Raw genomic sequence first — 144,179 nt, forward strand, 5'->3', positions numbered from 1 at the left:
AAACACACACACTCTCACTTACTTACTTCCCCCCCACACACACACTCTCTCTCTCTCACACACACACTCTTACCCACACACACACACTCTTACCCACTTACACCCCCCCCCCACCCACCCACCCACCCACACACACTCTCTCCCTACACACACTCTGTCTCTCACTCACACTCTCTCCCCCCACACACACTCTCTTTCACACACACACACTCTCCCACCCACACTCTCTCTCACTCACACTCCCCCCACACACACTCACACACACCCACACCCCCCCTCCCCACACTTTCTCTCTTAAACACACACACTCTCACTTACTTACTTCCCCCCACACACACTCACACACACACACTCACACACACACTCACACACACACACACACTCACACTCACACACACTCACACACACTCACACACACTCACACACACTCACACACACACACACACACACACACTCTTACCCACTTACAAACTCACTCTCTCGCTCTCTCTCTCTCTCACACACACTCCCCCCTCACACACTCCCCCTCCTCTCACACACACACACTCTCCCCAGTCACTCCCCCCCCACACTCCCCAGTCACTCCCCCTCCCACACACACACCCCCCACACTCCCCCTCCCACACTCCCCCTCCTCTCTCACACACACACACATCCACTCTCCCCAGTCACCCCCCACACTCTCTCTCACTCACACTCCCCCCACACACACTCACACACACTCTATCACACCCACACCCCCCCTCCCCACACTTTCTCTCTTAAACACACACACTCTCACTTACTTACTTCCCCCCACACACACTCACACTCACACTCACACTCACACTCACACTCACACTCACACTCACACACACACACACACTCTTACCCACTTACAAACTCACTCTCTCGCTCTCTCTCTCTCTCACACACACTCCCCCCTCACACACTCCCCCTCCTCTCTCACACACACACTCTCCCCAGTCACTCCCCCCCCCACACTCCCCAGTCACTCCCCCCCCCACACTCCCCAGTCACTCCCCCCCCACACTCCCCAGTCACTCCCCCCCCACACTCCCCAGTCACTCCCCCCCCACACTCCCCAGTCACTCCCCCTCCCACACACACACCCCCCACACTCCCCCTCCCACACTCCCCCTCCTCTCTCACACACACACACATCCACTCTCCCCAGTCACCCCCCACTCACACACTCTCCCCAGTCACCCCCCCCCCCTCTCACACACACACTCACTCTCCCCAGTCACCCCCCCTCACACACACACTCACTCTCCCCAGTCACCCCCCCCTCACACACACACTCACTCTCCCCAGTCACCCCCCCACTCACACACACACTCACTCTCTCTCTCTCTCTCTCTCTCACGCTCACTCTCTCCCACCTCGCTCACTCAATTGCTCCTCGCTCTTACCTGTTGGGTACCTTGGGCTGGCAAACATTCAACCGATAGTGCCTTACAATGCAAATGTTTGCTTGCTCTCATACATTAACACACACAATTCTACAGCGTCACAATCTTACCTGTTGAGTTCCTCACATTGGTATAGGTTTGCATTGGCAAACCAGAAACATTTAAGCAATAAATCCCAACCACACAAAAAATCACACAGAAACATGGCAGTGATAGTGGTGGCAGCAAAGAACACAGTATAGGCCCCACTTCCTCCATTAGACACAACACTAAATGAGCCCCTGCCTGACACAAATCTTTACATATAAACTTATCATTTAAAATAGACAGTGTTTTTGACAATCCAAACAGTATTGTAAAACAAAAAAATTACAATAGTTTGATGTTTCCATATTTTCTAACACCCCTACCCTCAAATTGTGGCTAGAGATTACGCTCAGAAAACACCAGTTTGAAACATATAATTAAAGTGACGATGTACCATCTCTCTCTCTTTTTTCTCTCCAGATGTATAATCACTGGAATGGCATCCGGCAGCATCGTCCTCTTCTACAATGACTTCAATAGATGGCATCACGAGTACCAAACCAGATATTGATTCCTACCTGCACGGTTACAAAGACAACAGATGGGGGCGCTATGTGACGCAGCCATGGCACTATGAATACTGAACACTGAATGTATTCTGAATATTCAAATAAGCATAGCTATTTTTAAAAAGGGCATTGCTATATTTTGTAGATCTTATTGAAATTTCATATCATAAGGAAGGGTTATGTATCTAATGTCTGGGGACTGGGGCGTGATAAAAAAAATAAAAAAATAAATAAAAATCTATTTTTAGCTGTAAAATCTATTTTCACCTTGACTCTGAAGCTGAGGAAGGGTCGGGGAGAGGTTGATAGCTAGAAAAGTATATTTAGATTCTATTCTGTTGTGTGTGTGTGTGTGTGTATAGAGAACACATTTGTGTACTACTGGATGAGTGTTTTTTTTTTTTTTCTAATTTCCTAATGCTGTGACCAATTCTGAAGGGGTTATCTGTCAGCATGATCTTCAGCAAGTTCTGCTTTCAAGCAAACAGCAAACATCCTGGGGAGGAAAAAAACAACAGGAATTGAAAAAAATTGTTTAATAGACATGGCTACACATAAACCCCTTCATCATAGCTGCCTAACCGCACACACACCCACCATACATTAGCATCTGTTTGTCAAGAGAGGTGAATGTGTGTGTGAACTGCATATGCAGTAATTACCGTCTCCAGGCTCTGCACACTGTTGTGTATTCAACCAGAGTTTTCTCAGTTGTTATTAGACTCCTGAAAACTCCTGAGTTTAAGTTATCTGACTACACAAGTTCACCAACACATTGACCCGATCGCTGATAAACTCCAATGTTTTGCAGTAATTGAATTATATACTGCATGATAAATGTAATTATTGTGACAGGCTTAACTCTTCACTGTACCGTCACAACACCTATACTGTTTTAGTAATATTCTGTAGCTCAGTTTAACTATAATTATAGTTAAATATTAATAAAGCACTGTAAAACTAAGTCTCATTATGGTTCACAACAACTGCTATGAAATAATACATCATTAAGCAGAGCCTGGAGAAACTGATTAGCTGATAATCATTAATGCCGTCAATTTAACCCTATATTTATGTGTGTGTGTGTTTAATTAAGGGCTGAAATCTTTACATAGTTAAAAAAGAAATCAGTGATGTGGGTTTAAATGATCTGGAGAAAGTAAGATCATTGTATGGGTCAGAGGACCGAATGATTTACTAAAATATTATTATTATCATAATTTGTTGTTTTTGCTTTTATCTTTTGTTGTTTTAAACTTCAAATCTGTCTCTACCCAACACCAAGGCCTGTTCTGATGTATCTGATTAGTTACGAGGAATGTTATGTTGTGCAAATGACCTCAACCGTCCAGAAAAGTGAATGAATACTAACATAATGATTCACTTAATGTCTCTGCAATACATGGGGTTATGACAAGAAGTTAGTTTTGAACCTCACAGGCAGTGGAAAGATGTGTCCAATTCATTAAAAGAAGTGCTCTGGTTTGAGAAGGTTTTATTTTAATCTCTGTCCTCTGTATCTGTGATATATGGTTGATTACCATATACAGTAATGTAACAGAAAGCCAAATAACTCACAGTGAACAAGTACTACATTTTAGAATACATAAGTAATTCTTAGAAATGCCTTGAAGTGCTGAAGTCTGGGTTAACCTATACTTTGCCTTTTGCTATGTCCCATGGAAGCAGAAAAAAACACCACTGCACTGGCCTACAGGATGTGTGTAGGATGTCCTGCATTGAATGAGGGAATTGTTTTAGCCAGAATGGCTTGTCTATTTATATGGACAATTCTAAACAGACACAGCCTGTCAGGAGCCTTCCCGCCCACTGCACTGTTCACTGTGAATAGTAAAGCTTTCTCTGACAGATTCCTGGTACACACTTGACACTGTTGAACTTTGGAAATAGAATATCCTATCCTTGTCATGAGCATGCTGACCAGTGTTTCACCTCACTCACAGGATAACACCTCACAGTTTAACTCAGGGATTACTTGGGGACGCCCCCACCTTGATGATTGGTTTATATACTGCTATGGCATGACTTTCAGCATGTCAGAATTTATGACCATAAGAACTTAAAAAAAAAAAATCAAGTAACAAACTACCACAAATTGCTCAACTGGAAAATTAACCTCATTAACTGTTTTACTGCCTAATTGTAATAATATAAAAACCTATTACCATAAATGTTTAATCCTTGTATTAAACTCCGGTTGACCTCTGTTATGAGTTTAAATAAAAATGATGTCTGTTCCTCTCAGTTTAGGAAAACATGGGCACATCCCAATTGTGTACTAATTACTAATACTTACTAGTTTTTGAGTATGTAGTATAGATAAGTCCTAATAGGGAAATTTACTTAAATACCCAGGTTACATAATCAGAACCAGGTGGATTTTGAGTGTGGTTAAGATTGACACCATTATCCCACAATAAAATGCAAAACAGAAAAGGAGTAGTTACTCGCATACGAAACAATATAAAAAAAAATACTGAAGAACATCATAAATGAACGGCACTACAGCAGAAGTGTCAGTGACGTATTTTACCCAACAGGTTAGTACATGAATATTTAGTGTAATAACCTGTTAAATCTGTATTAGTGTATACCTTATAATATTAGTGTTTAGTACACAATTGGGACACAATCATGGTGTAATCAACCACACTCATACAGTGGACAGAGATTAAAGTGAAACCCATTGCTGCCCTCTTGTGGCCAGCTGCTGTAAACCCTGTTGAAAACAATAAAATGTGCACCCTGCCTACATACGATGCATGATGGAGATTTCCACTATGGAGAGAGTCAGGCCTGGGGACTGTTCCACGAAGCGAAGCCTCGCTTGAGTTAGCCACACAAGTCACTTCCAGCTAGTTCTGTTCCACTAACGACGAACAGACTCAACCTGTTCCCATTCATTTGAGCCAGACATTTGAAAACATCTGAAAGCTCTGCGCACTACACACGCTCCCTCATCTACTGGATCGTCTTCAAATAGGCATGCCGTGGTCGATCACTGCCTACAGCCTTCAATGTTGGCTGCTCTTTTTATAGCCTAAATTTATATCACCTGTATGCAATTTAACTTTTTGCATCATTCATTTAACCAAACATTTATTTTATTTATATTGAACAAATATGATTACATATATGGATGGAATGAATGGATATCATTTGTATAAAAAATTCTTTGATTACAAATATACTTAAAAGTAACTGCATTTAAAAGTACCTGGGCATCATAAATGTGATTATGGAGTTTATGCAAATATATCTTTGTGGAAATGAACTGCGATTAAACACTATTTTATTTTAAACTGGCCTGAATTTAAGATTGAACCAATAAATTGCAGTGTGCAGACACATTTCCAATACAGTGCAATACTCAATTAAATATATACAAATATTATATGAACAGTGGCAGAACCTTATTCCTTTATTTTGTTTCCCACCCGCAATGACATCACACGGCTCATCCAATAGAAGCGCTGCAGCTTAGCTAAGCCTATGTCTAGCCTTTTTCGTGGAACCGAAATTTGAGCAAAATGAGCCAGACTCATCTTAAAAAGCCAGATTTACTGAGTTAGCTCGCTTCGTGGAACAGCCCCCCTGGTGTGGAAGTAAAAAAAAAAAAAAGTTTTTTTTTTGTTTGTTTGTTTGTTTGTTTTTTTTTAGCTTTGTTGTTTGACTTCATGGCAATCAGAGTGGAGTGTGTGATGAATTACAATAAAGTTTTGTACCTGGAGATGATCTCAAATCTGGTGGTGTTTTCCTGTGTAGTCTGCAGGTTGGACCATGATCATTCGTCAGAGTTCAGTCAAAAGCCAAATGCCACAGCAAACCTGCAGACCAAACAAATAAATATGCCTGTTAATTTTTGCCCAACAGGTTTGACTACAGCTGGAAAATATAACTATTTAAAAAGCTCTGTAGTCTAACACTAGGCTTAATCCCTGTCTGGAAAACTGCCCCTATATACATGAATGCAATGGTGTATGTTAGTGATTAAAATATTAAAACAATTGTAAGGTTCCCAATAGTAATTTATGATGCAGTCTTCACTGTTTACAACAATGCACAAACATCCAACAAATAAGCTTGCTGTGGCTGTTTATGATCCAATCAGTAACATTTAACAGAAAAACACAAACACACAATGTTCCACCACCCAACAACTAAACTGACTGTGGATATTCATCATTCATTCAGTAACAGTTAACACTAAGACAAATAATGTTCCACCCTCTAACAACTAAGCGTGATGTGGGCAATTATAATCAGATCAGCAACCTTTAACACTAATACACAAACATGCAATGTTCCAACACCTAACAACTAAGCTTGCTGTGGGTTAGGGCTGCAACTAATGACTATTTTAGTAGTCGACTAATCTGCCGATTATTTGTTTGATTATTTTTTTTTGGCATGTCCTCCATTTGTACTTTCTACTGCTGAGGACAGCTAAACATTTACACTCCAAAACCAATTTTGCAGTACATTTTGCTAGTTTGACGTAAATATATTAAACTAAAAATTAATAATGCTTTTGAATTTATCTCAAGTGCAAAACACAATAATATAATTAATTTATAACCCTAACCATCTGAAAAGAAGAGAATTTTTTTTTTTTTTATGCATTCACTGGAAGCCGATAGGCCACTGCAGTCTGGTAAGCTTAAACTTGCACCTCCCAAAAAAAATATGCCCTTATAAAAGTGTAAGGAAATGTTTATCATATCGTATTGCGATATTTTTTGCGATAATTATTAGTTTATGTGTAAAGATTGGATCCACAGGAATGCAATGTTCAATGTCCCGAACCTCCCAAACTGACCAATAGCACACAGGATCAGAATTAACTCATAACCTGGTAAAGCTCATCTAGTCTATGAGTCCCGTCAGTCAGCTGATTCTTCAAGTCAAGTAGTTGAGGGCCTGTCTAGAAATAATGGGAAATTTCAAATTATAGTTGGCTAACTGGTGCACTTATTTAAGTGAAAATCAATGTGACCATGCACTGGTGTTTAGTTATTGAATCCTATCAAAGTTACATGCAAATTCTGCTCACCCTTTTACAACTTTTACAACCTTACTGGATCAGTGCATTTGTGAACAAAAGGCTTTGAGCTTCGAGTCGAACGTCACTGATCGGCCACAGCAACCTAGCTGTTAGGTGAAGGGCATCACTAGTGTCATGCACGTAATAGTGATTGAGTGGGAGAGTGGAGTATAGGAGAAGGTAATAGGCCTTATATGTAACCGCAGATGTTGGGTGCCAGATTTTATCTTCCTGTATTATATCACTAGTTATAAAAGGAAAAAGGGTTCAAAGACAAACGTTTGCTTCATAAATCTTCAATATTTTAGAATCTAAATTAAACATTTTTTTACAGCTAATATTTATTTAGATTTAAAGAGAAATGCAGTTGCTTATTTACTGTGCTAATGAGAAATTAGGAACTTTTATTAGGCCATTTATTATAATATTTTGCTCTTTCCCCATCCTGGAATATTACTGCTTTCAATTTAAAATAAAATATTAAGGACTGCTGCTTTAAATATTGACTTAAACAAAACTAAATTCCCAACTAATTTTTTTTTTTTTTTTATGTTTTACTAGAAATAAAAAATAATCATATGCTGTCTCTTTCACTGATTTTCAAATGATGGGACACTCTGTAATTATATAAAGGAAAAACCTTAACAAAATAGTTGAATATTCATAATAAATGGACAAATCTGATTTTCTTAAAAAAAAAGGATTCTGGCAAAGAGTGCAGTACAGCCCTAATCATGCATTGAATTTTATAACTCGTGTAACTAGTAGTAATTATAGACAGCTTTCATCTGTATTGAAGAGCACTGATTGATTAAATTAAATAGCTAGTAATTGTTAACCCCCCAACACAGCGCACGCAATGTGTTTATTGTACAGTTCATGCCGAATTTTTTTTAAACTTTCCAAATTTGATATAAAATAGAAATATAAAGTATTATCTACATTATTAACTGCCCAAGAACAAACAAATACTAGTTGACGCTAGCGATCGCTAGAACACGGTTAACATACAGTTTAAGTGACTATGAATACTTCACAGTACAATCAGTATTTTGGCTAAATACTTAATTCAAACTACACACATTAGTTCACTGCGAGTTTTTCTCCAGTAGGTGGTGAATAACTTGTTTAAAGAATTATTGTACACTTTCGGTAAATCCTATAAACTTTATTTCACTTCTCAGAGAACACTGTGTTTGTTTGGTGTATGATAATGATCAGGGTTCCCAAACGTTTTCCTACCACTGTATCTCTCCTTTAATTTACTCCTGTCTTTTTATATGTTTATTAATGTCACACAGTTAGGAACAAGTTTCACATAAAAATGATTTCTGAGTCTCTTAGTTTAGGAAAACATGCAGTGCATCTCAATTGTGTACTAATTGCTAATAGTTTTTGAGTATGAAGTATGTAGTCTCAAGGTGGCGTATACTCAAATATCCAAGTTATATATTTATTTAGTGTTATTTTACAATGCAATGAAAAATGGAAAGAGTATGCTAGATACAAGAGATATTTTGTAATCATCAGACTAAATTAATAATTAGTACATCGATACAGTATTGCAAAACAAAATACGCAATTTGATACAGTATTCTTTTTTTTTTGAGACATTTCTAAAGGATATATTCCAGGAGCTGGATGATGTCATTAAGCACAGTGAGATCACGATAAAAAGAATTAGCCTACCACATGAAGCAAACTGGCTCGGTGTTCGTGGTCCACAGGTTTCAGGGTCACTGCACACAGAAAGGTTTCCAAACTTAAGCCTGTGGACATCTGAGTTGTGTAGAACAGCAATTCTCAACAGGTGGGTCGGGACCCAAAAGTGGGTGGCAGACAGCTTGTTAAAAAGAAAATACATTTTAAAAAAAGCATTTTAATTTAAAATAATTAATACGAATCCGATTTTGTACTCATCTTTTATATTAAAGCACAGAGAGTTTGTATGTAGAGCATGTGGTTTGTATTCTATAAAATTGGGTCACGACTTAATGACCATGAGAACATGTGGGTCCTTGGCTGAAGCCAGTTGAGAACCCCGGGTCTAGAATCTCCTGAAAATAAAATCTGGTACGTACATGAAAATGAAATGAAAATGAAAATACATATGTCTAATATGTTTTTTTCTGAAAATATCTGATATAACAGCTCAATTCTAATTATTAAGGTTAAAGGTGCTTCCTCCTTTAAACAGCTATAACATGTATTTGTATCAGGCTACAAACAGGGCTGCTTTATGAATTCATGCAACGCAACTATGTCTCAAAAGCATTTTACACTACTCTTATTTAGTGTGGGCATACCTTTAGCTAATATTACTTTTATATTTTTTACACTTACTTTTTAAGTTATCTGATCATTTATCAGTTTTAAAATCGGTTATTTCACTTGTTTTATTGCTTTTTAAAACATGTTGATCCACAGCATAGAGGCTACAAAACGAAAACTATGCAGCCCTGCAACACAGCTTTAACCTAAATATCTACAATAAAATGATGTAGCCTAAAATACACACCTGCTGCTCATCCAACACTTCTCAGTCTTCACCGTTTGCTATTTTTATCAGCCATTGCTCCTCATTCTCATGTAATAGAGCTAACGCTACCTCCATCACCTCAAAGTCCCTGTGTTCTCCTAACTTTACTAATGTTACCACCTGCTACACATTCCTGCTCAGTCTGTCCCTCGTTTTCTCCGTGAACGTCGTTTCCTCACTTCCAACACCGATGTACCCCGCAGAGAAAAGGTGTAGAACCGGCGGACACACGCGTGCTTTCGCTTGCAAACACTCGGGGGTACACTGGCAAGCCCACGCTTTCTTCTCCACACACACACAACGCACAGTAGATTGATTTGAGGAGAAGGGCGTGACTAACTTGCGATACAGAGAAACCTGGAATGGAATGGAACGGCGTGGCAATTCTAATCACAATGCACTGTACTTTGGGCAGTCAAACAAAATCCCGGACGATTTTGAATTTTTTTTAGGTCTCAAAAGTAGGACATGTCCGGGAAAAAGAGGACGTCTGGTCTAGCTCTAGTAGTAATCTGAAAAAGGCTGCTGTAATACTGAGCTTGTCCACAGGAGGGCAGCACTCTAATTTACTGTATGAACAGATCCGCTGTAATACTGAGTTTATCCACAGGAGGGCAGCACTCTAATTTACTGTATGAACAGATCCGCTGTAATACTGAGTTTATCCACAGGAGGGCAGCACTCTAATTTACTCTATGAATAGATCTGTTAAAGGGCGGAGCATGTGTCAATCATTTTCGACTACAGCCAATCAGATACTACACTTTCGTTGTCAATCACTTTTTATTAAGCCAATCCTCAGACAGACCAAGCTGTCCATCAATTTTTACTTGCGCCAATCACCTTAACCGATCTGTCAAAAGAAGGCGGAAACTGCGGTACTACCGGTGCTGTCTGAGGATTGGCTTAATAAAAAGTGATTGACAACGAAAGTGTAGTATCTGATTGGCTGCAGTCGAAATTGACACATGCTCCGCCCTTTAGCCACGCCCACTGGTGCTCAGGCCTGCAGCATTACCCTTTTCTAATATGGGTGCAGCTAATCGCGTTACGGCTGCGTCACCGGTGTTACGTAAGCACGCAGCCCTCGCCTCGAGCTCCAGCAGGCTAATATAAATAATGATTTATTTATGTTCAGGAGAGAAACTGCGGCGGAGCTGGAGGAACAGCAGCCCACCTGAGAGGAGCTTCAGACCGGCCCTGAGGTGAGAGCGGCCGCCTGAGAGAGGATTAAACAGAGGATTAGACCCATTCATGTTCAGAGAAACAGTAAAGCTAGTTTAAAAAGCAGCCTGAGAGCAGCGCTGTTATTAACTGATCCCCTGTACTGCTGCCTTACTGCTGCTAACTACCCTAACTAACTCATTAACCAACTGCGGGCTTTAACTCTTTAATTATTGGGTATTTTGGACAATTGTTTTGCTTAATATCTACTGAGGAGTGAATAATATCAGTGTGTCACTGTTTTTCCTATTTAAAATATATGAGTGAGATGTTAATTGATAGGATTTCTTAGTAGTGTTAACCCTCTCAACACTGAACCAAATATGCTGCTGATCAGGACAGGCTTTTTATAATAACTTTACAGTAAATAAAGTGTAAAATATTATTAATTATAAAAGTAACGTTACCCAACCTGTAAATATATTCTCCCGTAAATCATTCATTCACATTCTCTTTCACTCCTGCTGACATATTGCGTTTTTTTACAATATGTAGGGATATAAACTTGTCAAACACAAACTCACAAGGCTGCTGGCACATTTCCTTTCCAAGTTGTTAAATGTGGAATATGGAGCTACACCAGCGTTCAGTTCCTCTCTTAACACCCTCAATTATTTTTGAAAATAAAAGGAAGTACTAGCATGTAATCTTTTTTAATCATAAGAAAGTTATTGAATTACAATTAATTAAGTGATAAAACTTTAAACACTTTAAAAAGTGTATTTTAGCTTCTACAGCTCTGTTCCAAACATTTTAACAATTGTATTGCCTAAATTAATTGTGTAGGTTTGGACCTGATTCATAGAACAAAATCTTAAAATATAGGTTATGAAACTGTTGTCATTTATGTTACATCAGGATTTTAGCTGTAAAATATTACAGTCATCTGCCCAAAATAAGAAACAAACATTAATGAGGTGCTCCTGAATTTATCTAGATTTCATTAATTATCTAGATAAATTCATTATAAATAAATATTATACAAAACTAAAATTATTCCATTACAAACAGAAATTTGATGTTGAGTTTATCATTGTATGTAACTCATTCTTTTTTTTTACCTTTTTATTGAGAATTTAGAATTAGACTGGGGGGGGGTCATTATATCAGTTAACATGCTTTTCACTACTATACTACTTTTAAAACATCTAATAAAGAAGCGGTTTAACTTTAAAAGAAAGCAGTGAAATTAGTGGAATAACATACACAGGTAGGGTTGCTATATATAAATATAATAAATTAGAATACAAATTTTAACAAGAAAATGCATACTAAAATGATATTCTTTAAATATAATGACCAAAAAAAAGCAGCTCTGTCTCAGTGTTTAAATTATCTGTTAAGAACTTCCTGAAACAATTGGATCATGTGACCACCAAGAATTTAGGATATCCCCTCTCTCTATTTGCTCATTTAATGACAGGATGTAAAACAGCCAAAGTTCTTTAGTTCGCTCGCTAAACTGCAGTATGAAACCAAAACTACTGAACACAAATGGATACAATAGATACACTGTATCTATTTCAGGTGTGAAAACGCCCCTAGGTGGTTTGGACTTTCAGACTAATTACAGGACGTTGAGGCAGGCTATCGTCATTCATTAAACAATAGAAGAAGAAAAAGAAGCAGTGTTGTACCCATACTGCTGCGTGACGCACAAGTCAGGAACAACAGATTACACTGGAGATTCCTGTAGCTCCTGTAACTGTAGATTAATTTATCACCTAGAAAGGCTGTGATCTATGAGACTGGTGTTTCTCATCACTGGCACTGCGTGTTTTAATCTCTTTCACAGGTGCGGGTAACGAGGGAGATGAGGGAGGGGAGGATGAAGAAGAGATGAGAAGCTAAAAGGAGGAAGAGCAAGACAACAGCGAGTCCACGGATGAAGACTACAGGCGGAGGATGAGGATGAGGAAGAGGAGGAAGCCTAATAACGATTCATCTCCTGTCATCACTAAGCCTGCACTGCACTTGTAAGCACTTTTCTGCACTTCTCTGCTTCAGAACAGAATATTAACAATATTATTATTAGTAGTAATAGTAGTATTTTTATTATTATTGTGCAGCAGTTCCTCTGGAATGTGTTTGTTTATCAAAATTCTAAGTAATAGTTAAACATACAAATGTGTCACGACTGAGGATCGTGGACTAGGCATGGACTTCCCAGTCTGGCCAATAGGAAGCTGCTGTGTTCTCCTGAAGAGCTTGAATCTGCTGTGGTCAGTGTTGCTCTTTAAAGGAGAACTCCGGTGTGAAGTGGACTTGGGTTGTAGTGAAACATGATGACGAGTACGAACTGTTGTCTAATAGCCCACCTCTTTTCACCCTTAGCATTCTCAAATACAGCGCTTTTAGCCGATGCTCTCAACAGGCTTACAATGCAAATACAAAATCTATAAGCTAAATCTACACATGTTAACATGCTGACTAGTGATTTATTGTGATATTGATATATTGATTCATCCCATCATTTCAGTTATATTGTATCGTATTGACACGTGGCGTCAAATATGGATATTTTTATTGAATTGTAGGAGCTCTAAACTCCCTAAGACTCTCCCCCTAATCTGGCTCATTAATGTTATTGCTCCATTACTCCACATGGTGGAGCTATAGTTGTTGCTTCATTACTCCACATGGTGGAGCTATAGTTGTTGTTTCATTACTCCACATGGTGGAGCTATAGTTATTGCTTTATTACTCCACATGGTGGCGCTATAGTTATTGCTTCATTACTCCACATGGTGGAGCTATAGTTGTTGCTTCATTACTCCACATGGTGGAGCTATAGTTGTTGTTTCATTACTCCACATGGTGGAGCTATAGTTATTGCTTTATTACTCCACATGGTGGAGCTATAGTTATTGCTTCATTACTCCACATGGTGGAGCTATAGTTAGGGTAAACCTGCGGTGAAGAATTTTGGTTAAGTTCTGTGAAATTGATACTACTTTATAAGTAAATATCTGTAATTATGGATTTAATGGTATTTTATCCTCTTTAGTAACAGATGACGTTTTATCACAAGAAAAGTTTCTACGCTACTTCAACAGGTGATTCAGAATCACAGTATTGTGATATTACAATACATTACCCATGATAATGATTTTATTGGAACATCAAAAATGGGGGTGCTGTAACTCAAATAATGCAAAATTTACATGATTTTATTCTTACATTGTACATTTTTGTGAAGATGAAATTGATTGAAAAGTTGTTTGCAGTTATGCAGCCCTTACACCATAGTTTATTATTACCTGATTCAGCATTATCAATTATGAATTATGATTCAGCCGATTACTATGATCTGTAGAATCACAGTGTGTTCTAATTGTGTACTTATTACTTGTACTATCTAGTGTTTGGGTATGTAGTATAGATGATACGTTTCAAAGTTAGTGTATGATAGATTCTGAGTATTATACTCATCTCATCGCTGTCAGTTTTTGAGTAAATTTATACAGTGTAACAAACACACAGACCTTGCTGCAAATTCTGGTTATGACTACTCTTAGATATTTTACTATGTGATGTGATGTGATGTATTGAGAGTCTAATATCAATATTTTTGTCTTTCACACTTTTTCAGGTCCTGAAACACCAGCCAGCGTTCTCAAAAACGAAGCTTTCTGAGCGACGCCAAAGAAGAACCACTTTGTTTTATTTTTAAATGGGATTTGGGTGTGAAGAACTTTTTACTCTGGTAAAGAACCTTTATGTATAGTTAAGAGAAAATTAAACCATGTGACTCTTTCTTAAAGTTACTGTGTACCTTATTTTATTTTACTGTTAAAAGTTCCTCATCTTCAAGTGCCTAACAACTTTCAGAAGATCTGATGGACCTGGTGGAGCAGTCTGAGATCTAATCATGTGGAACATCATGCTTTTGCACTTTCTGAAACCTTGCTTTTTAAGTGTGGCCTAAAAGAAACAGTTTTTTAGAAACTGTCTCGATCTCTCTATCTTTACATTCTGTTTGTAAGTTGTTGCACTTTCTGCTTGTTGGTTTCTTCGGCCGAGTCGGCGGCCGGCCGGCCGAAGTGCCGTTTTTTGAGTCTTTCACTCAGAAACCTCTCCAATTCATTTTCTATGGGGAGCTCCTGAATTTCGGTTAGACTCCGCCCCCTCCTATACAAAACCGAGAGAGAGAGGGCGAGAGACTATTCCTTTGTATTGAGGGGGCCATTTCATTAAAATGGAGGTCTATGACGAAATTCGTAAAACTAATTTTTTGCTCGCTCATCTGCATATCAATGGAACCGGTCGACCAATCAGACGCCGCCAAAGCCACGGAGGCTATAAAAGACGCTCGATATCAATAGCATTATCCATCGTGGTGAATTGACGAAATAACTTATTATATAAGTTTTGAACCTGCCGCGGAGTAGAATCCTATCGCTTCCGAATAAGTACTGAAGAAAATTGTGCAAAAAAAAAAAAAAAAAAAAAATTATAAAAAAATAAAAATAAATAAAAAAAACAAACAAACAATTAATGTACTTATTATTTAATATGTTTGTGTTAACAATTCTTATGTAGCAACATAATAATAGAATATCACTTGTTTTGTGTGATAAGAGAAAGTGCCCACACTCTGAGACTGGACCAAAAACACAGAGCCCTCACAGAGCAGAGTGTTTTTGTGGCCGTGCTGAGGCCGTGCCCCTCAGAGAGCCCTCTGTCCCAGAGACCGGCATAGGACAGAGCGCTCAGAGAGGGACAAGTCGGGGACCAGCACTGGCTTACCGGCAAAGAACAAAACACTCACAACAGTCAGCACCCGCTCAGAGTGTTCCCTGCGGGAAACCGAGTACTTTCTGCTGGTGTTCTTTGCAGGCCAGGCTTGGTCCAAAGACTAAGCAGGGGTAAAGTTTGGTATTCCGTGTGGAATAATGCAATCCAAACTCATACCCAGACTCTCGTTATTCTGCATTATACATAAACACGCTAGTTTTCTTGATAATGGTGGACTGTTTCCCCTCCACACACCTGGAGCTCCACCTACAACTCAGTGACTGACTCCACCTACTCTGCTATGACTGAGAAATCTAGGGCATGATCAGGGTCAATCAATACTAATCCACACTTACAAACAAGGTATCAGAATTATTTAGCATTTAATACATTGGGCAATAAAAACATCCCATGCCTACGCTACAAGCATTTATAAACAATAATACTAACCCAGCACATAATACAATCAGACATATTTAAATTTTAGCTTATTTAAGCTGTAAGACAGGTAAATTTGCTAAAACAAAACCCACACTGCTGCAAACTAGAGAAGAAACCACACTTACAGTCTATAAACCTTATTGAAATTTACAGGAAGCTCATCTAGTTTTTGTTGGGGTTTTGCTCAATCTGGGTCCATTTATTCAGTAGTTTTTACATTTCTGGTAACTCATCAGCAGCCTCTTCAGTAGCACAAACCATTGAAATCTCACAGATCACCTGTTCCAATACACATGGAGGAAACAGGAAACACCTGGAGACGATAACTAGGGGGCGGAGTTACACTGAAGGACAAAACAAGAAGTGAACACAGGGGAGCACATGTACACAAGCAAAACAAGGCAGGAGGGCAGGAAAATAACACAGACAGACAGGAGAGACACAGGAACACCACTGACTGATTAAAACCCTGACAACAGTTAACAGTCAGAGTCTATTGCGTGTAAACCCCCGCTCATTAAACACACACACACACACACACACATATATATATATATATATATATATATATATATATATATATATATATATATATATATATATATATATATATATACATGAGAATGTTAATTTGATATAGATGGACTTAGGATTGTACCTGGTGGCTAAACAGCGCAATTGCAATGCTTAGAAACATATTTATTTATATATGGATTTATGCGTTAATAAAAGAAAATGTACACTGTATGTGAATGTACTGTACATTTCGCATGGAGTTTGATATACTTAGTCATTTGTCTTTTTGATTAAAGATTAAATTTGGGTTTTAATCAGTCAGTGGTGTTCCTGTGTCTCTCCTGTCAGTCTGTGTTATTTTCCTGCCCTCCTGCCTTGTTTTGCTTGTGCACATGTGCTCCCCAGTGTTCACTTCTTGTCTTCCTTCAGTGTAACTCCGCCCCCTTGTTATCGTCTCCAGGTGTTTCCTGTTTCCTCCATGTGTATTGGAACAGGTGATCTGTGAGATTTTAATGGGTTGTGCTACTGAAGAGGCTGCTGATGAGTTACCAGAAATGTAAAAACTACTGAATAAATGGACCCAGATTGAGCAGAATCCCCCCAAAAAACAGATGAGCCTCCAATAGACTTTAGTACGGTTTGCAGGATGTAAGTGCGGTTTCTTCTTGAGTTTACAGGAGTGTGGGTCTTGTTTTAGCATATTTGTCTGTCTTATAGCTTAAATATGTCTGATTATATTATGTGTTAGGTTAGTAATATTGTTTATGCTTGTAGCGTAGGCATGGGATATTTAATGCGCAATGTATGAAATGCTAAATAATTCTGTTACCTTGTTTGTAAGTGTGGATTAGAATTGATTGACCCTGATCATGCCCTAGATTTCTCAGTCATAGCAGAGTAGGTGGAGTCAGTCACTGAGTTGTAGGTGGAGCTCCAGGTGTGTGGAGGGGAAACAGTCCACCATTATCAAGAAAACTAGCGTGTTTATGTATAATGGAGAATAACGAGGGTCTGGGTATGTGTTTGGATTGCATTATTCCACACGGAATACCAAACTTTACCCCTGCTTAGTCTTTGGACCAAGCCTGGCCTGCAAAGAACACCAGCAGAAAGTACTCGGTTTCCCGCAGGGAACACTCTGAGCGGGTGCTGACTGTTGTGAGTGTTTTGTTCTTTGCCGATAAGCCAGTGCTGGTCCCCGACTTGTCCCTCTCTGAGCGCTCTGTCCTATACCGGTCTCTGGGACAGAGTGCTCTCTGAGGGGCACGGCCTCAGCACGGCCACAAAAACACTCTGCTCTGTGAGGGCTCTGTGTTTTTGGTCCAGTCTCAGAGTGTGGGCACTTTCTCTTATCACACAAAACAAGTGATATTCTATTATTATGTTGCTACATAAGAATTGTTAACACAAACATATTAAATAATAAGTACATTAATTGTTTGTTTGTTTTTTTTATTTATTTTTATTTTTTTATAATTTTTTTTTTTTTTTATAATTTTTTTTTTGCACAATTTTCTTCAGTACTTATTCGGAAGCGATAGGATTCTACTCCGCGGCAGGTTCAAAACTTATATAATAAGTTATTTCGTCAATTCACCACGATGGATAATGCTATTGATATCGAGCGTCTTTTATAGCCTCCGTGGCTTTGGCGGCGTCTGATTGGTCGACCGGTTCCATTGATATGCAGATGAGCGAGCAAAAAATTAGTTTTACGAATTTCGTCATAGACCTCCATTTTAATGAAATGGCCCCCTCAATACAAAGGAATAGTCTCTCGCCCTCTCTCTCTCGGTTTTGTATGGGAGGGGGCGGAGTCTAACCGAAATTCAGGAGCTCCCCATAGAAAATGAATTGGAGAGGTTTCTGAGTGAAAGACTCAAAAATCGGCACTTCGGCCGGCCGGCCGCCGACTCGGCTGAGGGAACCAACAAGCAGAAAGTGCAACAACTTACAAACAGAATGTAAAGATAGAGAGATCGAGACAGTTTCTAAAAAACTGTTTCTTTTAGGCCACACTTAAAAAGCAAGGTTTCAGAAAGTGCAAAAGCATGATGTTCCACATGATTAGATCTCAGACTGCTCCACCAGGTCCATCAGATCTTCTGAAAGTTGTTAGGCACTTGAAGATGAGAAACTTTTAACAGTAAAATAAAATAAGGTACACAGTAACTTTAAGAAAGAGTCACATCGTTTAATTTTCTCTTAACTACACATAAAGGTTCTTTACCAGAGTAAAAAGTTCTTCACACCCAAATCCCATTTAAAAATAAAACTGAAAGTGGTTCTTCTTTGGCGTCGCTCAGAAAACCCTTTGTAGCACCTTCGTTTTTGAGAACGCTGGCTGGTGTTTCAGGACCTGAAAAAGTGTGAAAGACAAAAATATTGATATTAGACTCTCAATACATCACATCACATCACATAGTAAAATATCTAAGAGTAGTCATAACCAGAATTTGCAGCAAGGTCTGTGTGTTTGTTACACTGTATAAATTTACTCAAAAACTGACAGCGATGAGATGAGTATAATACTCAGAATCTATCATACACTAACTTTGAAACGTATCATCTATACTACATACCCAAACACTAGATAGTACAAGTAATAAGTACACAATTGGAACACACTGTGATTCTACAGATCATAGTAATCGGCTGAATCATAATTCATAATTGATAATGCTGAATCAAAGGTAATAATAAACTATGGTGTAAGGGCTGCATAACTGCAAACAACTTTTCAATCAATTTCATCTTCACAAAAATGTACAATGTAAGAATAAAATCATGTAAATTTTGCATTATTTGAGTTACAGCACCCCCATTTTTGATGTTCCAATAAAATCATTATCATGGGTAATGTATTGTAATATCACAATACTGTGATTCTGCATCACTTGTGAAGTAGCGTAGAACATTTTCTTGTGATAAAACGTCATCTGTTACTAAAGAGGATAAAATACCATTAAATCCATAATTGCAGGTATTTACTTATAAAGTAGTATCAATTTCACAGAACTTAACAACCAAAATTCTTCACCGCAGGTTTACCCTATTCATTTGATTATAGCGCCACCATGTGGAGTAATGATGCAATAACTATAGCTCCACCATGTGGAGTAATGAAGCAACAACTTTAGCTCCACCATGTGGAGTAATGGAGCAATAACTATAGCTCCACCATGTGGAGTAATGGAGCAATAACATTAATGAGCCAGATTAGGGGGAGAGTCTTAGGGAGTTTAGAGCTCCTACAATTCAATAAAAATATCCATATTTGACACCACGTGTCAATACGATACAATATAACTGAAATGATGGGATGAATCAATATATCAATATCACAATAAATCACTAGTCAGCATGTTAACACTTTGGGTATTATAGCTTCTGTGTAGATTTAGCTTATAGATTTTGTCTTGGTTGGGTCTTTTTTTCAAACAGGAATATAATAATTAAATAGTTAAAATGATTAAAATAAGTACCTGACTTCACTGCTCTTCTCTTCTCTCTATCTGGAATTGCTCTCTTAGCATCTTGTGTCTTCTGAATCTGCCGTTCTTTGTGGTCAGAAGTCCTGTAGAAACACAGCAGTGGTATCTGTATGGGTCACTGTGTTGTGTACAGGTAGCTGCAGTAACTGCATGGGTTGCTGTGGTGTCTGCACACACAGATACCGCAGCTACTCATGCAGTGTGTGTGTGTGTGTGTGTTAGGTGAGTGATGCAAAAAACACAATAAAATGTGATTTGGATGTCCAGTGCATCCAGATTAAGATGCATCCGTTTAAATATGATTGCATTTTTCACAAAATGAAAAAACTCAATTACAAAGTGCGTTACTAAACTCCAAATATCACATTTTAGGGGGTTTTTGGTTGTCCAGACTATAAAAAATCTTGGATCCAATAAAAATAAAAACATTTGGATTTGGAGCACAGCATTAAATACATTAATAAAGACCTTGCATCTTCAAAAAGACAACTTTCAAGAAGAAGGAAAAAAAAGTCTTCAATGTAAAAAAAAATCTGAGAAAATTTCACAAATTTCTAACTTAGTTTCAATATAAAGAACAACTGCCAGATTTCACTTTATGGTGAAAAGTGGGGGAAAATGGCGATATTTTTTTATGTTACGCCATAAACATTATTTAATACCTTTAGCCCACACAGAATATACTTTTTTATTTACACTCACATTAACCTGCAACTCTTAAAGGTGAACTCTGATGAGTAAGAGCTTTTGTTGAATAGCCTCCACCTCTGTTTCCCAAATACAGACCTTTAGCCGACGCTCCCAACAAGCTCACAATGATAGAGGCACAGCGCTGCTCATGCAAAGAAATAGCTATTTTTACACCATTAACAAACTCAAATTAGCCTCGTTTTAAATGTCAGAGTCCTCAGATTTCTACCAATGTAGTGTGAAGCTACTTTGAGTTTGTTAATGGTGTAAAAAATAGCCATTTCTTTGCATGAGCAACGCAACGCCCAGATCACCAGCATTGTAAACCTGTTGAGAGCATCGGCTAAAAGCGCTGTATTTGAGAATGCTAAGGGTGAAAAGAGGTGGGCTATTAGACAACAGTTTGCACTCGCGATCATGTTTCACTACAACCCGAGTCCACTTCACACCGGAGTTCTCCTTTAAAGAGCAACACTGACCACAGCAGATTCAAGCTCTTCAGGAGAACACAGCAGCTTCCTATTGGCCAGACTGGGAAGTCCATGCCTAGTCCACGATCCTCAGTCGTGACACATTTGTATGTTTAACTATTACTTAGAATTTTGATAAACAAACACATTCCAGAGGAACTGCTGCACAATAATAATAAAAATACTACTATTACTACTTATAATAATATTGTTAATATTCTGTTCTGAAGCAGAGAAGTGCAGAAAAGTGCTTACAAGTGCAGTGCAGGCTTAGTGATGACAGGAGATGAATCATTATTAGGCTTCCTCCTCTTCCTCATCCTCCTCCTCAGGCGTGTAGTCTTCATCCGTGGACTCGCTGTTGTCTTGCTCTTCCTCCTTTTAGCTTCTCATCTCTTCTTCATCCTCCCTCATCTCCCTCGTTACCCGCACCTGTGAAAGAGATCAAAACACGCAGTGCCAGTGATGAGAAACACCAGTCTCATAGTTCACAGCCTTTCTAGGTGATAAATTAATCTACAGTTACAGAAGCTACAGGAATCTCCAGTGTAATCTGTTGTTTCTGACTTGTGCGTCACGCAGCAGTATGGGTACAACAAAAAAAAAAAGTCCAAACCACCTAGGGGCGTTTTCACACCTGAAATAGATACAGTGTATCTATTGTATCTATTTGTGTTCAGTAGTTTTGGTTTCACACTGCAGTTTATGCATTTTCTTGTTAAAATTTGTATTCTAATTTATTATATTTATATATAGCAACCCTACCAGTGTATGTAATTCCACTAATTTCACTGCTTTCTTTTAAAGTTAAACCGCTTCTTTATTAGATGTTTTAAAAGTAGTATAGTAGTGAAAAGCATGTTAACTGATATAATGACCCCCCCCCAGTCTAATTCTAAATTCTCAATAAAAAGGTAAAAAAAAAAATGAGTTACATACAATGATAAACTCAACATCAAATTTCTGTTTGTAATGGAATAATTTTAGTTTTGTATAATATTTATTTATACTGAATTTATCTAGGTAATTAATGAAATCTAGATAAATTCAGGAGCACCTCATTAATGTTTGTTTCTTATTTTGGGCAGATGACTGTAATATTTTACAGCTAAAATCCTGATGTAACATAAATGACAACAGTTTCATAACTTATATTTTAAGATTTTGTTCTATGAATCAGGTCCAAACCTACACAATTAATTTAGGCAATACAATTGTTAAAATGTTTGGAACAGAGCTGCAGAAGCTAAAATACACTTTTTAAAGTGTTTAAAGTTTTATCACTTAATTAATTGTAATTCAATAACATCAATAAACAAAAAAGTTTACATGCTAGTACTTCCTTTTATTTTCAAAAATAATTGAGGGTGTTAAGAGAGGAACTGAACGCTGGTGTAGCTCCATATTCCACATTTAACAACTTGGAAAGGAAATGTGCCAGCAGCCTTGTGAGTTTGTGTTTGACAAGTTTATATCCCTACATATTGTAAAAAAACGCAATATGTCAGCAGGAGTGAAAGAGAATGTGAATGAATGATTTACGGGAGAATATATTTACAGGTTGGGTAACGTTACTTTTATTATTATTAATATTTTACACTTTATTTACTGTAAAGTTATTATAAAAAGCCTGTCCTGATCAGCAGCATATTTGGTTCAGTGTTGAGAGGGTTAACACTACTAAGAAATCCTATCAATTAACAACTCACTCATATATTTTAAATAGGAAAAACAGTGACACACTGATATTATTCACTCCTCAGTAGATATTAAGCAAAACAATTGTCCAAAATACCCAATAATTAAAGAGTTAAAGCCCGCAGTTGGTTAATGAGTTAGTTAGGGTAGTTAGCAGCAGTAAGGCAGCAGTACAGGGGATCAGTTAATAACAGCGCTGCTCTCAGGCTGCTTTTTAAACTAGCTTTACTGTTTCTCTGAACATGAATGGGTCTAATCCTCTGTTTAATCCTCTCTCAGGCGGCCGCTCTCACCTCAGGGCCGGTCTGAAGCTCCTCTCAGGTGGGCTGCTGTTCCTCCAGCTCCGCCGCAGTTTCTCTCCTGAACATAAATAAATCATTATTTATATTAGCCTGCTGGAGCTCGAGGCGAGAGTAAATTGGAGTGCTGCCCTCCTGAGGACAAGCTCAGTATTACAGCAGCCTTTTTCATATAGACCGTTTCAGATGAATATTCATGAGCGTAGGAAGTGACGTAGATGTTGCTAGGACACTTCCGTTTTGCGGTAAACAGCGTTCAAAACAGTGGATGTAATTTAATTTAAACCTTCCCTTACACACTGTTCCACAGCCACAAGAACTGCTGCAACATTACTGCAAACTTCACCTAATCTGAGAGTCACAAACATTGAAAATCAGGTCATTACGAGCAGATTTTAAAATTGTTCTTTAAACGTGTAAACTATGGAGGACCAAAAATGACGTAAGTATAAATAAATAAATGCACATATAAATGTAGAAATAAATAAATATATAAATGAATAAATAAATGTTGAAATAAATATATTAATAAATGCACATATAAATGAATAAATCAATAAATATGTAAAAAAAATACATGCATAAATAATTGTATAGGTAAATAAATAAATTAATAATTACATTTCTTATTAATATATTTATTTATTTATTCCTTTACATGTGCATGTATTTATTTCAACATTTTTTTTATGTATTCATTTATTTATTTCAACATTTATTTATTTATTTATTCATGTATTTTAACATTTCTACATTTATTGATTTATTTCCAAATTTCCACATATCTATTCATTTATTTATTTACATATACAATTATTTATACGTGTATTTATTTATTTTATATGTATTTATTTATTTCAACATTTTTATATTTATACTTATGCCATTTTTGGTCCTCAAAAGTAAACACGCGTGCTTTCGTTTTTCACACTGCTAACCTGCCATGCAGTTACAGTGTCCGCTCACAACTTCTCCCTCCGTCTTATCTATAAATCATGCAGAGTACGTGTTGGTTAGCGTTTGACTTGCTCCAACCTCACCATACACTATAGTGATGCCTTCTCTACTATTTTTTTCCGCTGCGGAAACTTAACCGCGAGTTTTCCTCCGGTAAATGGTGAAGAACCTCCAGTTTCAGCTCACAGTAAATAAATATGCTTTAATAAAAGAGTTTAATATTGTTTTAACGCACTTTACTAACCTCGTTTCTGTTTAATGACAGTCTGAACCGGAGCTTCTCTACCACCGCTGTACACCGCACCATCAATCACTGACCATCAGCTGACAGCTGATTGGCTGCTGAACTCCCTAAGGTACTGAAAGCCAATCAGAAACCGAGAAATCAATATTATAGTGTATTAATAATAAATAAAAAAACGTTCCAATCTAATTATGTCTTTATTTTAAATAGATTTATATAGCTCTGAAAAAATAAGAGAAGCAATAAATATGCAGACCATGGAGAACGAGATTCTCCAAAATACAAAATTCATTCATTAAAGCTGAAACGAGTAATGACAAAAATAAAAAGAAAAAAATAAATAAAATTGATTTAATTAATTACATTCACTTTATTAATAAATAAATAAATAAATAAAGCAACTATTTTTTTTATACACATTATTCTTTATATTTATTCCTGATTTTAAAATATTGAGATCTAGACGGTTTTTGAGTATGGTTTGAGTATGGTTGTAGTAGAAGATTCTAGCTGAAAATTATACCCTGTGCATCCTGAATGCAAAACTATTAAAGCATATTGAAAAATTACAGCATATTGGGATCTGATCTTAAAAGAACCCAGAAGCTGAGAAAAAAGATACATGACTGTGTTCTCAATACGTTTTTATTGTAACATGTGGATGTACAATGTGCTCTACAACTAAATTGTGGTTCTACAAAATCTTTAAAATAAACAAATAAATTAATTAATTAATTAATAAATAAATACATACATCCATAAATACACAAGGACACAATAATGTAAAAATCATTGAATGTATTATCTTGGGTATGCAATTACCTGTAAAGTTGTAGTAGTAAAACAGTGTACTAAAATTGTTTAATAAGTTTTAAACCAAATACCAATATAAATTAAATCTTTGCAAATATTGTGTGTGTCAGACTTCTTGTATCTAAGATGGAAGGAAGATAAAAAAAACCTTTTATGTAATTCAGTGTGAAAAGATTTTATTCCAAATTATTTTTGAGACACATGTGAGGTCAGACTCCACCTCCACATCAAACTGCTGTAAAGCCAGCATGGTCCAAAAAAAAAAACAGCAACCAGGCTAAAATGTATACAGCTTACAGACACCTGTGACCAACATCACACTGGGAGTGATGTGGGGGAAGACAGACGAGAAATAGCTTGGCCAATTGTGCTCTCTCTGACTCTGGCAGCTGATGGCGGCAAAGCAGCATGATCAATCAGACCAATCAGACCCCACTTTTGATTGATTTAAAAAAAGCAAAGTCATATTCTAAGTGCATAATTTAATAACTAATAACTAGTAATCAATTCAGTTCGACTCCAGGAGTAGAACTGGTCCAAGTCCAATAAACTTTTTGTTTTTTACAAACTTTATCAATGCAGGCTTATTTCTAAAAACCCAAAATGAATAAAAAAACTCATATTTCCCTTTGAAGACATACATACTTATAAATATTTTAAACTGACGGTAGTATTTAATAGAGAGGAGTAAGGGAGTAAGACATTTAAAAATGTATATGCTTTAGTAAAAATCAAAGTACTTACATTCTTTAACATTCAAAACATCTCTAAACTCCTCTAAATATATGGCAAAAGTAGAGCCCAGAACTTAACAATCACTAAATATGTGAGCCTAAAACCTTATAAAGATACAAATATTTATTCAAAATAAATTATATATAGTTTGAAAATACCTAGCTATAAAATGAATTACAGTATATCAGTAAAGGATTAGGACTCTTAATGGAGAATGATTAAGTTATTTTTCTCTTGTCCCATGACTTGTCCCATGTCAGTGTACATTTCCGTTGAAATCCATGATAATTTCCAAATTCCAGAAACGTTTCGAGTTTTTCCACTGTTTTGAGGTATAAGCTGATCTGAGCTGCAGGTTTTCAGTACAGTAGATCTTCTCCTGTGATGGTCGGTTGCTCTGGTTTTTTAGTCTGTATTTTGGGCAGGTGAATTTTGCTTGAAGCCACAACCAAAATGTTAGCTGCATGGGTGACTGCACTGCCAACACTAAGCCAAAAAGAGAACCCTAGCTTTTCTTCTAGAACCACAAGGTGGAATAGGTTCTCACTAAAGTTTGCCACATGCTCTGTCAGCCGATGACACTGCAACTCTGCGAGGAAACTGGCAAAAGCCAGTGAACTGAACAAAGCTGAGAGAGAGAGAGAGAAAAATGTGCTTTAGAATAAATATTTATCCACAACTTGTACAATATCTCAAAAAGTAAGTATTTTGTAAATATTTTATTATATAAATTTTGTGGGACAACACTGAAGATATCACATTTGATACAATATAAAGTAGTCAGTTTACAGCTTGAAAAACAATGTATATATGTGCTCTTAAAAAATGGCCAAAATCAAGGAGCTAGGGAATGTTAGACACCTTGTCCTCTTCCTCCTTCCACTCGAGGATGCCCCACAGGTGCTTGATTGGGTTAGGTCTGGAGATATGCTTCCTCAGTTCATCACTGTTACCTTTAGCTTTTTATGCAAGGCAGTTCTCATCTTGGAGGTGTGTTTGGGGTCTTTATTGTGTCGGAAAACCGCTATGCTGCCCAGTTCCAGGAGGTAGGGGATAATGCTCTGCATTATAATGTTACAGTCCATGTTGGAATTCAGCTTCCCAAGGCTGGAAGCACTCATGCAACCCCAGACCATGATGCTACCACCATCACAGGGGCTGGTTCCAGTACTACATGCTCTTGGCTGCTTGTCCTCTGCCAGCTTTCTGCAGGCTTTCTTGTGTGTTAGCTTCAGAAGAGGCCTCCTTCTAGGACAGTGCCATGTAAACAAAGTTGATGCTTTCTTCAAGTCTGCAAAAATGCTGCCAGCACTCAAGCGTATATTTGTACATTTGTGTATGACATTGGCTATTGTGCTGTATCTCCGTTTTAGTGTGTTAGCTGTGAGTTATTTTGAAGGCACAGCACACGTACACTTGTATACAAGCTGTACACTGACTACTTCACACTATATCAAAGTGTAATATCTGTAGTGTATATATAACAAAATAATTACAGAAAATGTGAGGTGTGTGGGAAATAATATCTTCTGCAAAATCTTATTTTATATAAATATAACAGAAACTAAAATATTAACTTACTCAGACTCTATATAATTCAATTTTAAAACAATGTATCAAAAAATCAACCTCAAAACAAAAGCACAAAATATTTAGTACATGCATATAAACAGCTAACATACAGTTAAAATATTTACAAAAACAAAATATTACTGTACACGATACAATATGGCACACCCGTACTTGCAGGGCAAACATACTTATTTATTTGTGCATTAATTTATTTACAATAAAATCATTAAGTAAAGCAAGGAAATTGTGTTTTACAGTGTGGAAGTCGTGTTGACTTACCTGCTATAAAGTTCCAGAGGTAGAGTCCCAGAGGTCCTTTGATGGACTGGTAAGGCACTTTTCTGGCATTGTAAATACAGAAGGCCAGACTCACCAGTGCAAAGCCAATAGCGATGAAGTGAAAGAAGATTATGATCATGTGAAGGCCGCCGTTGATTTTTCTAATCAATCTTGGAAAAACTGATGATGAAGAAAAGACATAAAACATATTCAATATTTTAACTTGTGACTTTTTCCAAAAATACACATACAAAATACCATCTCAAATGCACTATTAGGGAAGGTATCTATTGATAAATGAGAGTTCTATCATTTTTGCTATTCAAACCATTCTAGAAAAGAACACTGAATAAATAGTTGATGATGGAAAACAGACATTAAAACAACCTTTATTTAATTTAGCTTAAATTAGCCCAGTGTACAGGGAAATAGCACATTAACTATTCTCAACAAACTAACTACAACGTTTGTTAACATCAGAGCAAGGAGAATAAATAAGCACAAGTGTTATTAAAAAAGTGCTATTTTTTTATAAAATGAATACAGAAGTATAAGAAATTTTATATTTAAATATTCTACTGACTTGTTCCACATTTTATTGTGTAATTTAGCTAGTTATATTCTGGGTTTCAACATTTTGCATTTAATAGTTTTTCCATGCACTTAAAGGAGAACTCTGGTGTGAAATTGACTTGGTGTAGTAAAACATGATGAAGAGTATTAACCTTTGTTGAATAGCCCACCTCTGCCTTACTGCAGCTTTCTGAAATCCAGCAATTTTGTACAGTTTTTTTAAAACAGGCTTTAGAATGGATAAAATGGGGCATATTTTGCCTTTGCAGATAAATCGTTTTTTTAACCCGTTATCCAGATTCAAAGTAGCTCCACACCACGTTGGTAGAATCCGGAGAGCCCTGACATTTAAAATGAGGCATTAAGAACTTTAAAAGTGCACAGAAAGGTTATTAAAAATGCTTTAAAATGGTTGTGCCCAGAGAATATGTTACTCTACAGGATTATAAGCTTTTTCTGCTCTTTTAAAGTTAAATAATGCCTCCTTTTTAATGTCAGGGCTCTCCAGATTCTACCAAAGGGGTGTGGAGCTACTTTGAGCATGGGAAACGGTGTAAAAAGTGATTTATCTGCAGGGGCAAGTAGATGCCCCATATTATCCATTATAAAGCATGTTTGAACAAACTGTAAACAATTACTGGATCTCGGATTAGTTCACTTTATCATGTTTTACTACACCAAAAGTTAATTTCAGACTGGAGTTCTCTGTTAAGGAAGAATGTAGCTGTGGCTCTTTCCACAAATGTGAACTTGTTTTCCAGGCTAATGCAGTTAATGCTGAAGATAAAAGGTATTTATCATAACAAGCAGAACTTAAAATAAGTTGCTATATGCTTAACCAATAGGAACGACCTTTATTAACACCACTGCAACCACCTGAAGAACAACAGCAACTAGTTAACTAGCAAAATTAACTAATTTCACCACATTGCCCTGGTAGGAAAACAGACTAAAAAACACTGTATTTAATTAATTTGAGGCACTGTAGTTAATCATTAGTGAATAATTGATAGTTCAGTAGTAAGAAGCATGGCCTGAACTGAAGCTGTGTGTGGTTTTTATTGTGTTAATGAATGATAAATGAATAAGAGACTCACTGTAGATTTTGTATCTCCGGCTCCCGAGCCCGCACCTCCGGGTCTTCCCGCCCTGGAACAGCCCGTAGTAAATGTCCCCGGTGAACAGCGCGAGCTCGGGGCTGGATGCGTTCACCAGGTCCACCCCGGTCTGACACAGCACCGTGCCGGTGACCCAGCGCTCCGTGGAGAGCGCCACCACCAGCAGAACCACCGAACCGATACTCAGAACCGAGCCGAGGGAGAACACCACCTGCTTCCACACCGTTGGCATATCAGCAGCAGCAGCAGCCCCAGCTCTCCCCCCGCCGACCCATTCTCCCCCCCAACCCGAACCAGAACCCGCCGCTCACGATCCTACCCCCGCTCTACCCCACACCCGGACTCCACCAGAACCCCCCACCGAGTCAACAGGTCCAGTCCGGGCGGAGTAACTCCTCCACAGAGCCGCAGATCAGCTGAAGATCAGGAAACTGAAGATAGAGCGGCCAAACAGAAGATCTCCATTACCACCAGAGGAAACCCTATACTGGGGTCTGGTTCCGTGCCAGAGGTTTAAATGCTCTCTCTCTCTCTCTCTCTCTCTCTCTCACTCACTCTCTCTCTCTCTCTCTCACTCACACACACACACACACCTTCTCTCTCTGTATCTCTTTCTCTGTATCTCTCTTTCTCTCTCTGACTATCTCTTTCTAACTTACTCTCTCTCTCTCTGTATCTCTCACTGTCTCTCTCTCTGACTGTATCTCTTTCTGACTGTCTCTCTCTCACACACTCCCTCTCTATCTCTCTCTCTCTCTTACACTCTCTCACACACACTCCCTCCCTCTCTCTCCCGCACACTCTCACACACTCCCTCTCTCTCTCTCTCTCCCTCACACTCTTACACACTCCCTCTCTATCTATCTCTCTGTCTTACACTCAGTTCAGTTCAGAGGTGCATTGTGTTACACTCTCTCACACATTTTCTCTCTCTCTCTGACTGTCACACACACACACACACACACACACACACACACACACACACACAGTAAGTAAGCTTTATTTATAAAGCACTTTTTACAGTCTACGCTAAGTAAGAAATCACTTAAATACCATATTAAAATAAGTAGCCCAACATTAAACAGATAAAATAAATAAAAAGTACTAAAATATAAATAAACTAAAATGCATAATAAGGAACATAGGATAGATCGACCACTAAATCACTCCAGTAACAGACACACACACACACACACAAACTTTCTCTCTGTTTCTCTCTCTCTGACTGTATCTCTTATTTTCTCTCTAGTTGACTGATAGGAGATACAAGCAAATACCTGTATTTTCTCTTTTTTTTTGACCTTTTATACATTGTTTTGACATGTTTTGATATTTTTTTAATATTATGCCAAAATGTCATCATCATTCACCAATGCATTGACTTTCACTGATAGTTAAGATTGATTTTTACAAAGGTGTGAAAAGTATTACCACATTCATTACTCTGTAAGTAAAAGTACAGATACTAGGGTTTAAAATACTTCTGTAGAAGCTGAAGTATCACGTCAAGCTTTTAACTCAAATAAAAGTGTAAAAGTACTGGTTTCAAAACTATTTAAATGATAAAAGAAAAAGTAGTATTTTTTTAGTTTTTTAATTCTGTAAAGAGGAGTACTATGGCGTCACATCTGCATACATAGTAATAATCTATTTATAAATCTAGATTCCATGAGGAGAGATATGGAGTTTGGAGATGTTTTAATGAACTGTGATGGAAGATCACTACTGTTTTGTATTTATATTTAGACTAATAATATTCTTTATTTAAGCAAAAAAATATTTTGCTCTGTATTTCAGTTTGTCACCTAATCTGAAAAGCTGAGTTAAAGCTTCTACCCTAAAGAGGCGCCTTTAAATGTCAATAGCTAAACCTCATTGAGTCCCTCGGGTCAGTGCTTCAGGAAATGAATGAGGAAGGTAAAGGTCAAGTGGGACAGATGTAATGTGAACATATAAAACCTATGAAATACAGTATATCACTGTAATTAGTGCAGCCTGAGCCGTCTGCAAAGCTATTTGGAAGGATCCTGCAGTCATCCCCTGTTGTTATTCAGAGTTGGCCTGTTATGAAAAATTACATAATGCTTGTCTGCTGGTGTAGCCGGTATGGCGAGACTTTTCTTTACTTCAGTGGCTTTTTACTTGGCTTTACATCAGTATGATGAGTAGGAATTAATTTAGTTCCCTAATCATTTTCATCGTTAATGTATGTTTATGTTTAGAGTCTATCAGACCTTATCCAGTATACATGCAATTCTTTTTTATTTTTTTTGCAGCAAGGGTCTAAGAATTATTGCAAAATGTAGTAATTTTCTGGCAACCCTGCTGCAGGATGTTACTGTTTCTTACAGACATAGGACATACTGCAAACATTTTTTAAATCATATTATTTAACACATATGAACACTTCAGTGCTTAGCTGACTAATATTAATTGATTTTAATATTATACAGTGTTTCTGGATGACTCACAGTTGTTGTGGATGTTGGGATATTCCCATTCCCATTGTTCCCAAATTCCCATTATTAGTAAGATCTTACAACAAGCATTTAATTATCTGGTATATAAGTCTCATCAATGAGTAATCAAATGCAGTATAAATAAGAAATAAGAAAAGCTTGTCCAAAATCCTCTCTAGCCACAGGCTACTCATTTAGAGCTAAAATGGAGGAGAAAACTGCATTGCTATCAATTTCATTTACATATTAATCTCTCAAATATCAAATGTCTAGATGTGTAAATAAGGTAATCTTTTTACATGACTATATATGAAAATAGCTTCTCTACTGTCAGTTAAAAAAACATACAGTGTTATATATTAGTAGTATGGATAATCTGAATTTGATTTCTGTTTGTAAATTAATTCAAATCACATCACATCACAAAAAATTAAAAACTATGTTGGGTCACCTCACTGTGCAACTGTGTTTATGTGTGAGATGACAATGAGATTGAAATGACAATAACTTCAAACAAAAACAGATCACCTTATTGATTTAGATGAAGAAGAGCTTGATCAGGGTAGATAATGGTGTTTCTCCAGAGTAGGGAACCTCCTGGAAAGGTTGGGTTCCAGGACTACAGGTGAAGTACTTCTGAATTCTGAACACAAGAGGGAGACAAATGCACAGACAATCACAATCATGATATCCACCTTTAACCACACACACTGGGGGCTTGTATAATCTATCAGATTATATGATAGAGTGGGGTAGATCATTCTGTCTGAAAGCAGGAAAACACACTGGTTACTTTTTTATAGACACATCTTGTCTCACTGTGAAGGACTTTTGTTATTAAACCAGATCAGATGATTTTATTTCACAGGAGTTTTTACTGGGTAAAACTGCTTTTAGCTACAGTTCACGGGTAAACTGGAACATGGTACTCTAAACACTGCATGTAAACCTGATCTTAAATAAATAATGATGAAAAGATTATCATATCTGTGCACATCTTAATATCAGTATCAGCTGAATGTGTCAAGTTATTCTTATTATATAAAAAAATATCTCCTAGCAACATAGAGTATTAAAATTGGTTTATGACTGTGTTTTCTTCAATCTGTATTCACAAGATAACACCTTACAACATATACCAATGTGTGGGCATTGCCAAGCCATACCCTGAGGTAACACTTCATAAACAGTTTTTATACTGCTGTACCATAACATTGACATTGGAATCTTCAGTATCCTTTTTTAACTTCTTTCTATGATTTTTAAAAAGATTGTCTTTTAAACAGTAAAGCATGACAGGTTTGTCATGTGACAATTTAAATTAAAACAGCATTCATATTTTGTGGTTTTATTTTATTATTGAACACAATGTTATCAAACTCCATCACTGCTGCATGGACGTCTTAGCACCATCACGGTACACACAACACAAGACGTAATTTGCTCTTTGTGGTTTTAGAGTCTCGCGATATTGATTATGAAGTGGAACCTTATCGACAGACCAATGCTAGCTGTGCCCACTAAGCTACCTGGGAATGTTGAACGATTAGCCACTGTGGTTTGGCTGTTGTTTATGGGTTTAATGCATGCTGGAATGCAGTTTAAATGCTTTTAATGCAGTTATAAGAATTGCTTTTATGCGGTTCAATCATAATACAAGGAGGACAACAGAACAGTCTGCATAATTCCCTTTTAATGCATGTTCACAGTCTTTACTTTCTGGCCTGATTAACCCCAAATCATAAAAAACTGGACGATATGGAAAATGCCAATAAAAACTTGTTTTTCTTACATTTATTTTGGTATATATTTATATTTTATTGTGTACCTAAGATATTTCATTGATTTATGGTTATCTATTATTGCATTTCAGGCCTGCGACACATACAAAAAAGGCTGGGACAGTAAGGCACTTCCCACTTTGTAACGCAACTATTTATTTTACAAAAAAGCACCGATGATACCAAGCAATAAAGTGTTTTAGAAGTTATTTTTATGTCTGCAAACACCTCGTACGAAATGCAACAGTATGAGGTGGTCCTTTTTTACCTTATCAGTACCTGTGCACTCTTTTATTGTGTGCAGCTTGGGGTTTTGCATTGTCTTGTTGATAAATACTTAATAAGTTTAAAGGCTGTATTTTTCATTGATTTCCATGACAGTGCCTGGCTTTTGGACTCGATGCTAATAACAGTCTGGATGGTACTCTTCGGCTTTGGTCACAGATCTGGAATACTGATTCGTCGGACCAAAATACACATTTCCACTGTCCCAGATCACTATCCCAGATGCCTTCAGGCCCAGAGAAGTCAATGCCACTTTTGGACATGGTTAACATAAGGATTCTGTTGGGCACAGAAATCTTAAACTTACAGAGTAAAGTGTAATTTGTGAATGTAGTAACTCTGCTTGAAAAAGGTTTGCCAACGTACAGTTAGTACTTACCCATGTGCTTCAATCAGCTATTGATAAATGATGGTTTTTAATCCAGAGCCGTTTGATTGGAGATCACAGGTGTTCAGCTTAGGCTTGCAACCTGAAATTCCTGCAATAAAAGTCAAATAAAATGTGAGAAAGACTGTTTTTGTTTCTTTCCTTTTTATTATTTGGGGTTATATTAAAAAATTTCACACTTACTTTACAGATAAACAAAAGGTCCACAAAAACATGCTGACTTTGCTTTGACTTTACATACTGTAGAAATCTGATCTCAAAGTGGCATAGCCTTACAATTTGCATCTGGTAATAATATCTAGTTTTTCATCTTTTTTGCATGATCAGCAGGGCTGTTTCTATCCCTAGGCTGTATAAGCAGTCACTTAGGCTCATGTCAACTTTTTATTAGTTATTTGAAGTATACACAAATCAAGCATAACATAATTACCACATCATGGTGGTGGTGTGTTAGTAGTGAGTGTTGTTCTGGTATGAGTGAGTGGATCAGAAACAGCAAGGCTGCTTGAGTTTTTAAACACTGTGTTCACTTATTGTCCTTCACTCTTTGTGCTGGTCATTCTTTAGTCCTTCATCCGTGTTTACAGGATGCTAACTACAGGAGGCTGTTGGTGGACTATTCTCAGTGCTACTCTCAGCAGTAACACTGAGGTGTTTAAAAACATAAAAACTAGTTGCATACATATTATTATAATTGTTGTTGGTCGTGGGCCTGTAGGTCCCTAGCAAGAAGTTGCTTAGGATTTCCAAACGTTCAGAAACAACTCTGATGACGAAGTATTTTTAGAATCTATAGTTTCAGAAAGGTCCCTGGCATCACAGTTGGAGTCAGATGTCTTGAGGCAAAAATACAGTCTGGGTATAATAATACTGTAACTTTGCTCTTGTCCACTGAGGGTCAAACAAGTCCATGCCTGACGATCTGTGAACAGGATAGCTTAAGATGGACCACAAAACCAAAGCTCTCTCAATCTGAAGATATATAAACACTTAAAACCCACTATAGAGCACACCCTGCTACACCCTGTTTATCGTATTATGAGATGTAGGGACTAATGGTCATTAGGTTCTTGTAGACGAGGGTCTTATGCACAGTCAGCAATAACCCAATGGGCAAACTTCATTAGGTTACCATCATCCTCCATTAGACTACAGTCGGTCAATGGCCTCTGTATCGAGCAGAGCTTCAGGCTTCTGACTCTGAGGTGAAGAGAAGGACAATGTTGAAAGTGTCTTAAAATTAAGCTTTTTGTCATGTTTTCATCCCTCTTTTTGACACATACTGTATCTTACATAAGAACAGGACATTGAATAAGTGGAATACATGTGTTTGTGGCCAAAACACTCAATTCATTTTTCTTTGTGCACAGATCTTACTTAAGGTAGCAGCTGGTAAATTTAACGTGCTTCAGCAGAGTCAATAAAATTCAAACTATACCCAACTAAGACTGTGTTTTGCCAAGAACACTGTAATGCAATAATAATCACAATATAGGGGTTGCAATTCAATATAGTGTCAAATATTGTAAAATTATACCCCTGTTAGTTCCGACCCTGCAATGTGATTGGCTGAGAGGTGTTTTATGAGTGCCGTTATCAGTCGGTAATGCACTGTAACCGAAGCTCTCAATGTATTACTCCGCCACATACAGGTAACCTAGCAACGCAACAATGGAACTATTTTAACTTGCGGAGTGTTTATAGCCAAACAGATCGTATTTTCTCATCCTCTTTAACTCAAAATCTTTCAATAAACAGTGATAATGGGACTGTGGTGTAATCACAATAATACACTCAATAAAATATCACTATACGTTATTCACGATACAATGATATCATTACACAGTGATTATGCTATGTTGTATACATATTAAAAGACAATTTTCTATGATACTTCACAATATCTGTTACTGTTACTGTTGAGGACAATCTACTACTAAATAACCAAATACCAGGAAATATGGATTTATTAGTGTCAGATTTGCAGAATTTGACCACACTGTAGGCTTACCTTATTCACCATGTGGAGTAATGAAGCAGTAACTTTAGTAAGTCAAATTGGGGGCGAGTCTTATGGAGTTTAGATCACCTATTTTTTAATAAAAATATTGATAATTGACAGCCTGTTTCAAAAACGTATCGCAAAAAAAATATTGCAATAAGATTTATTGCAATATTGATTTTCTGTCCCAATGATATACTGTGACTGTTTAAATGAAATTTTACAACAGCAACAAAAAAAATCTTAGTATAAAAACATATTAATTTCATCAAAGCAATCAGTGGCAACAACAGAGTACAACACTGCTCAAACACAATATTACAGTATATAAACCCATGCCTGGCACCAATTTTTACATGCAAACTAATAATGAAAAAAATATACTGTGTTTTTTGATTCGATATAATACAATATTGATATTTCCTTACACAACTATACCCAACCGGAGTGTTAAATAAAAGAGTTGACTTTGAGGTGAGGGGATGATTCAGAGAAAACAAATGCTCTTTTCACTGAATACATACACAAATCCCCAAATGTAATGCTCTGACAGTAGAGAAAGTTAGTGAAGAAAGTTAACTCAAGTTAATTCAAATCAAGTTACCTTTTTGGTTTTGGAAGAAACAATGAATGAACAGGTGTGGTGTCCCAATACTTCTGTCCATATGGGGTATGTATGCGTGTTTATAGTAGACTGCCAGAGGCAGAGAGAAAGCGCTACCTAAGCACAGGGCCCAGCAACAGATAACAAAAGAAACACAGAAAAGTCTCTGAAAGCACTTTTTGTTTGTTATGTCAAAACAAAATGAATCTTTTTTGTGATCATTAAATACAAGTTAATCAATAATCAAGTCAATCAGGCTCATCATTTAGTTTGCCTGCCTCATATGTCCTTCATTCACATGATAAGATTTTTACAACAGAAATGTGGTAGCAGGACAAATAAACAGATAAAACACTGAACATACAACAGACTGCAGAATCTCCTGTGAGCAACAGAAACAAGGAAAACCCTTTTTTTGAGGAACCAAGCCTCACATACCATATATAGTGAAGAATTCTTGACTAAATGACACTAATGCACTAATACATCATGGTTACTGCATGTGGGCCTTCTGACCACAGTCTCTGGCCCTATCTAGTCACTGCTTCTATTAAAAAGCTAGTCAGCTGAGCAGTCTTTATAAAGCTCTGGCGATTATGCTACAGTACTGAACCCTCTACAGAAGTCTTTTAGATCTCTTACTGTGTTACTGCGCCAAAACCAAGATCAAAATCCTTTATAGGATTTACATTATAGAGAGCATGGTAATTCATTAAAGGTGCCATATATGATTTCAATCCAATACATATTTTGTAAAATGCATTTTTTGAGGAATGTTTTTCTACAGGCATGGTGGTATGTGTTGTAGTGGTATGAGTAAGTCAGACTCAGCAATGCTGCTGAAGTTCTTGAACACTGTGTTCACTCATTGTTTACTCTATTAAGCCCTATCCGGACGGGATTAGTTTCTTAGGGGGACGTCTGTGAAAAATATTGCACACTTCTACTTAGTGATAAAACTCTTGCATCCGGACTGCAATTGAAAAAAAAAAGGACCACTAAGTGTAATTACGGTGCGCAGCAGTGGACAAATAGCTATTTTATTGTATTTTAATATTTTTAGAAGAAATCACAGAGGACCCCCTCAAAAAAATAAAATTACCCCAGGACCCCCTGAGAAATGAATCCTGTCTGGAAAGGCCTTTAGCCACCTCTACCTAGATGCCAGCATGCCGATGTAAAGTCAGAGATAGAAGCTCTGAATCTGTTTCTGCACAGTTTGTGTTGGTTATACCCTTATCTTTCATCAGTGGTCACGGGAAGCTGCCTACAGGATGCTGCCCACAGGACACTGTTGGTGAACTACGTATTCACAGTCCAGCAGAGACACTGAGGTGTTTAAAAGCTCCAGCAGCACTGCTGTGTCTGATCCACTAATTTCAGCACAACACACCACGTCACTGCAGTGCTGAGAATAATGACCCACCACCCAAACAATAGCTAGACATTAAAACCTACTATTTTATAACATATAATAAAAATTATTTAATTCATTTTGTTTATTATACTAGATACTGGACTGAGTGATAGAACCGTTTAATCACTTTAATTCAAGACTATCTATCATAAGCTCTCTCTTTCACACACACACACACACAGGTCGAGTAGAGAGATTAATATGAGATGATATGGGTGTTTTAAAGGAGAGTGTGTTCCCCGGGGACGAGCAGCGATCGTATGCCTATAAAGAGTAGAATGACTCACTGCACTGTGCTGGGAGAGTCAGTCAAGCAGTGAGTCAGCATCTTCCTTCTTCACCTTTCCTATTCTCTCTCTCTCTCTCTCTCTCTCTCTCTCTCTCTCTCACACACACACACACACACACACAATAAAAGATGTAAACATACACTCTGCGGGTGATGAGTAAGCACTGATCGCCGTTAAAACCCTGTCTCTGCATAAATAATTGATCAAAAGCAAGATTATCTATACTCAAAGCCACGAAAACACAGGAGCACAGTTTTATGTCAGACTGAGCCCCTATAACAATACTAACCCCAGAGTATACATTTTAATAGGGGAAATTATTATGTTACCATAAAATACCAATTATTCAATGAACAGTACAGCCTTAAAGTCTAGGTTGACTGAGCCACATATAAGCAATTTTACCTGACTAAGTACTGTTTACACACTTTGGACGAAATTCATATTTTATTAATCTTATTAATTGTGAATAACAGTGAATTAAAAATGTAGAAACGGAGAGAGGTAGACGGAGCTAGAGCAAAATAAAGCAAAATAGAGCAAGGTAAAGCAAGGTAGAGCAAGGTAGAACAAGGTAGAGTGAAATAAAGCAAGGTAAAATGAGATAAAGCAAGGTAGACCAAAATAAATCAAGGTAGAGCAAGTTAAAACCAGGTAGAGCGAGATAAAGTAAGGTAGAGGTATGTTAGGTAAGAATGTTCCTAAATATGAGGTTATGAAGTACTTTATTAGCATGTATGAATGTTTTAGGGGCAAAGAAACCTGCAACATTTTGTCCTACATCTTAAGCTACACCTGTGTACCATTTTTGCATTGTACAATAATTAGTCATTTGAGCTGTAGGCTAACTTTTGCCAAGCTCAGACATTCATTAGCTTGTTTAGCTTGACTTCAAAGTGTTACCTAAGGGGACAATTTGGGAACGCCCACACCTGTTAGGAGGGAGGTGTTACCTTATCTCCTATCTGATTGGACACAGTGCTATTTCCCGTCCCATGGTTTTTGGAATGTTAGCATACTCACAAACGGTGTACTGTTTTGAGCAGCAGCTTTATTGAACACTCTGTTGATGAGTCTCTCACGTTCTTCTCAAATGATACTGATGCAGCAAACATTCACGTCATCACTGATGATGAGCTGAGACCTTTCGTTTGTGTGTGTGTGAGAGAGAGAGAGAGAGAGAGAGAGAGAGATAGAAACAGGGTGGGGGAATGATTGGGATTGGCTAAATCACTATAGTCAATGTCTTTACGTAGATGCACACTCAACTTTTGAAAGGCAGCGTGACACTGTACAAAACTGACCACTTAACCTAATGAATACTGAGAAGAACAGTGACTGCTCAGCTTTGGCCAGAATTGACCGGACCATCCGTTTCCGGTAAGAGGGAATAGTGAACTGGCTCGGGTCCACAAGCTGCCCAAAACAAACACTCTCATAGACGAAATAGTGGAATCCAACACACACATACAACCATGTTTGTGTGGCTGACATTGTGAGGTCCTTATTGTACCACTGAATCTAATGTTGCTACAGCTACACCTAAGCGAACTCCAGACATCATCCACCCCAGATAACATTGTCCCCAATGTGGGAATGTGAAAGCTTTGACTATAGTCTTCATGTAGACCCCACACAAAGGAGTTAAACATGGGCTCCATCTGTGTTGTATACTCTACATTTAGCCTAGATTGTTTAAGATAGGCTGTTACAGTGAAGGGACTGAAGGCCCATGCTTTTGTAACTGTGGTACAAACTGTGTTATTTTTATGTTTGATTTCTCTGACTATTGTGTTCTACTGTATATTCTATACTGTTCTATTTAACTGTTTGGTGTTTTGTTCATCTGCATTAGGCTACTGCAGCTAGCTAATGCTGCTAGAGCTAAACCAGACCCATACCTTAACATCAGTAACACATGAAAGCCACCACAATCTCGTAACTTTGGTTTATAGATGACTTTTAAGTTGTGGTGTGTCAATCATATTTTATTATATCATTATACATTTTCTGATCACATTGACAATATACTGTAATAAGCATATTAAGGATATTATCAGTGCTTAAACAACACTGACCCAACTGTACATTTTATTACAGGTAGTGTAAAACTAATTAAATTATTAAATTAAATGATGTGCAGCGATTATGTAATGTAAATAACTGTACTATTAATGAAAGAGTATTTGAATATAAGTTTTTAAGAATCCGCCTCTTTAAATGTCTTTAAACATCATGATATATTTTACTATATCTCCTAGCCCTGTCACTGCATAATTACATACCCTAAGGCTGATGGCTTTTATACTGTTCATATCAATATCAAAATGTAGAAATATATTGTGATATATTTTTTTTGCTGTATTGTCTGGCCCTAATTGTAAGTATACAAATATACAATTATCAAAATATTTTGGAAACAGTAAAACAAGAGTAAACTTTCCAAAGTGGTGGTGTTTTTCAGACTCAAATAAGGTGGACTTAAAGGCTATGATGTGTAATAAGATATATATACACTGTATATATTTTTTGTTTCTGTTTTAATTTATAGTTTTATTATTTTATAACTCTTTTTATCATTTTAGTATTTTTTTCATTGCTTACATTCTTGTTGTATTGAATTGTTACTTCTTTTATCTGTTTTCTTGTTTTAAGATAGCAAAACATGCTATTATGATTTTATTATGTTTTCATTGTATTTTGATTATGAAGACATCTGCTACAGCTAAACCAGCTAAAATTAGGTTACATTCAAAGAAAAGCTTTTATGATTTTAGCTATTTTTCTGCATTATTGCATATATTTTATATTATATTAATATTGGATTAGTTCACAACAATGTTCATATGATACCATTAATTAGAATATTTTGCTCCTCCCACCTCAGCAATACTACTAAATTCTTTTTTTTTTACAATAAAAATCTTAGGAACTGCAGCTTTAAGTAGTCCTAAACATATGGCCAATAAAGCTGAAACATCACGTGCTTTCAATAATACACCAATAACATACACACACACACACACACCAAACACTCCACTCACTCACGCGCTCGCTCACACACAGGCTATGCGCAGTACGCAGAGCGCGCGGATCGAGGCGCTCACAGTGTTTTGACGGAGCTGCTGCTGCGCGCGGGGCAGTGAAGATGGGACGCGCGTGGATTCTGTTCACGGTGACGCTGTTGATCATCTTCCATACAGGTAGGCTTAAATAAGACCCCCTGGATCCTGAGACCCCTGTTTAACCGCGTTTCTCTGCGTTACTGCGTTAGAGGTGGTTTATTATAGAGGTGAATGGTGAAGGGTGGGCTGCAGGGTGGGCAGTGTGTGTGTTTATTAGTCCATGTGTTAGATCAGAGTTATGAGAGAGAGAGGGGGGATTATGGGATGAATGGCTGTTGTTGTTGTGGAGGACAGATGGAGCTGTGACCGTTATCGTCTCTTTTCTTTCTCAAGCTGTTTTCTTTAGAACGGGGTAACTGTGCCAGCGTTTATAGGCTTTTCCTGCTTTAGTTTATTAGTTTATTACGGCAAAGGTGGGCTACTAAACTGTTATAGGGTATTATACACTCTTACTAGTGTCTTCTGTAGCCTAGCTGCAGTGCAGGTGTAGAGAATACTCTCTTATAGTGGATCAGAGACAGCAGTGCTGCTGAAGATCTTAAACAACAGAAGACGACCAACACATAGACAGTGTGTTGACAGATCAGCAACAGATGAGCTTCTCTTTCTGGCTTTACATTTACAGCTTTGGAAAAAAATGAGATTTTTTTTTATTTTACCAAATTGAAAACCTCTGGAATATGATCAAGAGGAAGATGGATGATCACAAGCCATCAAACCAAACTGAACTGCTTGAATTTTTGCACCAGGAGTGGCATAAAGTTATCCAAAAGCAGTGTGTAAAACTGGTGGAGAAGGACATGCCAAGATGCATAAAAACTGTGATTAAAAACCAGGGTTATTCCACCAAATATTGATTTCTGAACTCTTAAAACTTAATGGATATAAACTTGTTTTCTTTGCATTATTTGAGCTCTGAAAGCTCTGCGTCTTTTTTGTTATTTCAGCAATTTCTCATTTTCTGCAAAAAAAAAATGCTCTAAATGGCAATATTGTTATTTGGAATTTGGGAGAAATGTTGTCCGTAGTTTATAGAATAAACGACAATGTTCATTTTTTAACATATACCTATAAATAGCAAAAATCAGAGAAACTAATTCAGAAACTGAAGTGGTCTCTTCATTTTTTCCAGGGTTGTATATACAAGGTGGAGCAGCTGCCAAAGGACTGTTTAGTAGATTTGACAGTTCTGCCTATGGTTTTTCACCATTGGTGTGGAGGTTACCATATTCTGCAGTTTGCATGCTTAGCATTTTTATTTCTAGTCAGTGCAGTATGTATACTGTCTACTGATTGTTTTATCATATTTTGTGGAGTTCCACAGGGTTCTATTGTAAGGCCTGGGAAACTCATGTTAATAATGAGAGTACTGTAGTCATGAGTGAAGAACTGAAGTGTGGGCTTACATACTACATGCACTACATACATGCACTAAACACAAACAAACATAATGTTATAAAAATTATAGGTGAAAACAGGTGCAGTACCAACTTGAGGTGATTTGCACACAAATGGGTATCTGAAGATCCTTACAAAAAGTTTGTTTTATTAAGTTTTAAATTGCATTTTGCAATTTCTAAATCTGATATGCAAAATAGCTATCTTGTTTTTAGCTAGATAAGATGCTACTATAAGTATTAACCCCTCAGTTTAACTTACTGGTTGTGCTAATCACATGAACAGGGTAAACCTGTGGTGATGATTTTATTTTTTTCAGTAACAAAGATGCAGTGAAGTATCGTAGAGAGTTGTCTTGCTATATAAAGAGTATCAGGTATAATCAAAGTATCGTGATATTATCATTATCATGAGCAATGTATTACAATTATATTATAGTGTGAGATGTTCTGGGATTCCCACCCCTAGTAGAAAATGAAGTTAGATAACCTTTTTTTTTTGATTGATTGATAAGTTCTATTGGTTTAAAAATACCAGAATCACCAGTTCAGAGTACAGTCTGTACATTTAATGTTGGTGTTGTGTTTTTTGGCCTTTTTGTTATTAAGTTGCCTTTTTTTTATCTTATATTTAGTGTTACTGTACCACAGTTTTGAGAACTACACACTGTTGTGCATTGGATTTTTTTTTTTTTTATTGTTACATTAATAGCCTATTATAACTCAAGGTTTTCGTAGCTTACCATGGTGCACATAACCCAGATAGCAAAATGACTTTAAATCAATGTTCATTATTCCAAAAATATTGATCTCTAATGTCAGAATTGATTTATGTGTGCACAACTATTTTACGTTGATTCAACATTGATTCAACTGAATGTTTTTATGTATTGTTGTATTACACTTTACTGATCTTAAATGTGTATATCATCACTGTCCAATGAAATACATGTATCTCCAAAATAGCAACTTTATAAGAGAGATACAACTTAAAAGGGAAGTCAATGTAAAAAGAGTTTATTTCTCAGGACATTTTAGGGAATTGGTCCATTCTTTCCAATAAGAAATGTTGTTCAATTTATATTCTAAAGTAAAAACTTGTTTTTCATTGGACAGTGATGATAACTTATTTGTATTTCACCCTGTTCTTGCAGTGTAGAAAGTGACATTTAAGTAAAAGTTTTAATATTAATACTATTATTTATAAAGAGCACATTTCACCTATAAGCACTGTGAGTGTAGAAGAGCTCAGCCCAACATTCAAAGCTAGTAAATGAATGTTAATTTAATGTCAGAATGCCAATAAGGCAATCATCAATTAGGGTTGTTTAAAGGTTGTTTTTCCCTCATCAACAAAAAAAAAATATGTAATGCAACCAATAAATCAACAATTATTCAATGTTCTTTGCTATCAGACAAGCGTACCCCTATTAATCTGACAGTGAACACCCATGTGCTCCTTGCTTTTTGTGAAGCTAGTCAATAATTAATAAGTTTGTCATTAGAGACGTGAATTCATTACGGGAAGCGTTGTCCTGAGCCACCAGGTTGCCAACATGCTGGCTGCTACCTACATACACACACACATATATACACTATACTGCTAAAGGTATTCACTCATCAGTCCAAATTACTGAACTCAGGTTCCAATTACATCCATGGCCTTCTTAATGAATTATATGCAATTTCCTGTATTTTGTTGTATTTTTAACGGGTTTTAAACACTTAATTTTACCTACAAAAGTGACTTAATTCAGTGACTATTTTAAAGTCATACACACAACATTGTCAGAAGCTATAGGTTTGTGCAGCTCACTGAGATAATACAGAAATACTGTCTGTGTATTTACACTATTAAGCTTAGCTAAGCATACTTGTGACCACATTTCAACACACAAGCAGATACACATCATACTTTAGTCATCACATCAGCCTTAGTAAGTTAGCTTGATGGTAACTAGGCCTACATACATAGCGTACCATTCTGACTAGCTTACAACAACAGACCCTAAAGTTTTAAAAAGTTATATATGTATATACATACAAGTGTATACACACAATTTACCTCATTGGAGATGCTTTAAAGTGTCATACAGGAGGTTTAACTGTCTGTTAGCCACATTCTTTACATGTTTTGGCCAGGATGCTATCTGCTTTCTCTCTTTGATCCCAGCTGCTCCCAACACAGCTCCTAGCCCCACCCACTACTTGGGCTTTTGACTGACAGGTAACTGAACCAATCACTGGGCACCAACTGAAATATATCACAACAGAAACAAGTGAATTAAACTGTGTGAGCACAAATTAAATAAAAATGACAAATAAAATGTTACATGCTGTTTTAAGTTAAATGTGAGGGGTAGGGGGTCCAAAGAATAATTATGAAACTCATGAATTTCATGGTGGTCAGCACCTCTAGGAACTCCTTTGGAGAACCATTCCAGGTTCTTGACCTCATGAAGCCAACAGAGAGAATAAATGACAAAAGTGAACAAAGTTGTCATCAAAGCAAAAGGTGATACTTTGAAGAATCTAAAGTATAAAACATATTTTTCTTGTTTAATACTTTTTGTTTCGTACAACAGACATTTTTAGGTTTATTAGGACATTTTAGGACATTAATGGGAGAGGCAGCAGGTAGAGCAGACCTTTCGGAAGGAGACAGAGGAGGAGAGACAGAAGACAAAGGGGGAGAGGCAGCAGATAGACGGGGAATAGCAGAAGAGAGAGGAGGTGAGGCAGCAGACAGAGTGACAGAGGCAGCAGAAAGACGGGGAGAGGCAGCAGACAGAGGATGAGGGGCAGCAGACAGAGGGGGAGAATAGAGCAAGTAGAGGGGGAGAGGCAGCAGACAGAGGGGGAGGGGCAGCAGACAGAGGGGGAGAAGAGCAGGTACTGGGGGAGAGGCAGCAGACAGAGGGGGAGGGGCAGCAGACAGAGGGGGAGAAGAGCAGGTAGAGGAGGTGAGGCAGCAGACACAGCAGGAGAGGCAACAGACAGAGGGGAGGGGCAGCAGACAGAGGGGGAGAATAGCAGACAGGGGGGAAAGGCAGCAGATAGATTTAATTTTACAGTTTTCTAGCTGTTTATAAACTTTTTCTGACGTTTTTAGCGTGCTTTCCAAAGCCAACTTTTAAAGTTCGTTCACACACTTTCCCTCTAGTATTATTTTACCATTTTAGAAAAATATTAAATGAAGAAAAACATAGTGAGGACTGGCGCTGTCCACAACTGTATCTGCTGGTTTTCCCACCCCCATAATCCCACCATTATCACCCGCAGTTCAGGGCTTGCTGTGTATGTAAGCAGGGGGCTGTATATCCCCGCCTCTCTCACCTAACGGTAACGCGCCTCGCTTTCCCACAGCTCGTTTGCATAACCGCAACCCAGGATTTCCACGAGGCTTATCTCACTCAGCGCAGCAGCAACAAGAGCTGCGGGCCCGCGCGCGCCTGCTCCTGCGCCTGCGCACGCTCTCACTCGCCCACAGAGTTGCCAGGTTCGCGGTTTTCCCGCCAAACAGGGCTTGTTTGAAAATTCAGTACAGGCGGGATGCGTTTTTTTGGGGCTACTTAAAAAAATTACAGCGGCCGCCAAAAAAACAAAAAAGTCACAAAGAACAAAAAAATTACAGTGTAACTAGAAATCACCAGGCCATGAAAAAAAATAAAGAGGAGAAAAGAGTGTTCAGGAGGGGCAAGAACAGATGTTCCTGACTTGGCTATTAAACAGTGATAAAATAACGAAAAAACACCAATGTTACAATATTATAAATGGCTTTAAGATATATATATATATATATATATATATATATATATATATATATATATATATATATATATATATATATACTGATAATAAATCCCTTATAAAGAAAATACTAAGTCATACACTCATAGTTGTTTTGCCATTTGCTTCAAACTTGTAACAGACACATAGTTTGGGCTACTTTAAAGGAGAACTTTGGTGTGAAATGGACTTTTGTTGTAGTAAAACATGATAAAAAGTACTTACCTTTAATAAATAGCATAACTCTGTTCTCCCACAGTTTTCCGAGATCCACAAATTTTAACAGTTTGTCCAAACACCCTTCAGACTGGGTGACATGGGGCGGAGTCTATGTATGTATTTATAGACAAATATATACATAAACTTTGCATAGGCTGCCTCTTGGCATGGCTGCTATGCTATGAGGGGACTATGTATATATATGTTTATGTCATTTTTAGTTCAGTGATGGCAGCGCATGGAGCTCAAAGCTAGCGTTTAGGATGTAATAGCGTTAGAGGAGTTATAGCGTTATAGGAGTTTTTAAGGCATTTTTAGGCATCTGTGGGAGAACGGAGGTGTGCTATTCATCAAAGGTAAGTACTTTTTATCATGTTTTACTACACAAAAAGTCAATTTTATACCGGAGTTCTCTTTTAAGCTTCTGAAGGGCGGGTTTTAGACTGATTTTGATCTAGGCTTGATCAGGCAGCCCTGAGTTCACGCAAAGCGCCCCATACCTCTCGCCGCGGAGCTGGAGAAGCTCGCGAAGCCCCGGACTCCTCTCTCTCCTCCGAGGCGGGCTATAGTCACACACCCGCGTGTCCGCGCGCGCTTCTCTCCTCACCTCCACATGACAAAAAACTCCCGCCAGCCCGTGACGTCACTCCCCCGCGCGCTCCTCTGGCCCGGGTCACAAGCGCGAGGTTTCCCTGGAAGGCCTGAAACAACCGTCACGCAAATGAGGGCGACCCAGTTCTGCAGTCATAAACCACCCGTTTACTAACTCTACAGAGACTCCAGGAGCTCCTACTCCTACAACCAGGGACGCACGATATGAGAACTCTGGGCTGATGCCAATGTCTGATAATGAAAATGAAATCCGCATCTCAATTAAAGTTGTCAGCAGAGGGAAGCATAAAGTGCTGTAAGATTTTGTGGGAAAACACTGCACTGCAACACTAGCAGGTGACATGTCTCTCCAAACCATCACTGATTTTGAAAAGAGACTGTGTGTCTCTCCACTCTTCCTCCAGACTCTGATCCCTTGATTTACAAATGAAATGTAAAATTTACTGATGGTTTGGAGAGCCATTGTGTGATAAAATCAAGTTTTAAGTTATTTAAAGTGTTTAGGCTTCAGAAAGAAGAAAGAGACTATATATGTGGAAATTTGCTTCTACATTTTAGGAGATGTATGGTCCCAGTATATAGTATAGTACCGGTATTAGTGTGTTGTACACAACTGGGACACAGACAGTGAGTTGGCAGAGAGATTAAGTGTGCAGGTGATATTTCTTAAAATACTCCAGTAGGTTTGATACTCAAAAATGATTCCAAACACTTAAAATATATACTCAAACCTTTTGTTTAATGATTTTTTTTAAATAGTTAAACCTTTTGAAAATTGATTCTTTTTAAAACTACATTTTAATTACATTACCTAACCCACAACACATGGGATCACAGCAAAACAGCTCTGATACATCAGCTAACAGATGCCTGTGCTGACCAACATCACCTTGGAAGGCAAAGCAAGTTTATTTATATAGCACCTTTCATGGAAGTGATGTGGGGAGGGAAAGCAAAGACCTAAAAAAAAAAAGTAATAATTAAAACTTAAAAAAAAAAATGATTTCAAACACAAATCTTTGAAATCTGATTTGAACTAGTCTTTAAAAGACTTGAATCTGTTGTCATCGTCTATTAACATTTTTATTGAAATGCATTGTACGGCAACATCAAATCACTGTAATGCAAAACCTGTCATAGCCTATTTTAATACTGTCCTCCTTTGATACATATTTGAATTGCCTGGGGCAAAAGTGTGGGGACACAGCCGAAGTTGCAGTGTGATAATGTAAAAGTGATAAACTAAGTGGATGCACGTGCATAATTTAACAGCAAGCATGTTTGCAAATATTACACAAATGAACATCAGGGTCCTACTTGGGGCATGTCAAATGTCATGGGACAATGATACTACTTTTTTCTCATGACTTTTGGCACAATTATCTTTCATCTCTGATGGTCTGTTCTTCTGTTGCCCAGATTTTTATAATTAATGAAGCATTTTTGTGCTTTTCTATTGTTTTAAAGAAGTGATATTAAGCAGATGAATTTTTCTGTTACGAGAGGTTTTCCAGGGGACAATATTTCAGTTAACATCCAAATGGATGTTTTGCTGAGCATGACTGACTGAACAAATCCTGAGCCAGCACAAATGCACCATGTTGGAAATTAGCAGTACTTACTGAGAAAGGACCTTACTGGAACTAAGGCTTTGCAAGGATACTGCACAACCTGTGACCTTCAATAGTCCTCCTTTGGGACCAAACATGCAATTGCTTGACTTCAAACTAGTACCAGCACTGACACAGAAGCTGTGTTAGCTATGTAGGCTGCGGTTGAGGTAGGCCAGGTCCTTGGTAGGACTTTCCTAGGAAGACTTATTCTCAGAAGTATGTTGGTCACACATATGGAACAGTCTAACGAGGCTTTGTGTGGACTTAACTTGATTATGCTGCATTCATTTTGAGCTTGGATATTAAAATTTCCTAGATTTAAGTGGGAAATTTAAACTGGAACGATCCTACAGGTTGGATTTCCTACTAGGAAAGTCAGGAAAACCTTACCAACCCTGAGATCAGAATCCAAGATGGCTGCCTCACACATAAACAGTAGTAATATTATACAGTCTCAATAAATCAGTCATATGCACAGCACAGCACTTCTATCTGTGGACATGTTTCCATTGATATAAACTAGTATTTGTAGCGCTGCTAACCTTAGACAATGCTAACAATGCAGCTGATGTGAAGGATACATCAGTTGCGTCCTTCAAAATGCTGCGGATGCAGCCTAGACTTTGAAATGCAGATATATAGTGTTATAAGCTAAGCGGTGTTATGTATTTCTTTTTTCATCTAGGCTGGACCAAGCCAGTCATCACTCCCAACGTTCCTCACCTGGTGATCCTGAAGGGAGGGCAACTGGAGCTGCATTGTGATGATGACACAGAAGCAGGCGTGGGCAAAGTGAGGTGGCAGCGAGAGAAAGGCAAGAGGATTGATGGAGACAGAGAGGAAGATGGGGCCACTATCATCAACGTCTCCTCCGCCCAGCCACAACACATGGGTCGCTATACCTGTGTGAACACCCGAACAGAAGAGAAGAGTTCCATCTACATTTATGTGAAAGGTATGGGTATATCTGTGTAACACTCTTTCAAGTGACATCAATACACAACATTATGGCCACCTCCTTGTTTCTACACCCATAATTACAATAATTACAGACTGTAGCCATGTTTCTGTTCCTCTGCATATTTTAGATAGATTATCTTCCTTTCACCCTGTTATGCAATAGTGACCACAGAGCAGCTATTATTTGGGTGGTGGATCGTTCTCAGCACTGCATTGACTGCACTGGCATGGTGGTGGTGTGAACGACCAATCATCTCTATAACCGTTGCTCTGTGGTGGTATTGTGGGGTCCTGCCAATAAAGAACCATTGAGGGTGAAAGAACTATAGTATAGAACTACAGTCTCTAATTATACATCTCTAATGTGTCCTATAGGATTAGTGGTCGAGTTTGTGTTTCTTAGTGTCCTATTTCCCACACTTGGCTCCTGGAGAAAGATTAAATGTTGAATAGGTCCCTAAAGCCAGTATGAACGGATAGCTGTTGACTCAAAGCTGTAACGTCACCTCAGAATAGGGCTTTGTGTTAGACTGTGTTTGATTTAGTTTTCTGTTACTGTTTAGTTTGGTTCGTGAAGGGCATATGCAAATAATGTGGCTAACAAGAGCTTCTCATAGTTTTTTCTGCAGTCACAGAGTGTAAAGAACCCTAGGTGTGCCCACTGTCTTCTACACTCTATGTTTGATTTACTGCCTTGCCAGTTATAATCATTGGAGGCATCCAAGGTATAGGGATCTCATTCAGGTGAAAGGTACTTGCTGCCCATTTAGGTACTTGCTCCTTTAATGAAGATGTACCCAATGCTACCAGTGGATTAAATGTGATGTGTTGTCCTATAGGTGTTCTCACGATGAAAAAAAAAACATATTGGTAGATACAAAACCAGATAAATCACTGTCAAGATGGCACAGAGTTAAAAAAAATCATTCTCATTCTTAAACTCCCATACAATTTGTGTCCATTTATGTTTTACTGCATTGCATGATTGTTGGGGCCCGATGAGCTGATTTTCTGAGTTTTTCAGCACAACAGGCCCACAAGAGTCTTTTTAAGAACTTTCAGCATTATTTATTTGCATTATGGGCATGTCCCCACAACCCTCACTCACCATCAGTGTGTAGTCTTGCCCATGATGGATGGCTAACATCCCTTGAGCATTCTGTAATATAGTTGAAGGTAATGGTTTATTGCCTGGTCACAGTGTTTTAGGCAATAAGAGCAAGTTATAACTAAGACCATTATGCATTTCCTCTTTACTTAAAGGTGAGACTTTATGCTGTCACAGCTAGTTTGTTTCATTGAACATACAGTATATTTAATCACAATATGGGGTAGACTGGACCTAAATTAGTGCAGATTCTCAAATTAAAATCTATTACAGTATATGCACTGTAAAATAACATAATATAAATAAAATGCAGAATTAATTACTATTGTTCTACAGGACTATTTTTAACAGTGTAGCAAAAAAAAACTGGTGGTACTCTTGTGGTCCCTTATAAGAACAGCCTGGCAAGAGGATGGCTTAAGGTTAATTGGGGTCTGGGAAATTAGTTCAGGGGTTCAGAGTGTTTTCTGAACCTCTTTTCCGCTTCACTGTCTTCATCTTCTCATCTCTTATCCTCAAATGCAGATCTGGAGAATGCTTTTGTTCGCTCCATGGTGAACGGCTTGCTCGTGAAAGAGGGTATGGACTGCACTCTGCCGTGTCTGGTGACGGATCCGGCCGTGACCGGGCTGTCCCTGCTAACCTGCTCTGGTGACCCCCTACCTGCCGGCCTTTCCTACAGCACGGATTCACATAAGGGCATCACCATCCACAACATCTCCAAGACCTTTGAGGGATGTTATGTTTGTGCTGGCAACATGGGAGCAGTTATTGTGAAATCCAGCCAGTACACCGTGGACGTACGACTAGGTTTGTGGATATGGGAATGCAAAGGGAGGGATAGAAATATTAGCCCTGGGATAGCAGTGTGCAAATGAAAGGTTAAGTGTTAGCCCCACACACATATCCTACAGGTCAGTGCAGCATTCTTTAGCTTCCATGGGACATGGCAAAAATCATGGGACACACAGTAATAGTCCCTGTCCTATGACTTCTGGCATGTCAGTGCAGTACTCTTTATAGTGAACACACAGTTCTGGCCTCAGAGACGTTTCATTAATCACTTAATTCTGGGGGCTGAATGTAACAGTCTTTAAACAGAGATAGTGTATATTAAATTAAATGAACCATTGCCATTAATCAATTATTTATTACATTTACTCCCAACTTGTTGATCTTAATGTGGATGTGTGTTTATCTGTGCAGTTCCAGACTCAGTGCCAGTAATCCGTCTGTCCAGATCAGAGAATGTGATATTGATCCAGGATCAGGAGTTTACGGTGATGTGCAGCACCACTAACGTCAACCATGACTTCCACGTTTCCTGGGGCTTCCCTCCAAAAGTGGTGAGACACATGCACTCAGTGCACACTTTCAGTAATATACATTCATAATAGTGCTGCAATGTGCAAACTTTGTTTTGTGTTAATGTATTTTTGAGTATTGAGGTATAAAAATACAGTTCTGGAAAAAAAAAACACTTCAGTTTCTGAATCAGTTGTATCATCATGTATATGTTTGATAAAATGAACATTGTTGTTTTATTTTTATAAACCACTGACATCATGTCTCCCAAATTCCAAATAAAAATATTGTCATTTAGAGCATTTAGTTGCAGAAAATACGACATAGCTGAAAGCTCTGCATATTTTTTGTTATTTCAGCTTTCATTGTAAAATATGTTTAATATATTATTACTAAATGACACAATATACACTAATCATCAAAAAAATAGTTCCAGAAGCCCCTGGTGCGTCACGGCGTGGGGTGCAATTTCGTACAAAGCCAGATCACCATTGATCTTCATTACAGGCACTTTAACAATGTTTTTTCTAATGTTACACTAATGAGGTCCTGCAACCAGTGGCCCTATCTTTTCTGAACACACACTCTGGTGCACTATTCCAGCAGGACAATGCTCGCCCACATACTGCTGCCTTAAAGACACAGATATTAAGCCATATCCAGCCTCATCCTCATTTAAAACCTATCCCTGATTTAAAATGTATCTGATGCTAATGGATACGCTGCATCCCTACTGCAAAATATGCAGGAACTGAGTTGCATGGGGCGGACGATCACATGACACTTTTAAGAACCTCTAAAACTCCATGCAGACGTCTGACAGGTTGCATTAAACATGCTATACACACTATTTCTGTATGTGTGTCTCAATAATATGACTGGAGAGTTGCCTATATTAGTTTAAATTTCATGATCTAAAGATCATTTATTGTTACTGGTAACTTTTATCTTCCTTCTGAATAGCACTGCAATCTGACACTTCCTTTTGGATTGAACTATTTAACATATATTTTTCATGTATTGTATTTTTCATGTATTTTCAAATTATATATATTTTATACATCAATATGGAAATTTCAAATTACACATACATTTTAAAAATGAGCAATATGGGCATGTGTGCATTCCAGCTACTGTGAGTTCAGATTGTAATGACCTGAAAGATGCTGTGACTAACCTGATTAATGATTCACTGTTTAATGGTTTAGATGGCACTGGAGACGCACAATTCCAATATCTTGAGTGGTTCTCGTGGATATACGCGCACAGCCATATTGTCCATTGGCGCTGTTGGGCCGGCTGATTCAGGGGTCTATTACTGCCAAGCCCGGAATGAGAGGGGAGTCTCAAACGCGACTGTTCATCTCAGCGTCTATGGTAAGAGACAGCAATCTATATGTAAATGAGGGCAGTTCTTATTGGCAATTACAGAGTGTACAAGAAAGTACCAGTGGTTCCCCGATTTACCCTTACCCCAAAGTCAGTCAATGAATATTGTATTACTGCTGTGAAAAAAAACACTAGATTCATAACACAAAATGTGAAATATGGCTTTGCAACGGCAAAAACCTGCTCATACAACACAAATTTCATACAATTCAAAATATTGCGATATACAGCTCTGGAACAAATTAAGAGACCACTTCAGTTTCTGTTTCTCTGATTTTGCTATTTGTAGTTATATGTTTGAGTAAAATTAACATTGTTGTTTTATTCTGTAAATGACGGACAACATTTCTCCCAAATACCAAATAAAAATATTATCATTTAGAGCATTTATTTGCAGAAAATGAGAAATGGCTGAAATAACAAAAAAAGATACAGAGCTTTCAGACCTCAAATAATGCAAAGAAAACAAGTTCATATTCATAAGTTTTAAATCAATATTTGGTGGAATATCCCTGCTTTTTAATCACAGTTTTTATGCATCTTGGCATGTTCTCCTCCACCATTCTTACACACTGCTTTTGGATAACATTTTGCCACTCCTGGGAAGTTATTATAAAAAAAAAAAAATCAATATTATGATTTTCCATATAGTATTGCAAAATATAATATTGCAACTCTTTTATATGTAAATACGTTTCTACACCCCAACTTAGTGATGCACTTTATTTGAGTTCCGCTGGCACTGGTTGTCAGAGCACTGCGCTCTCTTTAATGCTGCTGCTGCATTATTTTATACAAGCAATCAAAATTGACATTTTAATGAACTCATGCTTATTAACAGGCATAGCTCAGCACCATTTGTGGTATCAGATGAAACAGTAATACTGTATCTATGCACAGAATGTAAAATAAATAAATGTGGCTGGAATTTTAGGGAATATTTATGTTGGCATGTCTTGTTTCAACAGATTTGGTGTTAAATTATGTTTATTTACAAAATATGCATATATACTGTACTCTCTCCTGATACTACATATAGCGTTCAGAGTGTCAAAGTGTCAGTGTGTGTGTGTGTTTGTTTCAGAGCGTGGCTTCATTAACTTAACAGCAGGAGTGGAGAGGGCTGTGGAGGTGAGAGAGGGAGAGAGTCTGACTCTGCGAGTGGAAATGACCTCCTACCCCAAACCCAGTGCTGTGTACTGGACCTATAGCAACCAACAGCTGAAAAACACATCCGAGCATGTCATCACGCTACACAACAAGCAGTACAGGTAACATGATCACACTGAGCCTCTTTTACATTCACTCAATTAATAATGCAGCACTTTATTCCTGCTATGCTGAAGTTATAGTAAGAAATAAAGAGCAAAAAAAACAGAACACAGGCTTTGCACATATACATATACGTTTACATATACATGTCAAAAACTCATGGGACTGCAGTATGTTAAGTGTCACCTCAGTGGAGAGCTTGGGAATTCCCTACACCTGTATAAGTCGTGAAGTGTTACCTTACTTGTCAAGTTAAATACTAGCAGGTGTGCTCATGGCAAGGCGACTTGGTTCTGATACATCAGCTCACGCACGCCTTGTGCAAAACGACATCACCCAAGGAGTGATGAGGGAAAAGAGCGCTATCTACCGACCCAAAGAGAGCAAGGCCAATTGTGCTCTCTCGGGGCTCCGGTAGCCAACGGCAAGCTGCATCAACAGGATTCGAACCGGCAATCTCCTGATCATAGTGGCAGCGCCCATAGAAGGCTCATATTATCACCCACAGTGGACAGTGAGTGCAGTGGGTGCTAATGATGGTGATTGACGGCATCTGGCTAGAATTGTCTGTGAGAATTACATCCACGTTCAGTGCTGGAGCTCCCATGGCAGCTAAAGAACGCTGCACTGATCTGTGGGATATGTGGACTAGTCCCATGACTTTTGGCATGCCAGAGTAATATTAGTTATATATAGTAATGTAGTTACAGTTAATAATTATTTGCATTAAAACCAGTTTAGTTTGTTACCGATAATATTAATTTGAGTAACATCCTTGTGTTAGATGTTTCTGAACGTTACACTAATGATATTTGAATCTTATCCCTGCAGGTACATCAGTGAGCTGAAGCTGGTTCGTGTTCACGGCTCAGAGGGCGGGATCTACACATTTTCAGCCAATCACAGTTACACAAATGTCAATCAGTCCTTCTTCGTCCATGTGATCTGTGAGTTTTGAATATAGCCCTGCATCTCAATCATAATGAGTTTTCACATCCTGCCACTCCATCTCCTCCCTATAATTCTAACATCTCTCTTTCCTGATTCCACTTTTCATTTCTTTGTCCAGTAGAAATTGCACAAACTCCACCCGAAAGTTATCTGAGTTCTCTCCCATCTCTTTAAATTAAATTAAATGCTTTATCACACAGATTAACTTTTGCTCTAGGGCCTAATTCACACATATCTGGACAATTTTAAAAACTGAGATTTCTCTCCCTCTATTTTTTGAAATATTTTTTTCACACAGAGAAAACATTTGCATGAGCATGCCAAAATTGTAGGACGATACTATCTCATATATAGAGACATCAACACAGCAAAAACGTCTCTAGGAAGAAAACACAGAGGTTTAATTCCAATTTACATCCTAAGTAGTATGCAATGCAAGTCATAAAATTACAGATTTTTATCAGACTTATGTAGTATGTAGTTTACTTATATAGGGAGTAAGCAAGAATTTTAAATTCAGCAAGACACATATATTAATTGTGATATCAGACATCTTTATTTTTTGTCTCTCTCTTCTTAAGGTAAGCCTATGATTGTTTCTCAGGAAGGTCCTATTGATGGACAGGTGAGGTGCGTCGCATCAGGATATCCTGTACCGAAAATCTCCTGGTACTACTGCGAAACTCCACACACACGGTACGATACAAACGAGATCATCATCAGAAATAATAAAAACCTTACGACTCCAATCTGACATGATTTTACATTTTTAGCAGAGCGATATTAACTACATAAATCATTTAATTCATAGATGTAAATATGATAATAGCCATTATAATTAGAAATTTAAAAAGTAATGCATTGAAGTTTTGTGCATTTATCATTTGCACATGATTATAATACACTACAACCCCAAACCCGCCAAAAAGTTGGGAGAGCGGGTAAAATGTAGATAAATGTAAATAAAAACAGAATGCAATTATTTGCTAATCTTAACAACAAAATAACATACCGGAGAGAGTAGTCAGGCAAACCAGGGTCATATACGATAGATCCAGCAAAACGAAGGAGAAGGCAAAAGAGGAGTCAAACTTACAAAAAGGTCGGCAACTGGTAATTAATAGAATAGGCAAGGCAAAAGATGAAAAACTGTGATACAAAAACAGGTCCGAACCAAAAAGCAAATACAAAGAAACGCGTCATAGAAGAGCTAGGAAAACTAGATTCAATCCTCAGCAAGACAAGACAAACTGAGTGGATCATATACAGGGGAGAAAAGATGAAAACAATCAATAGCTCGGCGAGCCGGAACGCCTTAACGTCACATGATCAGTGGGGTGAGGGAAAAAAAAGAGTCTTCAGAGACAAGTGCAGAGTCTGACCAAGAGTGACATCTGCATCACTGTTAACAGGTAAACGACGTGACAATGAAGGTAAAATCAATCAAACTAAAATCCTCATTTCCTCTCTCAGGTGCTCCCAGCAGCTGAACGCCTCACAGCCGGAGGAGGACACTGCTGTCGTGACCGTGTCAGGGTCAGAGTTCGGACGCACTGAAGTAGAGAGCCGCCTTAACATCAGCAAAGGAAAATACCACACCCTGGAGTGTGTGGCTACGACACAGGGGGAACAGGCATACACACTGTTCTCCATCAGTGGTGAGCCACACAGCACACAAACACTGACACACCATCACTTACACTTCAGAGTGTGTGAAAGTAGGGAATGGCAAAAAAATATATAAACATAAAACTTATTAGAGGTATTAAGTATGTTATTAAGTAAGTTAAGTTTGAGGGTGTGTGAAACATAAAAATGACTAACAGCTTAATAGTTATTGATGCTTTTATACTGTTGTTTATGCAGCACCATGTTAGAATTGTGCTTGGTACTGATGATATAATAGTGAATTTGATTGTAGTATTGTAGTAGGAAACCTGTATTACAGGTGCGTGAGAAACTCCAGAGTTAACTAAAAGAAGCTTCTGTGATCTGATGAGATGTTATATTTGGCAGACACATACTGTACCCTGCACATCACTACAAACATCACACCCTCCCCACTGTGAAACATGGGGGTGGCAGTATGCAAACTGACAGAGCTTGAGCAGTTTTGGAATCTAGAGGCAAATGGAGTGCACAGACTTACAGAGAACGTTATAAGAAGGTTTAGCAACGTTTAGAAAATGTTCCAGGAAGGTTAGCCTGTAATGTTACAGAAGTAATGTTTCAGGAATGTTCTGAAAAGTTACATTACAAAAGCTAAAAATTAAAACACTGACAAGGTATGTTGCAGTAGAATGTTTAAAAACGTAAAATTAAAAAGTAGTCCTAAGAACATTCAGAAAACTTCCCAGCTAACAGAGAATGTTATAGGAACGTTTAGCAACGTTTTGAAAATGTTCCAGGAAGGTTAGCCTGTAATGTTACAGAAATAATGTTTCAGGAACGTTCTGAAAAGGTGTGACATAATAGCGGTTTGCATCATAATGTTATTAGAATGTTTCCCATTAGACAAATATTAACATTATGGAAATGTAAAAAATAAGCATTACTAAAACTAAAACTTAAAACACTGACGCTGCAGTGCCATTGGCAGAATGTTTAAAAATGTTAAATTAAAAATTTGTTTTAAGAACATTCAGAAAACTTGACTGATTGAATGTTCGAAGTACATTAGTTGTAACAGTCAGAAAACATTTTACTATCTGCAATAAGTAAAGAGAATGTATATTTATGCAATAGTTATTTCAAATTATATACATTACATTAAAATGCAAATTATTGTAAAAAGACCAAATTCTATCGACCATGATTTTATTTATACAATCAAAAAAAATAGGAATAATCCATCCAAAATATTACCTTATTTACACCCAGACTTGGACTCAAATCCTTTTTACCCACAGACACACAGACACACACACTCACAGAGGGATTATTTTGTGCAGTGTGTGCACAGCGGGACTTGATAGTGATGCTAAGCTGTTCTCAAAGGATTTAAAACACAGATGTCCACAAACAAGAGCCATTCTCTGTGACGATTAGTATCATAACGTATGTCTGCTGCTGCTGTCTCTAATTGTTTGTGTCTGTGTTGTTCATGCAGAGCGTACAGTTCCTCATAAACTCTTCACTCCTCTGCTGACTGGAGTTGTTACAGCTTCGGTTTTGCTCACTCTGTTCCTGATTGTGCTTCTCTACAAGTACATGCAGGTAAATATTAGAAAGTTATATTATATATTACACTATAACCACAATAAATACTGTAAGTGATGCAAGATAAACCAGATAATATCCAGATGATTTCCAGATAATATAAGATAATCGATGCAGCGGATGGCCACAGCATAGCATCTGTATCTACAAGGCAAGCATTAGGTGGACGAGCATTGACCACTGGTTACAGGACCTTGTTAATGTAGTAATGTTTGGCTGTAAATGTGCATGTAACAAACACTAAAGGTGATCTGGCATTATACAAAATTGACACCATGCCTTCTGGATGTGTTATGCAAATTTAAATTTCATTCCTTCTGGGTGCAACTGTTGATGAGTGTATATATAGCTCTGAAAAAAAATTAAGAGACCGCTTCATTTTCTGAATCAGTTTCTCTGATTTTGCTATTTATAGGTTTATGTTTGAGTAAAATGAACATTGTTGTTTTATTCTATAAGTACAGACAACATTTCTCCCAAATTCCAACTAAAAATATTTTCAATTAGAGCATTTATTTGCAGAAAATGAGAAATGGCTGAAATAACAAAAAAGATGCAGAGCTTACAGACCTCAAATAATGCAAAGAAAACAAGTTCATATTCATAAAGTTTTAAGAGTTCAGAAATCAATATTTGGTGGAATAACCCTGGTTTTTAATCACAGTTTTCATGCACCTTGGCATGTTCTACTCCACCAGTCTTACACACTGCTTTTGGATAACTTTATGCCACTCCTGATACAAAAATTCAAGCAGTTCAGTTTGGTTTGATGGCTTGTGATCATCCATCTTCCTCTTGATTATATTCCAGAGGTTCCAAAGTCTCTTATTTTTTCAGAGCTGTAGATGACTGATAATAATTGATGAAAGTATTTTAATTGCATGATTTAAGGGGAAAGGGGAAAAACTGACATATATACTGTATAGTATATATACAAAACCTGTCAAACACCCCAGTTTTTTGTGTTTAATTTGCCATTTAAGTTCTTCAATCTGTACACACAGCACATTCACACTTTCATCATAATAACTAAAAAACAGAAACAAAGAGAACTCTATTCAAATATAAGTCTTATCTTAAGTAAAACTACAAACAAAGCCAAAGTGCAGTGAGTAGTGTTTCCTACACCTTTAAAATCAACTAAAGAAAACTGGTAGAGGAAAAGTTAAGTCTGGCTGACCCATATGGCAACAGCACCTTTAGTCTCAGTTTCAGCAGTGAAGAGAAGAGTTAGAGCTCTGACAGGTAAAGTGCTAAAGCATTTATAGCATTAAATTATAAAAGAAATCGCAAGATATAAATAAAATATCAATAATGCACCATATTTATCCAAGATTACATTGTTCATTCCTTGGTTTATAGACATACATGTAATGTAATGTTCAGGGCTCAGAAACCCGTGATTTAATTCCTTCCTCCTGGAAATTAGGAATGAATCAGTCAATTTGCAACACATTTGTTCCACACAATCACTGATTAATAAACTGCAGGATACAATACAGCCTCAGAATTGTTTTGGCACTGCAGCTGGATTTATGCTATACCATCCTGGTATAATACAGCGGAATAAAAGGTTCATGCTTTTTACTGAACTATTTTACATCTAAATGTATCTAAATTAGTTTATATAAAAATCAACAGCAATAAGAAAAATGTCCTAAAATTGAGTCTCTTTACCCCATTTCCATTTTTTAAAGATTTGGAAAATAATTTGAGATCTTAAATGCAGATCCAGGTGCACCTTTCTGCTTTTTAATCAGCATTAAGGAATCCTTTGCGGTTTTCTTAACGGCACTGGCAGAAGAAGCTTTAAAAAAATAAACAAAGCTGCTAGCCTGAAGTCATTCAACCTTTCTGTTGTTGCTAAAGCATTAGCAGCTAAAGACAAAGCAAAACAAAAGAAATCTCTCCAGGTGAGGAGGGAGGTTTTGTCTTGGCTTGCTCATTTTAGGCGTGGACCCGGATTTCTCAAAGTCTGCTTAGCGACAAAAAGCGTTATGCAAATAAATCTGCCTGGAGTTGACTTGATCTAAATCTTGCAGGCAAAGACAGAAATGAGAAATAGATTTATTTGAGTCATCGAGTCATTATTTTCAAAGGTCTCATTCCACGAAAATACACTTTTATTTGTTCTTAGTGAAATACTATAGGTTTCTCTGAGTTGTGTAACCATGCTGCATATCAAACTGTTATTCAATCTCCATTTTCTGCAGTAGCTAATAAAATAAAAAAATACTCCCCAAAAAGTATTTGGGGAGGCCTCTTGGCCTCGCCCACCTCGACTTGGGACCGCCCTCAGACAGAGCTGAAGCCAGGCTGCAGCAGAGCCGACACTGTCTAGTCAGCTAAAGAGCTTACAGCTCGGTATACACCAGCTAGTTATCGTCAGCTATCTTGTGTGAGTAACTATAGGTTTAAATCTATAAAAGGAAAAATAGGAGCTATTACATATGACAATCAGTCACCCCTACTAATATGTGAGGGACACTAGCAGCTCAGCAATATGTGCAGGACATCATGTGTTGCCTCTCATGGCAGGACCTCCAAACGGCATTTTTCAGCAGGATAATGCTCACCCACACACAGCATGGATTTCCCAGCAATTTCTCAACCAGATTGCCCTTCTGGTCATCACATATATTGCCAATCAAGCAATAATGGGATCAGCTGGGTTTAAACACAACCTTAAATCAATCACTGGCTGCTATCAATCTTTACATGTAAACTACCAAATAAAAATCAATACTTGCTTACTTTTATAACAATACAGTATTGCAAAACAAAATATTGCAATACTTTGACATATCAATGTTTCCATACACTCCTATAAGTTGTAGTTTGTTGTAGTTGTAGCTGTAGCTGTGCATCGCTTTGCAACATGCAACCATGATAATACACGGTAAGATAATATGAAATGAATAGTGTTTTAGGTTAAAATTGATAAGAAAATGTTGATATCCTCCAAAATATTATGTAATATAAGGTTAAATGTAAAGCAAAAACTACAAATCACTAGCACTAAGCACTAATCAAAGGACACACAGTGCCTGACCATGTATAGCTCCAGCATGTGTGGGAATGTCCACTGTTTGGTATCAGTCAGAGGTTGCTGAACATCAGTCATTAACCAGAGTGAAACTGAAGCTCTTTCCACATTGTTGTAGGTGTGGTGAGGGAAAACAATGGCGCTCTCTTCTGCAGTCAGTTCTAATTTGTTTTTCTTCTGCTCTTCCGCCTGATGTTTGTTTAACCACAGAAGCCTAAGTATGAGATCCACTGGAAGGTGATAGACAGCATCCATGGCAACAGCTACACATATATAGACCCCACCCAGCTGCCTTACGACCCCAAGTGGGAGTTCCCGAGAGAGCGACTGCGCTTTGGTAATTAGCAGTTTACACATGCTTTCCATGGAATCTTTATTCTCTATAATATACAGCTCTGGAAAAAAATAACAGACCACTTAAAAAATATGAGTTTCCTTGATTTTGCCTAATTGTAGACCTCTTAAATATAATTAAGAGGAAGATGGATGATTACAAGCCATCAAACCAAGCTGAACTGCTTAAATTTTTACACCAGGAGATGCATAAAGTTATCCAAAATCAGTGTGTAAAACTGGTGGAGGAGAACATGACAAGAAGCATGAAAACTGTGATTAAAAACCAGGGTTATTCCACCAAATATTGATTTCTGAACTTTCTAAAATGTTATGAATATGAACTTCTTTGCATTATTTGAAAGTCTGAAAGCGCTGCATTTTTTTGTAAATAAATGCTCTAAAATACAATATTTTTATTTGGAATTTGGGAGAAATGTTGTCTTTAGTTTATAGACTAAAACAACAATGTTCATTTTACTCAAACATATACCTATAAATAGCAAAATCAGTGAAACTTATTTTTTTCCAGAGCTGTAGTTCCTATTGTTTTGCAGAGATAAACAACATGAGTTTATTATGTTTGTTTGATTTTTATTTTAATGCAGACAGCGCAACCTCAATATATTTTATGCTCAATCTGCTCAAGTTAATTTCATTTATTAATATGCATTCGTTTCTGCACTTCAGGCATGCAACACACTTTAAAACAAAAAGTTGATATGATTAAGCATTTAAAAGACGTTTTGGCCCAGTGGACAACAAGTGATGGTGTGTTTCAGGTGTTATTTAGTATTATTCTTCCTGCAAACATGCATTAATGTGTGTGTGAACCATAGCAGATAGAATCACATGGGCAAGAAATTACTTTGTAAAACACTACTATCACAAATGCTGCTTTACTCTTTTGATAAGCAGCTGCTAAAATGGACCATCATAAAGAGGAAGTTTAAACTATGGTCATACAAATCAGTATTCCACATCTTAGTGTTTTTGGAAGGATCATCCAGACTGTTATCAGTCCAAAAAACAGGCTTTTTCATGGTAAGTGGGTGTGTCAGTACACTTCTCTGATGCAGCATTAATGCAGAAAAGTACACAGAAATATGGCCATTATAAGGTCACATCTTTTCCAGGGACTGCTATACATTTTTTAATAAGACAATGCAAAACCACATTATAAAGGCATGGCCATGAAAGAAGAAGAGGTTATGGGTACTGGACCTTCCTGCCTGCAGTCTAGACCTGTCCCCAGTAGAGAATTTGTTGAATAGAACAAAATGACACCTAAAACACTTCAGCGCTTGATATCCTTTGTGCCAAAATGTGTTGTGAGAATGAATGGCAACATTGCAAAGTGGGAAATGCAATCCTGAATTGCAGGAATTGATGAAGTTGAACAGATAAACCATGAAATATCTTGCATTCCAATTGCATTTTCTAAACCTTTTCAGAGTTTTGGTTGTATTTTCTACATAATTACATGAACAGTCTTGCTTACTTTACATTATTTTATATTCTAAAATTGTGTTTTTGTCTGCAGGTAAAATCCTTGGTTCTGGAGCGTTCGGTAAAGTGGTGGCCGCTACTGCATACGGACTCTGCTCACCTGATACAGTCACCACAGTTGCGGTTAAGATGCTGAAGCGTGAGTACCGATGCTTGCGAGTGTGTGTGTGTGTGTGTGTGTGTGTTTGTCTCTAGTGAATGAGGACAAAGATCCCATTTTGAGTCTGGAGCTAATTTGATTAAATGCTTCCAATGTCTCTTTACTGATTGTCCCTTGTGGTTTGTGTGTGTGTGTGTGTGTGTGTGTGTGTGTCTACAGCAAGCGCTCATTCCACTGAAAAAGAGGCTCTGATGTCTGAGCTGAAGGTTCTCAGTTACCTTGGCAACCACATGAACATTGTCAACTTGCTGGGCGCCTGTACGGTCAGAGGTAAGAGGTCAGCAGGTTCAGAGTTGAACCTCAGTTCAGCTCTTTAAACTGGGTAATTCTGGGTAATTTAAACTGGGACTGATGGGAGAGACTGAGTGTATTTTACAGACCAGAAGCTACATTATATCCTCATCTCTGAAATGCGCTCAGGATAATGCAGCACTAAGGAAAAACACAAGAGTGGAGAATACTTGAGTAGTTATGGTTTGATTTTATTCAATTTATATTATTTCAATTAAAAAATTCTTTACCTGTTTGTTGCATTTGCCTCGTCTGCCAGATTTGGCCACTAGGTAACACCATAGCAACTACCTTGCAACCACCTAGCAACCACTAAACAAAATCATAGAAATCAACTGTAATAACGTACAGTAGCAAGAACCTAGCAACCCCATATAATCACGATAGGAACCACCCAGCAACACCACAGAAACCACCAGAGAGCAAGCATCTAGCAAGCAGTGAAACTTCATATATTGTGTTGTCTGCAGATGCAGTCATGTGACGTCTCTCATTTTAAACAGAGCATCTTATGTTATTTAGGGCTGTATACTGGCAATACAATACACATCACGATAAACAATATCATGAAGTATTGTAATACCTTAAACAGGGTAATAAATTACGATATTTTAACTGAAATAGTATAAAAACACACTATCATATTTATAAAATGTGAAATATACTTGGTATATCCAGTCAAACATTGGGATCTAATGACAATAATACAGTGGTATCTGGTGGTAATATCTAGCTTACCCTCAACACTAAACAGACCACAGTCTAGCACCAATCTTTATCTGTAAACTAATCATTCAAAATAATACACACTATTATGTTTTTAAAATCAATACAGTATTGCGAACCAAAATATCACAATAAGCCACAATACTAGGATATCGATTTTGTCTTATAAAAGTCTCTAGTGGTATTACTATTTACTGTTTGGAACATGTGCCTAACCATATTCTCTGCAACAGGTCCTACACTGGTTATCACTGAGTACTGCTGCTATGGTGACCTGCTGAACTTCCTCAGAAGAAAGAGAGATGCGTTCTTCAGCTCTAAAACAGGAGACGGGTACTACAAAAACCTTCTCAGTCAAACACAGCCTTCAAGGTAAGAGACAGTGTGTGTGTGTGTATGTGTGTGTGCAGCTGCTTATTTGTATTAGCATTATGTGAGAACTGGTAAAATTGGTATTTCTTGGTCCTGGGCTCCAACTATAGTCAGGAGTGTAAGTTTAAATCATGCTTAAGCCATAAACCCTAAAGGACCCGCTTTACACATGCCTTTTTGGGCAAGCTGACAGACAAAGGACTGTCAATTAAAATCATTGTGTGCTGGGGCAGTAGAGTACGGTGACATTACAGGATTAAACAACATATGACAATTATAACTTATGTAGCGTTACTGCAAAGTGAAACTTAAATAACTTAATTAAATGGAAATGTTACATGTGTGTGTGGATTTAGCAATGAAAAACAGCTCTGATAACAAGATATCCCTGTATGTATCTTAGGGAAGGCACAGATAATGGATACATGCCAATGAGGTCCTATCAGAAGAGATCTAATCAGACAGGTAAGACCGATTTCAACACTAAAAACTGTAGAAATCACCAAACAATGCTGGAACTTTAATAATAAAAAAATAAGACAATTTAATAATTGCATGCCAACTCACAACTATTTTTATATTTGATTATAACTCTCTCTCTCTTTGTGTGTCTCTCTCACTCTGTCTCTCTCTCCCCCCAGAATGGATTGATGATAAAGATGACTTGTCTCTTGATACAGAGGATTTGCTCAGCTTCTCCTACCAAGTGGCCAAAGGCATGGACTTCCTCACTTCCAAAAATGTAAGAGTTTATATTTGTGTTGAAGCTGTATTCACAGTAAGAAATTACACTATAAAATGTAGTTATAAAAGTTGAGAAAACTCATGCAATTTCAAAGTCAAACTTCTATGTTCTATTAAGAAAAACACCAACAATTGTGCCAACTAAAACCTTTAGTTTAGAAAATGTAATTTCCATATGTATAACAACTAAAGTATGTATTAGTAGTAGCCATCTGGACCCACTCAGCAACACAAATATAGCAACTTGCTCTAAAAGCCACCAACACTGAGGCTATATTAGAGAAATAGGAATCCTTAAAGAAGGCAGCTTGGGGGGAGTGATTACACCCTGATGGTGAGTGGGAGTTTCATGACACGCCCATTAATAAATAATGCCAGGAGCTAATGGGAAAGGTGTAAGTTATACAACATAGTTGCTGCGCAAACAAAACCAACTGTATAATACTGAAACAGCACAAACGACTCAGTTACAGGTATTTGCTGAGAATAATCAATATGATAAAATTATTAAATAAAAAAATCAGATTAAATCCTTGCAGAACTGCTCAGATGACCCTGTCAACTAAGAGTCAAAATGAGCACATGCAGAGTAGTTGGACTGTCCTTAACCCTCCTATTATGTTTATTTGTCAGGAACAGCAACGGTGTTCATGGGTCAGTTTGATGTCTGAAACCCAAAAAAATCCTTACAAGCAGTGTAAATATATTTTTTTATAATCTCCATTGCTAATTATTCTATCAATATTTAGTGTAGTTGTGTTTCTTACCTCTAACAGGTAATGGTTCAATTAGGATAATTCACTCGTTTTATAAAAAAAAATACATGTTTAAACAATTTAAATGTTTCACTACTTCATTATTTTTAAAAGACCAACATATAAAACAATAGTTTTGTATAACATTGAAACATTGTAATTTAGATTTTGTTTTAGTTTTTGCAGGGGGCGGTTGCAAATATGTGAGATGAACCATTTTCATATTATATGTTGATTACACTAATTAAGAAAGAAAAAGAAGTTTCATACTGAAGAAATACTTTTAACTATTTTTCCTAAAACTTCAAACTTTAAAACCAGGTCAATTACCTAGGGTTGAACTAAAATTTTAATTTGTCATTTTACACACAGGGTATTTTGTCAGACCAACTATTGTTTACAGGGAAATATAATATAATTGCATGCAATTATAAGTAAAATTCCTGTAATATTACTCAACTGCCGCAGTTTGCATGATTCTTTCCCTCTCAATGCCAACTCTGTATCTCTTAGCTTGTTCAGAAATGCATGTGTAAGATGTGTCCTTTAGTGGTGTCTTAAACACAAATTCCATTACCTGACTGTAGGGAGAACCCAGGACTCAACAAGTTCTACGTTTTCAACAAAATCTACATTTTTACCAGATGTCTGTGATACAAAATTGCTCATTTTATTTAAAAATATTAAAATAAATTGTTTAATTTGGGTAAAATAACCTGAATATTAACCTATTCAATTTTTATATGTCTAGTGTATCCACAGAGACCTAGCTGCAAGAAATGTTTTGCTGACTCATGGTCGGGTTGCCAAGATTTGCGATTTTGGTCTGGCTCGTGACATCACCAAAGACTCCAACTATGTTTTAAGAGGAAATGTGAGTAATGGTCTTCAGAATTCTACTATTTTCTATTATTGCATAATGTATCATTACTGGCCTGCAGAAACCTTGTATCTCAATTTTTGCCATGTTATAATGTGAATCTGTCAGTAGTGGGTCCCACCTAGGGGTGGGCGATATGGAGCTAAATTAATATAACAATATTTTAGGGTATTCAGGGCAATATGAAAAAAAACATTTTAAAATTAGTTTTATCAAAATTTAGTACAAATTTCCAGATCACATGGTCCAGATCTTATGTTAATGCTAATAGCATTGTCTGGTCATTATGGTTGCTGTCCAGGCACGTCTCCCAGTGAAATGGATGTCCCCAGAGAGTCTGTTTTCCTGTGTGTACACGTTTGAAAGTGATGTCTGGTCTTACGGCATCTTGCTGTGGGAGATTTTCTCTCTGGGTGAGTACAGCACTGCTAATAAATTAATCATAATACCTTATAAAGTGATATAATAAAAACTAAGCACCTTTTTACTCCACACTAAACACAGGTAACAGCCCGTATCCTGGAGTTCCAGTCGGGTCCATGTTCTACAAGATGATACAAGACGGATACAGGATGAGTGAGCCGGAGTTTGCTCCTAGTGAAATGTAAGAGGCAGAAAGAGTGTGTTCATTATTAATAAACAGGACTTGTTTCAAAGATAAATTGTGTGATTAGCCAAAACATTATGATGATGGACCAATCTGTGTTTTTATCAATTATTAATGTCCAACTATCTTTCAGTTTGACCAGTCAGCTGCTGAAAATAATATTCTTAAAATTAAATGTACTTTACTTTTTGGATGTGCTCTGTATTGGTAACCGTTTTTTTGTGGTTAGTGGTGTTTGTTAGCTCTGCTAAGTGATGTACTTTTAAAAAAAGGGCTGAGGGATGTACTCTGGAGACTTCTAATAAGATTAAACAAGGAACTGCAGTGTCCTGTAACAATGTGTCTGATGCGGAGCTGTTGTTTTAAAAACATTAACTATTCTAACTTCTGAATATATTCTGATCAGTTCTCAGAATCAGCTAATTAAATAATTGTAATAGTTTTTTTTTTCCATCCAATTGGTTTTATATATGTTTCATTTATGTATGTGTGTGTGTTACTAGCTATGAAGTAATGAGATGGTGCTGGAGTGCTGACCCACTGAAGAGGCCGACCTTTAAGAAGCTTGTGGAGAGAACAGAGATGCTGCTGTCTGAAACCACTAAACATGTACGTGTTTTACACTACGCAGTTTGAAGCTTTGGATTCTTAAACCAAGTTGGTTATATGGAAAAGGCAAATTAAAATAATGTTTTTTTTATTGAATTACAGACAGTATGAACCCTTGTATTTTTGAAGTATTTTAAGGACGAATAGCAAAATTGGGAACTACATAATATCTTAAGTTTAGACCTTAATGCACTTTCCGGAACAGTTGCATTTAAGAAAATATTTTTTTTGCAGCATGTGGAACAGCATCACAAGACTAGATCAATGAGTAAAATAAAAGAAAAAAGCCACAAGATGACCCTTCCCTAAAACCCTGCTAAAAAAACAAGCAGATTTATAAAGCAGTTACTGTTTTATGAGTCTGGACTATTGTGCTCTTAACTACCCAACACAGCAGTTACTTTTAGCACAAAATGTATATATATAAAAAAAAACAGATTGGCCATAGCATTAATACCACCTACTGATTGATTGAATAGTTGAAGGGGCATCGGCCGAGGGCTGGAGTCTACATGCTAGGCAGCAAGTAAACAGTCAGTTCTTGAAGTAGGTGCAATAAAAGCAGGAATAAATGTCTAATTTAAGAATCTGAGACACTTTTGGTAATTTTCTTCTGAATGGTAGCTATAGTACTCGACATTACCCAACCCGAGAATACAAGGGCTAGAGATCTTGATCAGAACATCTCCAACACATCAGGCAGGTCAGGTCAGAATACAGTGGCTGTTCCTACCAAACATGGTTCAGTTAAGGTAATCTAGCTACAGGGTCATGGGTGCCCAGAGCTCAATGATGCATGTGAGTGTAGCACAGAAGAGCTACTGAAGCACCAACTGCTGAAGGTATTAATAATGTCTTCTGCTGGCCATGACTCAACAGGTCAGAGCTATGTTTTAGAAAAATAAGGAGGCATAGAGAACGCCCAAGCACTTTGTAGTTCTATAATTAAAGACTGTAGTCGTGCATCTTTTTCTCAGCGTACTTTATGAGCACTGATGAAGGACTAGGGGATGACCAATACATACAAGGTCTACAAGGTGGAGCAGCTAGTTAGGAGTGTGTACCGGCGATAGAGTGGACAGTGAGTAAACACAGTGATTAATAACTCCAGCAGCACTGCCGCTGTGTCTGATACACTTGGACTAGCTCATTTATTACAATACTAGTGTTACTGACGGGTGAGAATGACCCATCACCCACCACTTTGTGGTGGTCCTGACCATTGAAGAATGGGGTGAAAGGAGGAAAATAATAAACTATGCACTACAATGACACGCTGGGCCCCCCCTATTTTTAAGAATTTCCCTGCTTTAATACGCCCACTTGCTACTCTGAAAGGACATGCTAATAATATTGTGTTGGGAGCAAGATAATCACCAGAAAGGGGGTGCCAGGAACAGGACTGATGAACAATGACAGGTGATTTTTGTTTAGTTTTAGTCTTTTGACTAAAATGTATAATACTTTTAGTCACATTTTAATAATTTAGTTATTAGTTTTAGTCTAGTTTTATTCAATGAAAATGTTTTAGAATCTTTAAAATGTTTAGTTTAATTTATGTCATGTATTTTTATGGTTCTACTATTTTAATTGTGTTATTATTTAGCACAAAACATGCATGTAGCTACACAGCTTATATATTCTGCTGTACTTAGTAAAATATCCAGCGCAGCAAATCCTCTGTTAAAGCTGTTAAAAACATTAATACCAAAATAAAAAGTAAATTAATAGGTAAACAGGGGAACTCTGCCTTCAGGGTTTTTCAACATAAATGGTAAGGGTTTTAAAAAAAGACTGAAAGTTTAGTTTTGTTTAGTTTATTATTATTATTTTTTTAGCTTTGTGTTTTCCTGTGTGCTAGCTACTCTGTTACTTGTTCGTACTGGAGCTAACATTAACTTACAGATAAAGAGGTTTACCACAGCTAATGTGCATTAGCTCTTAGTTTTGTTAAATTTACACTATATAAAATGCAGTGAAGCCTGTATGAATTGTGTCACACGGCTCGAGTTTAACAGATATATGTGGCCAATTTAACCTAACTAACACCTTATAGCTCATAGTAATGGACTAAAAATAAACATGATACTAATAAAACTAGCTAATGCTAGCTAGCTAAGAGAGCTAGGTTAAGTTACGTGCGTAACCTGTCACACATCTGAATGTTATCTTAGCTTACCTGCTTCTGAATGTCTTGATGGTGAGACAGGTTCATTGTTTTTTATACTGACTTATTTTCCACATATTTTGCTTAAATTTAGCAGTTTTGTTATCCATGATAGCACAGCTGAACTTATCCTATAAATGTTTTTTTTTTCCAGTGAGAGGGAGTATGTGCCTCAAAGGGCACACAGCGCTGTTCTTAAGGGCATATGGATGATATGTGCTCTGGCAGGTTTAAAATGTTAAAGTCACATGTTTCAAACAGTGGTCAAAAATAACATTTATTACAAACAAATTCCTCATTTCCCCTGAATGTCTTTGACATTTTTTTTTTTTTTTTTTTTTAGTTGATAAAAATTGTAATCAGTTTAATCTTGTTTTCATTTTCGAGTATTCATTTTTATTTAGTTCTTATCTCGTTTTCGCCATGAAAAATAATTTTCATTGTAAAGTATTGATTTTTTGTTCTCGACTCATTTTTACCATAAAAAATAGGTTGTCAACTAATATTTTTGTCATAGTTTTCGTTGTCAAGTATTAATCTTTATTTAGTTCTCGTTCTAGTTTTCGCCATGAAAAATAGGTTGTCATTTAATATTTTTCGTCCTAGTTTTGTTGTCAATTGTTAATTTATATTTAGTTCTCGTCTCATTTTCAAAATGAAAAATAGTTTGTCAATAGGGTTGCCACCTGTCCCGCTTTTCCCAGGACTGTCCTACTTTTTAATATATATTTAAAAAAATCTCATTTATATTAAACTAACCTAGATTTTACTAGGTTAGTTTAACTGACTATTTAGATTTTTTTTGCCTGCATTAAATCTGTCTATTTTCTTGCTAAGTGCACAATTGTGCCTCATTGGTGCTGGGGGATCATGCGACTTCACTATCCAATCGGTACAGGCGGCTCCTACGGATAGTGAATCAAATAGTAAGGAGGGACATCATCACATTTAAAACAACTCTATAGACATTTACTGTGTATAATCTTAGGAGATAGAAGTGAAGATAAGGAAACACACCTAAGCCTGAAACACACAGTATAGGCCTCTCCTTACCCAGTTTTCCATCTGGTGTGCTCTCCTTCCTTAACCTTTTAGCCAAGAGGGGGCAAAAGCAAGCAGTACTTAGATAAGCAGGTAAGCAGCAGTTCCTTCTCATAATTAATGTATTTGAAATATTCATAGCTTTGAACAAGTCTACTTCTCAAAGCTGTCTCTGATTCTGTTACATCAACCGTATATTTGTGGGCAGCTGTCAGTATGACAGTATGCCAGTGTGGCAACCCTAGTTGTCAACTAATATTTTTCGTCATAGTCTTTACCAACAAAATTCTGTTAGCGTGTTCAAAAACGAACACTGCACTGGTCTCATAAAGCTGCCACTATTTTCAGGCTGATACAGAACATATGCTAAAATCTCGATTTCTGAATTTCAACAGGTTTATCTGAACCTCAGCTACGAGAGCAGCAACAGCAGCGACGCCTCAGATCCGCCAAGCCTCCAGAGAGCGCAGTCTCAGCGGCTGAGTTCAGTCAGCAGCACCACGGCAGCCACCGAGCCTCTGCTGCCCCCCTCCAACAATGACGTCTTCCTGGAAAACGAGACCTGCTAAGAACAGCCTGGCCTTGTTTAGCACTTCGGATTAGCACCTCATATTAACACATGTATATAATGCACACAACTGTTTTTTTTTTTCCTTTTTGTTGTTTTAACCAGAACAGACTCATCAGCCTTCCGTTATATTTGGCCTTTACTTTCCACTGTGGTAGACTTAGGGTGTTTTCACACTTGTCCTGAAAAAACGAGTTAGAACCCAAGGCCGATTCTGGGCTTGTTTGGGGGATGGGCTCATTATGACTGATTTGTTTTCACACACAAGAACTTGATCTGAAACAGATCCATTGTGGTGAGAGAGCGCTTTTTGGGATGCTCTACATTTTACCGAGCAGGAGCTCCTCCAAACCTGGTATGACAAGTTTTTTCCATCCATGCAGGCTGAGGTTAAACAAATGTTTATCACCATGCCGTCAGTAACCACATGCACACCAGAAATCTAAGCTAATTACAGTACCCTCACCCAGTCCTATCACAGTGTGGGTTTATTAGGGTATACTGGTGCAAAGGGAAATAACACGACTAGTGGAAGTGTAAAAAATTAACCACTCATGCGACCCCACACCGAGCAAAGGGAGCAGATAGCTTCCACAAATGCATCAGAAATGTAGCAGAGTCAGCCTGAACCCCAGGCTACAGGTGTAAAAACGCCCTTAGTCCAAGTACTTACCACATTTTTTCTTTTTTTTAAAGAACAGTACTTTTATTCGCCTTGTCTTCCATGTTGGTTAAACCCACTCAACACACTCTAAGCCCTGCATGAGCGTCCTGTCCATCCAGCCTAACTGCTGATATGTAAACGCTGCCGAGCACAGCTTGACGGTATTGATCCATGCAGTATTCTAAACGCACCAAGAGCTGAGTTGACAGTATCTTACAGAGTCAGCACCATTAACTGTTACTTAGTGTACTAGCATCAGATAGATCATCATTAGATCAGCATAATTACAACATGCATTTACCGAAAATTATTGAGATGAATAACCGCCTTTAGTGATGATATTGTCATGTAATTAGAAAATCTATCAGTCAAAGGGATAGGTGTGTGTTGTTCTGAATTGTTTTTTTTTTTTTTTACTTGCAGCGACAGATCACACGTTTCAGGAATTTTGCAGCGGCATCTTCAGTTTTATCTGTATAAAATTACAGTTGCAAAATATATAAGTGGATTCTGCATTGATTACTAATCACAGAACTAATCACAGTTTTGTACCGCATAATATCTTGTAGTAGGCAAATTGAGTAAATGCTAGAAAAAGAGCAGGCTACAAAAAGTAAGTGAATTGTTACATTTTAAAACCCAAGTCTGCAATCTTCAACAAACTTACATGTATAATTAAGGCAATTGAGATGGAATATTAGACCATTTCTCTCTTTTGAAGTTTAAAATATAGTGGAACTCTTTAAAAAAGCTTAAGGTGCTTCAAAGAAAAACTTCACAGTTTCAAATTGAAGTTCACCATAAAGTTCTTTATACAACATGAACTTTCAACAGTGTAGTTCAATAAAACAGTAGATCAATACTTCTGGGATGTCTTGAAAGCCACTTCATAATAAGGGCTAAAAGGTCATTACTTGCCTGTTCCAAAAAACACGCACATCTGTACATTCCCCACCCATTCTCTAGCTGATTTGCTTTGTATGCTTTGGGTCATTATCTTGTTGCCTTACCCAAAGTCTCCTCAGCTTGAGTTCATAGACCACTGCACTCATATACTCCCATAAATTGTTGTTGATAGTTTGAATTCATACATTGCTTCCCTTAATGATCACAACCAGTAATGGCAGCAGTGCAGCCAAACCATTTGGCTCCCCCTACCATGCTTTAAAGTTTTTCCTCATTCACCAAATTCCCAACAAAGCGTGGGGCATTTGGGGTAAAATAATTAGCAATCATATCAGGAAGTCCAACTCTTGGAGAATTAGCAACAGTCCTGAATTTTCTTAAGATTGGTATATAACCAATCTTGATGCTTCTTGCATCTCTAGAACACGTCTTCTGATATATAGTTTATATTAACTATATTGAGTAGATTAGTCATTAATTCAGCTCTGTGTGGTTTTATTTGTAAAATCAGCTCTCACTAATTGAAACATCATTTTAAATGTTTTATTTTGGAAAAGTCTATAAAACAGAGGCTCACTTACTTTTTCTAGCCTGCCTGCACTGTGGATGAGTAATCAATGCAGAAACCCAGGGTTTGTAGTAGGACTACTTGCAGCACTGTTAAAGGGGAATTTCACCCATTTCTTAATAACGGTTGAGATGTAAACAAAATCATTCAGAGTGGTTTTGTAAAGAAATTCTCTCTATTCTATATGTAGGCTTTAAGTCGTAATTGCTCACAGTGGTGGTGAACAGAACCAGACAGTACTCTACTCAGTTGGAGGCCTACAACAGCTCTAATGAACTAAAGCTAAGAAGGACATATTAAGGTTAACTAGTGGCTTTAGAAAGCCTATTGACTATTTGCACTTATACTCTGAATGACTTTGATTACATCATTACATAGAATTCCTTTTTGTAAGAGTAGTCCCAAGATAAGGCAGTGTTGCTAAAGGCTAATGAGAGCTAAAAGATGTTAGTTGTCGTTCAACTTTAATTAGGAATGTGCACATTTTTGGTGGAGCTATTAATTTAAGGTAAGCAGATCATTAGGTTCACATGCACATATTGTTTGTGGAGGCTGAATGTATCAAATCAAAATGTGTTACTGACTGGTTTACATTATTTGTTCAGGCAATTTACAAATATGTTTGTTTTTTTCACATATGGTTCTTAAGCACTGTGATTAATATTTATGTATGAAATTGATAATTCTTCATTTGTTTAGCACTACGCAGATCTCTTATGACTGGTTTCTGTGTTGCATGTTAGCATTTATGGTAGCGATACTTTTTAGGAAAAGAAAAGAAAGAAAAGGAAAAAAAATGCAGCAACATGTCAATTCTGAAACTAATTGAAGCAAAAATGAAGAGAAAGGCGACGACGTAAAATGTTCTAAAATGAATTACAGTAATTATTTGAGGACAGGTCCACTATTTTTTGAGTGTTGTAGACTGTAATGTTCAGAGGGCCTGGACATTTTTCTGTAAATAGATTTGTGAAAGCTTTAAGTGAGATTTTTTGATACAGAGTGGTTGACAATAAAATGTTAACGAGTGAAAATAAATTCGAGAAAATGAATGGTTCATTCAAGAAACTGAATAAGCACACATAAGCAAACTTCATGTAGCTTGTATATTTGTAGCTATGTTTACAATACAAGACTGTTTATTCTGATGAAAATTGAGAAATACTATATGTATATAATTTTTTATTTAAACTAAACAAAATTACTGTGTTAATCAGCATAGCCCAGATCACTTTAGAAAGCTCCCTCAAATACTAGCTCCCTTGATAACTCAGACGTAGTTTTTGCAGGTTGCCAGATTCTCATGTTACTCAATCTCTGGTCATAAAGCTTTTTTTTAGTTCGTTTGATAGCTTTGATGTATGCAACACACTGTTTGCCTGTTTTTGTGTTCTATATCTAAATCTCAGGGATCGCGTGAATGGAGGTAGGCAGGTTCAGAGGCTAAAACACACGCTTTTTCAAATAAGAACATGCTGGCTGAAGCTCTGCTGTCAAGAGCTGCCAATGCTTAAACTTCTTAAACATGTTTCTGATTATACATCCTGATCATTTTATGAGTTATTACAGAAAATATACTCCTTAATGACCCTATAAGTATAAAAAAAATAAAACAAAGAAAAAAAAGTAACTACAGTTAAAAAAAAGGCCAGTAGGTAATAAAATCTGGAGAGTTGGAACAAACATGGGTATTTTTCTGCAAATTACAAAAAAATGTAACAATTCAATGGAAGCTCAGCTACAGATAACCCCACAGAGGCTTGACAAGAAAAAAAAAAGGTCATATATTGTTCATTTTATTTGTCTGATTAAAATATTACCAAGAGGGGAGGCAAGAATCATTTATTGGCAATGTGACAGGACTTACACTTACAAAACTAGAACATCATTAATAGAGGCATGAGCTGTGAACTGAGCTTTCCTTTCTTTTTTAGGTAATGGAGATATTCACAGTGTTTAATAATGTGAAGTATACGTTCTTACACTTCAGATTACAGATACTGATAATATAAAATAGGTCAAATAAAATTATCACTTATAACCACAATGTCATGAAAAAAAAAGGGTGGGGCTTAACTACACGCACAGTTTAGAATGGAGTTGTGATGGAGTTAAAAAAAGGCTTTCTTTGTTAACGAGGGCTGTGACTGAAATGGGTGCCTATTTATGTTTAAGTGTAATATTGAGTACAGAGGTCATTTTTTATATTGTAAAGTGGGATTTGAAGGCACTATAAAGTCCAACATTCCAGTCTTAATTTATAGTGCGGATCAAAATGCATTGTGAGTCTTGTTACCAAGCAAGTGCCACATTTCCTCAATTACAAATACAACCAACTGAAATTGGAATGAAACTAGACAATCTGGCAACACAGCGTCAGTGGACACTGTAAACTTCACATATTTCCCCTTTTAGTTTGTCTCGTGTTTCTACATAACGGTCAAATATCACTGTAGAGCACAACAGCACAGTGCTGTAACTAACTAATTCAGGGCTTAGCCAATCACATTTGCTAAACAAATAGTCTCTCTATATAGTGCACTACTAATTAGGGAGTAAAGGTCAATTTCAGTCACAGCCTTTTTATGTTTTTTAACCTCACATGAGCTCATAAACCGAGTGCATATACCCTTCCAAGGAAGAAAAGAAAAAATATATATATTCCTGGTATGTTGAACCATCATACATAATTTCACCCATAAAACTAATGGAATATGCTCACACTATATAACAGCACTCCTTAGGTTGTGTGGGACCTTTCTTCTGGTGGGAGGGGGAGCATTGGAGCAGCACCACATACATAAGTGTACATAAAAGTGTGGAACTGTCATGGTAATTACCTTAGGTACGATGTATCATACGTATACGATATAATATGATACGATATAATAAAGTGGAAATTACCTATAAAAAAAAACCACAACTTTTCAATATTGCCCATTGTGTTTGATTGAAATTTAGCCAGCATTAAGAAAATGCACTGCTTATCTATTAATAATAATAATAATAAAAAAGTACTCTTTAAAAGGGTGTAATAGCATCATCACTGATTACTTCTACTTCAAGGAGGAGCAGCTAGATAGGAGTGAGTAAACAGTGTTTAAAAACTCCAGCAGCACTGCTGTGTCTGACAACAGGTATAGAAACAAGGATGTTTTTTTTTTTTAAATAATATGACTGATCAGTGTATATTGGGGGCCTACAATGTCCGTACAATGGAATTAATAATTATATAACACTGTAGGTTTTTGCAATTATTTCTGTAACAATTTTTTTTACAGAGCGTGTTCAAATGTGTCAAATTACACAAAACATCTTTGGTGGCTAGATACTGAAACTCAAAAACAAAACAAAACAAAAAAAAAATCACATGGCAAGAAAATCTAAATCTGGTTGATAGAAAAACAAAAATAACAGCACCTGAGGAAGTTCTGCCTTATGCTGTTTGGTTAAGACTCACTCGATACGACCTCAAAACAGACCGCCGTGGCCACACAATACAACATACGAGACATCTCAGCAGGTCATAGGTGCCAGGCTGTATGGAAGCAAGAAGGAAGTCAATGGGATACAGGACACAGACAAAGGAAGATGATCGATCTTGAGCTGCACGTTCTTAGGCTACGTTCACATTTCAAGCAAAAAAAAAAAAAGAGTCAGTAAATGTTGCATGTTTTTGCAACATTTACTACATAAAACACTAGACAACAGTTTTGTATTATATACCATATATATATTTTTTTCCACAATCTGATTTATTATTATTTTAGTTTTTTTTAGAGTGCCTGTTTCAATAAAAATATCCATATTTGATGCCAAGTTCTGATGTGTATATATATATATATATATATATATATATATATATATATATATATATATATATATATATATATATATATATATATATATATATCACTAACAAAACCAATGCGATATATCGCAATTTCAATATTTTCTCCCATCCTTCTCTATATCAAATCTAGCACCACATAAAAAGGCAGCTCCAATCTCATTAAAAGGAAAAAAAATAAAACTACATCTGTATTTTTTTTCAGATTTGCTCTACTTACCAACTGAGTAATGTGAATGTAGCCCTAGTTTGAAGTGCTAAAATCCACAAACTGGGTAATAACTTTTACTACAGTTTACATCGCATACATCTTTCACATGACAGTGTTAACGGTCTATACACAGCTTCACACTAATGTCTTCTTAAAATATGAAAATAAAGTTGCTTTGGATTTATTTTAGAAAACACTCAATACTATGAATTTCTGAGGTATACAGCTAGCCAGCGGGGGGCATACAACAACACTTAATTACTGCAACGCAAGAACTGATTGGTTGTCGCCTGGGTTTATGTATGCAGCATGTAGAGTGCTACATATGATACATGATGGCAAATGAAAATTCATCTTATATATCAAGTCAGTATATAAATATCTGTTATATACTGACTTTTTTTTTTTTTTTACTTTTTGTATTTTACTTAATTATTGGCAAATCGGCCAACAGAAATGCTCCAAAATTCTAAAACAATCTGATCGCTTCAATACAAATTATTCAAACATTTTCAATAAAAAAAGTTAATTTAGCTTAATGTTCTATGTTCATATGGCCAAATATTTGTACTAGTTTAAAAGCACTGCTACTTGAAACAAGTAGAACTAGTCTAGTGATGGGCTGATACACCCTTATCAGTTGTGATCAGATTCCAGTATTGCCAACACTGACACAGAATCTGACAAATACCTCTAGTTACTTTAAATTCATTGCCAGGGCTCCAAACTAATGCCGTATGTATAAAACTACTGTAATGTATAAAAATACAGTAGTAGCACACAGGGCAGAATTAAAGCTCTTTAAGGAAGACTGTATTTAGTTCGCAATAAATCCCTTCAACATAATTGCCCAAAAAATTAGAAAATTTGCCTACAAGGTATGCTGAAAGTGGACAAAGGTTGAGGATATATTGTGGCCAGAATGGGTATAGAAGTATCGTTTTACTTTTGTAATTGAAAATATGGTGCAATTTCATAAATATGTACCAATACTGGTCTTTAAATACTAATAAATCTGTAAACCTATGATTTTTAGTTGCAGGACAGCAGACAAAACGGTCCGGGCACTTTTGAAGCTTTATTAAAAAATATAAAACATTAGTCTGGAGCCTTGATTATCATTGCTAATTTGTGTTTAAGCTTATTTGTCATCACTGGAGCTCACCGGAGCCCTATTAAACTTCCATTAATAAACTGAATAATCAAAATATTTAGGAATTAGAAATATTATGTATATTAACTAGACTTAAGAGTTTTTCATTTGCCAAGATGTTCGTTTGTCAGGGAACATTTATGGACTTCTAGTAAAGCAGCACACTCCATCCAACCTTTCTCTCACACATGCATGCACACACTTGCATTTAAGGGTTCTGAATGTCATGGCTATGATTTAGATCACAAAATCTTCTCATATGCATCACAAACACTCTGGTTATGGAATTATGGATTACCCAGGCCTGTTGCATAATTTCCACAAACAATATGGAGGTTCCTGTGAGTTTCTAGTGCACTAAAATCCTGCTTTTCTTTTCTTTTTATACAAATGTGAGAAATAAAAAATAGCTGCATATTGCCTATGCATTTAACGTGTGCACACAAACATTCATATCAATGTCCCTCACACTCTTTCTCTCAGTCTTAATTTCCACATGCTTGCTCTCTTCACTCATTCACTCACTCACTCACCCACCCACCCAGTTTATCACAAAACACTAGTAAATCACAATCACAATTACAAGTAAGGGCCATTTTAGTGTGTGCAAACACAATAAGTGCTAGAAAACAAAAGGGGTAGGGGCCTCTTTTCAGAGAACACCATAAAAAAAAAAACTTTATACTCATTGTATCCAGGGGCATATCATCCGAATAATCTGTGGAAGACTTTTGTTCTGGGAAAATTAAATATTTAAAGGATTGTTTTTTTATAATATAAAAAAATGTTGGCACTTAAAACAAATACTGGGGATACACTGGCCTACAGGGCAGAGGTAACTCTCTCCTTTTTTTCCTGTATCTACTGTTAAAAAAAGGTTAAGATTAAACAAATTAAACAGTTCTTTTGGAACCAAAAATGATTATCTGAGCATCTCTCATTGCCTGTTTACAAATGGCATTAATATGCATTTTTGGTGAATGCAACAGATTTCACTTGTCTGCATAAAAAAAAAAGTCAGGTGTAAAAGCCCCCCAAGATGTACTGTGGTCAGATTACGACAGGATCACTTAAAACACATTCAGAGGTGACGAGAGATAAGAGGATTTCATCCGAGTGTAAACAGAATGCTTTCTCTGTGATCAAATTCAGTAAAACAAGTGGAAATACTGCACGTCTGTGTCAATAGAAACTTTATGTTAATACAGGAAATTGTTATTGTGGATCATTAAAAAGTGGGTTTTCATCAAATTAAATCACAATATAATTCTGTGATTAATCACCTTTCCTTGCTTAAGAATAAGCTTTTGATGATAGGTATTTAAATGTGAACAAAATAACTATTTTTATTGGAAGTATATTATTGGATTGGATGTTGGATCTCAACAAAATGCAGTCAAAGTAGATCCAGATGCTATCCCGACACAAAACGCATATTAATGCCAGTGTGTAAACAGGACCTCAGATTCTGGGAAAACATACAATAAAAAAGAGGAACAGCTACATTAAAACTGATTCTGAATCTTTCAGAAATTCTTGAAAACACACCCAAGACATAAAAATCCTAAAAGACATAAAGACATAAAACCAGAACTAAACGTGAAAGCTTATAAGCTTATACTTTTCATGCAGAGTATAAAATAATATTAGCTTTCTTATTTTGTTCCTTTACACCTGGATATTTACATGGTATAGTACACGAATCTGTACAGGTAGTAAAGACCGACTTCTCAGACAAGGCGGAGAGTTTTCCTCTCATCCGAGAATCACACGAGGACCACACTCCTGAATGTCGATGCTTAAATAAATTACAAAAACACACCAAAACAAGACCTTGGTTTGAAGGGTGCTGCTATTCGTTATTGCAGTGAAATGTTTGGAGTCCTGGCTGGTTGCTGTGAGAACCACCTGGCAGTGTCGGATTCCACGTTGTTGCCAGAGCGACGGGGACTCCGTTATCTGACCCGCCGGCGTCACCACAAGGAACACAGGCCTTTGTCTCCAGGGTGGGAGGAGCTAGCCAGTGCTCTCCAAATATTACTACTACTGTTTGTTCACAAAAAAGAAAAACAGCACCATGGGTCAGGAAGTGGAGTTCCGTCACTGCGACTGAGCGCTGGAGCTCTCAGTCCGGTGGGATGAGGGGGGTTTCTGTGGTTTTTGAGTCTGAGGTTTTAGTTGCTGCTGTTGGGATCGTTGTTGATGTTGCTGCTGTTGGGATCGTTGTTGTTGATGCTGCTGCTGCGGCGGCTGTTGCGGTCGCTGACGTTGTTGCTGTGGTTGCTGCTGCTGCGTTGTGGTGAATGCACCCTGCTGCTGAATAGGAAAAGCCTGTAGAATTAGCTGCGTCGATTGGTTGCCATGTAGAATTCGAGTGCCCTGAAAGAGAAAAACACAAGCATATCAAATACGACCATTATAACACCATGACTGCCAGTGATAAAGGTTGATCACAATTATTTTAGGGACAATATATCATCCAAAAAAAATAAATAAATAAATAACATAATAATAATAATAATAATAAAGTAACTGATAGCTAAAAGATAATAATTGTGATATCTAAAAAATAGAGTAATTCAGATACCTAAAAAAATGAGTAATTGTGATACCTAAAAAAATTGTACATTTTTTAAAAGTTATTGTGATACCTTAAAAAAAGAATAATTGTGAGACCGAAAAATGAGTTAAATGTGATAGCTGAAAAATAGGTTTGTGCTACCTAAACAATAGAGTAATTGCAATATCTAAAAAATGAGTTATTGAGATAGGCCTAAATAAATACCAACATTTATACAAAAAGCTGTGTTTTTATTAGTGGTGTCAATTGATTAAAACAATTTAATAAGATTAAAATCACAACAAAATTCTGTGATTATCTCGGATTAATCGCATTTGTTTTTTTTTTCCAGACGTGAATTTTATAGTGGATATTTAAATGTAAATAAAAGAATGAATGTAAGAAATGTAAAATGTAATTACTGTTTATTAGTGGTGTCAATTAAAATAATTAAAACTTTTCAATTAAAACTTTTTTTTATTGTATTGGCAATATGCCCATCAAGGATATCATCACTGCTTAAAGAACACAGGCCCAACTGTACATTTCAATGCAAAAATTAGTGTAAAAAATCCTGATAATCTGAATTGTGTGCAGCAAAAAAATAATGTGTGATTTGATATATATATATATATAGGATTTTCTGTTTATGTAATATGCATACCTGTAGGAACTGCTGCTGTTGCTGTGGCTGCGTCGCCCCCTGCTGTTGAGCTGACTGCACTGCGGGTGCTTGTGTTTGAGAGTCTGACTGTGCAGCTACCTGTGGCTGCAGGGCTATGGTCTGTGTCTGTCCCTGCTGCTGTGCAAACGGGCTGTAGGCTGTCACCACCTGACCCATAAACATTGTAGTGGGGACCATCACTGTACCACAAGCCATTGGAGCGGTTACTAACTTAGTCACCAACTGCTGTCCTGCAGGAAACCTAAAAAATTCATCAGTGACAAAAGAGAGAGATTCGTGAGATTTGTTATTCATCTGTTGTTGCTCTTTTTTATTAATATTTTAAACAAATTCAAATGTGTTTTAAACGTGTTTAAGAGCATCAGAAAGAGGTGGAGTTGGTATACAGTAAATAACCATATCATACCTGTCAAGTCTCCCGTTTTGGCCGGGAAACTACCGTATTTTACTCCTCTTTCCCGCCGTCCTCCCGTATTAGTATTTTCCCGTAAATTTCCCGTATTATACTAAATTAAAAAAAATATAGGCCACAGGCGACAATGCACTGTGTGTCTCTTAACCAATCGTGTTGCCGGTTCAAGGAGAAAGTCCCGCCTTTCCGGAGAAACAGCCAATCAGCTTGCTGGTTTTGAGGAGCGCAGTTTAGTGTGGGGGAAGCCCCGCCCCTCCCCTCGCTGTGAGTTCAGGCAGCTAGTCGGAGCAGCTGTCGTTAAAACTAATCTGGATATACGGAGATTTTTCTAAAAGAAAGGTAACTAACCATGTAAACTGTGATGAGATTGTTTCTGATAGCTGGTTAAAAAGACTCTTCTCTGAATCAAAACATAAATTAAACCCACTGTGTGTTTAATAAAATCCAGCTTGTGACTCAGTTAGCTTAACTTTTGAATTAGCTAGATAGATATTCAGGGTTTGAGAAAAATCTACATACATATAATGCCCTGCCCTGATGTGCCTGATCAGCCAATAACTATAATTTCCAAACTCTATTAGTTCAGGGCTAGTTTTAGGGTTTGTTAGAATTTGTTTAAATCTCAAGTATTGTGGTGTAATGTATTATTTAGAAGGGGTAGAAGAGATGGTTGAGCTGGAGAGAGAGAGAAAATGTGAAGAGGGCTGAAATTAACTGAACTGATCAGGAGTGGACTGAACGATAGAAAGAAGTATTAATGAAAGATTATTAATTGTGTAGGCCCCTTAGGACTATTATTTACTAATGGAATATATCTGATCCATGTCCTTTTTGTAAATTTGTGCACCCTTCAATTTCAATTTTAAATCTATTAAAAAAAAAAAAAAAAAAAAAAAAAAAAAAAAAAAATTATATATATATATATATATATATATATATATATATATATATATATATATATATATATATATATATATATATATATATATATATACACATACACATATTAATTTTTAGCCCTCGTTGGGCTGTTGGGGCGGCGGAAAAAATCCCTTATTTTTAAGTCCAAAACTTGACAGGTATGCCATATTTGAGTATTGATCTAATTCATATTATGGTAATAACTACTTAAAGACAACTAAGTAAAGACAAAAATATGTTAAAAAGTGAAGGTCAGCCGAAAAACTTCAATAACTTTAAAAGTATCCTCTTGTGCAGTCACGAAGCTAGCACTCATCAGGACCTCCTCGGGAAAGGAAGAGTTACCAGTCTCACAAAACACAGGTTAACAGCACCTTAAATAAGAGCCATCTAAATGCTAAATGTAGTTTGGATTGTTTAACACTTATTTTTACTACTTATGTGTTCCTTCATAGTCTGGATGACTTTAGTATTTCATTTACAATGTAGAAAAAAAAAAAAAAAAAAAACATTGAATGAGAAGGTGTGTCCTAGCTTTTGACTGGAACTGTATTTATCTTATTTTATTTAGATTTTATTTATAATTAAGATGCTGTATTTCCCTTTATTAATCTATACTCTACGCATTGGCTAGCCTACATTGTAAATAGAGGCCACCCTCAAACGCACTCAGAGTTTAAATAAAGTTTAATTGCTTGAGTACATTTGTGTGTGGGTGTACCTGTTAATGGAAGCTCCTTGGTTGACACTCTGTGCCAGGGTGCTGGGTATCTGCACCACGTTGGCATTGCCAGGCTGACTGATCATCATTGTGTTATACACTGGAGTCCTCTGGAACAGAAACAGAAAGGAGATTTAAAAAAAAAAAAAGAAAAAAAGAAAAAAAGATGAAGAAAAAAAAAAAAAAAGAAAAACAAATGGCCTCCAAAATGCTGAATCACCCCAATACAATTACCATAATGACGTGATATCAAGGGCAAGACCATAGACAAATGTTCTGATGTCATCTTTAATGGATTCTCTGAACAGCAATTGTGCAAATGTCAGAGACAGACAGCAGAAAAGCATTAGATCACTCCAGTACTTCAGGGCTGAGATGAGCCTTTATTGACTTTTATAAAAACTGTCTATTCTCCCAAGTCTGAAGCATGCATTCTCTATTTGCACTGCCTTTACCTTAGGAGTACGAACTGATAGCTGTTCAACATAGTTTAATTCCTTTTTTATCTAAAAAAATGCACATGCTATTACAAAATGGTTGCAATAAATTATTAGTGTTGTCTTTGCGTTGTATAAAGATATTGTCTTTGTGTGTGTGTGTGTGTGTATCTGGTTAGTTTTTGGACACTCACTTTACTAGGCTAAGTGGTGTACTCTAGAGAGGGGAATCTGGTTAGTGGTCAGATATTTATTGTTCAGGGCCAAGTAATGTAACTCTAGAGAGAAGTACCTGGTTAGTCGTATTAAAAGTCTTTACTCTGCTTCCTCCAAAATGTTCATTAGTTTTACGCATTTTACAGTAGCCTGGCTGAGTTTGAGTTTGTCATTAAAAAAAAACTAATGCAGGACGCATGAAGGCCCTGAACCCTTTTCGTCCTTGACTCAAAAGACCAGACGAGAGAACAGAACAGAGCAACTGTATTAACTTAAGTTCTCTACAAACATACACATACTAGCTACCAATTCTGCTCTACAGTGAAATTATTGGATATAACAGAATAAGAAATGAAGTTTCATGCAGCTATCGGTATTCAAGTTTCTAAGTAAATCGATGCTAAGAGTGTCTAACCTGTGTAAGTACAGAGCCTTGTTGATTTTGTTGCTGAGAAGCTGCTGGAGCCTGCTGCTGGGGTAGGATGTGCTGAGTTCCACTGTGGGCCGAGCTTGTGACACTCTGGCCTTGAATGGCCACAACACCAGCTTGTGATGTTGCACCTAGCACCGAAGCTCCACCAACCTGAGGAACCTGCACGTTTATGCCACTCCCGGACTGCTGCAGGAACATCTACAACAAAAGACAAGAGGGTCACCCTGCTGTCGATACAGGTTCAGGACCAGTTGTTGCATTAACAGTGATTTTAGGTAGATAATTACCTGAATCCCTGAGCCCTGAACTCTCTGTAGCTGCTCATGTATTTGTCTCAGTTCTTCCTGCTGCTTCTTAATGTTGGCTTCGATCATCTGCGTCCTCTGCTCCAGCTGCTCCTTCAAATGCTGCATGGCGTTTACCTGCGCAGAATACTGTTTTACACACACACACACACACAACCACGAACACACACACACACACACACAGGCAAAATGACTTCTCTATGGGAACTACACACAGCAACGTGTGCATTTTGCAGGTTGATACAAAACCTCAGACTCACCAAATCACTTTGTTTAATAATGGTGAGCAAGGCAGAAAGCCAAAGAGGTAGACAGTTAATCTAGGCTGGTAGTCTCATTCCTACCTGAGCACTGGGTTGTAGCTGTTGCTGCTGCTGGTTGACTTGAGCAGGAGATGAATTTTGTGTGGTGTTCTGGGAGCTCACAGTCTGTTACAAAAAATAAAAATAAAAAATGTGGCGATAATTGTGAGAGAGAGATTAACTTTTTTGGTGAGTTTTAGTGCATTTCCTTAATGTAAAATGAGCTTAAAGTAGATATCCCCCTAGATCCAGATCCTATTCTCATAATCTGTGGGTGCCCCCTTCTTTTCTATCGATGTTTCCATACAAAGTTCAATGCATAGTGAAGGAAATTCAGCAATATAATACTGTAACAAAATAAATATTATATTTTGTACACTTACCAAGACCCTGATTTTGTATAATATAATAAAAAATATAACAACAAAAATTAAAGTGTAAAACATTTAGTGCAAGCATATGAACTGCAAACACACAATTTAAAATAAATAATAATAATGGGCTCCATATATCCAGGATTAAAGTAAAATAAACAACGCTGGACAGATATAATGTTTTTGTAGTAGATCTTTCAATAGGAAATGAGAGCAGTGTTAATTTTCCTTTTGTTACAAGCAGCAAAAAATTGTCTCTCAATGCCCATATGGCCCTAAAATAATATCCATTTAAGGGTATTTTTTGTGATGCTTCAAATTGTCAAATACATTTCAAATGCCACATCCCTAATCTATAATGACCCCACAAAGAGGCACAAACCTTACACATTTTTATACTAGGCACTAATGTAACACACCTGATTCAACTTAACCATTAAACCCTTTATAATAAAGCCTCACTCTCCTGCAGCGAGGAAAGTAAGTTCAGTGTAAAATGTATTGATTCTTTAGAATGTATCATTATTAATAACCATCCAGTGCATTAACAGAAAAAAAGCAAGTCTCAGATGAGCACGTATCGACACCTAATCCCACCTGGCCACTGACTGAAGCAGACCGCTGTGATGTCATATCAACAGTGGGGGGTCGAGGAGGAGTGCTCACATCCATCTGCAGCTTAGAGGGAGTGGCTGGGGGCACAGAGAGGGGCACTGGTGAGTCATCAAAACGTGGATAAAATGACCAGTTTTTATTCATGCTGGTGAGTCATCATTAGAGTGCAGTTAACCCAAGCTTCTGGAATAATGAACAGCAGAGCATACTGGGATATCTGTCATCAAAAGGCCAAGACAGCATTAATACACAATATTAGACAATTACAGAAATTACTACATGAAAGTAGTATTACTATTCCAGGTGACTCTACCTCATGAAGACATTGAGATTAAAATACCAGTACAGAGTGTGCAAATCTGTCCTCAAAGATAAATGTGATACTTAGAAGAATCTAAAGTATAAAACCTTTTCTGGTCTGTTTAACAGTATAGCTTTAATATCTTTAATATTATATTTACAATGTAAAAAATCATAATGGTGTGTCCAAATGTTTGCCTGGTACACCCTTTGCTCTGATTACTGCTTTCCACACTCTTGACATTCTCTCAATGAGCTTAAGAGGTAATCACCTGAAATGGTTTTCAGGTGTACCTTATCAGGGTTAATTAGTGGAATTCCTTGCTTTATCAATGGGGTTGGGACCATCAGTTGTGTTGTGCAGACGTCAGATTACTACACAGCCCACAGCCCTATTGCACAACTGTTAAAATTCATATTATGGCAAGAACCAATCAGCTAACTAAAGAAAAACGAGTGGCCATCGTTACTTTAAGCAATGAAGGTCAGTGCAAAAACTTTAAATGTGTCCAAGTGAAGTCGCAAAAACCATCAAGCGCTACAACGGAACTGGCACACATGAGGACCGACCCAAGAAAGGAAGACCAAGAGTCACCTCTGCTTCTCAGGACAAGTTCATCAAGAGTCACCAGCCTCAGAAATTTATAGAAGTTAACAGCAGTTCAGACCAAAGACCAGTTTAATGCCACACAGAGTTCTAGCAGCAGACCCATCTCTAGAACAACTGTAAAGAGGAGACTAAGGCGCAAATCAGGCCTTCATGGTCAAACAGCTGCTAGAAAACCACTGCTAAAGTGAGGCAACAAGCAGAAGAGATTTGTTTGGGCAAAGAAACACAAGGAATGGACATTAGACCATTAGTGGAGATCTTTCGTTCCAACCGCCACGTCTTACTGAGACGTAGAAAAGGTGAACAGATGGAGTCTACATGCCTGGTTCCTACTGTGCTGTTCAAGATTTAAAGACTGTTGGAAAATTATTGCAGCTGATCTACCTCTTAAGCTCGTTGAGAGAATGATGCCAAGAGTTTGCAAAGCAGTAATCAAAGCAAAGGGTGGCTATTTTGAAGAAACTAGAATATAAAACATATGCACATAAAAAAAAAAATACAATACAGCTTATTTCTAAAAAAGGGCAAAAGGCAGCTTACAGGTACACGTGCTGTCGGACACGGCTGTGTGTGAGGACTTTCGGGAGCTTCGTGAGGACGTGGACGGCGAGCGGCTGCGATCAAAACGCTCCAGTGCTTCCTTAAGGCTGGAAGTGTTTAACTGTGACTCAGAGCCTGAATCCTGTGACTGCTAAAAACAGAAACATGGAGCAATACACTTAAAAATCTGAACCGTGAACAGAAGGAGGTCTGATTTTTCAATTTTCTGATTCCCTCACCTTGTCTGCTGTGAGCTCAGGAGGAGACTCCTCAATTCCCATCTCTCTCCTTTGCTCTGCTCGCACTTCAGCATAGCTACCATTAGAAAGAGAGGAAAGAACAGAGGAAGAACGTGAGAAAACTTTTGTTGACATCTTATGGAAAATGTACTGTACATTATTCAGAATCACACATTATTAACTCCATCATACCTCATTGGTCAATGTGTGCCTAGGCCTGTACCGATAAGAACTTTTAGTGGACAATATATCGTCTCAGAAATCACTGCGACAAATAATAGTCATTTTATTTATACTTTATTTTATTCCACACTGTGTGTATGGACGCACAGGTATCGAAGCGCTGGTCTGGTATTGCATTATTGACTAAAACACTGTTCACTGTTATATATGTGAACAAACATACAAATAAACACAACAGACGATATCACAATTACCAAATACTGTTGCGGTAATGTCCATTTATTGTACGATAAGTCAATAATGTAATTAAAGGGACAGGTCTGTGTGCCAGACATTACATTATTTTGTTATTATTTATTTTGTTACATTAGTATTATTATTATATTTACAAAATCAGAAGTCACTGATGTTTACAAAAATACTAAACTGAACATCTGAAACTGTTATATAAAACATCAACATGTATTTTGTTTGAGTAGCATATTCTTAATATTGATCAAATATTTTTTTAGTGTTTTGTCAGATCACCAAGAACATTGCTAATGCAAGAAATACACTGAATTACTGTAAGATTATTTTAAGGCCATATTGCCCAACCCTAATTCACACAAGCAATATGAAGCAAATTTCTTATCTTTTAGATCAAGGGTGTGTAAAATGTACCTGACAACAGTGTGTGTGCAGACGATGAACTCGGGCCGTGAGTTCCACTGATGGTACGTGATGTAGTAGTGAGTCTGGAGCCAGATCCACTGCTGGCCTTTAGTGAGGAACCGATAATAACACGACTTTCCCTTCCCAAACTGCATCACTGCAGAGACACAGACAGAGAAATTACATTAACCTTTGAGGAAACTGCACAAAACGATAATGTAACAACTGCATATTTAGGTATAAATATATTTGTTATATTCATGAGATTATCTGATAATTAAAATCATTTCTTAAGTAGGCACACCTTATTTCTTATTTTTGTAAGGTATTTTCAAGGTATGAGACTTGGAAGGGATTTAAAGCTGCCGTATTAAAAAATTGGCATTTCTTGCTCCTGAGCTCCCCATACAGTCGAGAATTTAATTGCTTTCTTTGATTAAAACACTAAAGGGCACGCTTTACACATCCATTTCTGGACAAGCTGAGAGGAACAGATCAGTCACTGAAAGTAAAAGTAGCAGGTGGACTAAGGCCTCTGGAGAAGCAACGGTAGCAGAGTTACTGTCCCTATAACACAGGAGTGAAAATGCTACACAATGTGGATTTAAAAATATTTTAAACTAACCATCAGCCAACTGAAAACTGCTAACATGGTCATATAGGATGCTTAAAAAGTAATCAATACAAATCATTATAAAGGTCATCACAGGATCTTCAGGTATGTCTTTTGTAGGCAGACACAAATCTCAAACCTTCTTTCTGAAGGCTTCAGAGAACCATATTGATCTGGCTGTGATGATATCTCTCAATACATCCTTCTCCAATGTCCTCTTTAACAATAGTCTTATTATCTGCATTTGCTGATGTGGTGGGCCAATTCCAAACCATCACTGATTGGTGGAAACTTCACACTAGACCTCAATCAGTTTGGACTGTGTGTCTCTCCACTTGATTTACAAATGAAATGCTGAATTTACTGATGATCAGTGATGGTTTGGAGAGTCATGTCATCTGCTGGTCTTGTTCGACTGTGTAATATCAAGTCCAAAGTGCAGCCTTTTCCTGGAAAATCTTACAGCACTTCATGTTTCCCTGCTGATAACTTTTATAGAGATGCAGATTTCACTTTCCAGCAGGACTTGGCACACTGCCCACAAGTACCAATTGGTCTTAAAATTTTCAGAGAATCTGATATTTGGGTTTCATCAAGAATGGAAGAAATAAACACTTCTTATGAGCGTCACATTTCGAACTGAATTACTGGAATAAACTAACTTTTCAAATGACTTTTTAGACGCACTAGTACGTGGTGGTTGCATTACTCACATTGCTCATGGCATTTAGCCAGTGACTCCAGATCGTCTACATGATAGTAGTCATATCCAGACGTCCCCAGGACTTCAAAGGGCAGATAGCCAATAATAGGAGGAGCTCTGTAACAGAAAAAAATACATAGAATTAAATAAATATACATCAGCAACGCACAAAAACAAAAAACACTAAAGCAGTGAGCAGTTTAACAAAGACAACAGCTAGATCAGTGCATTGTCTCCACTACGTTATATTTTGCAGCAGTAGACAGATGCAGGGAAAATATTGAGACGGCTACTTCAGTTTTTTTTTTTAAACATCATAAAATTACAATTAGAAAACTAGGAAGAAGGCTTTTAATTTGGAATTTTCTGAAGTATTTTCTTTGTTAAAAATCAAGAGAACCACAATATTACCATAGTTTAATGGGTAGTTGCAATGTTTTATGACTATGTTCTTCAAAACAATAAAAACAGTAATATGTTTTTTGTTGCTAGCTTCCCGTTCCATCTTAAATGACATCAATTTAAGGAGGAACAGAAAAAAAGAAGCAAATTTTAGCTCCCCATCACAGAGGACTCATAAAAGGTTGTTCTAATTCTAAGGGGAGGATTTCACTCCTTCCCCTTGTATCTCTGTTTTATGCAGAAGGGTTACACTTAAAAACAAGGGTTAGGGTTACAAAAGAGAAGAGAAATGCCATTGGGCCTTTGTTTTAGGGCCATATAGCCCAACCCTAGCTAAAGCCACACAATAGAAGGCAGGAGAGACAGATCGGAGACAGTAAGTACCTGTGATCTAACAGGAGAAATTTCCACTCTAAACTGTGTCGAGATGTAAACTCTTCATTGGGATCCTCCACTGTACACATCTCCTACAAACAAAATAAATCAATAGAGTTAATCAAAACCTGTTTCAACATATCACAGACAGCCAATCAATGAGCGACACATGCTAATCAAACATCTGCTGTGCATGTTCAATAGTCTAACAGTAATCAATGCTCATTAAAGCCAACATCTCTCTCTAAAGCTCTAATAATCAATATTTACCAAAGACTAAACCAAACTATGACTCCAAATGCATGACCTCATTTACTAATCAGCAGACCTAAAATACACATCTCTAGCTCATGAAGAAGATTACGCATGGTACTAATCAGTTACTGCCAGTCAATAATCACTAGACAAATTGTGTGTCTGTGTGCATTTGCACATCTGTGTCAGAAACAGGTGCAACATAGACATATATGTATTTTTTGGACTGAGATTAAAATATAGCTCTGGGGAAAAAACCTCTGGAATAAAATCAAGAGAAAGATGGATGATCACAAGCCATTAAACCAAGCTGAAGTGTCTGAATTTTTGCACCAGGAGTAAAGGCATACAGTTATCCAAAAGCAGTGTGTAAGACTGGTGGAGGAGAACATGCCAGTATGCAAGAAAACTCAGAAACTGCTTTTTTTTAAAGTGGTCTCTTAATTTTTTTTCAGATCTGTATTTTTTCTTTTAACGTAAATTTTAAAAAACTGTGTAGTGCAAAACTAGGCATAATCCCTGTTTGAGAAACCACTACATGTGGTTTGCAATGTATCCATTTATAACAATATGTACAGCAGGCAACATAAAAGTGTGATTAACTAAAATAACGTACTTTGATGAACTGTGGCTTTGCTAGCCGTACGGTCGCCACAAAGCACACTTGGTCATCGAAGGCTGGACGTAAGGACCTCTGAAGAACTCCTTCTAGGCCGTTACGAGTTGTACGGGGCACTGAAAAAAAAAAGAAGAGATGGAGATGGTTATTGCCTTTTGTGATATTTACGTCTACAAAGCAAGCTTTTGAGACTGCAGCAGTACGTGGATGAGAAAAACTCTCCTGACACAAATTTTTGTTTGTTTGCGTTTTGTACCATATCAGCAACATGTTGGCCCTTTTATGGCATCGACAATGTTTATGACTTGAGCATCACAGACTTAAATCAGTGTCTTCCTTTATAGTACTTCCAGAAAATGAAGTATTTTAGCTGGTGGACTCTTTTCAAAAATAGTTCTATCTTGTCTATTAAGGAAGTGCATATTGCAATTAATATTAATGATTGGGGATATTTCATACAGTTTATTTTGTGTCCTGCTGCAATAGTGCACTAAAATGTGCATTTAGAAAGAGTAGGTGATCTGGTTGATGGACCAGTTCATGTAATGTAACGTTATGTTGTCAAAGTGCAAAATGAAGTAACGAAGGGCCAATAGTGATCTGTGAACACTGAACAATAGTGAACACTGCACCCCACCACCATGACACCTGGCCTTCTGGACTGTTGATCGTGGTGCTGACAACAGTGTCTCCACACACAGATCAGACTCAAACAGGACAAGTGCAGGACTAAGCCATTCTCAGTCACTCTGTGACCGTTTGGCACAAGTACCCAACAAGTTTCATTCCTGTGGGTTGATTCCTTCTAGGTGCATCTTATAGACAAAAAGTAAAGATATCTGTCTAATTTACATCTGTTATGGCTTCTATAAACAAAAACACTTACCGTTTGTTAGCGCCTTGAAGTTGCCGATAAATTTCACATATTCGTACACGGGCGGCTCTTTGGGGTCCATCGAGCCTCTGAGCATGTGACAGCAGAACTCTAACTGGTTCTTAGCTGGAAGAAAAAAAAAAATCAGAGTAGAACATGTTTGTTGTATTCAGCACTACAGGACATACTTTATTAAGAAACATGGAAAGCTGTTATAGATGCTCAACTGCATAAAGAATTAAAAGACTAGGCAAGGCCAGAACCTCAAATTTTAATATCAGTATTGTTTGACTTTGATGCATCTTCAAGCTTCTTCCTTTACAATAATACTGCATGCAAAGACACATGTCCACATGAAACAAAAATGACTTGAAGAGGTTGGTTCTTGTCAGTTTTCTAATTTTAGCCCCCAAATTTGAAAGGGCAATTACCCCATCCATTCACCGGCACTCCCCCAGATCAGTAGCAATGTTCCTAACACTAGGTAGATAAAGACAGACTTTCTTCTTCTTTTAGCCTCTTGTCCAACTGCTGCTGATTTAGCATCACTGGGTAGACAGTGAACACAGAGGAAAGCTCCAGATCCATGGCTCTGATACATTAGCCAACACACGCAGATGTTAAAAGACATTACACTAGGAGTGAAGTGAGGAGAAAGCACCATCCACCCACCAATAGAGAGCAATTGTGCTCTCTCAGACTCCAGCTGCTGAGGACATGCAGCATGAATAGAGGTTCGAACCAGCGACCCTCAAATCACAGTGCAGCTGCTGGTGTACTGACTACTGGTCTACAGACTATTGTATAGAATACTGACAATAGAACTGATATTTACAGCCATAGTTTTGAACAATAGACGAATTTAGATCAGGCTGAAATTATTATTGGCACATATAGAAGTACAGTAACGCAGTCAGTGAAGTTGAATCTTAACTGCACTCACTTTTAAGGAAATCCGGGCTGATGTTTTCACAGTCTGGGTGAGAAGACAGAGCTTTGTACACTTCTGCATGCTCTCCAATCGGAAGGAAGTTCAACAGGTTCTGATCCACCAAATCTGACTGTAACCAACAGGCAGACACATTACGTTAGACATAACAACACAAACAAAAACGCTATTCTCTGTATTTTGAGAAATTCCATGAAGATACATTTTTGGTATATTAGCAAAAACACAAAAAAGTCACACTTGCCTGGTAATTATTGACCTATACAGCACATTTACCACTAGGTAAGCCACAATATCATTTATTTTTTATGGAATATATATTGTCCCACCAATAAATGCGATAACCGATACTAATGTACTAATGCAATAATAATGCAGTGAACACTTTACTTTTAAATGGAAAATTCAGGGTGAAATGAATACATAATAGAGTATAACCTTTTGTTGAATAGCCCACATCTATTCACCCACAGCATTCTGAAATGCAGCGCTTTAAGCTGATGCTCACAGAAGATTTCTTTTTTTTCTTCTATTTTCTTTAGCTAGGCAGATTGTCCCACCCATTTGGCTACTATTTAGCTGTATATCCCCAAAGAAATTACATTTTTTACAACATTAACAAACTAAAAGTAGCTCCTCATTTCATCAGTAGAATTCCAGGGGCCCTGACATTTAAAATGAGGCACTGAGAATTATAAACCTCATGGGAGAACAAGCTAAAAGCACTATATTTCGGAATGCTGGGGATGAACGGATGTGGGCTATTCATCTGAGAGACACACTCACAGGCAGATGTCCAAGCAAAGACGTGACACTTTCAGAGACATAGATGACATTCCCATCTGTCAGAATAGCAAGAAAGAACCCGTCCAGTGCCTAAACATCAAGCGAAACAGAAAGTGAGAGTGAGTGTTACAATGTTTTAGCACATCATTGCGGGTTACACACAGCCTAAACATATAACACATCCAGTGAATCTCACCTCCAGCATGAGCTGTGTGAACTCCTCGTTGCTAAGAAACGGGGGTTTCCAGTCCTGCCTGATCTCGCTCGACTCTGACTGTGCTGCAATTTCTGCAGAAAAACAATTTCACTCACATCAGTTATCAGTTGTGCGCTTTACGCCGTTGTGTTATACACCTTATTCTGCATGATAACCAGGCAGCCATGTTTGTTTGTTTTACTTTATGTTAGAACTGCCGGTGCAGCAGCAGATCATTGAGGTCCACCCACAGTAAAGATAAAAGCAGTAGAACAGAGGGTCAAAATAAGTGAAAGAAGAGAGTGATTTTGCTTGAACAGCTGATATGTAAATACAACACAAAAAGGTCAGTGTGTTGAGGAGCTCGGTTTAAAGGAAAGGGAGCTGCATTTGTGGTTGAAGAACCTAAATTTGAAACATCCACACAAACAGCCATATGTATGCTCTCATCACCTCCACTAGAGCATCCTCACCCCGAGAAATGTCTCAGTTCTGATGATCCAGAGAATCAGACATGTCAGGTTTACCTGCTAGCTCTAAAGTTAACATCCTCTCTGACAGCCTCACAGCACCTGACGAATCTTTTTCATAAGCAAGCTTCCCTTCACAGAATCCCTAAAGCAGATGAATGAATGCTTGGGTGGATGTTTTAAATTTAGCTCCCTCAATTCTTCAATCTTTGGAAGGGGGTGGACATTTTAGTGGTGCCCCCTTCTTTTTGTCTTTTTGTGTGTGAAAGCTATTTAGGTGTGCTGTAAATAATGGTAAATGACATCACCTGTTTAAATGATGGATTAGCAAAGCTAGGTACTTTATGATCAGTGGCCACAGCAGTAGCTACTACAGACTGCATTCGCTTTAAATATTCCAAACACAAATGCGAAAAGAACTAAAGAAAGTGGACAGGTCGGAATAAGGGATAATTGGTCTGTATTTATCATATACAGGGTCTGGACCCAAGCCAAGTCTCTTACCCAGAGATATACTATACTATTGTGATTTGTTTCAAAACAAAATTAAGAGCTGTTTGCTCAATATCTCTGTTGTGACTCAAAACATTTAAGGTTAGACTCCAGGTTTCATTGTATAACCTTTTGGTTTGGTTCAAACTTAATGCATTAAAAAGCAGCTGTAATGGACACCAGGGATGCCCTCCAAGGGGAACAACCAATTCACATTTGAAGATGGTTTGAGATGTAAGAATAGCAAGAATCACAGTAGTGTTGTAATGAACTATCACAGTTCGGGAGGGGGGCACATTTTATTCCATGTAGGCACATGCTGTCAACACCATTTGCACTTGCTGGTTGGGCAGAAAAGTAGGAGGTGTTCTTGAGATGTTTATTTTGCACAGTGTGTGTGTGTCACCTTTGTGTTTGCGCAGGTAGTCGATGCTTTTCTGCAAGATAGTCGACTTGTCCATCTTGCGGGTGTTTCCAGGCAACATGGTGCCCAATTCTTTGATGAGGACATTGAACTGGTCTCTCCTCCTCTTCTCAGATTTATTCCGGGAAACTCTGAATAGGCCAAAACAATAACCCATCATGCTTATGATATCTAATACAAACATTCATTACAATAAATATCCAAGAATATTATTTTCTCTTACCGTTTGGCCTTATCTCTGTCATCTTCCTCCATCAACCCATCAAAAATGCTGCCATCATCCCTGCGGGGAGGAATCTTTTTAAAATACTGTGCATGTGTGCAATCACCTTCACAGATTTCCAAGAAATATGTGATGCAGATTGATGGTATTCTATCCAATTATCTCCCCAACTTAGCTTGACAACTAACCTACAAATCACTTGCAACACTTGGAGGATAAGGACAAGCACATGCCTCCTCTGATACATGTGAATTAAGACCTGTACTCTTTTTCAACTGCTGCCAACGTAGTAATAAGGGGAGACAGAGAGAGAATCATCCAAACACCAAGTATAATCCATGCTGAGAAAACACATTCCACATCTAAGCACATTCCATTGGACCATTAATAACTCTATTGTACAGTACTACCTTTTAAAATAAGTATGGTTAATATATCTGTACACAGAGCAACAGCTTAACTGAATTAAGTGCAAGCTATGAGCCTAAAACTGATACTGAAACTGCAAGCCTGGCCTGAATTCACATCATCATAGATATTCATCAATAGATATTATAGCCTAGGGGTGTATGAAAATATCAAAATATCAACAAAGGTTTGAATCTTGGATCACGCTGCTTCAGCAGCTGGAGTCAGAGAGCACAAACGGCCATGCACGGCCATGCATCAGGGGTCATCACTCCTATGGGGATCCGACACTTTCCTTCAAATATGCTAAATGCCCAGTGATACAAAATCAGTTCAAAAAGAACCAGTAAACGCCTTCAAATGTATTGGAGGAGGCATATGCTAGCCTTCACCCTCCAAATAATGGGGCATTACTAGTGATAGGGGGATTTATTACAAAATAGGATCTATTGTTTTTCTCCCTGTAATGTCCCATTCTGAATTTTCTGCTGTCTGTTTGCCCAGTAACGATACCCCATATCGGATCAGCACAGCCATATCGACTAACTCTGGAGTTAAGTAAAAAACAGTGCTATATTAAATAAATAACAGCAAAACTCTGCAGTACTGTAGTGTTTCTAAAACTGAATGGCAGACACATACCTGTCTATAGAGCTCATAGTGATGATGTTTCATGGGTCAGTCTGCAGAAAATACATTTGAAGCTTCGGGAAGACATTTGAAGTTCAAGTGGCGGAGGGCCTGCAGAAAAGAAACACATATATAATCAATTACTTAAGTGTCAAGATTCAATAAAATTTTATTTATATTGGGCTTTTTACAACAAGTGTTTTACAAAGCAGCTTTACATAGATACTGGTCTAAGCTGCTTATGAGCGAGCACCACAGCCATAGTGCCAACAGTGACAAGGAAAAACTGCCTCATATTAAGAGGAAGGAACTTAAAGAACTTAACCAGAAATCAGTAAGAGGAACCCATCCTTCTCTGGTTGTCCCGAACAGCACAAACAAATAAAATAACAAAAACAACAGTTCAGAGAGATAATGAGGAAATATAGCTAATGTAAAAACAGGTTCTGAGTTATGAGTGTGAGCATGTGCTGGGCATATACTCAGTGTTAATGTTTGTCCAGGCAGTTTTAGCATCAATATGTACACCCATTTTATTTTAGAATAAAAATGAAAAGGATGCATGCAAACGTTTGGGCACCTTAGCAGATTTGAATTCTCAGATAACTTCTACCAAAGTCTCAGTCCTTAATTAGCTTACCAGGGCTATGGTTTGTTCAAAATCATCCTAGATCCCATGTTTTTTTTTTTCTGCGTAAAAAGTAAAAGTAAGTCTTGATATACTATGAAAACTTTTATGAATTTTCATTTAACATTTCATGTTTCATTAAAACAATTTTTAAACGTAAGTGTCGCTTGCTATGAATTAATTAGTTCAAATGGGAGCAAATTCTAGAAACTAGAAGCAGTTTACTGATTACCTGTGGAAGGGTATGCAAGTCAGCTCAATAACCTCACAGAACTAGTGGCCTTTTGTTAGGTATAATAGGTGAAAACCCTTAAACAAAACACTTAACAAATTACTGGTAAGTTAGAGTATATTAAAATGTTTCCAAGCATGGGGGTAGTAACTGTTCTGGTGGCTCTCCCATCAGAACACAACCTAAAACGAGTGTTAGCAACAAGTACTGGACAAGGCTGGTAGTAGTGTGGGACGAGGCTAGTAGCTGCTACAAACATACATAGTTCTCCATTTTGCACTGAGTTAGCTAGTATTGTATTTTATTTCATACGTTTTTTTCTTTTAAATGGAAAAAGTACTGCACCTAAGTGGGGAGAGGGCAAATTATTCTAATAAATGACATCAGTGTTTCTGCTAGTTACCATTCCTGCAAAGACACAAACTGTATATTTATTCTAAAAACATAGGTGTCACATATGGTACATGAGTTGGAACAAAATAGCAATTGTTAAAACAGATGAATATAAAGATAAATAAAAATAAAACTGATTTCAAGATAAATTCATAACATTTAAAGGGGAGTACGAAAGTAGCGGCAACAGAATCTAGAGTGCAAAGTTTGCTATAGCAGCATGGATAAGTGTGAATGAAGAGCAACAAGATAAAATGTCTCAGTGTGAGTAAAGTGACAGTGTTTATTAAATGTGTAATGTTCCTTAAACGTGTCAGTGCAGTGTGTTGGCTAGGTGGAGTTTAAGAGTCTTTAAGAATCTTGTTGTTTTGCACTTGATGCTCCACATATATCAAGTATAAGTATTGAGATACTTAAGCAGGTATCAAGAGTTATAATTTTGGTATTGTGACAACACTAGCTAGTAAGCCAGCCAGCTATTTCTGATACTACACTAAGCCTAAAAACAACCTAGCAAAATTAGACCTCCATTCACATGGCCCACACACACACAGTTTTACTTTTTACTTTACTCTCACTCTAAACGTGTCTAAATGTGGCGGGAAGCTGTGGTATTCTGGCTCTTTAATAAACTCGTCGTTAAAACAGAGAAACGCGTGAACTAGTGCGAGACTTCTTCGTCCAGCTACTTTATCTCACACTCGAGCATCCCCGTGTCCTGCCGATTTGTGCTCCTTTGCCAAAACGTGCTACCACAGTGTATATTAAAGTAACACAAACATCAAAAACATGCTACTACTAGGGCTCGGCGATATGGCTCTAAAATAATATCACAATATATCTTTTTTTCAGGTTTTTGCATTACGATATTCTTGGTGATAGGACATGAGATTTTTAAAATAATTTTTAAGAGTATACTACTGCACTAAAATATTTTGTATACAAATTTAGACATTCAGTAGAAGCAAAAATTAATATAAACGTTTGTCTTTGTCTTAAACAGTATCTTACCAAGATTTTAATTTGTATAAAACAATAATTGTGTAACAAATAAAAACGTAGCTAACACATAATAGTAACCACAAACATCTTTCACAGAACTAAAGTGCAGAATATTTAGTGCCTACTTATAACAGTTAACAGTAAATTGAAAAATAGACGTCTTTTTACAGTATTGCAAGACCAGGACTTTATAATCTCGTTTGCACGCTTTAATAAGATGTGGCCACAGTTTATTTTTCATTATTTTTGAATGTCTTTTTATTATGAAGTTTTTTTTGTAATTAACCTGCCATTTACACATTTATAGCTAAACAGTGAGCACAAACTGTATAATGTATAGCCTACTTCACTAAGGGAAAACTATAGAAGCATGAAAAACACGTGAAAATTTACAAAACAGGTAAAAAAAAAGGTGTTGGCGCATGCGCACAGCCGTGCAGTAACACATATAGATGGATATCACAACTTGATACAACACCGGGGCTCAGAAGCGAGTCCCTCGCGCTCTAATGCCAGCATAGAAACACAGTGCGCGCGGCTAACGAGGCTAAACTGCCTCAGAGCCATTAAACAGAGACCTAAATAAAACGTCCATTAAACGGTAAGACCTTGACGCGTGCACGCAAGCACACACACACATACATACACAAGCGCGCGCGTACTCACGCAGCTCCGCTCCGCTGAATGTGGGTCAGCGGGCCTACCCGCTACGGAAGCTCCAGTCAGCGCCGCAGCCCGGCTGCTCTGGGCTCTTCCCGCCCGCCAGGCCGCTCTCAGCCGTTCAAAACGCCCCGCTTCAGACCCAGTCCTCGCTCTCCGGGCCTCCCCGTCCCGCAGCGGCCCGTCCCCGCACTCTGAACACCGCCGAACCGCAGAGCTGGAGGCTAAAATCCACCACACGGGGCCTAACCTAGCTAACCTACTTTCATACGTTGTCGCTCAGGAGTCGCGGGCATGCGCAGTCCGGGTCCAGGGGGGCAGTATTTCGCGAATGCCCCGCTGCGCAGTGCAGCGTGGAGCAGGAAAAACACGCTTACTACTTTCGGCGCAACACTGAAGTTGCATGTTTTGGCACTTAAGCGTCAAACAAACTGCTGGTTCTTTAAAAAAAAAAAAAAAGGAAAAGGACATTAACTTGCACGTCTTAACTTACATATTCAATGAGTTTGATAGCGTAATCAATGCTTTTTTTTTTAATTAATAATTTAATAATTTTCACATCTCCTTTTCACAAATTTCATTATAATCTTTTAGCTTTTTAAAAGTCCAGTCCATATTCTAAACATTTTTATTTTATTTTGGGATACTTACTGCAGTGAATGTGGTATTTTGCTAAAAGTCTAATTATATTTATGGCATCAGAGAAAGCTGAACTTAAAATAAAATGTTATTTGCATCAAAAGAAGGAATGTTAAGTTTGATATTAATCCAATTTCTAATGTCCGTCCACAAATGTTGTGTATATTGACATAAAAAAGAAACAGACAAAAAATGCTCCAGAGATTCATCTTCTTTACTTTAGGAGATATGGCAAAAAAATTTACAAATCAGGAATGAGCAAAAGTCATTATTATTTTATAATTTGTTTTAGACAGGAAAGTGACCCCAGATATGTCAGGGAAGAGCAGGTCGGCTTTTAAAGACGTCATTAACGCGACGGGGCGCAGTCCAATCTCAACGTGTTCCCTACTCCCTAACTATATAATGCACTACCCTCCATAGTAGCTGAAGACATTAAACAAAGGTCCTAAACATAACGAGCGCACCAGCTGATAGATGGTGGTTCATGTCTGGTATAAATACAGTGATACGTGTCTTTCTAATAGTCGTGTATCGCTGTATTTGGGTGCAGAAACCATCATGTCTTTTTGCTGTACCTAGTGTACTCAATATGGAACAGGGAGCGGTTTGAGACGCGCCCGCTCTTTAGCCCGTGTGAGGAGGAGGCATGAGTGTGTAGCTCGGCCGCTTCAGTGAGCGGCTTTACTGAGTTCTCGGGTTTAATGCGGAATATCGGCCAACATTAACAGGCGATGCTGCTCCGGTTTAGAGGAGCGCTGCTCTCCGGAGTGCGGGGATATAACTACCGACTGTTTTCTGTATCGAGAAGCGCTTTAAGCCCTAAAAAAGTAAGTGAAGTCTGGCCGCCTGTAGGTTTATAGGTGTTCTGTCGATTTGCACTACCCTGCCAAAACACGCTACCATTTAAATAATAATTACTAATTACTGTATATTGTATTAAATCATTAAAATCAAAATTTTCTTGGAAAAGAAACTGTAAAAATGTGAGTTGACGCATGCGCAGTGCCGCCAACTAACACATCTCGACGTAGAGCACAAGTCGTCAACCAACTAGTTAACTACAGCTCTGGCATAAATTAAGAGACCACTAAAAAATTATGAGTTTCTTTGATTTCACCAAATTGCAAACCTCTGGAATATAAACAAGAGGAGGCTGGATGATCACAAGCCATCAAACCAAGCTAAATTTGGCAAAGTTATCCAAATGCTCTAGATGACAGCATTTTTTTTTGGATTTTGGAAGAAATGCTGTCTGTAGTTTGTAGAATAAAACAACAATGTTAATTTTACTTAAACATAAACCTATAAATAGCAAAATCAGAGAAACTGATTCAGAAACTGAAGTGGTCTCTTCATTTTTTTCCAGAGCTGTATAAGGCTTCTTGTTGCTGATTGAACTGGCTAACCTAGCCTAACTACATGTCCTCTGACATATTAACTGTGTGTCTGTGTTTGTTTCCACAGGGTTTAGTGCTGGGTGTGTATGAGAAGGAAAAAGATAACAATGGGATCTCCTTCACTGAAGCTGCAGCTTCTTTTGACAGATCAGTCTCAGGAAAACTCACTGAGATGATGTCAATGTGAGTATCTGCACGTTTTATCCCTTTCAGACCCTGCATCAATTACAATAGACATCAAAATGTTTTGTTGCCCATAACACTGATGGAGACCTGTTGTCCATTTCAAAAACAGCTGTAGTTAATGTTACATTAAACTCTCGAAAAACAACTGATACATGTGAATACGTTTTATATGCTTTTTGTCTGTTTGTTTTTATATAATTTGTTTAATCCCACCTGTCTCCTCATGTTTATCACATCTTCTTATAGATCTGGACCTTCTCTGAAGAAGGGAAAGAGCAGAATATTCTATGGCTTACACCAGGTATGACCACAGCAGTCGTTTCAGAGACACAGCAGTTATATCAAGCCAGAACAGTTTTTATTGATAATAATAGGGCGCTTCCCCATTCACACATGCAGCCCTTAAATACATATACTGATACCTTCCTCCTAGTCATTATTTTTGAATTATACTAACTCGCATGCAGGTAAATGACATCAGATTACTTTACAGTTCATGCTACACAAGATGTTTTGTAATTGAGAATCTTTAAGTTGTTGTGGTTTGCAAACTACCTGAATTTTTATAAAGAACCCTTATAAAACACTATAGAAACCCTTCTTCATTTTTAGGAATTGTACAGCCCCCAACACTGTGGGGTTAGTTGTAAAACACTGTTAAAATAATTACCAATCACAAAGGCGATTGAAAAGAATGTAATTCTTAATACTTAAATAATTTCAAGAATTAGGACTATTAATAAAATAAGTGTTAAAATAGTATTTTATAAATTCATTAGAAAAAATCCCAAAAATACACGCTTTCAAAAAATATAACAGAATAATTGTATACAATGCGATATGAAACACGTTTTAAATGTATTTCTTATTACAGTAATTGAACCTATTTTAAATGCTATATAGTTACAATATATGTGAATATTTAAATGTATGGTGCTGATATTTGCTGTTCTATTTTGTGGTGTAGAATAAGTGTCTGTGTATGATGCAACTTTATGTACTTGATGATGTATATTTATTTATTGATTTTATTTGTATTGCTTTTATTATCATATAAAGCTGAATGTGCAGTAATGAGTGATGGAAATATATTTTGTATATTTCATGTGTTTGTTCATTTTTCCATCTAGGACGTGCCGAGTGTAGCAGTAGTGGGTCTGGGTAAGAAAGGAGCTGGTGTGTGTGGGAAGGAGAACTGGGATGACTGCAAAGAGAACATCCGGGCAGCTGTGTCAGGTTTATTACTCTATCTATCGATTGATCACTCTGTTTATTTGTCTCTTTCTATCTGTCTATCGCTCTGTATTGTTCAGTCAGTCATTTAATCTCTATACAGTGTCGTGAAAAACGATTCCCCCCCTACAGATTTCTTTTGTTTCTGTGTGTTTGATTTTATTTGGGCATATTTCATGGGTTACAGCTGGCTGCAGGCAGCTGCAGGATCTGGAGGTGCAGCAGGTGGAGGTTGACCCATGTGGTGATGGTCAGTCGGCAGCAGAGGGTGCTGTGCTCGGCTTGTTTGAGTATGATGAACTCAAGAGCAAGAAGAAGGTCCGTGTTGCGACACAGCTGTACGGCAGGTGAGAAAGTATTTTAGGCCTGTCACCATAATCAGTGTTTTTTTTGGAACATACAGCTCTGGAAAAAATTAAGAGACCACTTAAAAAAATTATGACTTTGTTTGATTTTACCAAATTTAAAAACTCTGGAATATAATCAAGAGGAAGATGGATGATCACAAGCCATCAAACCAAACTGAACTGCTTGAATTTTTACACCAGGAGTGTAAAGCATAAAGTTATCCAAAAGCAGTGTGTAAGACTGGTGGAGGAGAACATGATGCCAAGATCCATGAAAACTATGATTTAAAACCAGGGATATTCCACCAAATATTGATTTCTGAACTCTTAAAACTTTATGAATATGAACTTGTTTTCTGTGCATTATTTGAGGTCTGAAAGCTCTGCCTCTTTTTTTTTTGTTATTTCAGCCATTTCTCATTTTCTGCATTAAATGCTCTAAATGACAACATTTTTTTTTTGGAATTTGGGAGAAATGTTGTCCGTAGTTTATAGAATAAAACAACAATGTTCATTTTACTCAAACATGTACCTATAATTAGCAAAATCTATTTTTTTCCCAGAGCTGTATATTGTCCAAGAAATAATAGAGAGAACATATATTATTGTTATTTTCCAAGCATGATATTCAGCTGATTTAATATTAATATAATAGCGCAATAATGCATCTGCACATTACTTTTAAAGACCAGTGGACATTTAATTATATAAGAATTATAGTCAGTACACTGGATCATTCACATTTCATGTGCTCTTCTACAGTACACACAATAGGCATTGTTAAAGTCAACTATTGTTATTGAGGTTATGTCCATTTATTGTACAATAAGTCAGTAATGTAATTATTGGCACTGTCCTCACACAGGTCTGATTATCTCTAGAGCACATGATCCCACACATGTGTAATTAATAGTGGTGTCTATATTAACTATGCAGTGCAGATACAGAAGCCTGGGAGAAGGGTGTTCTGTATGGAGAAGGGCAGAACCTGGCCAGAAGATTGATGGAGGCCCCGGCCAATCACATCACGCCAACAGCTTTCGCAGAGGCCATCGAGCAGAAGCTGTCCCCCTTCTCAGACAGGGTGGTTATTCACAAAAGGTACTGAAAAAAAAAACTGTTCTTTAATCACTTACTCTCCCATTTACTCTCACTTCTCTTTTAGGCTCATGTTTTCCATCTTTCTGATGAATAATCTACAATGTCTTTTACAATGACTGTAATGATTTCATTCATTGCAGACTGTATAAATGCAAGGTTTTTTTTTTTATAGTTTCCTCTGGTCAGTTTCATTGCATTTGTTAATGAACATGTATTTGTTTTTAAAACTGTTTTACCATTTTTTTTTTTATGCTGTTTCCATTCAAATAAAAGACTTCATAAATGTTTTACTTCTTCTTAGACCCCAGGCATGGATAGAGCAGGAGCAGATGGGGGCCTTTCTCAGTGTGTCCAAAGGTTCAGAGGAACCCCCTGTATTTCTGGAGCTGCACTACACTGGAAACCCAGACTCCAGCCAGGCTCCGCTCATGCTAGTGGGAAAAGGAATCACTTTTGACAGGTACTGCACTGCAGCTTGTATAAACTATGAAGCACCATTAAAGGAGGAATCTGGTGTGAGATGGACTTTGGGTGTAGTGGACCATAAATAAGAATATCAACTGATTAAGAGTATGAATAGTCCACCCCCATTCACCCCCAGCCCTCTGAAATACAGAGCTTTTTGCTGATTCTCCCAACAGGTTTACAGTGCTAGTGATGGGGGCATAGCATTGCTCATGCAAATAAATAACTTTTTTTATGCCATGACATTTAAAATGAGGCACTTAGTTTATTCAATAAAAGTTTGTACTTATCATATTTTAGTACACAGTAAAGTCCATTTCTCCTTTAATGCAATGAACTAACTTACTGTTTTTTGTTTATATTATGTTATATTTGGTTTGCTTTTTGCTTTGAAATAATTGTGTTTTTTTTTTTTATTGTCATTAAATTTTTTTGGGCACCTCAGTGGTGGAATTTCGCTGAAACCCTCATCTGGTATGGATGCCATGAGGGCAGACATGGGGGGAGCTGCCACTGTATGTTCTGCCATCGTCACAGCGGCGGCTCTGAAACTGCCAGTCAACATTATAGGTCCGACAATTTAAGCTTACACATTTTTTGTTCGTACGATATGTTTAGGTTTTGCTGCTGATGCATATTCTTGGAAAAAATGTTTACTTGTTCAAGAAATTACTATAGCAAAAATCCCCTGAAATATTGTGAGATTTAATTTTGCGAATTCATATGACAACAAGCCACATTTTATTACTTTAATAGACCTTTTAAAAATGTTCATATGATTCCTGATCTTATGTGAACTTATTGACTGTGAATGATGTGAAACTTTTATCTGTTAGAATACACAGCATTATTTTTGTTTGCGCTCAGGTTTGGCACCCCTCTGTGAGAATATGCCCAGTGGAAAAGCTAACAAACCCGGAGATGTGGTGCGTGCCAAAAACGGCAAAACAATCCAGGTACAGCACAGCACAGCACAGGCGTATCAGTGTGGCCTTTATTCTGACACACACCTCCCCAGAAATTTAACCACTAGCGCTGTCTATGTTAACAATGTTTTTTTTTTTTTTTTTAACACAGATTAATCTCTTTACAAAATTTGTCTCCTCCCGTTATTCACTTATCTTTTTTGCGGTATTTTCGAACTCTGCACTTAGGATTGGGTGATATTGTTTAAAAAAAATTACACTTCATATAAACCTTTTGTAGCATATTTTTTTTTATTAGCAGCCACTTTCAAACTTACATGCTGCTTTCTTATTAAACACAATTTGTTAGTGTTTTTTTTTTTTAACAGGTTTCTGACAGAAGCAAATATCTATCTACTGAGATTCAAATTGTACCATTTTGAAAATCTCATTAAACATTAATTCAATTAATCAAATGTATTTGATTAACCTCCCAGGCCTAACCGCACTAAATTTTTTATATATGCTAAAATACTGATTATCTTTCTGACAATCACACACAGCTGATGGCACCTTTAATTTCCACCATATTTTCCACCATATTGCTGCTGCAGCTCAGCCAATCAGCTCTCACTCCTGCCCTGCCCCTAAACCCATACAGCACGGTTTTCAAATTTGAGCTGTGGGTGGAGTCAAAGACTCTAAAATCAGGAGGTTTGGTGCCCCTTTAAAGCCTAAAAAATACCAGCATACTATTTTTTATTTCTCAACACAGAATGTTTTTGTGCTTAATAGAATACATTTTAAAGCGATTGGCATCATTAAACATGTATAAATATGATATAATTGCAATTTGCCAGTCTAACACTGATTCTTTTATTTCCATTTAAATACCCATTATTAAAAGCTTAGTTTTATGAAAAAAATATTGTGCGATTAATCGAGATTAATAACCAAATTCTGTCGTAATTATATAATTATATAATATTTTTTTTTTTAAAGATTGACACCACTAGTAACTGTGCCTTATGGTAAAGCACACAACAGCTGCTGTGATTGGGGTTAAAATGCAGCTTGACACATTCACACCAGCGCACAAGTATAAATGCACACAACAGATTAGGCCACGCTGTAGAAAGCATAATTCAGTATTTGGTGTCTTTACTTGCCATATAATTGTTGTATTCATGTATTAAGAAAATGAATTTAAATATGATAGCTGCTTTGCTTTGATCCAACAGGTTGATAACACTGATGCTGAGGGTCGTCTGATACTGGCTGATGCTTTATGCTATGCTCACAGCTTCAAACCCAAGGCTATAGTAAATGCTGCTACACTTACAGGTAACTTACATACCCGCACTCACTCTAGAGATGGGACCGATCCGATACAATATCGGTATCGGGGCCGATATTGACGTAATCCGACGAATCGGATATCGGGCGGGCGCTGCCGATCCACTTACCGATCCATATTCCAGTCCAAAGCTTGAGCTGAACAATAAACCCGCCATAACGTTAACACAAAACGCATCCCTTATCAGGATTCCAGTTTAACAGTTTACCCTGAACCCCCAGCAGCTTCAGTCTGCGGCGGACTGAGTAACTTTAGCTGTTTATCTACAAAAAAAGTCCATTATCTGGAGAGTTTTCACTTTGGAAACGCTGTACAGCAGAATGGTACACGTAAAGTCAGCATCTGAGAGGTAAACAGATTAACACCAGCAGTCTGTTAGCCTAGCTAGCACTGAACTGACAGCAGCAGCATTCCGGTGTTGTGAAGGTATTATAACTACAGACTGGAGTAAACTATATTCATAATCCACATATCCTATAAAACCACAGCATCTACAAACACTAACCAGCACAAACACACCCATCTGTTATTGAAAAACAGTCATTAATTTAGTTCGGAAATACAGTTAGCATTGCCACTTAGCCGTTAGCCATCTCCATTAAGATCTGCAGTCTGTTAGCCTAGCTAGCAAAATCATTCCGGCATTGTGAATGTAATAAATAACTATCTTAAGTGAACTACAGCCATAATCCACATCTAATATCAAACCACAGATCCTACCAACCCTAACCAGCACTAAGAAATCAATCTGTTATTAAAAAACAGTGATTAATTTAGCTCGGAAATACAGTTAGCATCGCCAGTTAGCCGTTAGCTATTGCAGCTAATCCTCTATGCTACCTGTCAAAATAAAAGTCTCCTGCACAACCGTTGCAAAAAATGCCCTGAATTTAATATTTAACGTATTTAATATTTTACTTTTTTTTATATTTAATAAAAATTCAAACATTTTATTTGAAAGGAAACTATTGTGTAATTGCGTATGAAGTGTGTCAAATAAATGACTTTTGAATGCATTTACATTAAATGCACCTGTGGATACTCTTAAAAGGGCTGTGTGGTCTGTTTCAGCCTCATTATTTAACCTTAATCATAGTACTATTAATAAACTAAAAGTATCGGTATTTGTATCGGTATCGGCAATCTTATATCAGTTTTATATCGGTATCGGATCGGAGCTGAAAAAAGTGTATCGTCCCATCACTAACTCACTCGCTCATATATTCTAACATGCACTACCAGTCAAAGGTTTTAGATTACCCCAACTGTTTAGTTGTCCTATTAATAGCAGTGCTTCATGGTTCAGACAAGCTTCTTTTTTGGTTTCTCATCTTAGCAATAACTTTATTACTGAACTTCACTTGTCGGAGCTCTAATTCTTCTCTTTACTGCTGCAACTGAGACTTAGTCTGTCATTCGTTCTGTAGCAGTTTTCTCCAGTTTCTAAGAGTCTTTTAAAGGTGTAGGAAACAGTTCTCACCACTCTCTGGCTGAAATCTGTAATTTCTCTAAAAAAAATGTGTAGTTATTATAATAAAAGTGTGAATATACTGTGTGTAAGTGTGTAAATGCGTTAAGAGTGCAGTAACATGATCTGGTCCAATACTGCTTTACTACAGACAAAGGCTTTAAAAGTAGTTTTACCAATGAAAAAGCAAAGAAAGAAAAAAATAGAGTGTTCTAAATCCTTTGACTGGTAGTGTATAAGATAAATCCTGTTTTTATTTTTATTGCAAAATTCATTTACATGATAAACACACACAAAACTTAGGACTGAAATAATGAGGCTGGAGGTAGAGTGAGGTAAAGGTCCACACAAGCACACAAGTGACTGCACAAGCACAAACCTACTTCTTATCCTGTGAAAAATGAGCGCAGTCAAGCCAAGTGCTGGTGAATGCTGGTGGTGTGCCTCGAGAAAATTGTACTAATTTAGGATCTTAATATATCCGGTTTCACGACAATGTTACTATTTTTTTTATATCGTTCTCCCCTCTAGTGAAGACTAGAGATGGAAAACTCCATTGTAAATAAAAATCATTCCTTTTTTGTTCTGCTAGGTGCGATGGATGTAGCGTTGGGTTCTGCTGCTACCGGTGTTTTCACAAACTCTGACTGGCTGTGGGAAAAGCTGCATAAGGTACACTGTTATAAATGCATTCATGACGTATCTTTAACTCCTTCTCATTTTTATTATTCACATAAATTCTGATGTTGAGCTTCAATAGCCAGTAAACTGAGTTTGCGTTTGCGGGTTTGTTTGCAGGCAAGCGTTGTCACAGGTGACCGAGTGTGGCGGATGCCGCTGTTTCAGCACTACACCAAACAGGTCACAGAATGTGCGCTGGCAGACCTGAACAACATTGGCAAATACAGCCGGTAAGTGCGCAGACAGTGTGGAAGTGCAAAAATATGTTAACACTTTACAATAAGATTTGTTAATACACTGCCTGGTAAAAAAAAAAAGGTCCCACACTTTAAATATTTGGTTGGACCGCCTTTAGCTTTGATTGTGGCACACATTCTCTGTGGCATTGTTTCAATAAGCTTCTGCAATGCCACAAGATTTATTTAAATCCAGTATTGCTGGATTAATTTTCACCAAGATCTTGCAGCAGCATTGATGATGGTAGAGTCTGACCGCTGCACAAAGCAGCTCTTCTCCATCCAGCACATCCCAAAGATTCTCAATGAGGATAAGATCTGGACTCTGTGGTGAACTCTCTCTCAATCCATGTGTGAAAATTATGATCTCATGCTCCCTGAACCACCCTGCTCTCCCCGCTGCATTTATAACATTTCTTTCAGCTAAACTAACACTACTAAACTCTTACCTCAGACTTGGTGATTCGGTGCATGGGCAGTTTCATCACGTCGAAGCCCCAGACTTCGCTCTGTATCATAAACTCCGACACGAATGGCGCCCACTTTGACCAGTGTTTTGTCGAGTTGTGCTGCCTTGTCATACCGTGCTTCCCTAGTGTATATTTAAAGTCTTGGTAAAACACGGAATCAACCGGAGATCCGATTTAAACCTATAGTTACACAAGATAGCTAATCTTAACTTGCTGTGTAAACAGAAGCTGTAAGCTCCACCTTAGCTGACCAGACAGTGTCAGTTCTCCTGCAGCCCGGGTTTAGCTCTGTCTGTAGGCGATCCTGAGCTGAGGTGGGCGAGGCCGTGGACTGTTTGACGTAGACTGTTTCATATGCAGCATGCATATACAACTGAGAGAAACCTATAGTATTTTTAAAAAGAACAAGAAAAAGTGGATTTTAGCGGAAGGAGACCTTTAAGTTGTAGTTATCTTAATTAAACCTGTCACTAAGTGTGTGTGTGTGTGTGTGTGTGTGTGTGTGTGTGTTTACAGCTGCCTCGTTGCTAAGTTGTGTTGTGTTTACCTCCCCACAGCTCGGGCGGAGCCTGTACAGCTGCAGCATTCCTGCGGGAGTTTGTGACTGCCGATCACTGGGCCCATCTAGATATTGCTGGGGTCATGACCAATAAGGACGAGGTTCCATATTTACGGAAAGGAATGTCTGGAAGACCCACTCGGACACTCGTCGAGTTCGCTACTGTCTTGGCCTCTGGGTCCTAAGAGCACCTTCGCTTGATCTTTGAACTCGTCAGATTGAAGACCATAGAAGAACGATATTGGTGGAGAGCAGTAAAATGACATTTGTGAATCAAACAAAAAATTTAAATTACATTTTCTTTTGTCTTTTTTTTTTTGCTGGTAGGTTGTTTATTTAAGAATGAAGTCTTATAGATTTGAAAAAAAAAATGACAAGAAGAGATCATTATAAAACAGTCAGCCGAAAAGGCCGTCACAATGAATCATGCTATTTCACCATCAGCAGCCAGAGTCAGAGAGAGAGCACAAATTTTTCACAAAAGCTTTTTCTGGGTGTGGTGGGAAATTGAAGAGATTATGGGATACAATAAGAAATAAATTCTAAGCCAAATTATAAAAGAAAACCTTCACCAACTTCTAAACTAAACATTAGCAGCAGCAGCAACTCAGAATTGTGTGGCAGGTGTAACACAGTCATAATAATCAGCATAAGAAAGCTGCACATTCAGCAATAGGACTGGGCAGTATGACGGTATATATCATTTTATACTGTATTTCTAAAAGGAAAAAAAGTGTTATTTACTACATTTTATACAGTGTTACGTTAAAATAGCCTTATTGTTCCACAGTGTAAATATAAAACAAATGTGTTCCACCATCAATTCTTCCAGTGTGTTTAATCAGGAATTCCACTATAATTCCATCATTTTACAATTTCAGTTGACTTGTGCACAGATTGTAAAATAAAGGAATTTTAAAGGACTTGTGTTTCTACCATTGACTTGTGCTATCACTGAGTTCTTGGAGTGCTCAGCCTTTCACCGTGCAGGAACCATTCTGGTACGAGACGAGCATTGATCAGCATGCTGTCAGTACCTACACTCACACCACAAAACTGAGCTTAGTATTGCAGTAGCCTTAATCCAGTCATTTCACAGGGTGGGTTTATTAGGATATACTGATGAAAAAAAGGGAAGTATAGTGTTAAGTGGAAGCGTCACATTACAAATGAACCAAACATGCAACCCCACAAGCAGCACAGTTTACTTGGAAGTGAATCCCCGACCACCAATTTCAGAACCAGAGATCAGTACTCTGGACTGCTCCCAGACTCAAACAGTTTTTACAACTTCACCAATCCTACTGAACCCTCAGTAATGGCCGCAGCTGCAGGAATGTTAGAGGAGGATGTAAAAGGCTAGGGCAGAACGTGCACAGGCTCGGGCTGGGTCGGGTCGGATTTTTTGGGCCCGATCTAAGCTCTAAGGCCCAATTCCTGTCAGGGAAACCAGTCCTGTGAATGTGAATGTCAGTGTTGCAAACAAAGCTTGGAGGCTTCAGGTGGAACTTTCTGAGACATACAGTACACAGTAGATGGCAGGCTAAGAGCAGTTCTGAAAAAGTACAGAGGTGGTACCAGCAGCAACCATGCATTGCTGTGTGTGTGTGTGTGTTGAAAACTGTTGTCTGGCAGGTCACTTTGTGAGCTGATGGGGAATTTGTGCAATAAACTGTTAATCTGTAGCAAAGCAGGCCCTGTGGAGGAGAATGTGGACGAGTGTTCTAGCAGTTCTGGATTTAAAGCCTCTCAGTAGGGTGGTGCATATATGCCCTGAACTTTCCCTCATCTCACTCATAAACACCCACAGGCAGGCCTATCACAATAATTACATTATAGACTTTTCGCACAGTTTATGAACAGAACACTAATTGTTGCTGACCTTGACTCTGCCCATTATATTTTTCCTAGAGAGAAGAAATGTTCTGTTATAGGGAGCCATTCAGAATGATCAGAATGAACACTGATCGCCACAATAACCTGGAATAACTCTACCTACCAATGTTAACCTGTGCTGTGGAAAGAGACACCAGGCAACAGGAAAAAGTAAACAAAAAGTGTTTACACCAGAATACTACATAATTCCATATGTCCCTTTACTTTGTATAGCATAATGTTTATATTTGTTTAGAAAAAAATATCTTACTTTTTGGAAAATCGGGGGTCTCTGTTGATATACAGCTCTTGTAAAAAAAAAAAAAAAGTGACCACTAAAAATGATGACTGTCTTTGATTTTACCAAATTGAAAACCCCTGAAATATAAACAAGAGAAAGATGGATGATCACAAGCCAAAAACATTTTTGAACCAGGAGTGGCATAAAGTTATTCAAAAGCAGTGTGTAAGACTGCTGGAGGAGAACATGCCAAGATGCATGAAAATTGTGATTAAAAACCTATAAATACCTATAAATAGCAAAATCAGATAATCTGATTCAGACTGAGTCAAACTTTTGACTTGGCTGCATTAGCTGTAAAACTGTTAAACCATTCTTCAATGTCTGTCTGACTAGTTAGTTAGATAATTAGCATGCAGCGTCAAATCCCTGTGTGAAGCTACACTTAGCTTGAAGGTAAGTTAGCGTTTAGCAAGCTGGCTAAAGTTATTATAGTCCAAAAAATATTATACTCAAAGTCCTTATCCACCTTATTCTACCTTAGTTTGTGTTAGAACCTTTAAAGCAGTAATTTCCATTCCATTAAATATTTCCATTAAATGTTTGTAGCTTAGCTTAGCATAGCTTTTTTAAACTAGCATTTCAGAAGACGACGTTGTTTAGAGCTGTTAATTTAGAGCATAGCTAACTAGCTTTTCAACACTTAGCTTATATATATATATATATATATATATATATATATATATATATATATATATATATTATAATCAAATATATTTTTGTTTATTTTTTATATGTAACCTTATTATGAGTTAACTTGTTCCTCAAGTTAAATATATTTACAGTTGTACTTGTTTGGACAGTTGTACAGTCATGCAATTGAGGGTGGTAAATTTTAAATCCTATAACTTGGTATCTGTGAATAAGCCAGTTCTCTAACCACCAATCCACTGCTGCCCATGATATAAAATTATTGTTATTTGCAAAAAACAGGTTAACATGTAGCGTTACAGAAATAGTGTTCTAGTAACGTTCTGAAAACGTGTGAAATAATAATGATTTGCATTACAACGTTCTTAAAATCTTCATCACATATAATTCCCAGCTAGACGAATACTAATGTTATGAAAGTTAAAAGTAACATTCCCAAAACTAAAAATGTATGAAGCCATTGACACAAGCGACATTACAGCAATGTTGCAAGAACATTAAAATAAATGTTAAATAAAAATGTTCTAAGAACATCCAGAAAACTTGACAGATTTAACATTTAAAAAATGTTAACTGTAATGTCATAAGAAAGTCTAATTATCATTTTCAAATGTAAGCTATAAAATCAGGGATTGTTACTTATTTCAAGTCGTACTTGGTTTTTAATCAAGTTTATTTTGAGATTTTAAGCGAATTTTAAAAAATCTCAAGAAAAAATGCTAACCCCTATTGACAGAAATTGTTTGCTTATTATAAGTATATAGTGTAAATCTCCCCTTAAAATGCTGTATAGAAACTAGAAAGGTTCTTTACAGCATTTTGAAGGGAATTAAGGGAAAATATAAAAGGCTTAATCCCTGTCTGAGAAACTGACCCGTAATGAGTAAATAAGCAAACAAAATAAAAAGTTATATTTGTGTGGAAGGGAAGACCCCATAAGATACTGGTTACACCACTTACTTCTACTAAACTGGGTATCTGCCAAGGGAAAATCTGCCAACCAACCCCAGCTCTATATTGTTAAAAAGACGTTAAAAAATGTCAGACTATTTGTTGAAACTACATTTTGGTTAAAAACATCTACATTCTACTACAGTGGTTTGGAAAAGTGTTTGTCCCCTTCCCAAATGCTCATACAACTTAAGTTGTGTTTTTGAGAATTTGAGTTATGTCTGGTGGGTCAGGGTGAGGCAGTAGTTTGATCTTATGACTGGGGGGGGGGGGGGGGAGGGGATTGTGCGAGCTTTGATTGGCCCCCGGGTTTTTATGTCCTGGAATTAGTGCATTATTTTGTATGTTAGGATTGTGATTAACCAAAAACTGGGACTGGCTCCTAACACATTCTGTTTTCCAGGAAGTTTTTCTTGAACTCATTCTTTTGTCTGTATTGTCACACATATGTGTGTGTGTGTGTGTGTGTGTGTGTGTGTGTGTGTGTGTGTGTGTAGGAGGGTTGAGTCAAAAAGCTCTTAGTAACACTTATTGTTCAGACGTGCAGTCAGAAGACAAGGCCATGGAGATAATTTTGATTGTTTTTTGCTACTCTGTTTTGTGTTTAGGGCAGAGGAGTTGCGGTCAAAGATAATGACTGGAGTGTGTGTGTGTGTGTGTGTGTGCACATGTTTTAGACCAAAAATGGCTAAACTTCGCAATTCCTAAAAAATACAGGGATGACTTTCAAACCTTTAAAACCAAAATATAAATGACATTTTTTGGAATATGTAAAAATGAAGTCTATCTGTGTCTCTTTAGTAGATTGTGGACTTATTTCCTCTAACAATGATAGACCCAAACCTTGGGCCAAAAATTGTAACAATATCATTTTGTATTGTTTATCATTTATTAGCTGAATTAGTTCTAAGTAACCTCATGAATTTCAATGTCAAACGTTTTTATTACGCCAATTTAATGTGGATAAATGGTGGATAAATACCACCCTCCATCAGTCTTACACAGTTCCACAGCTCAAAGCAGGGGGCTTTTTATACTCCTCTAGTCCACAACTGGCATTAGACATGTTGCCATAATGTTCAAAAAATTAGAATATAATTGAAAAGTATAACTTTATTTTATTAATTCAGTTCAAAATGCGAAACTCATATTTTATATAGATGCATTTCACACGGAGTGATCTATTTTAAGCCTTTATTTGAAATAGATCACCCTATGTGTAATACATCTATATAATGTGAGTTTCACATTTTGAACTGAATTACTGAAATAAAGTAATTTTTCAATGATATTCTTATTTTTTGGAGATACACATATATGTGCAACAGTTTGTGTACCGTAAAGAACACGAATGCATTCATTGGACGGTATATCCACAAACATTTGGACATTTAGTGACTTTTGTGTCTGACAGATCAGAGTGGGTATGTGTATGTGTATAAGTAGATTATCTACAGAAGACTAAACTGCAACAGATGGCCATATCTTAAAAAAAAATCTGAACCTGAAAAACAATTGATCTGTAACAGCGTGATTAATTTGTATCAGAGCAAAAATACAGTATGAGCTGACTATGATTCAAAGCATACCACATAATCTGTAAAACATGGTGGTGGGGGTATCATGGCTTGGGGATGTATGGCTGCCACAGGTTTTGGCGCACTATCCTGTATTCATGAAATACCTGCTGAAGGTGAAAATGGGTGTATAGGAACATCTTATCTGCTTGAGTTCCAGTAATGCCTCTGAACTCGTTGAACAGCACTTTATCCTACAGAAGATAAGGATATGTGTGCTGTATGCTGTGTTTTATAGTGTAGTTTCTTGGTTCCGTGCTGGTTTGTGTGCATTAGCTGGATGGTGGGTGGTATAAGTGTGTGTGTGGAAGGTCCCCCCCTCCTGCCTCTTTGACTGGCTTGACACAGATTAACATTCTAACAGCCAGTCTTACATCTACCCCCTAAGACAGAACAATCCCACTCATTAGAACATACCTCCTTCAGCCCCCCACCACCTTTTCTTTCCCTATGTGCTTTATGACTGTAGCTTTGTGTTTTGTCTTTACTAGCACAGCGCAATACGGACAAGTATCACATTGCGTTTATGTTGCTACATACTGTGATTGCGACATGCCTTCAGATCACGAGGGGAGGAAAGGAGAAGGTCTCTCCTCAAGAAGGAGTACTGCTATTGTAGACAAGTAAAGTGTAAAGTAAAAAAGTAAATCACTGCAGGTCGTCGAAGACCAGTTGTGAAACTATGGCCTGGCACTTGTTCTGTCACTTGTACTGTCCAAGTGGTCATTGATGGACTCTGGACTCTTGCTTGTCTGTTTGCATGGACAATTCTAACCAGAGACTGCATTAGTTCTCAGTAACTTCATGACTTTCAATGTCAAAAGTTTTTATTAAGCCAATTTAGTGTGGATAAAAGGTGTATAAATACCACCCTCCATCATATCACACAGTTCCTGGGGCCTTTATAGCCCTCTTGTCCTCTTTTGACTTTTACTTTCACGTTTTTTTTTTAATTCAGTGTTTTTTATTTTTATTTTAAAAAGTTCTGCATTGTAGATTAATACTAAAGTCATGCAAACTATGAAAAAAAACATATTGATTTAATTAGTTAACATAATACTAAAGTCAACCAAACTATGAAGGAAAAACATATGGAATTATTTAGTTAACAAAAAAGTGTGTGTTTCAGATTTTAGAGTCTTTTAGATTTTAGAAGTAGGCACCTCTTGTTTATATGACAGCTTTGCACATCTTGTCACTTTCTCAGTCAGCTTCACGAGGTAGAGTCATCTGGAATTCAGGCTTTCAGTTAACAGCTGTGCTGAACTCATCAAGAGATAATTACCTGAATTGTATTGCCTCTTAATGTGTTTGAGAGCATCAGTTGTAAAGTTGTGAAGAGGTAGAGTTACAGGTATACAGTGAACAGCTCTATTTCTAATCTATATTATGGCAAGAACTACTTAACTAAGAAAATAAATAAAATGTTTTAAGAAATGAAGGTCAGTCAAGGCAAAACATTTCTAAAAGTTTTAAGTTCATCCGAGTTACCAGCCTCAGAACCCGGCAGTTCTGATTCCTTGTGTGTTCCTTCATAGTCTGGATGACCATTTAAGAAAAGCAAAAAAACCCCATTAAAACCATTAAACGAGAAGGTGTACAGGTTCTGTATGTATATCATTTATTAAAAACAGTTATTGTGACAGGCCTTTATACAGCCACCCCATGTCACTCTCAGCCTCAGCCTACATGACTTCCTTCGTCATCAGTTAACGCGTCTGTCGCTGTGTTTAGGTCACAGGTTTTGCTTTCGCTGAGTCACGATAATTCTGCAGCATGACTGGGTAATTAGAGCTGCTGCAGGCATGTCATTTACCTCCCGCCTCCTCAATTCACACTGAGGAATACGCCCTCCGGCCTGAAGAAGCACTTTTACAGAACTGAAGACGCGTTTCCGATTATCTCTCTCTCTCTCTCTCTCTCACTCTCTCTGTCTCTCTGTCTCTTTTTCTGTCTGTCTCTCTCTCGCTCGCTCGCTCTACATTCTCTGTGTGTATTGTAATACTCTGAGGGAAGTATGAGGGTGTGTTGTAGGTATTGTCACTGAGTGAATAGGCTTTTCTTTGAGGCATTTGTCTCATTTAAGCATCATTGCATTACATATCAATGAAACAGTGAAGGGAGGGACGTATTATGATAATGTGGGTGTTGATATCAGTGATGTGTTTCATCATGACAGATTTTTTATGCAAGTATCAGTACCTTTTCACATAAAGAACTTTATGTGTCATAAAAGACTACATTTAACTGTCAGATATGGTAACACTTGACCATAAGATACAAAGCAATCACAACTATACTGTTACGTGTCTTTACCAAATAGTTAGTCCAACAGTTTTTGAAATCGACACCGTTTCAGTTCCAGATTGCTCAGTCTGATTGGGATTCCTGTGATGTGGGAATTCAGCCTTGTAAACAGGGATTTGGTTTCTGTATAGCAACAGATGCCAGATATTTGGCATCCTTTAAGTGCAACAATGACACAAATACATAAGTAACAACTCCCATCAACATGGGGTACCACAGCAACCAATAGGCAGCCCCCTGAGATGCCACAGAATCACCCTAGCTATTACCTAGCAAAACCATAGCAATCACTAAGCAACACAATCTTGCCACACTGTAGCATTCACTCAGCATCAACTTACAACACCACAGCAACCAGTTAGCAATTAGGCAATCAACATAGCAATTTAAGCAACAGTTCAAAAAAGGTCCTATAAAATATAAATAATCATTATTGTTATTGTTATTGTTATAATAGAGATTCAGTATACGATGATATCAGAATATCAGTATCAATAAATACTTAAAAAATGACAGTCATTAGGCAGATGATCAGACATGTGTGTGATTTGCTGATGTATTTATTAATAACTCCTCTGTGTAATATGAAATGAGTGTTGCTCGTGGCTGAATTTCTGGAATTGCTTCTTTTCGGGAGCCGTTTTTAGCCTCAGTCGTCATCAGGGCGTATCAGCAAACAATGGAAAAATGTGTCTTGTGCGTCTTACCCTGTGTCACATGACAGCAGAACCACACCATACCCAATAGTGTATGGGTATGTGGGTATGTGTTCTTCAGGCTTTCAGCAGCAGAGCAAACAGTCTGAGCACTGCAGAGCAGACTGACGTTCTGACGTTTGAGTGGAACAGGTGTTTAAAGGATCGGTACAGTGGGCGGTACAGTGACGGACTTGGCTGTTTGAACAGATGTGTCTAAAATAAAAAAAAACATAAATGAAGGGAACAGTTACAAGTTTAAAAATAACAATACAGTTAATAAATACAGATAATCCTGTTGGTACCACATCACATTTAAGCCACTGGTGGGCACTTCTTCATAGAGGAGACCCTAGTAGGCATCCCACACATCCCATTATCTGTACCGGATAATAGAGTGGCACTGATTAATTGCAACAAGAATCATTTTAGCAGGCACTCAATCACTTTTTCCTCCACCAGACAGACAACCAATAGACCACTTTGGCTACGTTCACACACAGCAGGTGAAAGTGGCCTAAATCCAAGGTGTATTTTTGGCTGTACACAATATTACACATGTCTCATAAATGGCATTTGTTTGAACACTCTGCGATGTGTAACTGATGTGCATGTGCTAAAGAGCACTGCTTCACATTAAGTTTCGGTTTCATCCTCAAGAGCTATAAATGAGTTTAGGCTGAGAGCTGGACTGGATCACAGAGAATGAACTTGAACTCACTAAAAAAGGAAATATTATTCAAACACAGACCAGAGCCAGCCCTTTCTATTAACTTAATTTTCTAGCTTTTTATTTTCCGTTGACGCCAATATGTGCAGCCACATATTGTTGCCAATTTCTGCAATTTTATTAGAGCAATTGCAACAAGCGCCTTTTAATAGAACCGGAATGAGTCCAAATATTTCTTGGAACTTACCTCATTATTCCGCCACCGAAACCCTTATTCACAGCTGTCATCCATTTTTCTGTCTAATCACGGGCGCTATAGAGGGTGCTTTAGCAACGATTGTTTTTAAACCATGGAAGCACTGGGGAGCGGTTGGGGGTGAACAGAGCCCACCAGTAGTACAGTATGTTGAGTCTGATGTCATTTGAAGGGTAGTTTAGTGATTCTCCCTGAGTTTGTTGGCTTTCACAACACAAACACCCGCATGTCTGCTGGAGGTCAGACTGAACTGGGTGAAACTGTTATTCTGAGGTTGGAGTGACTCAATTTTTACTTCCTGAATCAGAAACTCCTCAGTATGTCCAATAAAATGTGTGTGTGTGTGTGTGTGTGTGTGTGTGTGTGTGTGTGTGTGTGTGTTTGCGTGTGTTAACTGATAATATTATTGGTCTGTCAGGCTAAAGGCATGTTTGTGTTTTAGGGAGGTCACACTCTTGGGGGGGAGCAGGTGCTTTCACTGCTTTTTTGGTATCACCTTATAGTGCTATGTGTGTGTCTGTGTGTGTGTCTGTCTTTGTGCGTGTGTGTGTGTGTGTGTGTGTGTGTGTGTGTGTGTGTGGAATGCTGTTCTGGCCATTTTCCAGGGTGAGTGAGGATAGTGTTTCCAGTCCGAGTACCTGGAAGCATTCTGGTTTGGTGAGTTTCTGAGACACACACACACACACACACAAAAGAACAGGTTGCACAGACCAGCCCAGCCAAAGTGACATGAAACTAAACATTTCCCAGAACTGCCTTCCGCCTTCACACAATTGCGCTCTAAAACACACTCTCTTACACACACACACATGCACACACACACATAGCTCATATACTATACAGTTTAATTTAAACAAAGTTGGGAATGGTAATGTTATTGCCTCAAAGGCAGCATTCTGCATTAATGCTGCATGACAGAAGTGAACTGACACTCCCCCATACCATGACAGACCCTGGCTTTTGGACTTGCTGAAAACAATCTATACACTTCTTTTCATTTCTAGTCCAGAGCACATGGAGTCTGTTTCTTCCAAAAAGCTCTGTATCAATAATTCTGAGCTTCCGAGCCCAGAGAGGTCACTGTAAACACTGTAAAGTGTATGTTGGTACCAGCACTGTTCATTTGTTGGCCTTACCATTTTTTCATGTTAACATGTTTCAATATAATTCATATGTTGGCACTGACACTATTCATTTATTGGAACTATCACTTTGTTTAATGCATTAGTGCTGTTCATTTGTTGGAATCACAACTGTTTATTTAATGGTTCTAACACTGTTCATATTTTTCCATGAACACTGCTGATTTAATGATATGACAAAAACACAGTTTATTTAATGGTACTAACATTATTCATTTATTTTCATTAATACTGTTCATGTCTTGACATTAACACTTTATTTAATGGTGCTAGCTCTTTTATTTTATTGTCACCAGAATGTTTATATTGTCTAGTACTGACACAATTAACATTTATTGGCCTCAGTGATGTTCCTTATTGGTATGAACACTATTCAATTATTGGCACTACCAATGTTTAATGATTGGCACTAGTATTACTCATTTATCAGCATTAACAATGTTCATAAGTGCTGTTCATTTTGCAGGGTCACCTCTGTTTATATAAAAGTGCTAACACTATTTACTTATTGGTGAAACCTAATATTAATAACTAATAACCTAATAACTAATATTTTGATAATAACCCTGTTCGTGTAACGGAACCTACACAGTTACTTCATTGCTACTAACCCTATTTAATTGATTATTTTCATTTGTTGGCATCACTTTAATAATTCAGTTTAACATTAATAACGTTATTGTGGCAGTTTTTGTTCTAATGCTGAGGTGAGGTTTGTTCTGACCTCAGGCCTATATTCCTCCTCTAGGCTCTAGTTTTTTTCTCCCTCCTTCTTTCATACATTTTTTTCCCTAATCAGAAGAGTGGAATGTGCAGCTTATGTCAGTGAGAGGCAGGTACTGAGACTGGTGCTAATTACTCTCTCTCTCTCTCTCTTTCTCTGCCTCCGCCCGCTCTCTCTCTCTCTCTTTCTCTCTCTCTCTTTCTCTAACTTGCTCTCCCACCCTCCCTCCATTCTTGCAGGGTAAGAGAAGTCGGTGTAGATGGGGAAGTGAAAGGGTTGGGAGACAGAAAGCAAAAGAAAAGGAAAAAAGAAGAGAAACTTGATTTCGATTTTTTATTTTTTTAAACTTTCTTTCCCTTCTTCCTCTCTTTTGCCTCTGCTGCGCTGTAAGAGAAGAGAGAGAGAGAGAGAACGAGGGTGAGAGAGGATGAAAGTGGCTGGATTACAGGGCTGCTGAGAACACGGAGACACTGACAGCTACTCAACCTCGCAGGTAAGACCAGAAGTCCTTTAGTTTTTTTTTTTTTTTTTTTACTTAGGATATTTTAAAGAGTCAGTCTGTCATTACAGTCTCTCATTCTTAATTCCCTCTCTTTTTTCTTGTACCTCTGTCACTTTTTTTCTTGTTTTCTTCTTCTTGGTGCAGATGGTGCCGGGGTCCACTTCACTCTTTTGACCTTATTTATTATGATAGCTTGAAAGTGGGCCTCGAGTTCAGCGGGCCAGTGTCGCTCTCTCTCTCTCTGTTTCTCCCCCTCTTTCTCTCTCCTTTTCTCTCTCTCTCTCATTCTCTGTCCCTTACTCTGTCTATAATTCACATGTTTTCAAAACCTTTACTCTCTCTCTCTCTCTCTCTCTCTCTCTCTCTCTCTCTCTCCAAATTGGCAAAACATTAAGAACACACAAATTAACTTTCTGAACACCATGCAATACAAATATAGAATAAAAATAATTAATAAATATAAAATCTCTTTTTATCTCATTCTTTTTCCCTCACTCTATCTATAAGTTTCCTGTTTTAACCCCCCCCTCTCTCTTTTATCTTTCTATAATTTACCTGTTTCCCTACCCTTACTTTTTCTCTCTTCTCTCTCTCTCTCTCTCTCTTTCTAATTCCATACTTTCCAATACTTTTTTCTCCCCCTCTGTCATTCTAATTCTCTGTCTATTTTTTATCTTACATGTATGTATCACTTTCTGTCTCTACTCTTGTTCTCTGTATTTATCTGTTTTTTAGTTCCTTATATTATAATTGCCCTGCTTTTTCTTTCCCACTTGTATCTCTCCCTCTCTCTGTCTCTCCCCATAATTCTCTTTTTTCTCTACTGTACACTATCTCTCTTTTATTCTCTCTCTCTCTCTCTCTCTCTCTCTCTCTCTCTCTCTCCCTCTGTCTGCTGTGTGTTTAAGGGTGAGAGTATCTCTGTTGTGAAAACTGGGTTGAAAGTTGTGTGTGTGTGTGTGTGTTGTGTAACCACACTCAGGGGGTGTGCTGTAATTTAGTGTGTGTTAAAGAGTCGGGTTTCTGACACTGAGAGATATTACAGATAGAGAGAGAGAGATGGGTGGAGAGAGGTTTAGAGTATATGTATGAAATAAACCTGTGTAAGTAATATATATATATATATAGGGTGTGTGTGTATATGTAAATATATATTATGTATAGTGTATATAGTAAGTAAGTTTGCTGCTGAGTGGGTGGGTGTGCTCTGGCTCCGCTTGTGTTTCAGCAGAGATCCTAGGAAAGATTAGGCACACGATCCTCCTGAAATCTCCCATAAACCCTCGTTGCTCAAGCAAGACGATGTATAGGCCGTCACACTCATCCTGAGCAAATACTGTATGAAAGAATGTGCTGACATGCTGTTGTGCAATGGCGCAGTGTTTCAATTTCAGACCTGCTGTGTTTCTGTGTGTGTCTGCGTATAATACGCTATGTTCAAATGGTATTTTAACATTAGGTAGAGGTCAGATGTTACAGTCCAGAGACAGCATCCAGCTGCTTGGCATTGTGGGGGTTGTAGTTTTACGTAACTTGGGGTGAGGGGGTTGCAGGGTTGGCCTGTAGGGTAGGTGTGTGTGTGTGTGTGTGTGTAATCATGTGACTGTTCCTCTGTTTTTAGTGCAAACACTGCATCGTTAAATTGTGTATGTGTGTTTGTTTGGCAACATGTACACAGAACAGGTAATGTGTGTGTGTGTGTGTGATCTGAACCTGTTTCTTTCTAGTGTCGTTTGGATGCTTATCTGTTCTCTGAACACATTCAGGTGCTCTCGTATTGTTCTGTTGTCAGGTGAACTTGTATTGGTCTGTTTATAGGACAGGTCTATTGTTGTACCTCCTAATAATTTTTATAACTTTATACTTTGTACTTTATAGATGTTTTCAAGTCTTACTGTTTGAACCTTTTTAAGGTTACACTTTTACTTTTTTAAAGTCAAAGTTTAAAGTGTAACGTTAACTATTTGAACCTTTAAGTTATACTCTAAAAAGTTAGACTCTAAACTTTTTTAAGTTACACAGTTATTTTTTGATACTCATAGAAATGTTCACTATATACTTCGAACTTTCTTTAAGTTACACACTTACACATTTTTTTGTGTTTAAGTTATTCTACTAAACCATTTCAAATTATACTCTTAGAACTTTTTTTAAATGTTATACTGTTAGACATTTTCAAGTTATGAACTTTTTTTTTCTAATTATACCCTTAGAACTTTTTACAATTATATTCATAGAAACTTTTCAAGTTATAAGCTTAGAATGTTTTAAAACCTTTTATAGTTATACTGTGAGAATCTTTTCAAGATATATGCTTTTCGGCTTGTTTTGGTTCAAGTGAATGTTAAAGTCAGTTTATATTATTACAGCTTTTTTCTACTCTTAGACCTCTAGAAGTTTTACTTTTTAAAGTAATACAATAGCAACACATTTTCAAATTATACTATTTCAACATTTCGAGTTGTATTGAACTCTTCCAATTTGTACTGTTAATATTTTTACAAAATGTTTCCAAAACCATTTTGAAAAAAGGGGAGTATACAGGTGAAAGGGTCTAAACTTCCTTTGTGTATTGTTAATTCAAGCAGGATTATTCAGTCCTTCTAACCGTGCTTGAATGAAACGATACACGGGGGAAGTTTTAGGCTTAATTGGCCTTTTATAGCTCTAACTGACCGAATAGTTCCAGTTCCTCCTTGTGAAACATGCACACAATGTGAGGACGTGAACTCATCTGTATGTCAGTAGTGTGTCATACCTATACACTGTCAGAAAGAAGGTACCACCGGTGTACGGTTCTTTATGGACCTCACTTTGTGCTGTAGTTAGGGGAACATAAATGTATCTGTACATGTATTTTCAAGTTGTGGCTTGATGTTTAAATTTTGGGTTTTTCTGTGAGATTATTGTCTAGTTACAAAACAAAAATCGGATTATTGCCTGATATTATCATGATTATTTACAGAATTTCGCAGAATATTGTGATTAATATGATTAATTATTTTCTAAGCGAACAACACCACTACTAATGTACTTAATCTAAATATCATTTCACTTTGCCAATCTTACATTCATTCTTTTGTTTTGCATTTAAATATCCACTTTTAAATGCCTAAGAAGAAGTAAAATTGTGAATACGTTTCATTAAGTGCAAAAGATTGTGATTTTTTTTTATACTTGGTTTCACAGCGCTAATACAGTATATTTATATACAGTATGTATGTACCTATGAGTTGATTTTTCATGGGGGAATTGCCCTCCTTGTTACTCCTATAATTGACAAAGCATTACTAAAGCTCCCTCCCTAGAGTGTCAAAAAAGACACACAATAAGAAAAACATGATAAAGTGCCCTCTAGAGTGCCCCTTCTTGCAATAAATTGTGATTTTGTGCCTTCTAGATCACAAAGTTTTGCTAATGTGTCATAATGGGTGCCTATTTCTGGGTGCCCTTCTGCCCTTATAGTAGAAACATGTCTCTTTATGAAGTTCCATCTACTGAAGTTCACCACCACTCCACAGTGTTATTATGGTGCTCTTTCCAATAGAGAAAATGCGTTAGGATGAAGTGCTGAATAGGGTTCTTCTACAGGTGAGAAAACACGAAGAAGTGAGCCAGCAGTGGATTAAATGTGATGTGGTACCCTATAGGTGTCCTCACAATGGGATAAAAATATATGGTACAGTTGGCTTTGGCCCAATCCCATTTTACCCTTAGTCCTACCACTGATTCTTGTTAGGCTGGAGTGTTAGAGGGAAGTGTTATGGCTACACAGCCCTTAAAACGCTCCTTCAGAGTCATTGGCAAGATGGCGGCCCAAGCGACACAAGCGAAATCCACAAATGTAAGACTTACCCTTGAGAAATATTACGATATCCACTATATTACCATAGTTTAATGTGTAGTTTCAATGTTTTATGAAACCACCATTTTCTTCAAATCAGGATAAAAAAATCACTAGTAGATCATCTTAGTAGCTGCCTAGCTAGCCAATTTGCTAGATGTGTTGTTCCAATTATTCACCCCTTCCCCTATATTACTCTTTTCCAAGGGGAAGGGTAGAGTACAAAAGAGAAATGGGATTGGGCCAAAGTCTAAAAAACTCATTCCGATTCATAAACTTGCATCCACATTATGTTCATTTATGTTGTGAGCTTTAGCCACACCCCTCTAGAATGTACCCATTCTACCCATGTTTTGCAGTTCAGCCTAGTTTTAGACTAAATATCAGTGTCAATAATGTGTTATTCTAGGCCTAGTCCTAATCTAGGTCTGAACAAACAGTATGACTACTTTTGTCCTGGAAATGCACTATAAGGACACACTGTTATAATCCATCAACCTCGGGACATTTTCCATGACCTTCCTAAACGTTAGTTAGACACAATAGAGAGAAAGAGCGAGGGATAGAGAAAGAGGCACTAAGGTCACCTCTGCTTTCTGTGTTCTTTTAGTCATATGACTTGTCATGTGACCTCCCCAGCAAGACATTAACCCTGAGAGACATCTGGACAGCAGTTTGTGTGTGTCTGTGTCTGTGTGTGTGTACGTGTGTGAGTGTGTGTGTGTGTGGTACACAGCAAGAGAGAAACAGGATCTCTTCTCTTTCCCTTCTGCTTTTTCTTCCCATCTCTTTCTCTCTTTTACACACACACATGGACACACACACACAGATACACTCAGGTATACACACACACACACACACACACACACTCTTTCTAAATACCTGCACTCCCACTCCACAATGAATGCATTCTTCCTCTGCCCCATAGACAGGACTAGAAAGGTGTGTGTGTATTCATGCTTTCTTGTCTTACTACCCTTGTGAGGACCAAGCATTACAGTGATAGGACAGCATGACATTTTGTACAAATGAGGACTTTGGTGGAGGAGGTCCACAATGGAAGTTCTCACAAGTATTAAGAGCAATTAGTGTGTGTGTGTGTTTGTGTGTGTGTGTGTCTGTGTGTGTATGTATTTGTGTGTGTGTGTTTTCGATTTCATAGGGGAAACCAGTAAAGAGACCTTGTGGTAAAAGGACAGTGAGCGCTTAACTTTAATGTAAGCTAATGTAAAAAGCTTGTATGTAATTTTAATATTTTTTTAATTACTGCTTTCATAATTGAATTGCCATAGTTTGTATTGGCATAGTAAGTCTGTACTGTAATCTCTACAATATTTAGAACTGATCCTGCTAATTTTGTCAGCAGTTGTATCACCAATAAACAACAGTGATCCATTTCCACTAACAGCTGTATGTTCAAGCGCCATAACACAGCCTCCACCATGTTTAACAGATGATGGTGTGATATGCCTTTTTTTTTTTTTTTAGCTTTTTTTAGATGTTATTTTGGCAAAGTCTAATTTCCCTGTTTATGTATTGTTTCCTGTGGTTTGCATCTTGAGGTGGATCTCTCAACTGTAGACTTAGTCAGTGATATGCCAACTTCCTCAAGAGAGTTATTGGCCTCCACAAGGGAATGAATATGGCGATTATTTGCATGTTTTTTAGAAGCTTTGGAATTGGTTAACATGCCAGTACAGTTGTTCCTTTATAGTTTTTTCACTTCTAAACTTTCTGCTGTCCTGATAAAGTTAAAAGGTTAAAATTTTAATCGTCACACACAAACAGCTACAGGCATTACGCACTTCAAATCAATTAGGATTAAAACACAGTAAAGCACTGTACTTATTTACATTATGGCCCTCATAAAAATACATAAAACACAAATTACAAAAAAAGATAAAATGTATATATGTAAAATATAAATAGAATATATAAAATACAAGCTAAAACACAAATGTCAAATAACATAAAATGACATAATAAACAAAATAGTTTTGCTTTATTTTGTATTTGTGGCCTAATAAGTATTGGCTCTCATTTACAATTATTGCTGTCACAGCTTCAGAATTGTATAAAATGTCAATTGCAATTTTAAAACTTTGCTAAGGACTTTTAATTTGAAACAAGCAATACAAGAAGTGTGATAAGGAGAGAGAATTAAGGAAGACAGGGAATGGAGGAAAGATACAAACTTTTGGACATACACTAAACAGTGTGCACATCGATCATGATGTGTTACCTCAGGGGGCAGCTTGAGAACTGTATGTTCTGTATGTTGTGAGGTGTTATGTTGTGAGTGAGGTTAAACATGAGCCAATATGATTTTGTTATTATTAATATCACACACTTGTACTGCACAGTACTGTACACTCTATACTGTCCACTGTATGGCCCCGCGTCCCAACACGGTTAATACAAGTATAAGTGTGTCACACAGGAATGATTTGATTGGTAGTGATTTACTAGGGGCGGAGTTTCTTAAGACCAAAAGCTCAATTTAGGGTGTCCCACTGTGTGCCATCGCCTTTAACTTTCTCTCTCTCTCTCTCTCTCTCTCTCTCTCTCTCTCTCTCTCTCTCTCTCTCTCTCACTCACACACACACACACACACACACATGCACACAAACTAGTGGCCTTTTTAGTGAGACAAGATTTGAACCCACCACCACCCTCCACCCCCACTAATGCTTTTATACCGCTTCATTACACACACTTCACTCTCTCTCTTCACTTGTTCCTCTGTGTCTTTACTTATGATACAGTAAGCCCATTACTGTTTCATTAATCTGTGGATACACTCACAGTAGTCTGTGTAACTCTGTGTGTGTGTGTGTATATATGTTTTGTCTGTTTTGATAGCTTTGTGAGGTCTGTACGTTTTCACGGTTGTTGACATTATTTGCAACATGATAAAGGAAGTATTATTAAAGGGGCACTGAACCCCTTGATATTTTTTGACTCCGCCCTAAGTTTAAAATTATAAAAGGCTAAAAAATGAGAGTGGTAGTTTTGGAGGGGCACTGGGTGATGTATGGTTTAAAGGCAGGGCAGGAGGGAGAGCCGATTGGCTGAGCTACAGCTGCAGCAGCAGCAGTGTGCCTCTGATAGTGGTAAGACACATTTGCGTTTATTACTATACAAAATGTAAGTGTATTAATTTTATAAATGCAAGAATTTAAGTAATATGTGTACATTTTTAAGGATTCAAAAACACACTATACAGTCGCTACAGTCAGCACAGCCCATATACAGCTCTGGAAAACAGAGACCAAATAAAAATGATTAGTTTCTCTGATTTTAGTATTCATAGGTAAATGTTAGAGTAAAAGGAACATTATAGATTTATTCTACAAACTACTGACAGCAATTAAAATTTTGTCATTTAGAGCATTGTCATTTTTTTTTAGAAAATGAGAAATGGTCAAAACAATGAAGAAGATGTCACGCTACCAGACCTCAAATAATGCAAAGAGAACAAGTTCATAATCATTTAGACACAATGCTAATGTAATAAGAGCTCAGCTTTCATGCATCTTGTCATTCTCTCCACCAGTGTTTTCGTTCATTATGTCAGCAATTATATCAGAACCTTTGTAAACCTATTTTTGTAAAGGTTTGTTTTTAGAGTAGATTTAATGTAAAATTAGAATAATAACACATTTACAGCTTTTATATTGTTGTAGCTGAGTTTGTGCTGAATAAAAGCAGGTGTAGCACTTTGGGAACAAATGATATTTGCGTAATTTAAAAAAAAATTAAAAATTGTGTTTTATAACACAATTTTTCTACATTTGTCTAAGTAAATTAATCAACTCACCCACTAGCACTCGCCCTATCGCCCTATCACTTTTAATACCCCGACACTAGGAGGGTGAGGACAAGTGCAGCATCACTAGGCTTCCAACACACTCTGAGGAAAGCATCAGATCCCCAGCTCTGTTTGGGGTTTAAACTCCAGGCCTCAAAATTAAGTATTAACATTAACACACTGCTATCATGCCAACCCCAACCCTGACCCTAGTTTAGATGTGGGTTCAGCCATATTTAGCTAAAGTAGCATGTGGTTTCTGAAGATAGCAAAGCAAGAATGTTTTTACTGGAAAGATGCAAGATATTTCCGAGAGAACAGAGGGAACACAGTGATCCATTTTTATTGTAACTATTTAAAACACATTGTACATTCACTGTAGGGTCAGGGTCACTTTTTAATCCTTATATTGTAGCAAAAAAACAGGGTTATTTGATAAAAAAAAATAATTCATCATGTAGCTACATTTAATACATTGTTGAAAGTGTCAGCTCTTAAATACTGTGGAATTCTATTTGGTATATTTTTACTTCATAAGCAAAACATAAATGAGATCACATTGAAAAAGCCAGTTAATTTTAATTGCTGTTAGATTATATTTCAGCTAAAATAAAAGAAATACAAACTACACAACTGAAAAAGGGCATAGTTAATATTTCGCCATTTCATATCATTTCATATCATTTCATATCATTTCATATCATCTTTTTTTCCTGTCCCATCCCGTTCTATTTTGTCCATTTATGTCCTGTCCTTTCTTGCCCTATCATGTCCAATTCTGTTGTGTCTTTATCTTTCCTTTGCTTTCCATTTTCTGTACTTTTCTTTTCATGTCCTGTCATTTGTTACCCGGTCCTGTCATATTCTGCCCTGTCCTTATTTTTCATTTCTTCCCCCTTCTTTTTCATGTCTTGTTCTATTCTGTCCTTATTTTTCCTTACCCTTTTCTTTTTATGCTTCTATCCTATTCTGTTTTATTCTGTCATATTCTGATATATCCTTTCCTTTCTTGGCCCATTCTTTCCTTTCCTTCCTAGTTGTTCTTTTCCTTTCCTATCCTTTCCTTTCCTTTTCTTTCATCTGTTCTGCCTTGTCCTGACATTCTGTCCTGTTGTGTCTCTTTTCTTACCTCCTTTTCCGGTTTTGTTCTAATCTTTGTTTTCTCGTCCTGTTTTATTTTGCCCTTTTCCTTTTTTTCCTGTCCCTTGTCCTGCCTTCTTTTGTTTTATTCTACTCTTTTCTGTCCTGTCCTGTCCTGTCCTGACATTTCCTGTCCTTTTTTGTCCTTTCCTGTCCTGTCTTTTCCTTTCTCTTTTTTTCTTGTCCTGTCATTTCCTTCCTTTCATTGTCCCTTCCTTCCTTCCTTCCTTCCTTCCTTCCTTCCTTCCTTCCTTCCTTTCTTCCTTCCCATATCCTGTCATGTTCTGTGCTATCCTGTATCATCCTACCCAGTTCTTTTTATCCTGTCCTGTGTTATTCTGCTCTTTTTTTAAATAATTTTTTGTCTTGTTCTTTTTCTGCTTACGCGTAACACTATACTGAAATTTAGAAATTTAGTCATTTCAAATTCTACAGTGTTTATTCAGTCAATTTTAGGATGCTTAATACGTGAACATGTTAACTATTCCACTGTAATATGATTTGTTATTAATCTGTTGGCTTATTCTGTCTGTGTTTGTATTTCACAATAACCCAGTAAAAACATATCGTCGCTGTCCTATGAAAAACACTTATCTCCATTTTTGTTGATTTTTAGTTTACTACATAATTTGAACAGACAAACTGTCCTTTACACTGTGCCAAAATAAACTAAAAGCCTGAAATCAACTCTTTTTACATTGACTTCCATTGAAAGTTTACAAGGTTTTTTTTTTTTTCTCTCCTGTAAAGTTGCTGTTTTGGATATAAGTGTTTTTCACTGGACAGCAACAATATACAAATCAAATCCATTATTACTGTAGACTCTGGGTTAATAGCAGTTTCTCACATTCAGGTCCTGCTGCATCACAAAAAAACCTCATACAACAATCCTCATAAAAATACACTCATAACTCTCCTGCACACACTGAACACTGGAGGGCACTTCAGCGTCCAGGTATTTTTAGTTCTTGCTAAGGTACACACTCGGAACCTGCAGTTTATGTGACTCAGTCTTAGTGCTGAGAATGGGTGTGCGCATACACACAAACATAGCACACACAAACACACAAACACACACACACACACACCATACACACTACACACACACCATCAGATGACCTTGACTCAAGAGAGTTTATGCTGCGGCGTCAGACATTTTTCTTCCTACTAACTTGTGTGTGTGTGTGTGTGTGTGTGTTTGAAAAGTGTATTTATGGCAGACACTTTAAGATAGAGCTTAAGTTGAACCTGATTTTCCAGTTTGTCTCTTTGCGAGCAGTATATGTAATGCAGTGCTTGGAAAAAACCTTAAAGTGCCGTTTGTGTGCGTACACACAAACACACCCCACCTTCCTCCATATCCTTAAACAGAGTTTTAGGACTGGCATCAGCAGTGATCAGTTATATCCCTTCCTGTAATCACTTTTCATAATGACTTTCCACAGGCTCCCCAGTGGCCTTTCCACTCGTGAAATAAAATGACTGTATTCTTAGCATCCATAACACTTTCAATAAGGAAACAAAAAAGGAAGAAAATGTTTTGATTGGCAAGCAAACCTATACAACACTATATATATATATTTATCTATCTCTCTATCTATGTTATTATTCAGTAACTACTGGATATAACTAGCAACTATACACTCATCCATTCATCCATCCATCCATTAACCCATCCATATATTCACTTATCATGCACTCTCTGACCCACCCACTCACCCATCCATCCATTCACTTACCCATCCATCCATTCACCCACCCATCCTTCTACCCATCCACCCACTCACTTAGTTAATTAGTCAGATTAATCAGCTCCCGTTAATTTGTTGATATATGATAATTAGATACTGTCACACAGTAGTCATTGATGAAAAGTAAACATATTTCTGTGGTACAAATTAAGATAATACTTACATCTTTTTTAGGGGTGATATATATATATATATATATATATTATAAACATTTTTTTTTTTCTGTTAAATTGTGTTCCTTAAAGGCCCTGGCAGTTTACTGCTAAACTGTGTACACTGAATTTTGTACTATTTTCAGTTATTTACTGGACCTAAAGAAATTAAATGGCAAAACTAAAGGAAAAAATGGGGGTGTTCTAAAACTTTTGACCGGTAGTGTATATAAAAGCTAAGTTTAAATGTGTCATGATATCCATAACATGTTTTTTTGAGAAATACTTTTATGAAATATGAAATTTCAATAATGAAGATACTGGAAGGCAACCTCACTGTCATTGGGTCATTTTTGACCCACTTATACATCTAAAGGTTAAACATCAAATATTATAATATAATATTAAATAATTAAATATAATAATGCATTATGTGTATTGTAAAAATGTCTCTTAAGTATCGCAATGTTACACTTCTGCCGTATCGTCCAGCTCCTGCACAGTGTGTTTTATCTGAGAATGATGATGATACTGTTTTAAAGAGAAGACTTTGCTCCTCATCAAGGCTTGTTTACACTTTAGCCAAGCTAACCTTACGTTTTATGACTTACCCATAATGCTCGGAGATGGGGTGGGGGGGAGGGGGTTTATGACACTGCACTGCCTGGGCGATTTGGAGATTAACCCCCAACCTACCTTTTCCTTACGCTCAGGGTTCCAGCTGAACGGCTGCTCCTGACCTGCTTCATCTGTAGCGTTTCTTCTGGTCGTTGTGTGCGTGTGTGTGTGTGTGTGTGTGTGTGTGTGTGTGTTGTTCTGTTTGGTCATCTAGGGTCAATATGTGATCAGCCAGTGACCTGGAACAGGAACTCAATTTGACCTCTGAATGTAGCATAATTTCCTTTTAGCATGTGCTCTTCTCTGTTGCTTTTCTTTTCCCTACACATTTGCACACACACACATACACACACACACAGAATAAGTTAACCTTTAGTTAAGGAGTTGAATGCGTAAAGGAGAATAAGTGACCATCCTCATATGACTTTTTAGTGACTCAGTTTCAGACTCAGCAGCAACTCAGTCGCTTATCACAGGATAAAACCCTTTAGTACAAAGTGCACTCCCCAACATTTTACCAGGGTTTTATATCACAGTCATCTCTGTCCAGTGATGAAGCGCCCCACCATAAGCTGATGATGACTTGACAATCAAAAATGGGATGTAGGAGTTGAGCTGATAAATTGATATATTTCATCACACTGCATCGTTTTAAAAAGAAAATATTTTCTAATCATGTCAGGGACAGTGTTCATACTGCCAAAAGGGCATGAATAGATTAGTTTTATTGGATTTAGTGCAGTGTTAATCCTTGAACTGAGTTTTCTTATCAGCACGTAGCACTGATATTACTTACAGCTAATCTAAACATTAATGTTTTTCATGTCAAAATATTATATGTTTTTGCAAGAATGTGCAGCACAAGAACCAAAAGCATCAACTAATGGACTGAAAGCAGCTTCCAATGAAACAAAGTATGGATTAGAACCAATAACAGTTAGAGTGAGGTTAGAGTGGTGATTAGAACCAAATCACAAACACAGAGAAATCCCTGCTCAATAGAAGTGATGATTAGACCCAAACACAGTGTAGTGGTGGTGGTCTCAGAACAAACCAAGTGGTGATTAGGACCAATCACAGACTCAGAAAAAATCCTGATCAATCAAGTGGTTATGAGAACCAATTAGAGTCAGAGTGTGGTTTTAGAAAAAAGTTTTGATTAGAACCAATCACAGACACAAGTAGGTGCCTGATCCATAAAAGTGGTTATTAGAACCAATAACAGTGAGGGAAAAGGTTTTGGAACAAACAAAGTTGAGAACCAGTTTAGAACCAGTCACATACACAGGGAGGTCCCTGAGTAATAAAAGCAGTGATTAGAACCAATCACAGTCAGAATAAAGGTTTTAGAACAAAGACAATTGTGATTAGAACCAATTATAGTTAGGGGGAGGTCTTAAAACAAATAATGTGGTTATTAGAACCAGTCAGAGTCAGGAAGGGGTCTCAGAACAAAGAATGTGGTGTTTAGAACCAATTGCAGACAGGGGAAGGTCGTAGAACAAATATAGTCACTGACACAGTGAGCTGTGCAAGTTGTGAGGTGTTATCTTGAGGTTGTACACCGGCCTTTTGCTCATTTCAAGGCTTCTTGAGTTATTGTTATTAGGTGTTGGACATTTATGTTTGGTTAAAACATAAATATATAGACAAAACAATATTATTGTTTCAGACTGATGATCAGTCAATTGTTGAGTCAGTTGAATCATACATAAATATGTCTTATCTTCGTTACTAAAGCAACACTCAAATAAACCCCAGCATGCACAAACCTGTCTTTACGTTCTGTCGGGAAATGTTTGCAGGCCTATTGCATATGCATGCACACAGTGATAGGATATCAGTGATACTGAAAAACAACTGGCACTCTAATGGACTTTTAATATTAGTTAACCCTTTAAACACTGGGGGTATGCTTGTGTTTGAGATTGTTGGTCAATTGGAATAACCATTACAGGGATGTTTGTGTGTGTGGTTAGTTTAATGGGACCAAATGGATTATTATAAAGATATTTAGGACTTTCATTAAAATACCTTTATATATCTACAGCTCTGGAAAAAATAAAAGACCACTTAAAAAGAGTTTCTTTGATTTTACCAAATTGAAAACCTCTGGAATATAAACCAAGCTGAACTACTTGAATTTTTGCACCAGGAGTGGCATACATTTATCCAAAAGCAGTGTGTAAGACTGGTGGAGGAGAACTTGCCAAGATGCATAAAAGCTGTGATTAAAAACCAGGGTTATTCCACCAAATATTGATTTCTGAACTCTCAAAACATTATGAATATGAACTTGTTTTCTTTGCATTATTTGATGTCTTAAAGCTCTGCATCTTTTTTTGTTGTTTCAACCATTTCTCATTTTCTGCAAGTAAATGCTCTAAATTACAATATTTTTATTTGAAATTTGGGAAAAATATTGTGTGTAGTTTATAGAATAAAACAACAATGTTCATTTTACTTAAACATAATCCTATAAATAGCAAAATCAGAGATACTGATTCAGAAACTGTAGTGGTCTCTTAATTTTTTCTCCAGAGCTGTATACAGTATATACACACTGATCTATCTATTCCCCCACTTCTCTCTTTCTATGTATCTCTATGTATCTCTCTTTTTTTCTCTCTATGTAGATCTCGCACTCTAATTCTTTATCTCTTGTCACACCTAGGAACTTTGCCCTCTCTCTCTCTCTCTCTCTCTCTCTCTTTATATCTTAGAGAGGTAGGGAGGTAGGGAGGGAGGCAGGTAGAGGAGGGGACACCTTTTCTTGGCCACACCCCTCACAGGCATTGAGCAAACACTTCACCGCCTCCTACACCCGCTCACACACTCCAATCTACTGCTTCGCCAGCCATAAGTCTTGTGTATGAGTGTATGTGTGTGTGTGTGAGAGAGAGGGTACACGTTCAGGTGAGGAAGCCAGAGCCAGTGTGTGTGTGAGTGCGTGAGGTCGGTGTCAAAGCACACTTCCACTGACTGTGGGGTTAGCTGGACACACAGACACTGGGGTCACCTGAGGAGGCAGGTACAGTGTCACTTTTCTTAAAACTACTGCCGCGTGTGTGTGTGTGGTGTGTGTGTGGTGTGTGTGTGTGTGTGTGTGTAGGAGAGAGACACTTCTTTGAATGAATCCTGAAACTTCCATGAAACTTTTAGGCATGTGTGTGTGTGTGTGTGTGTGCTGTAAGTGATTCAAGCTTCAATTCAGTTCACCCTTAAGGTTTGTAGTCTGTTAGAAGCTCTGCATTACTTTGCCTGTTTATTACCTCTTTATTACCTGTTTATTGTTTGGCTATGATGTCACAGATATGTCTATTTTTTGTGACCTTGTTTAACCTTCACTTGACTTCTTTTTTTTTATCAGTTTCAGTGTTAAAACTATACAGACAGTACCTTGTAGAAAGAGAGTGTGTGTGTGTTTTACTGTAGCTAAGTGCTAAAATAGCCATTAATCTTTGGACTCTACACTTTGGCCTTCAGTGTTTGCTGTTAGGGTGGGCCCGTAAAAGACCAAACCTAGAGCTCCAGAGTTTTCAAAGACTCTGTTGGTTAATTCAACTTCACTTCGTCTGTTGTAAACTATATGGACAAAAGTGTTGGGACACCTGTTATTCACTTAAATAAAACTTTTTATTAGATACTGGAGCATTTCTGTAGGATCCAATTGCATTCAGTGACTTTCAGAGCATTAGTGAGCTCAGGATGTTGGATGATGACCACTATGACACTATAGCCCATGCTTGGCATTCGATATGGTAAGAACAGAAGTAATTTTCTATTCTTCTGATTTTTTAAACCACTTCAGCAGGTGGTCTCAAATCTGATCACTCCAATCTTTTCAGGAGGTGGTCTGAGACGCATTTAAAACTGATACAAATCTGATCACTCAAACCTCTTCCGGAGGTGGGCCAAGACACATTTAAAATTGATACAAATCTGATCACACAAACCTCTTCAGAAGGTGGTCTGAGACGCATTTAAAACAGATACAAATCTGATTATTTAAACCATTTCAGAAGGTGGTCTGAGACACGTTTAAACCCCCCCACCTTTTCCATCCCCCAACCCCAACCCAACACTCCCCAATGGGAGGAGTACAAATGAATTAACAACTGGTTGCTGCATAAGAAATGAATCCAGAGGTCCGAGACATATATTACAACCAAAACCCCACCCATTACAACCAGAACACCAGAAATAATTACTACACAGTGAGGAAATGTACATATTGTGTCAGATTTGTTGAGTTACAATTCACCAGTCCTTTCCTGCTGTACATGATTTAGCATCTGCTTGGTTATGTTCATACTGCAGGCAAATCAGATTAATCTTTAATAATTCAGATCAGTTGAGATTGACGGTCCACACTGGTATTTGCAAGTGGTCAGATCAGATTTGCATGTCCAGACATCACAAACATATCTACATTGGTGTCAGTAACTAACCGCTGCCACTTTTCTTGGGCTCCTGCTATTCTATCACTATGGATTTGATGAGATCTGAGCATCCAGAGCATCCAGACTAAAACACATATGTACAAATCACCATATTTCCATCTCCAAATGTGTTTTGCAAAAAAAAAAAAAAAAAAAAAGATTGTATTTGGTTTCTGTCTGTCCAGTCTATCAAAATGTAATATATATATACAATTTACATATGGCAAAAAAATCAGATTTCATATGGCTGACTGTTTAGACTATCATAAATCAATGTGGGTACTCTCAAAAATCAGATTTCATGTGATCTTTTAAACAAATATCTAAGATCTAAATCTTTAGATTTCTGTCTGTCCAAAACTCAATCTGGGTACAATCTACATATGGCAAAATTCAGATTTGGGCTGTCAGTTTCGGCCTAGCCTAAGGAATAAATGAAAGTGGTGTTTGTAATGTAAAGAATTTGCTTTATTTGTTTGGTAAACAGTCACATTATTTGTTTAATTGTTATGTAAATCAGTGAACAGCTTTTAGGGTTAGGCCTGAACACAGCCCTAACCTGTTTACGCAACAGCTATGAGTTCTTACTGTGAAAGCAGTTTGGAGGATGTGAGCAGAAAGATCAGCAGTGCTGAAGCAGTACAGTCACATGAACCAGTGGTTTCTGATAGGGAAGTGAATGCAGGGTCCAGATCAGAATAAAAGTCATTGCTGCTGAACACGCTGTAATTACATGTAGCACAATGCAGCACTGAGAGAGTGATAATACTGATATGGAAAATTCCACAATGCTCTGTCATTTTCATCTAATGGCTACATAAGTGATTCAAATTGTAAATGTTGCAGTGTAGCAGCGAAAACCAAGTGTGAACAATTCTCCCATAGTTTCACACTGAAAAAATATAATTTTCTGAGGGAAAATAAGTGAACGGACCATTTATAGAGAACTTTTTATTAGAACGAGCTATATAAATCTTTATATACGCATGTTTATATTTCCTTTTATCATATAAAAGTTGTACCGTGAGATGTAGTTGAAACAGTTATTTCAGATATTAAAAAAAATAAAATAGCAGTATCAATGCGTAAAACTTCAATCTCCTTGATAAACCACAGTATTATTTCGTGCACATCATAAAAGAAATAATTAAAAAAAAAAACTTTATGGGTCTGTTTCCCAGCCAGGAACTAAGGCTAGTCTTGGCTCCCTGTCCAGTAATCTGCCTATATATTTCCCAGTATGTTTCACCAACAGACGGTGCTCTAAAACAGGCAGAAATGTCATATTTATGCCAGTTTACACTTATTTTCATCAAATAATCAGTTTTAGGTATCTAAAACAACACTGTCATGTGTCAGCTCTTACCTGACCTGGACAAGTTATGTGAAATGAGCCTCAGATCAAAAGGAAACATAATGATCATAAGTTTGTGTAATATTTAACATTCTGTTCTTAGTAGATTAATTACAGCTTTACATTACATGTAAAATACACATTTAAAAAATTTTTACACAATTATTACACTTAAGTTAAGCTTAATTAGCTTAGTTCATATCACTGTGTTTTTGTGGCCAGTTTGGCTTCAGAGTTGTGAGGGGTGTGACAGGCTGTATGGCCTATTCCATCAATCTTGAGTTGTCATGTCCCATCTGGAGGTAAAAAAAAAAGACATTGGCATTAATTAAATAGGTCTTTATGCATAATGTGTAAAATGTAATTAAGGTTTTATGATATGGTAAAAAGCATATGCTGTATTTATTAATTTAAAATAAACTGTGCTACCAATTTTAGAATGAAATAAATTATGTTGATTAGATATAAACTATATTATATAAACGGTGTGAATGTTTGCATCGTATTGTATTAAGCAGCAAAAAAGTTTACATTTAAAACATTAAAAATATAATATTTGACAATATTTGCAAAAAAACATGTACTGCAGTTTGGCTATTGCACATGCACACATTAATAACGACCCTAGTTTTAAGGCACAACTTTTTTTGACGCATGTTTGTTTTAGGATTCTGAAAATACTGCCCATCAGGAAAGTAGAAGTACACTTCTGACACCAACTCCCTGTCTTGACTCATCAGCAACTTTTAAAGTTAGGAGAACAATGGTGCACATTTAATGTTTGTATTGTTTGCCAAATTTTAGCTGTAAAGGAGTTTTGCCGAAAGTTGAGGGATCCATAAGATCCACATTAAAACCGGTTAAATCCGGTTGACTAGGTCTTGTAGGTTTGTTAATGCCAAGAATGAACAATCAAGTCCAAGAGATAAGATTGTGAATGATGCCATCATCATTTACCACTGAGGAGATCAAAGTTCATCTAAATGGCACTCTGTATGCGTGTGACTCTGTATGCGTGTGACTCTGTTTGCGTGAATTACAAACCTTCAATTTTTTAACAGGAATATTAGTCTAAAATGCAAAGAGGAAGCAGATATTCGTCAGTTTCACTTTTTGAGGCATGTGTCGTGGTTTTCTTGACGGCTAATCAGATTGCTCCTCGTAGCTCTCAGATTGAGCAAGCCTGAGGAATGTGTGTGGCAGTTCTGGGCCGTGGAGGGCTGTGCGTGTGTGTGTGTGTGTGTGTGTGTGTGTGTGTGTGTGTGTGTGTGTGTTTTGTGTGCACTTGTACTTCGTCTTAATCAGACTGGATTTCTTATTTCCTTCTTCCCTATTCCTTCACTTGGTCATGAGTTTCTATTGCTCTTTATGGTTGTATGTGGTTTCATGTTTACTGATTTTAAATGCATTCCCAGACAGCAAATGTACGTTGGATTAATGCTCATTTTTCAATTGTGAGATTAATTAATTAATAATAATTAATTAATTAATTAATTTATGCATGTCAGTTCTAGGTTGATTCAACATTGATTCAACATTATGGTTTTATATGTATTTTATATGTTTTATAGTGCCTTTTAGTTAAAATTATGAGGGTATAAGAGCCACAAATAGTCAAAGCCTTTAAATTGATGTTGATTTAATGTCAGTAAGTGATGCCTATAAGGCAAAATCAAATAAAGTGTAACTGCATCTAATGATTATTTTG

General features: G+C 37.3%; 6 protein-coding genes and 1 long non-coding RNA gene across 18 annotated transcripts in view; 5 read left to right on the forward strand and 2 right to left on the reverse strand.

The window, feature by feature from the left end:
- Positions 1–5,767, forward strand: part of lrba (LPS responsive beige-like anchor protein) — a 273,015-nt gene extending 267,248 nt beyond the window's left edge. For all 4 annotated transcript variants that reach the window (XM_049472639.1, XM_049472641.1, XM_049472642.1 and 1 more), the window contains one exon: positions 1,923–5,767. In XM_049472639.1, coding sequence (XP_049328596.1) covers positions 1,923–2,013 — 91 coding nt within the window. In that variant the 3' untranslated portion in view covers positions 2,014–5,767. The remainder of the gene's footprint in view (positions 1–1,922) is intronic.
- A 4,788-nt stretch (positions 5,768–10,555) lies between these two features.
- Positions 10,556–14,596, forward strand: LOC111195236 (uncharacterized). Its single transcript, XR_007429576.1, has 3 exons — positions 10,556–10,820; positions 12,635–12,815; positions 14,432–14,596. It is a non-coding gene; the product is annotated as an uncharacterized LOC111195236 (long non-coding RNA).
- A 10,306-nt stretch (positions 14,597–24,902) lies between these two features.
- On the reverse strand, positions 24,903–30,293 carry clrn2 (clarin 2). The gene is made up of 3 exons (XM_007230243.4): positions 29,455–30,293; positions 27,785–27,964; positions 24,903–26,561 (listed from the first exon to the last, which is right to left on the reverse strand). The coding sequence occupies exons 1-3, from the start codon at positions 29,705–29,707 to the stop codon at positions 26,293–26,295; spliced, it is 702 nt and encodes a 233-aa protein (XP_007230305.1). The 5' UTR covers positions 29,708–30,293; the 3' UTR covers positions 24,903–26,292.
- Positions 30,294–41,762: 11,469 nt separating this feature from the next.
- Positions 41,763–76,700, forward strand: kitb (KIT proto-oncogene, receptor tyrosine kinase b). Of its 2 annotated transcripts, XM_049472649.1 has the most exons (21): positions 41,764–41,904; positions 50,142–50,411; positions 52,050–52,334; positions 52,731–52,870; positions 54,038–54,206; positions 55,303–55,489; positions 56,322–56,437; positions 57,023–57,137; positions 57,915–58,099; positions 59,551–59,657; positions 62,917–63,043; positions 64,583–64,687; positions 64,868–64,978; positions 65,959–66,097; positions 66,501–66,562; positions 66,778–66,839; positions 68,348–68,470; positions 68,778–68,889; positions 68,981–69,080; positions 69,587–69,692; positions 73,296–76,700. In XM_049472649.1, the coding sequence occupies exons 1-21, from the start codon at positions 41,850–41,852 to the stop codon at positions 73,467–73,469; spliced, it is 2,850 nt and encodes a 949-aa protein (XP_049328606.1). In that variant the 5' UTR covers positions 41,764–41,849; the 3' UTR covers positions 73,470–76,700. The 2 variants fall into 2 exon arrangements, with proteins under 2 accessions (XP_022537772.2, XP_049328606.1); XM_022682051.2 differs by lacking the exons at positions 69,587–69,692; positions 73,296–76,700 and having other exon boundaries at positions 41,763–41,904; positions 66,739–66,839; positions 68,981–69,084.
- Positions 76,701–77,381: 681 nt separating this feature from the next.
- On the reverse strand, positions 77,382–102,970 carry clockb (clock circadian regulator b). 2 transcript variants are annotated; one of them, XM_007230246.4, is made up of 21 exons: positions 102,668–102,970; positions 99,759–99,857; positions 98,709–98,768; positions 98,468–98,616; positions 97,100–97,191; positions 96,904–96,993; positions 96,112–96,229; positions 95,181–95,294; positions 94,292–94,410; positions 93,430–93,512; positions 92,654–92,760; positions 91,337–91,484; positions 90,491–90,566; positions 90,252–90,399; positions 88,784–88,878; positions 87,855–87,938; positions 87,493–87,639; positions 87,188–87,403; positions 86,120–86,229; positions 84,045–84,306; positions 77,382–83,199 (listed from the first exon to the last, which is right to left on the reverse strand). In XM_007230246.4, the coding sequence occupies exons 2-21, from the start codon at positions 99,773–99,775 to the stop codon at positions 82,921–82,923; spliced, it is 2,514 nt and encodes an 837-aa protein (XP_007230308.3). In that variant the 5' UTR covers positions 99,776–99,857; positions 102,668–102,970; the 3' UTR covers positions 77,382–82,920. The 2 variants fall into 2 exon arrangements, with proteins under 2 accessions (XP_007230308.3, XP_007230307.3); XM_007230245.4 differs by having other exon boundaries at positions 90,252–90,402.
- Positions 102,494–114,631, forward strand: lap3 (leucine aminopeptidase 3). Of its 2 annotated transcripts, none has more exons than XM_022682053.2 (13): positions 102,494–102,602; positions 104,768–104,883; positions 105,133–105,187; positions 106,017–106,122; positions 106,307–106,466; positions 107,403–107,567; positions 107,869–108,027; positions 108,478–108,602; positions 108,900–108,988; positions 110,179–110,281; positions 112,355–112,434; positions 112,561–112,673; positions 113,707–114,631. In XM_022682053.2, exons 2-13 carry the CDS (start codon positions 104,873–104,875, stop codon positions 113,891–113,893), a joined length of 1,353 nt encoding a protein of 450 aa, XP_022537774.1. In that variant the 5' UTR covers positions 102,494–102,602; positions 104,768–104,872; the 3' UTR covers positions 113,894–114,631. The 2 variants fall into 2 exon arrangements, with proteins under 2 accessions (XP_022537774.1, XP_007230309.3); XM_007230247.3 differs by lacking the exon at positions 102,494–102,602 and adding an exon at positions 103,928–104,130.
- A 10,407-nt stretch (positions 114,632–125,038) lies between these two features.
- Positions 125,039–144,179, forward strand: part of rbm47 (RNA binding motif protein 47) — a 48,169-nt gene continuing 29,028 nt past the window's right edge. The window contains exon 1 of one of the 6 annotated variants that reach the window (XM_022682050.2): positions 125,039–125,350. The gene's annotated coding sequence lies outside the window, so the exon portion shown is untranslated. Of the gene's footprint in view, positions 125,351–139,509; positions 139,707–140,207; positions 140,437–144,179 lie in introns of those variants that run through there. The other 5 variants (XM_022682049.2, XM_022682045.2, XM_022682046.2 and 2 more) reach the window with 5 other exon arrangements.

Source organism: Astyanax mexicanus, chromosome 25, assembly GCF_023375975.1.
Source record: "Astyanax mexicanus isolate ESR-SI-001 chromosome 25, AstMex3_surface, whole genome shotgun sequence".
Taxonomy (NCBI): Eukaryota; Metazoa; Chordata; class Actinopteri; order Characiformes; family Acestrorhamphidae; genus Astyanax; species Astyanax mexicanus.

Excerpts from the sequence above, each read along its gene's own strand:
- clrn2 (XM_007230243.4), bottom strand. The coding sequence starts at position 29,707 with ATGCCAACGGTGTGGAAGCAGGTGGTGTTCTCCCTCGGCTCGGTTCTG. Across the intron at positions 27,965-29,454 it reads CCGGAGATACAAAATCTACA|TTTTTCCAAGATTGATTAGA; the intron begins GTGAGTCTCTTA and ends CTTCATCATCAG. Across the intron at positions 26,562-27,784 it reads CCTCTGGAACTTTATAGCAG|CTTTGTTCAGTTCACTGGCT; the intron begins GTAAGTCAACAC and ends TCTCTCTCTCAG.
- kitb (XM_049472649.1), top strand. The coding sequence starts at position 41,850 with ATGGGACGCGCGTGGATTCTGTTCACGGTGACGCTGTTGATCATCTTC. Across the intron at positions 50,412-52,049 it reads CATCTACATTTATGTGAAAG|ATCTGGAGAATGCTTTTGTT; the intron begins GTATGGGTATAT and ends CCTCAAATGCAG. Across the intron at positions 55,490-56,321 it reads CTACACAACAAGCAGTACAG|GTACATCAGTGAGCTGAAGC; the intron begins GTAACATGATCA and ends TTATCCCTGCAG.
- clockb (XM_007230245.4), bottom strand. Across the intron at positions 87,640-87,854 it reads AGCTACAACCCAGTGCTCAG|TATTCTGCGCAGGTAAACGC; the intron begins GTAGGAATGAGA and ends TGTGTAAAACAG. Across the intron at positions 86,230-87,187 it reads AAGGCTCTGTACTTACACAG|AGGACTCCAGTGTATAACAC; the intron begins GTTAGACACTCT and ends TTTCTGTTCCAG.
- lap3 (XM_007230247.3), top strand. The coding sequence starts at position 104,035 with ATGCTGCTCCGGTTTAGAGGAGCGCTGCTCTCCGGAGTGCGGGGATAT. Across the intron at positions 108,028-108,477 it reads AAAGGAATCACTTTTGACAG|TGGTGGAATTTCGCTGAAAC; the intron begins GTACTGCACTGC and ends TGGGCACCTCAG. Across the intron at positions 108,989-110,178 it reads AAAACGGCAAAACAATCCAG|GTTGATAACACTGATGCTGA; the intron begins GTACAGCACAGC and ends TTGATCCAACAG.